Consider the following 144,179-nt stretch of genomic DNA (forward strand, 5'->3'; position numbering starts at 1 on the left):
CCTGAATTACTGTAATTATTTCAGCAACAACGGTGATTTGAAACATGTATCTTGCATTGTTTGCTGTTGAATGAACTGATTGTTAAAAGTACTAAATTAAAAGAAGATCATACTGTTGTGTTTCTGTGATTAAACCAAATGTTCTCATTACATATTACAATAACCTTGTGTTTGAAACAATGATTATGTGGACTGAAAAGTGTATAACTGTAATGAAAGCATGGGATCAGGTTTTGAAAGAATGACCAGCTGTGTTACAAGAGTGATCAGTTTGGATTTTTGTACTAAGAGTTTTGAAAATGTACACCTTACTTGTGAAAATAGTACCAAAGCGAATAAAAAAAAACCTGTAAGCTCATTCAACGAATGCTCCGCTGTCTGTCGCACAGACTTGTACACCCACCTCCAACCCCTTCACCTCCTAGCATCAGTGGATTCTGTATAAAAACACTATGTACGTAATCATTGTATCTCCTTCTGTAAACATATGCTTTTGAAGAAACTTTTGGTTATTAAAAGGCTTGGGGGATTTGTATCTCAAGCTGTCTCGTATGGCAGCTCGAGCACCTTAGAGCCTAAGCCTCTCGCCAAATCCAAAGATTGTCAATAAATTTCATTCTCAAAGTGGTCCTGACTGAAATGACAGTGAGCACTGTGAGAATGATAAATAAGTCTTATTGATATAGCATGCGATACGAAGTGAAATAGATAAATCACGCTGTTTGGCTCTATCTTTTCTTTTGTGATATCTCAGGGAGAAACAGATTGGAATCTGGGATTCATGCAAAGCTCTCTCCGCTGTCACAGCGCCTTCACTTAAAAGACACTACCAGCTTTGAAGTTAACAAGTTTACACTGAAAACAGTATGTTGCAATACAATTTCAGCGATAACAAAAGAAGGAATTTCACCCCTTTTATCTGCTTTAGAAGTGAAGAACTCTTCAGGTCAGTTTCTGTTCTTTTTTTCCCCTTCAGTGTCACAGCGGACACGATCATAGCAATCCTGGCAATTTTTATCCATTGTACTATTTAATTTGAAAATTTGAACCTTGAGGGAACTGAATCACAATTACAAATGTAGCTGTAAAGGTGAGTAATATCAGCCTGATTGCCAGTAATAGCAGGATGTGTCGGCTGGAAAAGAGTCCGACAATTAGAATTCTGATGAGTGGACTTTCAAAGCAACATGAAATAACCATGTTTCTTTGAGGTTAAATTGCTGGTGTGATTTCAGGTCCATTGGTCACTAAAACCAGAAATTATTTGAAACGTCAAGAGGAGCATATCAAATGGCAGCTCATGCTAAATGTGGATAAACTATTGGCAAAAAGCGATAACAATCGGCTGTAAAATAAATAAATAAATAAAAATAATTGAAAAATGATTGTAGAATTGAAACGGAATGATTATCCAATTTGAAGCTTTAAAAAAGCTATATCATTTTTTGCCATTTGAAAACTGTATCCAAGGCATTCAAATGAATACAGTAACTTGAAACACACTAACCACAACCTTGAGTTGGGGAATTTTTCAACTCATCTTTATAGCTTTGCATCAAGAAAAATACTTTTAGCTCAAAATTGCAAACTGTTGCTAGCACACGAGTGCCATTAGTCTGTATGCTTTGAATGCTTATATTACAACAAAGGAATATGAACCCATTTTGCAGGCTAGCAGCACCCTATTGTGAAACATATACTCCACTAACGTTCCCATTCACTGGTATTATAATGCCAATAATTCCATTATGGCAAGTTTGGGAGTACATTTTGCTACGTAGATTTTCACATTTCGAATAGAACACCCCCTGTGAGAACTTTATGGTTTTCATATACAAACACACATTATGATTTGCTTTGTCAGTGAAATATCTTTATATTTGATGTGTAATTGTTCCCAGCATTGTTTTTCATTGTTATCATTATTTACTGTTCCAGATGGACTTAATCTGGAGTCTGTTGACTAATTACTTGATTGTTTAACTATGATCACGATCACCTGAAGACCTGTTTGCTTTATAGTCATTGAGAATAAGTGAGTTTGTTATCTTTATCTCCTGTTTGCAATAACATATTTTTAGAGTGCAGATGTTTTTTGCATCTTTGTCAGTGAAACAAATTTGTATTGAGCTATAGTTAAGACCTTTCCTATGACATATCACACATGACCGATCGGTATGATGATTTAACAGATTGCCTTTATATGATTTTAATCACACTTTAGATTAGAGTCCAGTTCTTGCTATTAACTATTAACTATGACTTTTGCCTCAAACTCCTAATTACTGCTTATCAATAGTTAAACTGTATAAAAAGTTGCTTTTTTTTGAAAGTACAATTAACTTGGACATGTATATCATTTCAACTTAAATTAAGTCAAGTCAAGTCAAGTCGAGTTTATTTGTATAGCGCTTTTCACAATACAGATTGTATCAAAGCAGCTTCACAGTATTAAATTAAAATAATACAACAAAGTTTGTTTCAAGAGGAATTTATTGATTGATAAAATTAAATTAAATATCCCCAAAATATCCCCAATATTAAAATTACATTAAAGTGACTTAAAATTAGTTGAATCTATAATAAAAAAGTTGAAAATTGCGGTAAAGCAATGAAAGTTGAGGTAAAGCAATGGGAAAATCATACAGTATGTTGTCATAACTTATTGATTTTATAATTTTTTAGTGTATAGTTGTTAAGTTTAGAAATTAAGGGATGTATGCCAAACAAGACATTAATTTGTGCTTTATAAGTAATAATAAACAGCCAATATCCTATAATACAGATGATAATAAGCAATAAGCATACCACATTTTTTTGTTCATATTATTTGCATTTATTATTTTGCATTATTAATAATAACACTATACAAAATGGTGTAATTTCTTTATATATATATATAAGATTATGTCATCATTTACTCACCCTCATGTCTTTTTCACATTTTATTTATGTGGAAAACATTTTTATGAATTTCTAGTGTGGTCAATTCAATACAATGGCAATACATTTGAACTCACTTTAATGCTTAATAAATCACCTAAGAGTGTCAGAAGATAATTTCAAGAATATCTCAGTGTTTTTTGTTCATACAATGAAAGTCAATGTTGTTTGGACCCCATTGTTCTTCAAAATATCTTCTAAAATATCTCGTCAAACTGTACCAATTTGGAACAACCTTAGAGTGAGTAAATTATGTTTGTTTGTTTGTTTTTTCTTCTCTGGGGTGAACTATCCCTTTAAGAAAAACCTGTTATAGAAAAATAAGTCTTCTATATGTGAACCACGGATATTATGATTGACAAAGTGAAGTTGTTGAGAAGTGGTAGCATATTCTTAGAAGAAATTGCTCTCTCAAACTCCTCTGTTTTTCCAATAATTCACCCAAAGAAAAGAGATCTCTTCTCTCAGTGCTTGAGACTCCTCTTCAGACAGCCGACAACATCTATGACCAATGGTGCAAGGGACTGGAGCCTCCCTATGGCCGTCTGCATGCTGCTTTGGTGATTATTTTTTTTCCCTGAGTCATTAGACCCCTACCAGTGAAGTCCATGCCCTGCTGGGACCAATGTGTCTTGATAAATTTGCCCTATTATGCTGATAAATTAGTCCATCTCCAGAGCGTTCGGGGGCTTTCTGCAGCTGTGACTGGGGGCAATGCTTCTGTCATTACACTCTTTTAAATGTCATTCTATTATCTTCCCCAAGCTCAGAAAAAATAAATGAGACAAGAGGCAGAATTGAGATGAGAATATGAAAGCGGTTTCACTCTTAGTTGTGCTGCGTTCACATTAAATCTAAATAAAAGTTTGTATACAGTGGCCCCAGAAAGTCAAATTTCACATTATGTAACAAAATATCAAAGTAAATGGCACTTCCTTATATAAAAGATTTTTAAGTGAATGTTAGATGTTACATATAAAATAAATAAATAATAATTGCCAGTCACCATGGGCAAACCTGAAAAAAACTGCAAAAAAGTCATTAAATGTATGATTTAATATACTGAAAAAAATAATATTTTAATTATTTAACACTACTTTTGTCAAATTAATGTGGTTCAGATAACATAATATTTTGAGTTTTAAACCCATCTCCTTCATTGCATTAACTCAAATATTTTATTTCAATGAACTAACTTACATTTTTAAGTTAAACCAACAATATTTTTTAACAGTGTAATCCATGTCAATATATTTTTGAATATATGTTATTGTTTTTATAGTTGGAATACATTTACACAATTGTTTACGTTATTGTTTCATAATGTATATATACAATCAATCAAAATACTTTTTATCATATTTACACTGCAACGGTGGGACAGAAGCTGCATGTATCTTCAATATTCAATCAGCCAGATAAACCTCAAGATAAAACTACAAAGCAGGTGTTGATACAGCATGACTTTACACATTATCTGTGGAGAAATGGTCTTCCTTTTTAACTTGACAAAAGCCGTGAATCGTTGATATACCGATGTCCTCTTGTATATCAAAAGTGAGAATGGCTCCACCTGTATTGTTATTGCATCTGTTTGAAATCATAATCAATTATGTAGAATGTTAAGAGCTCATGCTGGTAGGAATATATAAATGCATTATTTACCACAACAAATTCTCGAGGGATACTATGAAATGCATGTTTACTTTGGGTAAACATTACTGTGCGTCACAAGGAGAGAGAGAAATAACCTCGGATAACAGCACAAAAAAAAAAAACTTTCCCAGCATGCTACTCCTCTTCACTATTAAAGTTCACAAAAAGGTCATTTTGACTTTCAAACACCCTCTTCTTCTGGTGCCCCGGGCTGTTAAATAAAGCTCCTCCGTCCTGCTTTTTACTCGCAACCATTATTAAGTTTAACAACTATGTATGTTTCTAACAGAAAATCGGTAGCGGGGCATCAGAAAATGTTGGCCTCTGGATTCCTGCTTGACAGTGTCTGTTTTCACAGTCATTCGCTATCAGATGGCCTCTATTACACAAAACCTTTAGAAGAACCTGGCAACGGTGCAGCTTTAAAGGGCACGAGTGAAAACACACACAGAATAATTATGAAGCCGCTGACCTCTTGCTCGCGCAGCATACGCCATTGGCAAACATCTGTAGCAGAGTCCAGGCGAGTGAGTTTAGTATTTCTGCAGTGTATTGGATCCTACAGCTTTACTTAAGAGGAACCTGATTTCAGGCCACATTTGTTATCGACAACTCTTTAAGGATTCGAGTTAGGTTACATTAAAATGCAAGATTTTAAAGGCTTTTTTTGGGGGGAAATCCAAACAAATGTAGCTCTTGGAAGTAGCTAACAAAAAGGAACGCTGTTTATAGGAGCACGAGAGTAGCAGCTGTTTGTAAAACTGTAGCTTTTCAAGTAAATGGCTATTTTACTTTAATGCTTTTCCGACAGGCAAAATGGAATAGTAATCAAATGTGCTCTCATAGAATAGGTCTTAGGAAAATGCCCAAATGATGCACCTGATGTGGATTTGAAGTCACACTTTCTTCACTTATGGCTCCTGGTTTTTCATCTTATGATTCAGAAAGATACCCCGTTTGATACCCCGTTCATTATGCCCATGGGCAACAGTCTATTTTCATGTGCATGTGCAAATTTATGAGAACATCCTTTGATTTAATCTGTTCATTCAGATAGGTAATTTACATGAACTGGTTAAAAAAAATTTATTTGATTATTTTAACCCTTCCATCTTCTTCTTCTTTTTTTTATAGTGATCACTATGTTTTCTACTTGGTTATTCATGTGTTTCCGTGCCCCTCTCACAGAGCTGTTCTGATTCAGTTGATTGAATCTCTTCATTCAGATGGTTCATTTAAACGAATTGGTTCAAAAGGATTAATAGATTCATCTAAATCCTTCCATCTTCTTTTTTAGTAATCACATGTTTCTACTTGTTTACATAAATTTGTTTGTGTGTCACTATCATACAATTAGGAAATCTGATTCATTTGGGTGAATCTGTTTATTTAGATGGTTTAAACCCTTTCATGTTCTTTTTTTTATATAATGAACACTGTTTTCTACTGTTTTGCATGTTTATCACTCTCATAGAACTGAGAAATCGTATTTGATTATATTTGATTTTTATCTGTTCTGTAAAATATTGTAAAAATGCTACGAAAAAAAATTGATTTTTTTTCATGTATGATTCATTTAAATTGATTGCTTCAAAAATATTTACATTTTTGTTAGTATTACAGTATGTAGTGTTGCTAAATACATGTTTTAAATCGGTAGCTCAGATCTAAAGAATCTTCCACACACTGCAGCGCAAGTCAGTCGTCTCATACCTTAACAAGAAATGATAGCATTTATTGTAGTGCTGATTGAGCTAATCGAGCGAAAGAATAAGAAATGCTCTACTACATAAGCAGCTTAAAGCTTCTCTCGGGCCCAGTTCATGTTTAAATGCCCCAGCGGGGTGCCTAACCTTTCAGCTGAAGAGGTTTTCCACTGGACTTTCTTGGCCCCACAAGATGGACTTTAAATATCTCATCCCACCATTTTCAGTACAAGACAGATGATAACATCTAGAATGACACCTTTCTTCTTTGAAGGGGACAGAATCTGAAGGAGTGATCAAGAGAACAGTGTCTTGATCTCAGATACTGGACCACTTTTGCACAGATTCAAAAAAGGATTGAAAAGAACTGGCCCACCATGTAAAATTAGAGGACATCCTGTGGTGCTGGAAATTGCAAAACTGCAGTTTCAAAATCTTAGGACCTTTATGATAAGAGATCGATTTTTTTTTTTTTTTTTTTTTAAAGGAAACGTATTTCTTTCGAGCATCAACGAGATGGGTGGCACACAGGTCTTACAATGGGGGGGGGGGGGGGGGGGGGATCAGCAGAAGAAGCAAAAACAGCTGCTGCAATGACGTTCATGTGCGTGAATAGCGGTTGGCATTCTTCCTTTATAAAGTGGCACCGGACACCAATTCCACTGAATCGTTCTCTTGTCACCATCTGACAAGCCCAACATAAAGTTCCTCACCACAGAAAAGCACCTCTTTTTAAAATAATTTTTAGTGAAATTATTTGACCAAAAAAGAACAACTGCATTAATGAGATTCAGAAACCCTTGTTATTAGCGACACCGGTGGCCGTTAAGTGAACTGCAGCCAGCAACTTACTGCTCATGCAGTGACATACAGTACAAGAGACTAACTGTGATTCAAGGCCCCAATATACTCACGGTGAAGTTCTTTTTCTTTTTTTTCGCTGAAGTTGGAGATACTTTTGTAGAGATATACAAGCATCCAGACGCCATCCACACTGCTAAGAGCAATGGTTAGATACGTGAATAATACAGTATATTCTGCACGCTTTCCTCTCAGTAGCAAGATAAACACACAACAAAAATCACAGCGGTGAGAAAGCTGTTAAGAAAGCATCTGGTCACAGCGATGTGGATATGTTTGCACAAGCTCTGCAATTCAGCTGCATCATCGACAGATGAGGTCATCAAAATTGAATATTGTATAAGCATTCATTTCATGCGTCATAAGCCCTATTCGGACGGGATTAGTTTTACATGAAGAGGTGGGGTAAAGTAATTATTACCAGAGCTTCTCAGGGATTTGTAGTCCCATCCGAATGTGCCATCTCAGTAATCATTACGGACAATATCAGTAAAGATTACGGTGACTTTTTCTGTAAAAAAATAAAAGTCAGGTTAAATGACCTAATCTCATGAAAAAAAGAAAAAAGAAAAAAGGGAGGCGCTTGAAAAAGCATTCAGTTGCGTTCTAGGCGGTGGGACAAGTCTGTGGCAAACCTCAAGTGTTTTCAGCACAGCATTCAGATCAAAAAGAAGGTCGAAAGCACTTGTTAGAGGCACACAACTTTTAAATTCAATCAGAATTTAATTCATTTAATTGATATATGATAAATATCATGACGGAAGGGAGGTGGCGGCGGTGCGTAAATCGAATTACCTCTCCCACTTCTGGTAGTTTTACTGAGATTTCTTATTTCATGCGAATTGGCCATTAATATTACAGACGCCCTGTGGTAAAGTTGCATTACTCCATCTACCCTTGTAAAACCAATCCCTTCTGAATAGGGCTATGGAAGAGAGGCTCTCAGGAACACACATAAATGTCAGATCCCTTTGATTTTCATGGCAAAAATGTCCCGAGTCCTTCATGTAAAAATCAGTCAACATGCTTTCATAGAAAACCTAGGAAGTTGGGAAAGGCTTCGTTTTTTAAGTTCCGTTACAAGTGGTTCACACATTGGCAATAAAAGAGTGAATAATACTTGAAAATTCGTACATATAGCCCCTTTAATATAATTGTATTATTTACTATTAACATTAATTATTATAAGGAAAGTGATTCATTTATATAAATGTAAAGCTTCAGTCCGTAGTTTTTCCTCTTTGTCGCCATCTCTGTTCGAAATCTGCAATTGCAGTTACGTGGGTTTTGCCTTGGCACGGCACAGCGCGGATGAGTCCAATGTTTTGAGGAGAATGTGCGTCTGTCAGTCACTACGCCGGTGTGGATACTGTCATTCGGAATCACAGATTCTAATTTTTGGAAGTATGACCAACATAAGAATTTTCACCAGAAAATGTCATCTGAACAAGTAACATCCACTTTTGTTCTGACCAACTAAGGAAAAAAAGAATTGCAGTAAATTGTGCTGATTAAATCTAACGGTCGCTTATCATATCACGTCAAACCGTGTAAATTATACTCTGATCTCAAATTGTTAATCTTAACAACATCAGCATTGCGTAACTCCATTTAATGCCCTTCCGATATTTATCCTTATTTTCGCATGGGCCGGTTGCAGTCTCTTTTTTTCTGTAGCCACTCCGAAGTCTGAAGTCTTTTGCATTTTACAACGGGGTGAATCTCCAGTTGTCACTGGTGATTGTCGTTTGAACCTTTCTGGATCCGTTTCATTTCAAGAGCTGTGAGAAAAGACTATAAATCTCCACCTCCAACATCCTCACACATATAGCCTACTAGCCGAGACTCCTTCTTTATGTGTACAGATGTGACGTAATGACGCAAAGACATGCTTGAATTTCCTGCGGAAATCCACAAGTACCACTGGAGTTAAAAACATTATTACAAGCTTACTGTTTTGAATCGAGCTAAGGCAATCAGATAGTTTTGAACACTGGCTAAATGGTACTAGCTCGATTTATTTTGGATAATTTTTAACCCAAAAAAGTTACGTACTGCAGCTTTAATATAAAGTAATTAAATATGAAACATTTTAAGTACCATAGCTCCTTTTTATATTTCACTATAATTCACTATAATCACTATAATTCAGACCAGCAATAAGCTCTAAATTTGATCAGTTTTTAGAAATCACACAGAACAAAACAAAACAGTTAATTATAAGTGAATGTGTTCATTTTGATAGTTTTTCCAGAAACAAACATGCATACAAATGACTTTCAAAATGACAAAAATTAAAACCGACAGTCCAGTACATTAGATCGTTAAATTACTTTATTTCTGATCTCATCATCAAAATTTTTACAAAACATTTTTTTCTGACAATAATATACTCAAAGAAGAGCCACATTTTTGCATTTGGAGCAGGTCTTCACAAAACTGTTTTCAATCTGTGTACAGATGAAAACAAAAGAAAACAACAGAGAAGGGTTATAACAATGCATATTTACATCCCACAGAAAAACAATAACCCATAGCCCGAGACCAGGCAAAGCCAGAGAAACATGATTTTCATGGAAGTTAATGGGCCTGCGGAGGATGAAGTGGAAGGTTAAAACACAGGGAGAGAATACAAATGAGAGACAATATTGCTTTTCATTGTGTTTTTGCCCTATGTAATCCATTAATAGATTGAGTGGGGGGAAATTAATCAGAACCAAAAAGCCAAAATTCTCTTGAATCGTTAGTTTGAGTTGTCCATAAATCATCAAGGCCCAGATCGCTGATATCTACACAATTAGCAGTGATGTCACGGCTTTTTCTACAGCACATATTTCAATTCAAAGGATGGTGTTTGAGGTCTCGGCTGAGCACCGGTTTCTTTCATATAAAGCGGCTCTGCTTTACAAATGGAACAAAACATCCGACTCAAGATGTTATGCTGAGGAACCTTGAACATGCTTGATGGGTTTGCAGACAGCCAGCTTAACAGACGTCATTTTAACAAAAGCGTTTTTTGCTGTTGATACATCAAGCACTCGGGTAACAGTGAAAACAGATACTTTGGAGCTACTGCGACAAGTAGGCCTACTCTATAGCAGCCAAAATACAAAATCAAAAGTGTGCCTGTATCAAATCCTTTTTCCTGCAGATGACACTTAAAAATGATAGACCGACAACTCAAAATCAACATGAAATACATAAAGCAATAGCTTAAGTCATTGTAGAAGAAATACTGAAACTGCCACAAACAAAAGCAAGGCTGTATGGAATGAAAGTACAGTCAACTCAAGAGTTGGAGTGAGTTTTATTCAACAGGATTGCATTATGACCAATTTTATATTAGTAATTTCAGGGGAAATTGCGACTCTGTTCCAAAACCTAGCGTGCGGCCTAAATAAGCAAGATTTTAAGGCATTATTGGCATGTTCGCGACATAAAAGCTGTTCCAAAAGGTATGATTTAAGCTGCCTTCTAAAATCCCTACTTTTAGCTAGTTCAAAGGCATCCCCATACTTTGTGGACAAGGCAATCCCATAATGCATTGTGATGAGCAGTGAGGGAAAACAATCCATTACATAAAATCCTCTAAAAGTCTACTTTGTTATAAACATTTCCATGTGTGCCCCAATCGTATAGTTGGGAACTCTGATTCATTTGAGTGAGTCACTTTAGATTAATTGAAATCTGTCTGACGGAATTGAAAAGTCAGGTTACGATTGATGGCCAGTTGATTGGTGTAGTCTTATCTAGTCAATGTTTTATAATTGGTAGCATCAAGAGAAATTTCAAGTTTTATAGACAATTTTCCCCCAACTTAGTGTGGTATGTGTTTCTATGCTTCCTAAAATATTAGCTTAGCGACATGCTAACACTCACATAAAAAGTGGATTTTTCTATGTAAAGCATTCCAAATAACTCTCTTCTGATGTTTTGTGATGGTTAGGATGCTGTCTATATACAGTAGGTGGTGAGGCACTTGCTAGATTTTGGAACAGATCTTTCTGCCCAATTTCATCCGGCCATTCTGTCCAACATTCAGTTGCTAAACTACGACACTTGATGTTTAGATAGTTTGTGGGCTGAGGCTTTGGTTGAATGTGGCAGATTTAGTAGACAGAGAATAAGTATGGTGACAGGGCCAAGTCAACAATAGCAGCAGATGTTCGCCCCATGGGCCAACCTTCGCACACTGACAACAGCGCTACCTCTCAGCCATGTGCAAGCCTGGAGATAAGCAATGGTTTTTTTCTCCTCCAATTTCTGCACATATGAGCAGATGTATGTGTTGGTGTGTGCATGTTCTATATAGCTCCTTTCACCAAGACTTTTGCCCCAATGTTTACATCTTTCTTTCTTTCTTTCTTTCTTTCTTTCTTTCTTTCTTTCTTTCTTTCTTTCTTTCTTTCTTTCTTTCTTTCTTTCTTTCTTTCTTTCTTTCTTTCTTTCTTTCTTTCTTTCTTTCTCGCAGGCCTCTTCCTGTCCTGGACATTTGCATCAGACATTCATTTGAGAGTCGATGCAGGAGTATAAAAGTCTTCTCTGTTCCTTTAAATCCTACCCTTGAGGGAAAATGTGTTCCCGGGAGACACTGGGACCCACATCACAAGGGGAAAATAAAAGAACAAGACAAAAAAAAAAAAAAAAAAACGGGAGGGGGTAACTCTGTGAAGTTGTGGTTGTATTTTGTTGGAACTCGAATTTAGCTTTTATGTGAATGAACTGTACTGGCCTATTCTTTGTCTGCAAAGTGCTCTCTGAAGTTAAGCGAATTACGCCCACATCCTCAGTGGACTGAGACAAAGTTAATGGAAAATCTGTGTTTAGTGTGTTTGTTTTCTGCAGCTTAACTGCACCTGCGTGGATATTTTCTGTAAATTTTCCAGGAAATGTTTTGCTTTGTAAACATTACTAAACATAGTTTTGATTTAACCCTTGTGTCATATGAAACTGTGCCCACCTATGATCCTTGTGGCAAATTGAAATTTGATTGCACTGAAACCCATTAATAATTCATAAATTCTTGATTAGGGATTAGTCCCATTAAGGAAAATGTGTTTTTTTCTTCTTCTGGTTCTAAAGTGATGGAAAGCATGGACCCATTCTGCATAATCACTGCATAATAAAATGTGCGAGGCACTACATTTTTGAAAGTGCAAAATATTTTGGGCTCAAATATGATTAATAAATTAAATATATACACTACCGTTCAAAAATTGGGGGCATGGAGGTATTTATTTTTTGAGGGAGGTCTCTTTTGCTCACCAAGGCTGCATTTATTTGATAATTCAGTGAAAATACAGTAATATTGTGAAATAGTATTACAATTACAAATAAATGTTTTCTATTTTAAAATGTTGTACTTATTCCTTTGATGTCAAAGCTAAATTTTCATCATTACTCCAGTCTTCACTGTCACATAATCCTTCAGAAATCATTCAAATTTTCTGATTTAATGTTTAAGAAACTTTGTTATAATTATCAATATTGAAAACAGTTGTGCTGCTTAAGATTTTTATGGAAAGCACAATACTTTTATTTATTTATTTTTTGGATTATTTGATGAATAGAAAGTTCAAAAGAACAGCATTTTTAAAAAATAGAAATCTTTTGTCTTTACTGTCAGATTTTTAAGATTGCATTTCTTTGAAAAATATGGTTGCGTATATCAGGTTCTTCACAGGGGCCAAATTTGACAACAGACAGTAGTTTTTTAAATAATTATTTAAATAATAATATTTATAGAAGCAATTTAAAAATGTCAAATTATGTTTGAATAATTGTCACAATGTCACAAAGCTTGATTACCAAAATGCTCCTATTTATAATGTATTGTTTTCACCCAAAAGACAATAGGAGGGTTAGATACTAAAAACGGAAACTACAAAATGTGAAAGACAAGCAAAGAGATGCAGGGGCTTCTTCAGCCTTACGTAAATGACCGTAAAGCAGCAAATTGTCAGAATAATGGGAAGAGACAGTTACATAAGGCTTCATGATTTGGCGACTTTGTAGAGGAGGAGAATCGTTGCTGGGAATGACAGTTTAAGAGCTTATTATCTAGTCAAGGTAACTCATCCAAATAGCTGATTGGATCGGATGCTTTCATACTCATTCCTAGTTTATTTTAAGACAAAAATGATAAAATATTGCAGTTCTGGTCTATAATACATGGAGAAAATTCCAAAACAATCTCATGGCAATTCGTAACTATTGCACATTTTGGCAAATTGGTGGCTAATTCATATGAATTACAACAAACTCATTTAAATGTTTTCATACGATCTGCTTACAGGCATGTACAGGTATGTTTATGGGTGGATTTAGGGGTGGACCTTCATTCTTACTATTTTATTATAATAATCGTACAAATTCATATGAAATCGCCACCTAGTACCATAGTTATATTTTCCTGTGAGATCAGGTTGGAAAATTATCCTTTAGCATTCTAATTCTTCACAATGGCAGTTGCTCAGCTGGTGCATTATATATGTTTTAACTCTTTCCCCGCCATTGACGGAATTTTCCGGCTTTCTGTGTTTTCACTGTTATAAGGTAGGGGGCGCTATGACACAACTTAGGAGTACTGAATCTCCTGATCAAAAGACATGTGAAAAAGAAGCAGAAACAAGTGATAGCATTATGTAATCATATACATATGTAAAATAACGTGATCATCAACATTAAACAGCATATAAATCAAAACTGCCTAATGTTACTAAATGAAATGTCGACCCAGGACTGTGCAAGCATTAGAGGTGTTGATGTACTCGATCTACTCCATCTATGTTTTGATCATCGTTCTGAATCCCATCTGGATGTAGTCTTTGACAAAACACGATTTTCTCAGCTTTTTGCTCAAAATGTAAAGTTTTTTTTACGAAACTTGCCCACATTCAAATGTTGATAAAAAAAGAATGCATGAAACTAGAATAAAACAGAGGGTCTGTTCTTTCTTTTGATATATTGCATGTTCAGATATTAATACAACAAAATATTCTAGGGGCCATGACATTTTTGTGAAAATGATCAAAAACGATGGCAGTGGCTGGTAACATAAAAAAAAAAAAAAAAAAAAAAAAAAAAAACATTAGCGGGGAAAGAGTTAATAATGATATAATAATAAATACGTATATATTTTACATTTCATATCTTCATTTTATATATAAATTAGAACAATTAGAATGACATATTCTAGTTTCCCCTAAACAATAGCCTGACATTGCCTTTTCAAATTCAGGACACAATAAGTCCTATGGATTTTCTGCATCGCTGCCACTGAGCTAATGTCTTGCTGTAAGGAGCGTTTTATGAGGTTGTAAAGTTCTTGCGACTTACTCAGAATTGAAATGCGGTGGGCAGGTAACCCTATTAGCATTTACCTAACAACATCAAGCCTTTACTTGATACATCATGCATGAAGCCTCGGAGCAAAGTACAAGCCACTCTCACTGAACAAGTAGATATTATTTTAATTTGGTCTGGGCTTCTCAAATACAAGCCGAGGAGAAAGAGAGAGGGCTGGTGGTGGATCACAACGGTTAGGGCACATAGCAGAATCAAAGTATACTGTATAAGACGTTAAAATGAGCACTGATATCAATCTTTCAATTCCCAAACTGATGTCAGCAGTGAAGTGATAATACAAATAAAATTAAAATCTATGATGCTAATGAGATGAGGAACCGAATGAGACAGCAGATAGAAAAATATCAATCTTCCAAATGAGGGATCATATTGAGTCTTTCTAGAAGCATTTTTTTTTTTTTTATCAGGATGCGCGTTTAAACAGCTGAGGCTTCTGTCCTTTTCACAAAACTTGTGTCAAAAAAAGCAAAACAATATCTTTCTTTATACTCTCTATTTACAAGATAAACATGTGAAGATAACTGGTGCCGGAGACCATCAGGACACGTTTCAAAATGTCTTTGATCGTCTTGACAGCGTCAGTTCTCTCGAAGAGATTGAGACGTTGAAGTGTGAAATCCGTTTCTTACCTCGCCAGCTCTCCACCACATTTCCTGTGACGTCTTGGTGGAGCTTTGCGTTCGTTTAATCGATCCGTGTCCGTTACAAACATGCCAAAGTAGAGTTCTGAAGGGGCCAAAGTGGTTACCGTGGCCCCTGAGAAGACGGGTGATGATGTCACCACCCGCCGTTGTTCCGGAGGCTTTGAACAGGTTGAAATTTGCAATATCCACAATAACCGTTGGTGAGGTACCATGTCCACATTCATTGTGTGAAGTCCAAACGCACAGGCACACAGGGTGAAAGAAAAAAACAAACAGTTTACAGGCAATAATTCCATATTCTCATGTTATTCAAAAGTCCTTTGAGGGTTAAAAGAAAGAAAAAGCAAACAGAACTTCTACACAATGGCTTGTAATGCCAGAGAGTTTCTTGACCAAAATGCTCTGCTGAACTACAGTGTGTGAACCTGAAAACCGAGTGATGCAGAATCAATGTAATGTTACTATTTGATGACCATAGTAGTCCATTAGACTAGTAATAGTGTAATGTTCAAAGAAAAGCCATACGGGAGCTGAACTCAAACTAAAAATGAACAGGCCCTCGATGACTATGGGAGACCGGAGGTTATTGCAACACATATTCAGCACATGTTTAGTAGAGATCACTTTCTGCCTGAGGAAAAGTGTAATCGTTTCACTTTGTGAGAAATAACATTGATTTTTTGGGGGGGATGTCCTGTATTTTTCTTCTGTTGTCTAAAATTTGATCTTGGAATAAAACAAATCTTTCCAATTGTGTGCATATTTTTCCATTTTAAATAATAAATTACACGAATAATACATTTTTGTAAAAAGCATTTTCCCGCTCTTTGTTTTAAACATAATTCCTGACATCTAAAAGATATATCATCTAAAGATGAAAATGCTTCAGTAATAGTATTACATGTTAGATCAATAATACTATTATTTTGATGTGTGCTCTTATCAGAGATACAGTGGGGTTATTAAAAAAATGTGTTATGTGTTATGATTGCCCCAAGTCACTGTCACAAACCCATAAGACTCTGACAGCTTGTATTAAATTCAATTTAATGATAATATTACTTTTGGCAGATATATACGTTTCTTGCTTCAAAACATGGCATGTAGATTTGTAGTAGAAGTTCGGGTTATAAAGGAAATTTCAGTTACAGTTGTCCGGTCTCCCATATGTCTTGCTGTTTTATCCAATTATAGTAATTTCATCCATGTAGCTGCTTTGTTGAGTGACATCTAGAGTCAGAAAAACTCTTGGTTAACACTCCATGACCTGAGGTGACTGACCACCTCTTTCTGAACTGAAACTTGGTTTATTCAGCTCTTCAATACAACTGGAGGCTCTTATTAGAGGTTCTAGCTTTGTTATTGTCAGATCATTCCCTTAGATAATTAAAAAGCCATTTGAAAATGGGTTAGAAAGATCGTTTTGGTCAGAAACATGTTTTACACAAGTATATGAATGTAAACGCTTCTAGCTAAGCTCCAATTCACACGTTGTTGTGTGCCAAAAAATAAATTCAAGTATGTGGTGGATTGCCAGCATTTCCACCATCAGCTTTTCCATTAAGGTCAATTACTGTCATAGCGTAGCAACAGTTTTGAAGACGACACTCTTCAATGACAGCTGGCTACCTCAATAGTAACACATCCAGTTTAACGCCACCCCCTGGAAGTTGGTCACAACGGCGTGTACAACAGGACAGTGCGCTTGAGATACGTCGCATACTTGTGAAGAAGGCGTTTCTGCCACTGTATGGTAACTCCAGCATGCTATCCGAGTTAGGGATGTCTGCTCCTCCCCCTTAGAATTCTACCTTCTTGAAGCTGAAGTGTGTAATTTTTCTGTTTAACTAGCTAAATGCAGAGAGTATTTAGTAAAAAGTATTTTTACTTGAACAAGCGGTTGATTTAGCAGAAACTTCAAAACATAGTTCCGACCAGCCAACATAGCAACACCAGCTCAACCAATGGTGTAAGTTTGGGGGCGTGGTTTTCTGTTTGCCTGACCAATGGCAGATAAAGAGAGTGTTTAGGAAACCTTTTGGAAAACAGTCATTATTTCTGACACTAGTGGTTGCAGAAATTACACACTTCAGCTTTTAAACTTAAAAAAAACACATACACACTCACAAGCAAACACATACACGATCTAGTTAACAGGTAGCCTTCAAACACAAAGCTTGATGTTTTTTACTCTGCATTTCAGTACTAAATTCTGCAGAATTAAAAATCAGGCAAGATGTCGTCAGCCGTGAACGCAGCCGGCCCACACATTACAGTATGCATTAGACACACTGATTCATTTGATTACATTTTAAAAGGAAACACAAGCTTTATGTACATCTAAGAAGCTTGATCTTTGGTACATGTGCACACTGAAAGACCTTGCCATGTGAGATATCATTTTGAATTTAATGAATGAGTTTTCTTATACTCAAACAGATCTTCCATCTGACATTCTCATGTCTGGACAGATCTGTCTTTTGAATCAAATAATGACAGCATTTATGAGCACTCCCTGGCAACTAAATGAAAATAACAGCGAGAGGCCTTTGAGCTCTGGTGAACATTAATTTGCTTCTTTTCATTCTCTCTTTCTCACACTCTCTCCCTCTTCAAAAAAACTAACAAAAAAAAACAACAAAAAAAAACAACAACCCTTGTTTATTGCACATTCCTATTCATTCTTCACTCAGCATGGGAGAATCACCATTATCTACTCCTCAGAGAAGGCGTCCTAGCGTCGGTGCAGAGCGAGGGCTGAATTAAACCAAAGCCACGTTTAACGTCTCATGCATGTTGCATTGGATTTCAATTTGCCATTGAGCAGAACGGAGACGACAAAACATGTACTGGCCTTTGATTCGGAACAAAGAAAAGATGGAAAGAGACAAATGGAATCCCATTTTCCAGAATACACTACACTCCACAGTAGAAGTGTACCGTATGCCAGATCCTCGTGTCCTCCAGCGACGTCGTTGGGAATGATTTTCACTTCTCTATATTCGCGAGAAACAGTTAGCGCGCAGCAGTGTGCACAGTTTTCAGACGCGCAGCTGCGTTAATGCCAGCAGAATGTGGATCACCACCCAGGCACAGCCTCTTTTGAAATTACCCATCATGCCTTGCTATTCGAGCGGGGCTGTTAGCGTCTAAAAGTGAGGGTGCTGGTGGAACGTTCTGTTGTTGGATAGTTAATGGAGCGTTCTGTGGTGGGGTAGGGGATGCTGGGCCCCTCCATGGGCGCTCTCTGGCTGGGTGGGGAGCAGGGTCCCGAGGTGCCCGTGTTGATGGTGGGCACTGCCGGAAGGGCCACAGTCTGGATGGTGCTCCTCTCGCGGGGGGGAAGCTCCTCCAGCCCCTCCAGGCTTTGGGGGGGACCATCGTAGCTCATGTTGAGCCGCAGGGGTTGATGCGCCTGGCAGTAGTCCACTATGGGCTGCTCGTACCTGTAGAAGGTCAGAGTGCTCATCTGGTGAGGGACCTGTGGGGGGTAAAGTAGAGAGAGTGCAAGAATGAGACAAGTTGAAGAATCTTAATTAGAATAATTAAACCATCAACAGTCATTAAATCGTCATTAAAGGGGTAGTCGTTCAAAAATGAACATTTTGCCATTATTCACTCAGCCTCAAGTCATTTTAGACCCGTATGACTTATTTTCCTCAGTAGGACACAAAATGGGAAATTTTGAAGATTGTACTGGTTGCTCTTTTCCATGCAAATATAATGAAAGGGGACTAGAGATTTCAAACTTTAAAAAAAATATTCAAAAGCACCATGAAATATCAAAAAGTGGTCCATTTGAATAGGCCACCAAAGTGTTTGTGACAAGAATATGTACGTTGTTATCCACTGATAACATTAACCACTACAACTGGAGTCAAAGTTGAACTCAAAAAACAGAATCAGTCTGATGTTTGAAGGAATCATTCAGACTCAAACTGAATTAATAATTCATTGAAAAGATCTGATTCAAAAAAATATATTCACATATCAGTCATTGCTTTACAATAAGGTTCCATTATTTAACATTAGTTAACCACATTAGTTAACATGAACTAATGATGAAAAATAGCATTTCTTAATCTGAATGTTAATTTCAACATTTACTAATGCATAATTAAAATCAAAAGTTTAATCTGTAAATACTATTGGCAACACTTTATTTTAGGGTCAAATTTTTATTATAAACTAGTTGCTGATTATCATGCATATTACTAGGATATTGGCTGTTTACTAGTACTTATAAAGCACATATTAATGCCTTATTCTGCATGACCATCTTCTACATCCCTTAATCCTACCCAATACTAAACTTAACAACTACTTTACAACAATTAATAACCAGTAATTAGGAGTTTATTGAGGCAAAAGTAATAATATGTAGTGAGAACTGGAGCCTTAAACTAAAGTGTGACTATGTTGTTTAATGAACCTGACTTAACATGTAATAAAAATGAACTGTTCTATTTTTTATTAACTAATATTAATAAACATGAATAAATACTGCAACAAATGTATTGCTCATTTTTATTTAATTAGCCTATTTAGCTAATGTTAACTAATAGGACCCTATTGCAAAGTGTTAACAATCATTCAAACTGGAACTGAATTAAAGTTTCATTAAGAAGATCTGAATCAAAAGAATGATTTGTTTATGATTCGAACATTGCTAGTTCTCGTGAAGAATTTGAACAAAATCAATCACTCAGACTGCAATAGCGATTCATTTAAAAGTTCCGATTTGAAAGAATGATTCATTCACGAATCTGACGCACAGTACTTCTTCCATGAAAAATTTTCAATTTTCAAACAACTTACATTTTGCTCTATTTTTATCACAAAAAGCTATTGTATGACTCTGAATATTGCACATGAGTCATACAGTACCACTTTTGACAGACCACTTTTATGGTGCTTTTTGTTGCTTGAGAGTTCCTGTCTTCATTCAATTTATTTTATGAAAAAAACAAACAAAAAACAATCAGGATATTCATCAATATCCATTGATGTCTATCTATTGAACCTACAGTATAGTGTTCCAAGGACAAATGAAAGACATACAGGTTTGGAACGACACGAAGGTAGGTAAATAATGACATTTTTCATTTTTGGGTGAACTCTCTCTTTAATTAGAGTAATTAAACCACCCCCTCACCACAAGAGTCATTAAATAGTCATAAAATATCTCGGATAATGATTCCACCACCAAGAGACATGCACACATTCCAACATCCCTCATTCCCCCATCGTTCTCAGCCCACTCGCGACTTCCTCTTTAAGCTCTGCTTCCGTCTGCATTTAGAAGCTGCCTCGTGGCGCCTCGGTTTCAAAGAGGAACCGCGCTGGTTGGGGTAATAGCTTTTTACACCGAGTGCAAACCCAGCATCTGTCTTGCTTCCCAGTGTGTGTGCTGTGCTCGCTGGTGACTCACTCTGTGTATACACAAGAGGCAGAACACACACGCACACACACACACACAAACCCCCGCATAGGCTTCTGCAGCTATTCCTATGATAAGTGACACAAGCAAATATGCCTTTCCATTTCATGCCGTGACTCTCGGAGAGGCGTTGAGGAGAAACATGCCACATGTGGCTGCCTCATGCGCACTGCAAAAAATATTTTAATTTTACTGGAAAATATGACAACAAATATTACTGATAAAACACTGACTGGTAAATGTCCTTAAAACAAAATAAATGTACATTATTTAAATAAAAATGCATAAATTATAAAAAAATATATATATATATATATTTCTCCATGAACTATGAGTTTATTTTTCCCAAACTCATCGACAAATTATTTCCTTGCATGTTTTGAACAAAACTCAGTGCAGTTTACACTTAAGGAATCAGTGAATGAATAATTATTTTGAGCTGGATCTTTTCAATGAACCAATTTATCCAGTTCATATTGAGCTCAACTCACTGACAACTTAATTTGGTTCTGTTTCTCACACACAACTATCATATAGCGAATGAGTCATGTATTCTATATTTATGGTGATTTTATCATCATTTTTGGAGCTTATAACAGCAACCGTCACTATAAAGTGTCTTCATATGGAAAATAATCTTCGAAATATCTCAAATTTAGTTCCAGATGAGGAAGAAAGTCTTTTTGGAACAGATTTGGAACAACAGCATTATACAGAATATGATTTTTTACGACGTACAGTAACTCTATGCCTCACTACCACAGTGCGATGCATCGTTGAAGAGATCAACTAGCTAGTCACGACTGTTTCCCAAAACCATATTGTCGCAAAGTGGTCGTTCAACCACGTTGGTTTATGACGTCATGCACGTGGTGGAGTAATAACTTATTTTCATGAAACTGTTTGAGATCGAATTAACGCTAGATGTTTTGATATAAATTACAGACATGACATATGAGGACTATTTCTAATTTTTCTCAGTTATTTTGCTTTATTTCCAGATTCAATCATAGGCTCGTTCTTACGTACTAGAGCACGTTCAACGCTTTAAATCTCTTGACAAACTAAAAGATGTAAATTACATTTGTATGCATTCTAAATAAAAGACACAGGTTGTACTGAATGTCTGCTTGCTTATTTCGCTCAAGATAAGGATTTATTAAGTCCACATGTCATGCAATTTAGAAACTATGCTTCTAACCACAGTCGAGAGCTGTCGTTCCAACTACACAACTGTGCGATGCTGTTTGCGAATGTTTGTTGGAACGATGGTTTCGGGAAACGCACCCCTGAGCGTTACTGACAGACTGAGAAGAGAGGTGCTGCAACAATGTAAAATATGTGGAAAATAATGAATTTTTTTAACATTCATTGAAAGCCTGTTCTAGACCCCAAAAACAAAATATAAAGACTTTGAAAAAGTGCTTCATATTTCCCCTTTAATTCAAGATATATTCTATGAAATCTTACTATCCAACACAGTTTTGCTTCTCAAGCTTCTCAAATCCTTCTTTCAGGATTTTCACACATTATTTCTGGAAAACATGACAAAAATACTGATAAAAAAAAAAAATGTTTGCAGTGTTCTCATCTGTCACACACAATGACAAATCATGCTGAACCAAGTTTCCATGTATTTCCACTGAACGACCAGAGTTCATTGCTTTTAAAGGGGCGAATTAGTGAACGCTTAGAGATAGTGAAGAGCGACCAAGCGCGATTACCGTCACCGAGCACTAAGTGAACATTAGTGACAAGAGAGCTCTGCCGGTGTGGCAGACGAAGAAATTTTACAAAGAGACTCCTGACAGGAAGCAAAATAAATAAACAACGTCAAATGCAGGCCCGACTCGCAAGTGCAAATGAGATGTGTTGTGTCAGCGGATCGGGTTTAAAGCTCTTTGTATGCCACAATTAATCCACTTCCCCATATTCCCCTGAGCAGAGCGAATGGCTTTTGCATGGGCACAAGCAGAATGCACAGCTACTTAAAAAAAACTGCTTTACTTAAAGTGTCATGGGATTTGTTAAGAAGAAATGGATAGTCATCTAGGGCCAGTACAAGGGATGTTAAAAGTAGTAAAGCCAACACTAATATACGGAAAGCGATTTTGTACGAATACATGCGTATTTGTGTTCATGTGTATGTGAAGAGCACTTGCTCGTCAAGATTCCATTTTCTGTTTTTCTTTTGTTTTTTGATTCATATTAAAAGCATATCAGTATATTACGCTGGGGGGTCCCAGGGGGTCCCAGGAATCCATTGTTCAACACAGATCATCTGACCTTTGACCTATTTAGGCCTATACTACAGTAAAGCAGTGATTGGTTAGTGATCAGTTAAGCAATAAGTGTTTGCACATGTGAGGAGTGTGTCTGTGTGACCTGGTGAATAAGTGTAGCATTTTGATTGGTTGTGTTTGGAAAAGGAAAGCAAGTCACTTCCTGATAGATTTTTGTGTTTTAGGTAGAGAATTGTGTGTAGTGTTTTGAAAAAAGTGTTTAATGCAATTGAAAACTGAGTCAAAGGCTGAGAAATAGCTTATGGTTTTGGAGATTTGGTATGTAGTTTTGCACTTTGAGTGAGAGGTTTCAAAAATCGTGTGACATGAAAAGATTTTGTGTGTAAGCAGTTGGAAAAAACTGTAAGAGCAACCAGACGTGAATGAGAACTTTAGTTTAATACTTACGGCCGAAAGTAATGAAAGTTTATTATGCGCATGCGTTTTAAAGCCATATCAGCCTATAAACTTCTGACATCCAGCTCTCTGTGCGCGTGCTTCGGGTGTGTGCGCTCGAAAAAACAGATATCAGAAGTTTAGGCTGATATGGCTTTAAAACGCATGCGCATAATAAACTTTCATTATGATGAAGAAATGCCATGTGAGTGTGACTGCGATAGAGATGATAATCAAAAGTACTAGTTGTACAGGCTCCGCCCTCTTCTGGAAAACGCAGCAGCTCATTTGCATTTAAAGATACATGCAGGAAAATACAGCATGTTTTTTCCTCCACTCAAAAATGGAAACTTCACAGACACATTCTGAGGACATCTGAGACATCTTGTAAAAAGGGGCATAATAGGTCCCCTTTAAAGAAAACAAAATAACTAATTTACTCATTTAAATTGCAGGCCTGCTTCTCCAACAGCATCTAATATTAATGCATTATGTCGTATTATCATGCAGTGAAGACTGTGCCTATAATTTGAGTAGTTTATTTTACATTTGACTACTTCAAGACATAAAACTTTAACATAAAACTTCAAGCACTTCATTTATTCTGTTGGATATAATTGATTCTATTAATAAGCAAAAAAAAATTATTATTGGTTATCAGCTGATGGTGATGGCAAATATCAATATTAATTGACCTCTCTTATACAGTATATCGGTCCTTTTGGCAACATCAATCACAAAGAAGAAGCAATCTTGCAAAAGCACAGGAAGAGACTGTGAGCTGATCTATTAAATAATGGTTATTGCATTGTATTACTCTGTGTGTTTTGGAGACAAGTGGGTTGGACCTTTAGTCTATGAGGACCCTCAGAAACATCAAACGGTACCAGGGTAAAAAGAGAGGAGCGCTTGCCAAAATCCAAACCACTGCCCCAGGTGGCTTGAAAAATAGAAAATGAATGAGAAATAGGTTGGAACATTGTTGTCGAAATGAAAGACCTTTTGCAACTAATGTTTCTTATACAATCTGACACATATTTTCTGATGGCTATTTTTCATAATATTCAATATATATATGAGATAAATATGTATTTACTGTTAAATGACTTGCCATTTTAACCAAACAGACATTGTTGCCAAAAAGATAATGTTTGATGTAAGCAATAACTAAATCAGCATACTATCATCTGAAAAATATTGCAAGAATTAGATGCTTTGTTTCCAGACAAGACTTAGAGAAACTTGTGCATGCTTTCATCACCAGCAGGGTGGATTATTGTAATGGACTCCTCACTGGCCTTCCCAAAAAGACCATAAGACAGTTGCAGCTCATACAGAACGCTGCCGCAAGGATTCTGAGCAGAACCAGAAAATATGAACATATCACACCAGTCCTCAGGTCTTTACACTGGCTCCCAGTTAAACTTAGGATTGATTTTAAAGTATTATTACTGGTATATAAATCATTCAATGGCCTAGGACCTCAATACATTGCAGATATGCTCACTGAATATAAACCCAACAGATCACTCAGATCATTAGGATCATATCAGCTAGAAATACCAAGGGTTCACTCTAAGCATGGCGAGTCTGCTTTTAGCTATTATGCCAGCCACAGCTGGAACCAGCTTCCAGAGGAGATCAGATGTGCTCCTACTGTAGTCACATTCAAATCCAGACTCAAAACACATCTGTTTAACTATGCATTTACTGAATGAGCACTGTGCCAATGTTCGTCCGACTGTTTGTACTGTATTTTATTTTTTATTTTTCTAAACTGTTTTAATTATTCTTATTTCTTTTTATTATTTTAATTTCTTCTATGTAAAGCACTTTGAATTGCCATTGTGTATGAAATGTGCTATATAAATAAACTTGCCTTGCCTTGCCTTGCCTTGATGTATAATGCAATAATACATTGATTTTTCTACATTCCTTCTCCGTTAGGTGGTTGGAGTGGAGTGGAGCAAGTTTTTCGTTTTGATTAATAAGAACTTTGGAATAAACAAATGAATTCATATTTATTAAAGAGTTAGTTCGCCCAAAAATGAAAATTGAAGACATTCGTTCATCTTCATGTCCTATGCAACTAGGTAGTTGTAGCTATGCAACTACCGCTTTGATGCTTCACAAAGTTCATGAAGATATCATAAAACTAATCCATATGAATTGAGCGGTTTAGTCCACATTTTCTGAAGAGACTTGATCGCTTTATATGATGAACAGATTTAATTTAGGCTTTTATTCAAATATAAATATTCTTCAACTCAAACATCAGTTGCGGTTAACGGAAGCTCAAGCGTGAACGCTTGACGTGCAAGAACCAATGAGGTTCATTCTCGTGTTACGCAGCACCTTTAAGCTTCAGCAAGAACCAATGAGGTTCATTCTCGTGTTACGCAGCACCTTTAAGCTTCAGCAAGAACCAATGACGTTCATTCTCGTGTTACGCAGCACCTTTAAGCTTCAGCAAGAACCAATGAGGTTCATTCTCGTGTTACGCAGCACCTTTAAGCTTCAGCAAGAACCAATGAGGTTCATTCTCGTGTTACACAGCACCTTTAAGCTTCAGCAAGAACCAATGAGGTTCATTCTCGTGTTACGCAGCACCTTTAAGCTTCAGCAAGAACCAATGAGGTTCATTCTCGTGTTACGCAGCACCTTTAAGCTTCAGCAAGAACCAATGAGGTTCATTCTCGTGTTACGCAGCACCTTTAAGCTTCAGCAAGAACCAATGAGGTTCATTCTCGTGTTACGCAGCACGTTTGAGCTTCAGCAAGAACCAATGAGGTTCATTCTCGTGTTACGCAGCACGTTTGAGCTTCAGCAAGAACCAATGAGGTTCATTCTCGTGTTACGCAGCACGTTTGAGCTTCAGCAAGAACCAATGAGGTTCATTCTCGTGTTACGCAGCACGTTTAAGCTTCAGCAAGAACCTATGAGGTTCATTCTTGTGTTCACTCTTGTGCTTTCAGATCCTCATTTGTGTTCTAAAGAGGAAAGCCTTATGGGACAGACATTTTCGTTTTCATTTCATTCATTTTTGGGTGGACTATCTCTTTAATGGTCCATTTTGATTTGCTATCGACTGAAAGTGACTTCTCTGATGAAGAGAAGTGTCACATTGTACAAGTTATAATGTGTGTCCTAGGTAAAGAGCGGTCATCTGAGAAGATAAATATTTAGTCCGGGATGTTTATGCTAGTGGAATGCAGTGGACTATCCAAATGAAAAGACATATAAATGATAAACGGGGTGAATCCTGTACAATAGGGCAGACATTTGCAGTGAGTCAAACCTCTCTCTCTCTCTCTCTCTCTCTCTCTCTCAGCTATTCCTTCCTTCGGCCACTCCCAACAGATCTGCAGTGAGGTGGCATTGATTAATTATAATATACTAACTACGAATTCTGAACAGTGCATGTACATAAATCTAGACTAATGTGTGTGTGAGGGACAGAAAGGGTGTGTGACAAGTCATAACTACACCTTTCAGCACGGCAAAGTGACAGACGTGGACCTTAGTCAGGGTAGACACTATATTTAATTTAACACAAATGAAAAATGGCCGTGAGAGACAGACAGACGTTCAATGGGCTTCACTGTCTTACAGGAACAGTTCACCCAGAGTGGATGCCATGAACTGACTTATGGGTCAATGACATCGCGCTCATTTATTAAAACATTTTTATACATTCAGACATACATTGAGTTAAATACAACCTTTATACACATCTTGATGAGCATGTTTTAATTACTTCATTAAAATTTATTAAAAAAGTTAAAAAATATCAGGGTGACACAATTGTCCTGATATTATTATGTAGAAAAGCCTCATTAAAAGATTACATTCTTGGAAACCTTATTAAGCTGGTGGACATCATATTTTATTATTGATTCTTTATAAGTGAAAACTGCAAATAAAAAAATTGAAAAGCATTTGTCCACCAAATCATGTAGTAGCCAAAATTCAGAAAGGGAATTTATTTATTTTTTTATTTATTTTTTTGCTTCAAAGCCACTTTACAGGGATAAACAGGAAAATAATGATTGATGCAAACAGAGTTCAATTCAGCTGTAAAGCAGCTCTAAAAAGAAAATAGTGTAATTTTTCAGCTGAAGTCATTCAGTATTGACTCAGTTCTGTTCAATAACTGTGTAGAGGTCATTCAAATATGAAATGAGTTCCATTCATATAAAGCAGCTCAGTAGAAAACAGTGATGTCATTGTCCAGCTCACAGAAAGGACACAGACCCTCAAGGTTAATAAGTCTCTGAAAATATCAGCTAATTTGACAAAAAAAAAAAAAAAAAAAAAAAAAAAGCCTTTTATGACAAGGCAAGGCTAGTTTAGGGTGTAACATGTCACATTGTGCGATTCACCCAAAACCTAATATAAAAAATAATAATAATAAAAAAAATTAAAAAACATCATATATGAATGGATGAATGAATGAATGAATGAATGAATGAATGAATGAATGAATGGAGTTTACCACCATTCTAAAGTTTATGGGGCGGTAGGATTTTTAAATGTTTTTTTTTTTTCCTTTTCTTTATCTTATACCAACATTTGTATTAGTCATTTATCCTCATGTTAGATTAAATTCTTTTTTGGCTTATTTATAGCACACAGCAAGTAAAACTTTTTATTGTTGGTCATGTATGCCTGAATACTATCCCATAATGCCTTTGGTCTCACCCACAGGTGAGGTTTAAATGCTTTCTATAAAGCATCTGTAACGAATCTCCTGTTTCGTTCCCGGTCCCAGGTGCCTTCATTTGGAATAGTACATATTGTGATGTTCCTTAACTCCCTGTCTCCTGCCCCATTACCCAGATGACAACACCATGGCCAACTATAGTCAAATCGCTGGGCTGTTTGTCCATTACGGGTGACTATGACAGCCGGGACTCATCAGTATGTGAGGGACATGGTGTCTCTGCCATTCCTGTTTATTCAGAGCTTAACAGGGAATTCTTGTGCCCTGGCCACTAGTTATGCAAATAAGCATGCTCACGTAGCATATTAAAGCCGTACAGTCAAGCTAACACTTTGATTTGTTGCACACTGCTGGTCTTAGAAGCGTGCCAACTAGCTGACAGCGAAGGCTAATAGATTGCCTTGCCGAGCACCGTAAGGAATCTGTAGGATTCATTCCCAACAGTCAGGCCAAAACCTTTTTATTACAAGAAACATTACTGCTGTGCATTTGCAGTGCATTCATGCAAGAGGAAATTAGGTGCAACAATGTATTTACCATGTCTAAGAGGCTAAACAAGGCGCAAGACATTCACCATCTGTATGCATGAGTCATCCTGCTATAGCTAAGCATGCAGTGTATGGAATCTGCTAGATCTTTAGTTAATAAGGTGACAAGTACGATAAGCAATATTAAATCACTCAGGTTTACCAGCACAGTCTGCATGTAATAGGGAAATGTACATGCAAGAAGATGTTTCAGCCTTAAACGGACACATTTTGCAAATGTGATTGTGTTGCAGTTAGAATACAAGGGCCGGTTTACTCCAAAGATAATATTCTTTCATTGTTCTGTATGCTGTTATTTTTTTTCTGTGGAACTCGATAAAAGAGTTAAAGATCTAACCATACAATGACAAAAGGACTAAAATCAAAGTATGAAATAAACAAATAATTGTGACTAAAACAAATAATTGTGAGGTAGTTTATAAGAAATATTGTTAAGAGAGATTGTGAGATATATGAAGTTGCAATTCTGAGAAATGAAGTTCCAATTACGAGAAAGGTGCATATTTTCGATTGTTTTATTACACATATCTCACCATACAATTTATAAAAAGACTTAAATAAATAAATAAATAAATAAACAAGTAATTTAAGTGTTATTAAGTGGTATAAAGCAGTACAATTGTGAGTATAATACGGGTTATTGTGAGGCAGTTTTTAGTAAGAGACATTGTGATATATGAAGTTGCAATTCTGAGGTATAAAGTTGTAATCATGAGAAATAAAGGTGCAGTTGTAAGATATACATTCACAGTTATGATATATAAAGCCACAATATGATATATATATATATATATATATATATATATATATATATATATATATATATATATATATATATATATATATATATATATATATATATATATATTCACACTAAAGATAACAATTCCATCAGTCAGAATTATGAAAAACAGTCACAATTATGAGAAACAATATATTGCAGTTGTGAGATGGTCACAATTGTGAGAAATAAAGTAGCAATTGTAAAAAATAGTCACAAGTTATAAGAAATAAAATACAAATGAAAAGATATGAAGTATGGCATTTGTGAGAAATCAAAGATTTTAAAAGTATGAAAAAAGATTTTTCATACTTTTATGGTGGTTTTTAAATATAATTCTTTGGAAGTTGGCAGCCCCTATTCACAATGAACTACTGTAAGGCAAGAGTTGCATAATGATTCTTTAGATATTTCTACTTTTATGTTCCATGAAAAACAATGTGGGATAGAGAATAATAACAGAATTGTCATTTTTGGCTGAACTATCCCTTTTGGTTTGTTTACAAAAGCAGCAAACTGGCACCAGGGCAGGACGCGCAGTTACAAATTATCTTCACAATGGTTTGGCAGAAGTATTTTTGTCACTGTCGAGAGAGTTTAAATCGTCCCTGATAGAGCTTAAAAGTGTTTGCATGCGTGTGCGTGTTAGTGTTGCATCAGGGTGCGTGAAAATTTAATGCAGCTGTTCTGAGTAGAGGAAGATGACACAGATGTTGCACGGGGAGCCCGTGTGACACTAAAGACACCAGACACGCTTTCAATGAAGTAAAACACATGTCTGAGGGTGAGTTCGCCTGAGTAGCATGAAATTTAAACAAGCGGGAGGGGAAGAACATGTTTAAGAGAGAAAAGACACTCTGAAATAAAACTGTTAATTGGTGGGAACAATTTTTCTTTAAAGGGGACCTATTATGCCCTTTTTTACAAGACGTGATATAAATCTCAGGTGTCTCCAGAATGTGTCTGTGAAGTGTCTGCTCAAAATACCCCACAGATAATTTATTATACCATTGTAAATGCCGATTTTTTCAATGGAAGGAAAAACATGCTGTTTTCGTGCATGTATCTTTAAATGCAAATGAGCTGCTGCTCCCCGCCCCCTTTCCAGAAGAGGGCGGAGCCTGTACAGCTCGTACCTAAGATACTCTGCCAACAACTAAAACATTATGTTTGGTTTTGATTATCATCTCTATCCCGGTCACGCTCACGTGGCATTGCAGTTCTTCATCATCATGAAAGTTTATTCTAAACTTCTGATACATGGATTTCTGAGCGCACACACCCGAAGCACGCGCACAGAGAGCTGGATGTCAGACGATGCGTCCCGTGAGCATTAAACGAAGTTCTCTTTCACGTCTTGTTGCGTTTAAGCTGTCAAATACACACAAGGTTATGTCAAACAAAGTTCACATAAACATCTATTATGCCTATGAACATAAACAGCTGGGAAAGAAATTGCATGTGTTTATTAGATCTGTGCATTAAAGTGAAAGCAGCGTAATATACAGTACCTACTGCTACTAAATATGGTGTTAATGTGAATAAAAAAACTAAAGAAAATCACGTACTGCTCTTGATTGAATAACTTTAGTAGCATTATTAAGAATACATTTCTTACTTGAATGCTGCTGTTAAATGCTCTGGCGAGGAGATAAACATTCAAAGTCCCCTTTAAGGACGTAAAAACAAGACAGAAATACAGATTTTAAGAAATGCATCTAATAAAATAATGTTTTTTTTTAGTTTTGTTTTGCAGAACAGAAAAGACTCAGTTGATTTAACAAAAACCTAATTAATCTAGTTTGTGTTGATGACCACAATGGAAATACAAGATTTGACTCATCTCTGTCCAGCGCCATCATGCATATCTCCGTTCCTCTTTGTGACAATGCGCCATCTCCCGTCATCCTTTGAAGAGGTAATCTTCGTCTGCCCGCCCAAAACTGCTGTGTCCATCCGTCCCAATCTACTTTCATTTTCACTCTGTCTAGCTGATGAACATTTCCAAAAAGTAAAAAGGGTTTTTGGCTCTGTGGCAGCCGCCCCTGTCAACTTTTAATCAGGGATATTGAAAAGGAGTGTGTGAACGGGCCTTTTTAAGCTGGGGCTAATCAGACATGCCTCCGTGAACTGGACCGAAGCCAGGCCTGTTTGAAGACCTCGCTCTGTCTCTGCCTTTGTTTCTTTCCCTACTACTTTCTCTCTCCCGTCTGATTTCATTTCAGAGAGGCAGATTATCTGAAATGAGGCATTCTATCTGGAAAAAGGCACTCAGGATAAGCCTTTAGTGAAGATGCTTCTGTTTGAAAAGGATCGATGCGGATTGTCTCTCCCTCCTGTGCATCTTAGTCCTGGCTTTCTGCTTTAAGGTGCTCTTGAGAAAGAACTAGAGATAATTTACTGTTCTTTGGTAAATGGACAAATCCCAAATTCTAATAAATGGAGCTTTAGACAACAGGTTATGTTCTGTTGGCAAATCTTCTTGTCTGTTTAGTATGCTTCTCTCAACTATAGTGTCAGCCTCAGACGGTACGCCCACAAAACGTTCACTGACTGTTTGATGCAAATTGCACACAAAAATGACATGAAACCACTAATTGGGATCTGATTGGCTGTTGCTACACACCTCTTAAAGAGATGGTGTGTAGTTTCGTGCACAAAATGGCACAAAAATAGTGTTTCCAAACAAACAGAAGCCCAATTTGGTCATGCTCAATTTCAGAACTCATTGTAGCCTCTGTGTGTTTCTATACAAGTTGGTGCCACAAGTGGTGCAAGAAATTGCACAGTTCACCGATAAAAAATGTAATTACTCATTGGAAAAACATGCCTGTGGCGAACTTTCTGCAAAAGGATATTACAATAATTTTTACTTACTGAACATTTCAGTAAGTGGTGCAAAAAAAACAACGTGTTTCTTAAATCTTGAAACCTTGAATCTGGCAAAATATTATTTCATTGGTTGTTGTACGTATTGCAGCAGTTTGGAAATGAAATGTCTAAAAGGTTAATTCTCTGTTGCATTTGAAAATAACGTACCACCTACACTAAACCCTATACAGTAAACCTAACCGATACGTTTAACAGAAGCAAACGTGAGATAAAAAAACTTTTGCTGAAGCATCCATGCCATTTTAACTTGCTTCTACAAGTCTTTGAGCTCTTTTATTGTGACTAGTGTTTCACAGGACTCGTATAGCTCTCCACATCACAAGTGCAATGCTGTACCAGATGAGTTATTGATATTTACTATGCCCAGGGCCGCATTAAGACTATAAAGGGGCCCCTGGGCTTTACCTCTTGAGGGGCCCTTCATCCACCAGAACTATTGTCTACATTCACTCAATCTTCTTAATCACAAAGCCTTTTATTTTGCAGGAAAAAATGCCATTGACAAAGAACATCCGAACTATAGGTCTGTCATATAAAATATACACAAATATTACTGCATGAACTACATATTGGCACATAGTCCGAACTAGTTGCGCAGGCTTCTTAGAACTAATTGGCTTAGAACCACTTTTGCCTGTTTAGTGATTAGATTTAACTGTTTTAGACTTCTGTCTTGAACTGAAAGTGGCGTGTCCGGTGTGCGATACCTGTGAGTTGCTAGTAGGTGTGGAACGGTTTGCAATTGATCCGTGATCCATACTGACCAGGCCCCACAAATTCGTGGATTAAGTGCTAAATTAAACCATCATCGAACACCGAATTGATTCCTCTTTCGCGTTTCCATGCCCTTGAATGGACACATAAACACAAAATTATGTCTAAATATCCGTCTCGACAAGTATTCTCTCGGTTATGAACATTTGAGAAAGAAACCAGATGTTTGTCAGTTTTTTCGGTCCATGCAGTCTTAAAGTGCACACACTTAATATTCCTACTGTTGTCTGTGTTATCAATGTTAATACAGCTTTAGCAAATATGAAACTATATTTAATTTCTACAGTGATCAAATTTAGGCTTAAATTTAGGCTTAATTATTAATTTCTGTACCTGAATACTACTGTTAGACTTTGTAACTTTGTTATTTAGTATTCATCTCTGCTTGTAATTTGTTTATTTCTTATTATTTTATTAATGACTGTTCACTTGTTTTTAATAACGCTAGGACTTTATCAGTCAGGCTATTAGTTTTTGATGTAGTATCAAAGAACTTCAAGTGAGCTTTATGTAATAAATGAAAAGCAATGTTACATTAACATTATCTTAAGCCCAGATAAGCCTGTGCATTAATGCGACCATGAATCTGCCAGAACAGCCACACATATGGTGCTGGTTATCTGAAGCAAATGTCAGAATATATCATTTATACAAATCAATATACAAATTTATAATAACACCATGCACTATGACAAAGGTGTTTTGAGGTTATCATTGTGCAAGGAACCCTGCAAAAATAAGTCTGTATTAATCGATAATCTGCTGGGTAATCATAATTTAAGTGAAAAGGAATCAAAGTTTTTAGCGTGTTAGGAACTGCAGTGAATTGTATAGGTATACCACACAAAAACATCAAAGCATAGTTTTCACAACTTAAATGTAGACCTGGACTCCAGGTCAAACTTGACAATACTTTATGCATTTTTGTACAGACGTAATGTAATTTACCATCAAGTTATATCACAACCATTAGAAAAAAAAAAAAAGACAGATACCATATAAACAATATCATCCTCACCACAGGCACACACACATACACACCTTCAATTTTCTAAATCAGCACACTTTCATTTACAGATTACAAAGCTGCAAAAGGGTTGGGGAGGTGTATAACTGATATGTAATTATATTCTGGTGTAATATCTCTCCCACTCCCCTTTCCTGGTGTGTGATTGCATTAGCAGCGAGCTGCAGTGCTGTTCTGTTCTGCTCTGCCTGCTGTGTTGTTGGGGTTGTTAACTTCAACGTGTGTGTGTGTGTGTGTGTGTGTGTGTGTGTGTGTGTTCCTCGTTCATGGTGGGTCTAGACCACTAATCTAAATTAAAACGATAACAACAACTTATTTGCCAGTAATTAAGATAGATTGTATAGCATAAAATGAATGAAGGGGCGTATGTTTTCATCTGCAGAAATAATTAACAGGAGGCAGGAATGAGGGGAAAAACACCTTACAGGGCCTGTGCATGGAGGCAGTGAAATGTCATATTGGTACACTTGGTGATGATCACGGTATGAGCATTTTATGTCATTGTTGTTTACGTGACAACAATGTACTAAAAACGGAAGAGTAAAAAAAAATATATATATTATAATTTTTTAGGACAACATTGTCAAACGATCCAGGGATCTGTGAAAACGACTAAAAAGGCTGTTATTCATGCCAGGCCAGTAGTTGGCGAAGTCACTTTGTAAAGAAACACTACAGTACGTGTCTATAGACTGAACACATGTGTAAGGGTGGATTTCCTGCAGTGGTTCAAGCTGCAAGACTGCCGAATGACTAAAGAAACGTTATTAGCAAGATGGTAGAAAATTGCACATTTCTTGTCTGTTCCACCCACTGCCACTTATACCAACGACGGAAATAAGCGCAGTTACAATAGCTTTATATGTGGGAGAGCGTTGCTATAGAGATTGACAATATTGTATTGCAATAGGTAGCACTTCAAAGTCGATACAAAATCAAAACTAGTTAGCACATTAGTTGCAATTGAAGGGTTTAATGACAAAATATGGTTATGGTTACACTTATAAAATAGATATATGAGATGATGATAACTTATATTATTAATTGTACCCAGCATATATGAAAAATGTTACGAGAGAGAGAGAGAGAGAGAGAGAGAGAGAGAGAGAGAGAGAGAGAGAGAGCCAAGAAAGGAACCCAGAGAAGAAGAGAGTCAGAGCATCTAAACTTAAGAGACAGAGCAACCGTTTCAATCTTCTTTTATCCTTTCCTGACCATGTGACTAAAACCCAGATGTGAGACATTCAAACTGACCAATCAGATAATTACACTTCCCCCACCATACTAAAGGTGTGACAATTCATCGACCCCCAAAGTACAAACATATTGACTTACAGGCCTAGATCACTATCAGAAACTTCTGTGCCTTTAGGAACTCCAAATGGTCCTTGTGGTAGAAAGAGGGGGTGGAAACAGTAAAGAAAATATCTTTGTTCATTTAAAATATCTTGGATTATTTTCAATCCTACACATGATACATTATGCGCATGATGTCACCGTTTTCACAAACTTTGTTTCTGTTTACACAGAGATGATTGCAGTATCATTTTCTAAAATGAGCATTTTAAAACCTGTGTTCAAAAGTTTGCATTTTTAATTGAAAACAATATAGTGTAAACGGCTCCTAAAATTAAAACCTTTTTTTTTTTTTTTTTACTAAAAAAAAAAAAAAAAAAAAAAAAAAACTTTTATTTCAGCAAGTTGCCAAAGGCATAACTTCTCATTTTCTTTTGGTTTAAGTTGAGGTTCAATATATATATAATATAACAATAAAATAAAATAAAATTACAATCTTTAAAATTTAAATGAATTAAACATGTACAATTTAAATAAAACTATATATCAATGATAGTAAAATACTGCTGTGCATGTGTTGGACAGCAAATATTTAGAAATACCACCAAGTCATGTGACTATCAAGAATTTGTATGCAATATCCCAAAATTTGCATAACATTTTGTAGATGGAAACCCAGCAACTGACACCATTTCAACATTTCAATTCAAGCAAAATCTTTTTTTTAGAAAACCCACATTTAATATTACAGTAAATATATCTGTGTTGTGACAGTCTTAAATTTTAATTTCAAAATGTAGATACATTTGGCAAAATTATGAAAGCCATGTCCAAAGATGACCTGTGAAAAATGTCATCCATTTGATAAGCGTTTCAAAGAAATAGGTAGTTTTCAGAAATTCTGATCGGATGAACCATTCAAAGTCATAAAATATCAATCTACACTCTTCAGATTCATGTACATGAAGAGTAAACAAGCACTGACATCTCTACCATACACCAGATAATCTCCCCTTTAAATTCTGAACTTTGACATTTGAGGTCATATTTGTGTGGATAAACCACATCACTGTATATGGATTCATATGTCTGGTGCTGGAACAGTTTGAGTTAAATGTTTGGATCAATACTGCTAATACAGACACACAAACCTACTGCCTCTCACACTGAACTTCTTATCAAAGCCCAAGCCTGTGTTGCTTTGATCTGATGTTCAGCGAGGAAGAGATAAGACCAGGCCATCCAGGCACCAGACCTTGACCTCAGGCCTATGGTGAGCATACTGCAACTGGAAACATTTCACGATTATAGTGTTTATTCACTGACAGCTAAAACAATTCAATGAAGTGAACTCTAATTTTCGTTTGCAATCTTCTAATCCTAATTTACTGATTTCTGGCTCAACACCTCTTAAAATGCTAGTGATTCTTCGAACTGTTAGGCAGTTACCAAGGAAATGTCACATCTATTTTCTCAAGATCAGGTCGAGGAAGTGGATTTTGAGTGGATTGCCTCTTGTTTCGCTTTTCGTCCTTTTTTGCTTGAGAACTGCTTCCTTTTGAGGCGTTACTGCTGATAAGCCGATATGAAGTGATGTAATTTAAAAGTGTTTACTAAGAAACCGGATAGTGAGATGGAGGGTGGTCTAGCGTAGCATCTGCATAGTAGCACATCGATGTATTTACATACTTTGTGGGCCATTAAAATAATCATATACATTTACTAATATATAGCCTACTAAATACTAATATCGTTAGCCTCATAGCATTATTGCCTAAGTCATATTTCAATGTCTTTGGAAAACAAGGAAAAACAAAAAATGACTTATGCTATGAGGCTAACGATATACTAATATTCTTACTTGAAATTGTTTTAACGAGGGAGGGACAATGAAACAAGCACCTCAACTTTATCTCACCTTCAGGCGCTGAATGAACATATTCAGCAAGTGATCTTAACTCTTTCCAAGTGATCTTAACTCTTAACTCAGAAATTTCCGGCTTTCTGTGTTTTCACTGTTATACGGTAGGGGGCGCTATGACACATCTTCTGAAAAAGTAAAGAATTTCCTGATCAAAACACAGGCGAAAAAGCAGAAACAAGCAATCTCATATGGAAGCAGATGCATATGTAAAATAACGCAAGCATTAATATTAAACGGCATATAAATCAAAGCTGCCTAATGTTACTGAATGAAATGTCGACCCAGGACGAGCTTTTGGACTGTGAAGCTTTGGGGGTGTTGATGGACTCGATCTACTGCATCTGTGTTTTGATCATCGTTCGGAATCTGATCTGGATAGTCTTTGACAAAAACATGATTTTCTCAGCTTCTTGCTCAAAATGTTTTTTTTTTTTTTTTTTAAAGAAACGTACCCATATTAAAGTGTTGATAAAAAGGAATGCATGAAGCTTATTTAAAGCAAAGGGTCTGTTCTTTCTTTTGATATAATGCATGTTCAGATATTCATACAACAAAATATTCTGGGGGCCATGACATTTTTGTGAAAATGATCAAACATGCTGTCGGGAAAAGATTTAATCGTATCCATTCTGATTAAAATAGTCTGAATTCCTTAATTACTGTCTGAAACGTTTGTGCCTTAACAACATAAAACAATACATTATGGATTAGAAGCTTTCTGAGATAAATAGCTTTGGACAGACATACAACTGCATTTTTTAAAGCTCCAGAGGGAAAGATGTGACACTTCCAGAACAGAAGCAACAAATCCAGAGAGGAGCATTAAGAATGCATGCTTGAATATTAAGTTTGTAGAAGTGTTTTAAGAATGTATTATGTATGTATACACTTCAAACCGATAACAACATCCGAGTTTCACCTGAGCAACCACGAGAGGGTGTGTTTATCTCGCTTACATCCTAATGTATTTACTCCAACAACACTCGTCCATTGCCACTTTTTTTATTAAAAAAAGGTCATGAAACAAGTGTAGTGAGATGTTCACTAAAGCAATGGCTTATGGGTGTCTATTTGCGACTGCAGTTCTGCACATGGTCAACAAAAAAATCTCTGAGTCAGCAAAGTGCTAGAAAGTAGAAAATCTTGTCAAATCTAAATGTAAAACTTGTTTCTCACCTCAGGGACCCGCAGAATGTGTTTTTCTATTTTATGACTGGTGGTTCACATCCTGCTAACAATGTCAGAGATGAAATGTTAGTTAATACATTAACTAATGTTAACTAATGAACCTTATAGTAAAGCGTTACCGCTAATGCATTAACTAATGTTAACAAATGAGACCTTATTGTAAAGTGTTACCCATAAACCATACCAATATATGATGTTATACAATGATCACAAATATGCAAGCTAAATAATTCTAAATTTTTGCACATTGCCAGACAAGGAAAGTTAATTTCAGAGTGTAGTTTCATAACACTCTCACAGTGTTAATTCTCTTTTCGCCCTCCCAAGAACAAGAGTGAAACTCTTTGTTAAGCAAGGAAAGAAATGCCTTCGACTTCGACCACATATTGGGAGAAAATGACTCTCTTTCAGCGGTTCCCGCTGCTGATCCGTCGTTCCTCCGTGGTTATCTGAAATGTGGCACGCAAGCACAGCAGGGGTGCAGCTCCGTTGGAAGATGAATGGAAGGTTGAGTAACCCCTAAAGCTGCAATTACCCCAAAACACTAAGTGGTCTTTTTTCCCTTTAACCTCATTGTGACTCTTCATAGAGAGCATGAGCAGTCTTATCCACGCCTGCAAAAACACAGAACATCAGCAGGCTCTAATCAAACTTTAAAAACCACCGTTGATAACTGCTTGTTTGACTGCTCCAAAGACATCCAGCTGGGTTGTCCTCTGGTGACTTTCTTCTAGCAAAAAACATTGACCACAAAATGAGGCTTTATCCCGGTCTGAAGAAATAATTTCCTATAGAAAAACACTTTTGTTCCAAGACAGCTCTTCATCTGGCTGCGAGAAATAGTTCCTCACTTGAAATGTTGGAGATTATGGTGCTGACTTTGATGGTGTGCTCGACTGTTCCAGAGCAGAACGCTGAATGATACTCCCACCGCTTCGTTCTCAGCCTCAGAGTTGCTCTTTGGCCCTCTGCGCTGAAAGTACGAGTCTCTACAGAGGTGTTCTGATTTCAGAACAGCGTGCCCTGGCTAGCCCTCCTGCCACGTCAAATCTCTTCCTGATCTTGGTGGATGTGCTTGGAAAGCGATGGGTAAATATTGGGCCTAGGCTCAGATTAAACCGGCCAGATGTACCATCACAATACAGATGGCAGGTTTAGGTTGTGAGATTTACCCAGAGCTAAACATCAGATTGTGTTAAGGCTAATGGCACAGTTGCAGCGAGTTGAGGAAAAGCTTCAGCCAAAACATAAAGATTATGCACTACATGATTCTCACACTTTTTGACTAATTTGACGTTTTTTTTTGCTTGTTATTTTTAGGGTCTGTAAGATTTTTTTTTTAATGATTTTGACAGATGTCTTTTATGCTCCACAAAGCAGCATTTATTTGATCAAAAAAGCGGTAAAGACTATAATATATAAATAATACAATTTAATATAACTCTGATATTTCCATTGTAATTTATATGTGATTTTTAGCATCATTACTCCAGTCTTAAGTGTGACAGAAATCATCATACTGATTATAGGGCTCAGAAACATTACTTACAATTGTCAATAGGCTATTGAAAACAGTTATGCTGCTTTTTTTTTATTTTTTTATTCTTTGATAAGTACAAAGTTCAAAAGAACAGCATCTATTTGACATTATGCTTTAACATTGTTTCTAAAAAAAATACTTACTATCCCTTTTGATCAATTTAATGCAACCTTGCTAAATAAAAGCATTAATTTATTTTACAAATTTTTTTTTTTACTGACACCCAACGGTATTGTATATAAACATACAGAAAGGCATAGCGTTAAAAGTTAGTGATCAACTCACCTTATAAAATGATTTAAAACACAAAATGCCTAGTTCTGACATGAAACTAGCAAAATCTGATTGGTTCATGTCACATCTGCAGCAAATGAGCTTGCTAATCAACATTTAAATGGCTGGTTACCATTCACTATAGCAGTTTCTAAAACCCTCCTCCTTCCCCAGCTCCGCCGGTATAGATCTGCTATGGGTAATTTATATATGCTATTTGTGCAGCAGCAGTAGGTCTAACATGCTCACAGCAGATTAATGGCGTATGTATTGGCAGTAGCAAGTTCCTGTACTTGCTCTGCACCAGCAACAGCAATAATCTACAACAACAGCAATAATCTACAACAACAGCAATAATCTACAACAACAGCAATAATCTACAACAACAGCAGAAGCGTAGCAGATCTATTCCACCAAGACCAAACACATTAACATTAGCTGCGTTTCCATTACCCTTCAAATTGCGCAAATTGAAATTGCGACTTGAAAATACGGCCAATGGAAACACATCAATTTCGCAAAAAACATTTATCGCAAAAAAAGTTGTTACGCTCGCATGAGGTGGTTTTTCAGGCAATTCGAAAAAGAAATATTTCGCAAAACTGCAATGGAAACAGTTTTTGCGCATTTACAGGTCACCTGACGTAGATGACGGGGTGTGTTTGCACAGAATACGAGACAGAGTTCTTTATTAAATTCATAAAAGACAAAAGAATTAGGAGGAATAATGGATTCTAAACCTCAAATAAATACCACAATCAAGACCTCGAAGCAGATATGAGGGAGAAACACCCAGAAACACCTCATTATGTGCCGCTCACAAGTATAATAAGGGTCGTTCCTTACCATTAATGCTTGGAAAACACACATACATCTCCTTCGATTAATAATAATGGCTAGTGCATATAGTACATAAACCTACCAACGTCCGTTGCCATGGTTTTTGGAATGATTTTACTTATCGCGCGAGAAAAAAAAATTGGTTTTAGTCGCATAACATCGGTTAATGGAAACGCCATCATTTCGCAATAGTTTTTTGTCGACATTTAGAAAAAAAATCGCAAAAGTTTTGCGCAAATCTGTAATGGAAATGCGCCTAGTGTCATATCTATTATCATGCTAAAAATCTACCTGAGAGTTGAAATAAATACATCTACTTAAACATATTTGTGAATTCGTGTTCCTCACACAGGGGATCAATTAGAGTATTTTAAAAGTACATGTGAAATGTTTAAATACCAATTTAATATTTTAGAACAGTGAGAAAAATTCCCTGATATTTTCAGGTTTTTCATGAATGTGTCAACCATATATTTATGTGCTATATCATCATTTCCCCCTTCTCCTGCATCCATTTCTCATTCTTCCTTAGTTTCCTTCCCCCCAATTTCTCTCTCCATTACGCCCACAAACAGCAGCTGAAAAGGTCTGGCACTTGTTCAGAATCCCAATGATCACCCTTCCCCAAAAATGTCAATGGATGGAAATCAGGCAACATCACCAGACTGAGGATTGAAGCGTGGTATTACGGGCGAGCGAGAAGCTCCGGCTGTGTGCAGAGAGGAGACGAGTGGTCTTTTCGCCACTCCTGCCCAGTCAGAGGCCTGGTGAAGGGTATAAATCAGCAGTTAAAAGCGAGGTGCCTCCGGCTGATTGGTGTATAATTGAGTGTCTTTTCCGGACATTTCTCAAGGCTCTGGCTCTGATCATTTTAATTTTGCAATGTAATTCAGGGTTCTTGCCTAATCAGAAGAATCTGTGCCCTGTGAGATTTGCACACCAGAGCCAGTGTGGCTGAATGGTGTTTAATATAAGAGAGTTGGTTTCTAAAGTCAAAAAGGGAAATTAAATTATGCTGCAGATTCAAATTTACATCTGGAGTACTCGCCTAATAATAGGAACCCACTTTGGGTTCTCATTGGCGACTGGAAAAGTTACAGTCTAAAAAAGAGTGTGATAGAGTTAGTATGCACTTTAAAAAGTCCAGTATAGTTTAGTTTTTGAAGTTATGCCTTACACTGTGACCAGATGCATTGGGTTGCCATGCAATTATGTGTATCTTTTCTCTTAATCAGACAGCGATATGAGGAGAGCTACAGGATATTCTATAAAAAAAAATATATATATATATACTGTATATATATATATTTCTGCGACATACAGTAGTGGCCGACATGATTATCTCAGATACTTGTGTGTTTTGTACAAAATTAAAATGATTTCATTTGAGTTTGAATATCATTAAGTTTACATTAGGGTTTCATTTGTTAACTAGTTAACATGAAATAACAATACAAGGTACTTCTACAGTATTTATTGATCTTAGTTTAGTATTTTTTACATTAAATGTGTGAATGTTTCACCAATCATTATTACATATTCGGACGGATGGATCACTACCTGTCGTGATAATAGAAAACCCTCCTAATATTAGAGTTACAATAACAGAAGAAAAAATAAATAAAGCATTAAACCTTTTGGAGCTTGGAAGGGTTCAGTTTGAGCACATGTTTCATCACGGTCCTCGTCAGAGCTCATTTCCAAGTACATTTAGCATCTAGCTCATATTCGCGATCTCAAACATTCTCAAAACTATCATTTTCAACATCATCAAAAGCAGTATTTTGATTGCTGACAGCTTCTTCACTAGATCCACCATCAAGTGACAGTGACACTAATATTTGATTGCGTTTAGTACTTGCTCTGCAGTAAATTGCTGAGCCATTTCAAGTTTTGCTGATGATGCTTCCTATTCTTTTGTTTTCTGCCTGCGGTAACTATGAGTGAAACGTCACTTCATCGTTATGTATCAGACATTGCCACCTTGTGGAATAAAAGTGAATTGCACTTATTCAGTCATCAAATATTACAATTACTGCTGTGCAGAAATAATATACTTACACTGTTACACACTTCGGGTCGTTAGCAGCCCTATACAATTGTTTAAAAACAATAATGGGAAAACAGGCATCCTTTTATAATTTTATTATTTTTTCTTGTTACATTGTTTAATGAATTAATTGAGGAATTCTAAGAAGGTTGATGTCTAACTTAAAAAAAAAATGAATGAGGAGGAGGATAGTGAATGACGTGGTATGCATTTAAGGGTTAAAGGTGCAAAAGTTCTGAAATGATTTATCTTTGTTTCATTTTTTTTTTTACATCACAAAACATAGGGAAAAATAGGGATGTGTAGACATTTTATATCCACTGATTGTAGCTAAGAAAATGCTGTAGAAATTGTTTTATTTTTAGTTCATGTTGTTAACTAGTTAACTAATGTCAACAACTGAAACCATATTGTAAAGTGTCAGCCATTTTGTACCTGCATTTCGGTAATGAGAATGTCGGGGGATTATCTGTTATTGCTCATGAAAGATATCATGAAAAAATGCATTTAAAAATGGAATTGATTAAAAATAAAATCTGAAATTTGATCAGTTAGCAAGATAAAACCACAGCACATAAAAAAAAAATATATATATATATATATATATATATATATATACTTTCCTTGCATATTATTTAATGGCCTTTGGCATTGATTGACTGTTACCCTCTGGATTTGTTTCGATAGACAATGGAAGACCAGAACTAGTGTCATTTTCGTACTCAGACAGCAGCTGCACCGCTGATGAGTGATTGCTGGGTCAGGGTAGATTCCTTTGAAATATCTCTCTGCATCTCTTTGTTTCACCATCATACCATCCATCATTCTCAGGTGCCACCTCTACTGCCCCTTTCCATCACCTCCATCCTTCCTGTTTCACTGTTTCCATAGTGATGTTTGCTTGTGCCCATAATGACTAAGTATCTTTCAAAGAGCTTGCAGGGACTGGCAGGAACCCCTCTAATTTTTCTTTGCCTTTTTCTTTTCTTTGTCACATTGATGCAAGCTCACCTTTTAAGAACAGTCTATATAGAACATGACAGCGTCAGAAAATGCAAAGTGCACATGGTGTCTGTAGAAGGGTGTATAATGTCAGCATGTCCCTTGTCTAGGATAGTCACATCAAAACAAAGTGGTAAAAACAAACCTGTTTAAAAGAAATAGATCTTGAAAAGTGAAATTTTACTCACTCTTACTTCTTTAAAAACCTGGAACATTAAAGGAGACCTTAAAGTCCAATCTGCATTTATTTTTATTTTTTCATACAATGAAAGTGAATGGTAACAACGACTTTTAAGGACACTTTTTAGTGAATAATGATTTAAATTTTAATCTGTTTCTTACAAAAATACATTGTATGATTTTAGTATGATTTTTAATAAAGCGCACAGGTCATATGGACTATATTTTATGTTGTTTTTTAGAGATTGACAGTTCCTGGTCAAAGTTTACTTTTATTCCACGGAAAAGAGCAGTAAACATTAGATGTGGGAATATTTTGGTTCCTCACGATTCGATTCAAATCGATTCCTGAGGTCACGATTCGATTAAAAATCGATTCCAGATTTTGAATCAAACTTCGATTCGATATATGCATAGATCTGATTATAGTTTACTTGTTTTGTGCTACTTATCTGACTGCGGTAGATAGTTTAATAGGATTTTAAGAAAAAATCCCACTGAATTAAATGTGAACCTTAAACCTTATTTTGTTTTTCTTCCCATTATAGTTAACCCAATAATATTATAAAGCTGACTGCAATCATTACACACATGACTGGCAGTCTTCTGTAATAAAGCAAGGCAGGCTTGCAATTTTATTACATTTTTTATATTAAAAATAGGAACAAAGAAGCAAATTACACACAAAAGGACAAATACAATAGAAAAAAAAAACATACAAATTAAATAAACTTTATTTTTTCAGGTACAGTAGCCTAGGTTTATTTAACATGTAGTAATAAATACTACAGAAATTGAATAATCAAATGTAAAAATCAAACACTGTATAGTCTACACTGCATGAATTAAATAAAAAATGTATTCATATTAAGAAGATACAAAAGTGATTCAGTCAAAAGCAGTGAGCTTTTCATTAACATTATATAAACATACGACAACAGTTTATGAGGCTGCTGTACCTTTAAGAATGAATGCATGTATCTTATATACTGTTACACATCCGATTTTCACCTAACTGTTTACGTTCGCGTAGGACCATTCACGTAGTCCGTGGTTACATGAATACTCCACACAATGTGCATTTTGACGTAATTGTGTGTGTGTGTGTGTGTGTGTGTGTGTGTGTGTGTGTATTTGACCATGCAAGCACAATAAGCTGTGAAAAAGAACTGAATTCGGGATCGCATGCATCTGAGAGGCGGCATCCGTGCTCACGCTTCGGCTGTGTGTCCATCAGCCCTTTTTCACAGCTTATTGTGTTTAATAACACTCTAACATGTATGATTGCATTTGCTATTTAAACAACGTGGTGCAACACTTTCGTTGTGCTTGACGCTGCATTGCGCCGGGTGTATGATAGGGCCCAATGACACAAATGTACATTTTTGTGTGAACTACCCCTTTAAGAGAAGTAGGGGAGATTTCTTGGAAGAAACCTGACCGAATGAGACAGAAACAGTGAGGGAGTGCACAGGGGAGAGAAAACAGGGGCTGCTACATCTGCTAAAGCAGAAGAATTTATTTTTTTTGCCCTGAAAACAGAGGGGGAGGCTTGCAGAGATGAAGAGCTAAAGCAAGACCGATCTAGAGGAAGAAGGTGGAGGGGGGGACGAATGAAGAAGAGCATTGAGCCGTGGCCTGTGTAGCAGCATGTAGGCACTCGTTACTGATGTGGCAGAAAATATGTGCCGACAGGAAACGAGGATGCCAGCTGTCCCTCGATTATGACATTACAACGCAAGAATGGGCGTCGGCAAAATAATATACGACTCACAGACGATGAATAATAGGGGCAAGAACCATGACCTTCTGGACCCGCATTAGGCACCACATACAACCTCCCAGCCTCCCTATGCAAGACCAACACTGCATATAAACAATGACACTAAACAACTATGAGAGGCTTGAGGGATTGCATCGACACTCAATAATTAATAGCAATTAAAATGAGTGTCTATGCATGCAAAATCACATCTGGAACAGCTGAAAGCAATGCCTCTAGCAAAAAGCTTGTTTTGTTTTTTTTCCTGCCAGTAACCATGCAAACATCCAAACACCAGTGTTGGTGTGTGGGCAGCAAACATTAGTATGCGGATAATTTTTTTTCACCATAAGTGACCTTGCCTTTAGAATCTACTGGCGCAGAACTGTAGGGAAGTGAGAGTAGTCTAATACCACAACACAAGCATTATACAAGCCCATGTTCACTGAATACTGCCTCAACATAAATGCATACTTTGACTCCTCGAGTACCTAACTGCAAAAGTTCTCTAGGATTCAGATGGACAACTTTTTTTAGTTAACTTGCAGCATGAGTGTTGCATTTTTAAGATGCAGTCAGGTTAAAAATAGTTCAACTTTTTAAAATGTGCTCCAATACCTCTACATTCTGTTCTTTAGCTGGGCCCTGCAACCTCATTTTAATCAAGAACACACAGTGATATGTCTGCAGTTTTGTGACAGGGGTGGCCATGTGACAATCAATCAATCAATCAATAAATCAATCAATCAGTCAATCAAACAATCAATCAACCAACCAACCAATCAATAAATCAATATGATTGAAAACAACATCGACAATAATACAATTTATTTTCATTACAATTATTTTTAACTGTTTTAACTGCTATTAAGTGGAGGGTTTTTTATAATGGCAAATATGTTTTTTTGGGTGGCCCTGCGAGTCCAGACTCTCCAGACTCCTCCAGTCGAACAGCATCACACTGTGAGAAAGAGATTGTCATACAGTATGTACATAGTTATTCTGCCACCTCCATTGAGGGATCAGACCTTGTGTTTATACAATGAGCTGTGGACTCTTTTTTTTTTTAAATGCATTGTAATCCGCTTCCTGAAGCCAACGCAGTTCTGGTAATGTAGTTACAGATGGGAATTGCCATTCGATGGAAGAGAATGGGCTATGTCCTTGGTACTTGTCAACTTGGCAGTAACACTATTTTCTGCAACTCGAGTCCAAAAGTTGCTTTGAAAACACTAGCATGGGGCAAGAACTGTGGCCCAGCAAGCAACCGCTGCGATGCAATCCGCATACCAGAATGTGCATGCTGCTAGTTCGGTCCCTTCGGGGACGTAATCTCTAGAGAATAATGTTCAGCATATGAGACAGGGGAGAGCCATCAAGACTTAGCCATGTGCCCCACGGCACTGGAGATCATGCATATTTCATGGAAATGGCAAAAACAGACAGTAAGGGCCGCTAGGTCTCTCTGTGGTCCTCTTGAATGACAGCGGTGTGCTTTGGACCGAGGATTGGTCGGTCATGTTTAGTAAGAAATATTTGAAAATAGCATAATAGACTTCTTAAATGGCTTTCTAAAGGTATTTTGGAGAAACCTATGAATATCTGAACCCTTACATGAGGGAATAAAATACAGAAAAATGAAATGCATTTCTGGTATGGCAGTTGTCCATAATGCAATTCAAGATAACACACACAATAAATAGCCAAGCAAACCTGCTTCCAATGCAGTGTTAAATAGACTACTGTAATGATCATTTCATATTATGAGTCAGTCTATCTCTTTCTCCCCCATTCAAACACACACTCACACACACACACCATGACATCAATAAATGCAAAAGACTGGAGAGGTTCAGAATCCCTCTAAGATTTTCTCTTCTGTTTTATCCATGATTGAATAATTGCCACAGCTGGTTTCAACCATCCTCTTCCATCTTTCTCAAGAGTGTTAATGACTTCATATCATATAAGTAATATAAAACATTGATGGCTCACGTGTACACTGCATCCCTTATATCTTAAATTGCATGTGCGAGGACATTCCTACAGAGACGTGCCATGAGTTATTTTCACCTGCTGAGAAACTGCTAATTGGTAGATCCCCAGTACACTGCCTCAATTGCATGTCTCTATGTGACTCTGGTGCTAGGCTGGATGTTGCTAAAAGGTTGCTAGGGTGTAAGCTTTCATGTAGCACAAACAGTAGAGCGTTGGTGCTTGCAACGCCAAGGTCATGGGTTTGATTCCCAGGGAAAGCAAGAACTGAAGTAATGTGTACCTTGAAAAGTAATGTAATGCTTTGGATAAAAGCGTCTGTCAAATGCGTAAATGTAATGTGTTATTGAATGGCTACCCGACCCTAAACTCTCTATGGCATTCTGTTCCTGAGATATGATCTTTCATTTCAACGTAAATCCATGGAATTTTTCGTTCGCCAGGCAAAAACTGTAATGTGGAGTGCCTAGAAATTGAATAGCACAACAAGCTGCATGATTTGAAGTATCATATGCCATATATATCAAATAATATGCCTTAAGTTTTAAAAAAAAAAAAAGGTTTCTCAAAAACTCTTCCATTGTTCAGCCAAACAGGTAGTCGTGCCCCAAACTCAGGACAATGTTGAGCCAATGTTATAGAGTCGGGTATAGGCCAGGGTGAAATAGCTTACTTATATTTGTCTCTGCACATTAAATTTGGATAGAAGAAATTATTTTAACATAAAAAAAAACCTAATAAAAAAAAAAACTGCTATGGCACTATAGAGTTGGTTTGGGTTAAATGGACTTTAGGCATCAACCTACTTTGATAATTTATGATTATACAAATGTGCATACCCAAAGTGTGCTCCCTTTAAACTGTAAACAAAGTCTAAGTTGAGATGCCAATGCTCTGCAGTTTGTTTAAGGCCATCTGCTGAGAGCTTTGCTTTTGCTGTGTGATGGATTTAAAGCTTTTCAAATGGGCTCAGAGATGATACTCCTGCCACAGTGGTTTTAATCTCAGTCGTGGCACTGTCTCAATGCCCTCTGCCTTGTGAGCTTGGTAAGTGTTGGCCTCTACGAGAATGTCGAATATGAGAGAGGTGTTCTGGTTGTTTACTTAGCAAGGTAAGAAATGGTGCACTTTTTATTCCCGGCATCTTCGAGAGCTTAGGCTATAGCTTCGGTAATGGGATCCTTCCGTATAGGTGAGGCAGCAATCAGAAAAAGCAAGAAACTGGGATTGAGAGGGGGGAAATAGAAGATGAGGCGGAGGCAGGAAAGAAATAAAGAGAGACAGAAATTCTCATTGACATTTGAATAGACTGCGATGGCGTTTCAGAGGCTTGTAGTGTGCACAAGATGAAAAGCCAGTGAATAAAAATATCATGTCAAGAAGCCAGAGAGATGCAGAGAGACATCGATAGATAGACTGAGAAGGGGGAGGGGGGGTAGAAAGAAAAATCTCCACTAGTGGTGATTTTCAATCCCCCCATGTCATCGCGAGTGGGTGTAAAGTTCAGCCTCCTCACAAATTGGACGGGGGAATTTGTTCTCCCTTGACATTCTCTATGGAGGTGTCACACAGAGGAGCTGGCCGCCTGCTCTTTGGAGGGAGATGACAGGGGCATTGTCAGGCCAGGAAACACAGGCCCCACTCCCCCTGCGCTATCTGTTGTACATCACAACAAGAGGGCAGCTTTTCGAATGCCGTAGCTTGCCTCAAAACAGCAGGGTGGAGAGGGAAGCAATGTAGGCACTCAAATGGACTCTCGTGAGAGGCTGTTTTGGGATCGGCAGATAAAGAGGTTGTAGATCATGACGTGTTTTGGGGAATAAGGTGAACGTTCATCTTAATTACCTCCCTGACATCTCACAGCTGTCCGTGATATTTGCAAGATACATGAAAATGTGGATGATGAATCCCTGCGAGGGTTTGGAATGTCTGAAGACAGAGGGATCCTGCCTCGTTCTGTACCAATCTCTTCATCAACCACATCATCATTTCTCACACTCAGCTTGCGATGGTGGCCACATGGGAGTTGGTAGGAATCTACCCACCCCCATCCGACACAATTTCACATGCTTCGCAAAATAAACTCTGCTCTATCTGGGGAAATAGACATAGACACCTTCCAAATTAACTGCGAAAAAAAGAGCTAGGCATGATCCCCCGACATTTCCGGCTTATCACAAAATGTCTGGTCATTAGCAGATTTGCCAGTTAACACAAATGTGCATGCTTCTCCCAAAGGGACACATCAAGGTTCGACTTTTACATACTGCTACTTTTCTGAGGCGAAACCAACTGAAATCGACTTGATTACTGCATGCTGCTGAAACTAACGAGGTCAATAGTATTTGGTAAAAACTGTTCGTTAGAATTCACATTGATCTGAATGGTAGTTGCTTAACTGGAATGCGACGACATAACTTTTTGAGCAACTCCCACAGTTCAATGCTGTGATGATGCAGTTACCATTTAGCATCTACTATTTACATGTATGCATTAGGCAAACTTTATATCCAAAGCAACCAAAGGTGTCCAATCCAACACACCTGCCTGGATATTTCTAGGGCTAGAGCTAAACTGCAGAGGAAGGTGGCCCTCCAGGAACAGGAATGTACACCCCTGAGGGGTACAATACATTTGATCAATTCATGCATTCCCTAGGAATCGAATCCATGATCGTGGCATTGCTGGCGCCATACTCTACTGTAGGGCTGTACTGTCCCAGTCGATTAGTCGATTAATTGGTCGATACGTTCTGGTTCGACCAAAATTCTGATTGGTCGATTTTTTGCCGCGTTCATTTCATCAGTTTTGCCGCGTTTATTTCATCAGTTTTGCCGCGCTGAGGCGCGCTCATTTCATCAGGTGGAAAGCACTAACTGCTAATGGGGGTGTTTTCAGAGTACCCTTGTTTTACTGTAACAGTCTGTCTTCAGAACACCCCCCTTGTTTTCACCTTTTTTGGATTAGCCCAACCCAAGAGAGAGCGATAACTAGAAGGTTTGATGCTGAATATTATTTATTTAATTGTGAGAGCATTTAATAGTCAGTCCTCTTCTAACATGTCAACAACAAAGAAATCGACAGTGTGGCAGCATTTTGTTAAAATTGATAACAGGAAAAAGGTCGAATGCAAAGTTTGCAAGCAACAGTTTTCCACAGCTCGACGACAAACATGACATATCATCTAAAAGTGGTAAGCTCACTTGTCTGCGTTAGCTTGCCCTGTCTGTTTTGAGTAGGCTATATGAACATATCAGAATTTGCATATTTCAATGTTTTAGTGTGATAACCTAACTTTTTTATTTTTTATTTGGAGCCTAATGCGCAATTGCGCTGTTCTGTTGGTTGTGTTAGTTTTGAGCCTAGGATGCTTTATTTTTCAGTTATGCACTTTATTTCGTTTCTGCTCTTGATCTGGTTTGTTTAATAAATGTTCTTTTTTTATTAAAGTGGACGTGCCTTTTGTGTTTATTAAGAGTAAAAGCTTTAAGTTAATAGTCGTGTCTCAGCTGCGAAGCTGAGCTCATGTTCAGCCTCGCTCGGTGCGAGGACATGCACGGTGAAATGATAGTGTCTGACAGTTATAACTTATTATTATAACATATGACAAAAATAATTGTCTAAATTATGTTGCATATTCCTCAACAGTTCTTGTGATGATATCCCTAGTTGACAACATAGTACTATTTTCGGAAATCATAAGCTATGATATTGCGCAGGTGCACGTGATGCAACACTGTAAGAGCCGACAGACTCGAGTGTCAGACTCATTTCAGTGCAAAATAATTAGGTCAAAAATGATTTAATATACTGCAAATAGCCTACTAGTTGTTTATGTTTATTTATGATTCATTTAGGCGGACAACAAGGCTACCAAGTACTGCGCACAGTGCGCGTCTAATTCATTTAACGTTTTTTTTTTTCTAACGTCATTTTTAGTCGAAAATTTCAGGACTTCAGTCGACCAAGATTTTCTTTGGTTGAGTACAGCCCTACTCTACTGTTTGAGTTACAGGGAGGCTAACAATAGGGGTTAACTGGGCTATACAAACCAGCCAAACTTTAACCACTTGGCAGAACCAGAGTGCAGAATATGTAGCTGCCATGGGACCTGAAACCACTGCAGTTCAATTGAGCTGTACTGAACCAAACACAAGAGGTAACTGTCCAGGGTCCTGAAAATAAGTACACTACACATCTGCCCACCATTCTAGCCAGCTGTCTGAACTCGGCCGGCTGATACGAGAATCAGTGTCAGTAGGTTGGCACAACAAAACAGAGAACAAAGAGAACACGGGCGGCAGACGCACCATGTTGAGACGTCATGCGACCGGATTATAGGCAGAGTGACACTGCAGAAGCCCTAATCCTTATCTGTGGGATTAGAAAAACATGACACTGTGATCATCAAATCCTTTTAATCATCCAAATGTTCTGGTCTCCTCCAAATTTACACAAATGTGGCCAAATGGAAGGAGAAATGGATCTGTCCTGAAGTTACTGTCTGGCATCATTGCCCCACATTGTCTCAACACCCTTACAAAATATGCCTGAAAGTTAAATAGCATAAGGGCATACAGTGCAGTTGTCTGCATTAGACTAAGAAATAATTGATAAGTTTGAGGCAATTTGCATGCAACCTGGCCTTTAAATAGTATCAAACAATATTAGTGTCTAACTATAAAGTCTGACAAAAGAAGTATGCATTGTCTTCCGTAGGTCCCAAAAGTGGTACAAATAAGAAAGAACTGTGTGTGCACTGAAAAGTCCTAAGGGGTTTGTAAAGAAGGTTTTGTATGAGCATTTAATGGAGCGATAGTAGAGGAAGTCATGTAAAATTAAGCACCAGCACAAGACGAAAGAGTCATTGTGACCCCTTAACCTAATGTTTTGACTCGGATCTCAGTTTTCTTATAAGTTCTGTCTAATTCTTTCTTTATATGATTAACATTTTCAGGAACAATAGCTGTTTACAAAACAGCAGAATACGGTTGTCAGTCATGTTTTAATCCTCTGGTACTGTTCACATGTCGGTCAAAATTGACTGATTTGGTTTCCTCAATAAAATGTATATTTTAGTTCGCTAATGTTTTTTAGTCAATATTTTGTATTTTTAAGAGATTTTATGGTAGGCCTACTACATTATATTTATGCAGTAGTTGTAATCCATTTAATCACTTTTTGAGCATAGACCTGAAAATGAAATTTCCAATAAGTTGTGTTCCAAATTTGAGGTTGGGATCTCAAAAAATGAGCTTTTAGTAAGATTTTGTTTGGGCGCAGTACCAAACGCTTCCACTAGATGAAATACATCTCTCATTCATTTCCAATGCGCCCAATTTTGACTGTGAACAATTAAAAACTATTTTAGTAAAACTATTTTTTTTCAGGACCATTTAACCTTTTTGACTCATGTCAATGATTTGTTTGTGTGCAAGTGCCACACAGCAAGTGCCAACACCTTTACCAAGTTTCGTACCATTCTGATGAAGTAAAAAAAAAAAAAAAATAATAATAAAAAAAAAATATATATATATATATATATATATATTATTTATTTATTTATTTTTATTACTTTTTCAGACAAGATTAATTGAACAGCACCAGAGGGTTAAAGTGTGAAATATGACTACATTAAAGCAATTTGGTTATAAGCAAGAGTGATGACTGCATAGACCCAGTCACCATTTTCCACATGGAACTACTATGATGTTGTGGTTTTTCTTTTCAATCTAGTCTTGTCTTATAAATTAGAAAAAGCTGCTGTCAATTAAGTAAGATTTGACAGATTATCTTGTGTCTCAATTAGAAGCTAGGGTCTGGGGGCCCCCATGGGGCTGCAAGAGGGTGCTAATGGGTCCAAGGTAAAGTGCAGAGAAAAATAAATAAATAAAATAAGACAGAATTTGACATTATAGTTATAGTATAGTTTCATTCTACTTTCTAAAAACTGCATTGACAGCCGTATTAGATTCAAATTTCTCTTCACGTTTATACATCTAAACATTCACTCAAAAATACAGTCAAATATAAATACAAAAATAATAGAAAGTAAAATTCATATTTGCTTTATAACAGCATAAATGGCAGTTTACCCACTTACCAAAATCTTTAAAAACCAAAAAAAAAAAAAAAAAAATCTTATATCATACATATGTGTTTGTCTCCACACATTTCTTGCAACAATGCCCTAAGGCAAATGACACATGCTGCACCTGTACCGCTGTCATCTGGAATTGTGTGATGGGACTCAAATTAAGTCATTACTACAGGCGTACTTCCTTCTCCCTGATGTCACGTACAGCAACCGCAGAGAATTCCGCTCTCAGCCAATTCTACGTGCATGGGCTCATTCTCATGTAAACATAAACACATGCCCACTCCAGAGTCCTCACGGGACTTTCCCAGAGTCTTAAATTCAGTTATCTTTCATTTGATCTGCTCTGAAAACCACATAAACACATTTCCCATATCTGCAGACGTTGGAATGTGCAAAACCATGTTCAAAAACTGACTAGGCTTTCCAGAATGACAAAGATAAATAACATCTGACTGTACATTAATCATTACATATCAGAAATCACTGGTCATGGATCAGGCTTTAGAATTTACACGGTTACTTACATGTTGTCGCATTACTGTTGGGTCCATATCATAAAAGTCTGTTTGCAAAGCCTGCACCAAAATTGCAACTGATTTGCCAAAGAATCCATTGTGAAATGTACCGCATAATGCTCAACCGAGACATTCACATTGTTGAAAATAAATAACCACATTCCTAGCATTAGGATGCTTTGGAAGATAATGTTATTTGTAGTTCAGTAATCCTGTATTGCTCTTCTCTCATTGTCATCTCACTAAGAATCGTGGGTGAACAGTGATCTCTATTATCTATATCTCTAAAAAAAAATAGTCATAAATTAAGCTTAAAAGAATATTTAGGCCTAATATGTCTGGCATTCAATTTTTTTATATTAACACTAATATCAAAATGTAAAATCTTACAGACTATAGTCTTCATTAAGCCTATATACATTAACAAGGATTTGGGACAATTATAATGCATTATAATGCAGGATTCTTTTGGTACATTCCGCGATTCATGACCTGTACTATAGTATTATTGAAAGTACTATGGTATTTTTCAAAGAATCACAGTCTTACCATCTGAGACCATTAATGTGTCACAGTACGCCGTTACATTACTGTTGCTAAATGTATGCAAAAAAAAAAAAAAAAATGCAACTAGATGAACTGCTCTACCTCATTAATCAATTGCTCTGTTGAACTTTGATGACTTAACCATCGTGATTTATTCCTAGATGAGCTTTTAGGTAAAACATCCACTCTACACATACCCAGCAGGCAACTAAGCTGCCTGAACTTCCTCACAGAATCAAAAAAAGCATCATTCAGTTCCGCTGACTTTGTCACCATGAAAATATTCTCACAAGAGCGCCTTTCCCCCCAAATGTATTCAGAAATCAGGGAACATGTCCATACACAAGCATGCCGCTGTGATAAAGTGCCCAATTGCACTATCAGAAAGCCGTGCCTCCAGTGTGTTGTAATTGTGATTCTTGTTTCAGAGTGTGGGCCTTCGGGCAGCTCTTTTGGTTTATTCATGAGTTGGGTTTGAGGATGGGAGTGGTGGAGAAGAATCTTTAATTTTACTATCAGCCCAGGCCTGGCAGATCTATGTGAAGAAGCCTCTAATTAAAGTCAAAAGGAACATCTAGCATTATCTAATGGAATAATTCAGATGAGCCATGTTTGTCCATGCCAGTCTCTCATCCTCCATTCTCATTCATTGGAATGCATTACACTCATGTGATTTCTGGCAGCTTGTATTTGCTTCAAGATCACAAGCCAGTGTTGCCGTCAAAGAGAATTGCACTCGCTCTCTCTCTCTCTCAAGTGTGTTTGCCAGTTGGTGCAGGAAGCGACCCGATGAGGAAAGCAAGGGATTATGTGCTCTGGTTAACCCTGTAAAGCTTGACATATTTTTGTGAAATGGAACCGTTTCTTAAACCTTTAGATTAAAACTAAAAAACAAAAGTAGCATAATTGATACATCAGGCTCATATAGTATAATAAAGAAAAGGAATGTATGGAGCTCATACACCTCAAATTTATTCAAATGCCCCAACTGAGAAAAAATATACAATTTGGTGCAATTTTTATTTACATGGCCAAAAAGTTAGATTAAATCCTGATTTGTTTTGTAATGTAAATCAATTAAATGTTTATAAAAGTATCTGTTGTCACTCAGTATCTTCCAATAATATATAAGTATCATTATATTTAAATGCTCAGTTTTTAAAACTGTAGTTTTCATTGTGTGAGGCAAACCATATAATGCAATGCAATACAAAGATGACTGAGAGATGAACGAATAAATGTTCCTCTAAAACCTGATGTATCATACTTGATACTAACATTTTAACATGATTTTTTCTTAAAAGAATTATGTACGGATAATCAAGTAGACCTAATTCGCTTTAGTGTTCTTCTTGAAATATTACGAACAATATAAAAGTTGTTCTTAAGTTTGCTTCATTCAAATCAGTAAAGATTCCACCGCACAAAACAGTATCAATCAGACGACAGAAAGCGTGTAGTAGATTGTGTAAAACAGGTTTTTCAGCAAAGGGTCATCATTTTGAGGTCTTAGAAATGTGTGTATCAAAATCAACAGAATCTCAACAGCCCAATTATGTAATTTGTGATTGTGGTGAATAAAGTCACTACTAACCATCCACAAAAAAACGCTGCAAATTAGGCTAATCTGATTAGGACCACCAGAGGGCAAATTATATTGAGATACTGTCTGTATTAAATCTCGTTTTGAACCATCTAGTTATTTGAGGGAAAACTGCTAGTTTAAATGGGGAGAAGAGTCTTTGAAATATTCAGGGGTTCATATAACCAAAGATATCACACGCTTATTCGATGTAAATTACAAGCCACTGCATTCTACGGTGAAATCAGATTTGGCTAGATGGAATCTTCTACCATATCTAGGATTATATTGTAGAATTGAATCAATTAAGATGAATATACTTCCATGATATTTAAATCTTCCGATAGAGATAAGTATACATTTTACTGAATGGGATACGATGATATCATGATTTATATGGCAAGGGAAAAAACCAAGAATACAATTCAAGACACTACAATTAAAGAAAGAAAAAGGTGGCTTTGCCTTGGCATGTTTAGAGGAGTATTATCATGCGGCCCAATTACGACCTTTATTATGTCTCCAGATTCTATAACCAGATGGAAAGAAATAGAAAAGGCTAACCTTAAAAGACCTCCAATACAAGCAATAATGACCATTTGATTAAAATATACATAAAGGATTTCAATCCATGGACAAGTAACGTATTAAAGATTTGGCAAGATATAATTAAACAAATTTTTTTGATAGAATTGGTATCTACCTGAGCAGAAGAGATATCAAAGCAAAACTGCAATCTTCTGGAGAACGTGTGGCTCGAATGAAGCCAATCATAGCCATATATTCTGGGACTTCTCTAAAGCCTAGAAATATTGGCAAGAAATCCATAAGAGTTTAGAGAGTACAGTATATTCAAGGTACCCATCCAATTTAGATTTTTAACTCTAAACTTTGGTCGTACAAATCCTAAATTAGCAGCCAAATCTGATAAATATTTGATGAGGATTCCTGCAAAAAAGCTATAACCAGAAAATGGTTACAACCTGAAATACCGGAAATTAATGATTGGCTGGGAATAGTGTACGAAATCTACACGATGGAGAGGTTAACAATGAATCTTCGTTTACAGTCTGAGAAATTTGTAGCCTGGGAAAACCCAGACAACTTCCGGCAAATTTAGATTTGCTCTGCAAGTAAGTCTGGCAAAGAGCTCATTCAAGCCCATTTCCATGCTGTGGAAATCGCGGCACCAATCAGAAACGTTGAGGCGGGCTTTACACGATGACGATCGCTCTGATTGGTTTTAGGTCTAGCCTATCCAATTGTGCCCAGAGGCATTTGAGCGACGTCCACTCCGTTGGTGAAGCGCACCAACTTTTAAATGCAGCATTATTATATTCAAATTGCAAACACATGAGGACAGTCTCCATGAAAGACCCACTGGCAGATGAACATGCTACTACATTTCAGGATTTTAACTGTGACAAGATGATTGACAGGGCAGTTTACATGACGGGATGCACGCGACAGATCCTTCCGATAAAGATGATGAAGTAGTATGTCCAAAAGTTGCCTACTTTTTTGCTACACATTCAAAAGTAAATACATTTTCTTCACAAAAAGAGTACTTTTATGGCGTAGTGTAACATAGGCGAATTGGGACGCAGCATATGGCTTTACACATGACGATCGCTCTGATTGGTTTTAGGTCTATCCAATTGTGCCCAGAGGCATTTGAGCGACGTCCGTTGGTGACGCCCCTTTGGAAATGATTTGTCTATGGAGCTTTGCCAGACCATAACTCAGTTACTACTGAGAATGGTCTGGTTTTAACCAGGCTAAGAAATTTGCCAAGTTATGGGGAAAATGGATAGTGGACTAATGGACTAAGACCAGACCCAGTATAAAAATTATGATAATTAAGAAGAGTACGGAAATCTTGAGAATTATTGAGAAATAGGGTTACGAAAGAAATAAGAAATGAAAGAACTAGTAATTTGAATAAAAATAAAAATACCCAAATTGGGAGTATATTACTTCTGGAGTCAAATATACCACCCTCAGGTTCCTTTTGAATAAGGTTGAGAAAAGAAAAAAAAGAAAAAAAAAAGTGTAAGAAGCCAAAACTGGTACACAACCTACAGTACCTGAGTAATACATACAACTATATTGTTTATTGATTTACAAAAAGGCTGTTTTACAGTAATAGCTAACATTACTCTGCAACATATTGTATTGTTACAACACTTGATGTCTTTTCTGTCTTTTTTTTTTTTTTATATAATATGTGTTATCATTATGGATGTCATTTCTGTTTCTCCTATTTTTTTCAGCCAATATTCAATTGTTAATTGTCTTTACTATGAAAGATTTCAGGTACCATCAAAATGCAAGGGAATGTTGAAATTACTGTAATAAAAACCTAAATGAAAAATAAATCTAGTTTTCAAAATAAAAAAGATACAAATAAGCATGTAGCAATTAAAATGTCAGTAACCTTTAGATAAATATTCTTTCGTATAAAATATTGAACAGATCGTCCAACAAACGTACTTTTCCTCCAATCCATTAGTGCAGATACATGACGAATGGCTTTAACTACCATTTCAAAGCTTGTGAAAAAAAACTAAATGAGAACTCAGTTGCAGTGAGACCTAAATTCGCAGCACTTTGAGGAGGATGACACGCCACGTGGTTCCTTTGCGGCTTGTGAGCGAGTTCCACTAAGCCTTGGAGACAGATGCCTCTCTAGTTCCCACTCACTTCCCTCTTCGCCAAGCATAGATGTTCATCCAGTGGTTTTTCTGAAGACGCACTGTCAACATAACGACATGACAAGGATTCATGAAGCCTGACAGAAACGTTATCAAATATGCATTAAATTTCACGACTACGACATGGAGTCGCTCACAACATTTGTCGAATTGAGTGAGTCATGCATGGTTTGTTGCCGTTACGGGACGTTGGGGAGATGTATTAAACCAAAAAAGTTTCCAAAGTTACTTTGCTCTTCTCCGTGATGTACATTTGCTCAAGCGATCAATCAAAATCTCTTGAGGTGTTTTCTGAAATGTTCAAATTTAGCATTTCTACATCCTTTTTTCCATTAACACCTAGCTAAACCCGCTAATGAGATTCTTTAACCTGTGGCTAATTAGGACAGCGGGAGCCGATGTGGGATTTAATCTCCCAGGATTTAGCTTTGATCATCCCTTAACCCCGAGCACGACCCTGGGGGTCTAGTCTAGTCTAGTCTGGGGGTCTAGCCCACACTGCAGCCGTACAGGGGTGTGAATCACAGCAGGAAGGGTCTAAAGTCAGGAGGCTTGTGGTTAGAGATGAAAGCCAGGATTGGGAATACAAAGGCGAAACGAAGGACTTTGCTACTAGGAAAGGTAAGTCTATTTACAGCAACACCGTCTAGGGAGGAGGAGGAAAGAGAACAAGGGAGTGGAAAAAAAGACTGCTTCGGGAAACATTTCCCCTGATTGAGGAAAAAAACGAGGTGAAACAAACAAACCGAGCACATGAAATTCAGAGAGAAGAGCTTCAAAGCCTGCAGGTTGATTTAGCAATTAACTTCATTAGCATATGGTTGACTTAAGTACGTAGTTTTAAAACACAAAGGCGTCTTGTCGAAAAACAACACAGGATTATGCTCAGAAAGAAATCATACATGACAGTGATACTGTTAAGTAACACTAGAGACACAATGTTCGTACTAAATACCCTCACATACTGTATCTCTCCATGCATTCCTTAGAACGTAGCACCCGAGATAGCGTTTCATACCCAAGATTGTGAATACACATAGGCTGTCTCTAATGGTTTCCTTTTGCATTTTTTTTTGGCTAAAAACTGAGGTGCTTAGTCAAATCACTGAGGCTTGAAGAGCAGAGAGGGCTAAATTATTTACACTCAAATGAGGACAACACTGACGACTTGTGCGCTGTAAACAAAAGAGCCGGGACATTTACTGGAGTTATTTACCCTGGCAAAACTTATGCCAGTTAATGAAGTTCACTCAAAAAAAGACAAGGTAAAGTAGCAGCTAGAAAAAGCGACAATAAACAAGCTCTTAATAAGGGATGTTGTCAACAAAGTGTTCTGCTGTTGTTAAAGCCAAGGTCATGAGTCCTTTACAAAAAGTACTTAGTAAATTAACTCTGACTATGACCTTCTGGTAAAAAAAAACCTAGCAGATTTATTAAAAAAATTATAATAATAAAAAAAAGCAAAATGGTGATTAAAAACCATTTTACCTCATCGGCCAATAGCACATTTTTTTACGGATACCCTACCTTTAAATCAAACTAAAAATGCATTATTTTAACCTACTGTAGAATTGTGTGTACTGTGTGTTTTTGCTTTTATTAGTGTATAATGGCATTAGCATAGTAACATGTTACCGCTAAACTCCACCAAAAACAATTGGGAACAGTATCCTGTTCACTTTTATGTTTGATGAGCGCTTTTTTCTACGTTTTCTGCCAATTTTAGGGTGCTGCAAATCTGTCACTTATGGGGTCTAATGAGAGGAAGGATGCTGCATTAGTAGTAGAAAACAAGGCAGCTCACTAGGTTTTGAAACAGAGCCATTGTTTTCAAAATTTATGCTTACTATAGTTTAATAGAAGAATATCTGATCTCCCATTGATCGATGCGATTGCACTGCGAAAACTACAGTAAATTTGCAGATATGAATGCAGGTTGTTGCCTAATGTTTTGTGTAATAAATCAATGCTAAATGGCTAGCTCCGTTTCATAATTCGAGCTCTTGGCGTGCGGTGCAGCAGGCTGTATTTGACAGCTGCGCGTTTTGACTCCAAAGTCTGTTTTCCCTGGGCTTCCTGAAAGAGATGTTACTCTCTGCGCTCAGTAGGGGGACGTTTTTTGGCACCAGACAAAGTATTATCCAAATGCACCTATCTACATCAGATAACCTAGCAGCTTCAGTCTGTCTCTGGATTTTTCCAGTTCAATTTCCGTGCAGGAAGTCCTCAGAGACGGCAAATTATACAGTCCATAGCAACACAGGTGCAAGCTGGCTGATATACTGAACAAAGCAGCAAGGCCACCCAGCATCATCTCAGGGGAGGGAGGGAGAAAGCAGATAAAAAGACATTTATCCAGACATTTATTTTGCGGATTAAAAGATTAGATGGGCAATGCAACAATGTATATGATGACAAATAGTCGCTTTTTTTTTTTACTGGAGATAGCTGCTCACCCAGATATTCAAGGGCGCAAGCGTATACGCTAGCAAAAATGACACACTGATAGATATGGTTTTCTCTCCGACATGTGTCAATTTTCAAAGCCGAGAAAGCGACTTGTGACTAAAATGAGATGCAGAGCGGATCGCTCCATCAAAACAACATAACCTTGATGTCTGCAGTTCAATAGTTTCCGTTTGAGCTACACACCATTTACTCTACCATCTCGGGCTTCCTGTAGATAAACAGGTGAATGAGAAGTATGCAGAAGAAAAATAATAGCGTGGGAGACATGGGAGGAAAACAAGCAAAGATAATTCAGGAACTGACAAAACTGACAGAGGGGGTGATAGACAGACAGAAGATCAATGGGTTTCTGACAAGACAGCTGCATTAATAAATCTAATGTGTTAATGATTGTGACATATGACACAGTTTTACATCTGTGGGCAGAAAAGAGATAGATAAAACACTATTTTGAATGTGCCTCTGTGGTGCACTGAAGGAGTTACATACTCACTAGACATTGGGTTGTCTGAACCAGGGCTTTTCGAAAGTTTTCATTTTAAAGGGCATCCAAATATAAAGATCACTTACAAGGAACTCTGGCTATATATTTTCATGTATAAACAACATACTCTACTCTTCAAAAGTTTACCATATGTTGTTAATAAAACTATATTACATTTTTGGTTTATATATATTTTTCTGTTAAAATGTTCCATATTTTTTCTCCCTATCAGTTTTTTATGCAGTTTGAAACCAGTTTGAAAACCCCTGACCTTGTTTAGATCCTAAACATCTAATTGGCTAGTCGGTCTGAAGGAAGTACTGTATGGTTTAAGATGATGTCAAACAGACATCAATTAGACACGTTTCTTAAGGGATGTTGCACGTTTTCAAATTCAGCTAGATGGAATGCAAGAGAACAACAACCAAAGACTGCCTGATTTTAATGTCAGCATTCTAAAGAACATTAAAATCTCTCTGAGACATGTCTGAATTGATCCTCGTCAAAGCACTGCTACTAATAATACTGAAACTGAAACAAAAAAAAGTTCATGGCGACAAACATTGACCATTCTGACCCTATTCTATGCTAAAAATGCCAGAAATTAATTATCCCCCTAACATTTGTGGCCTCCACTCATTGGCCACTTCATTAGATTCACCTTTCTAATACTAGGTCTGATGCGTCTAGTGCTTTGCGCTTGGTGAGTTATCCAGCTGGAAGCAGCTATGACAAGACAGACAGAATGTGGATATAAAGGGCTGCACATGGGCAGCAACAATACTCAGGTACGCTGTGACATTTAAACAATGCTCAACTGGTGTTAAGGGCCTAATGCGTGCCAAGAAAATATTTCCCACATCATTACACCAACACTAAAAGCCTGAATGCTTGACACAGGGCAGGATGGATTCATGGATTCAATGTTGTACGCCAAATTCTGACCATAAAAAAAAACTATATTTTCCTGTTTTTAACTGACAGAGCTACAACTTGGAGTGGCCGCATATTATCAGATTCAAGGTTTGATTCAAGGTACATTCAGTGATTCTCATCTGAATTGCACTGCTGTAATGCTTGGTAACTGTCGCCTTCCTGTCAGCTTGAACCAGGCTGGCCATTCTCCTCTGACCTCTCTCATTACCAAGGCATCTTCGCCCACATAACTGCCGCTCAATAGATTCTTTTTGTTGTTCGCAACATTCTCTGCAATCCCATAGAGACTCTCATGCATGAACAATCCCTGGAGGCCAGCAGTTTTCTGAGGATCTTGAACTTGAAGACCTTTATTAACCCCCGCAGATCCGTGTCGAGCACTTTAATAAATGCGCTTTAATGGACTTCCAAAGTCAAACAGCCATTCACTCTCATTATCAAGCTTGGAAGAGCCAGGACTTTTTTTAATATAAACCCGATTGTATTTGTCTAAAAGAAGAATGTCATATACACCTAGAATGGCTTCAGGGTGAGTAAATCATGGGCTAATTTCACATTTTTGGGTGAATTATCCCTTTAATTAAAATCCTCACCACTTCTAGCTCAAGCTCAAGTCTGCCTTCTTGCTGCCACATGATTGGCTGATTAGATTATCGCATGCATTTTACATGTATACCTTTTACATAATATTGATACTGTATATGAAAGCATTGCAAATTATATTTATGACATTTTAATCAATGATTACAAGATTTGTTCAAATCATGAACGACTGTCCTTTTTTTAACAAATCGTTTTGAGTCAATGATTTAATGACTGACTCATAACACAAAAATATAAAATATTACTGGTGTAACAATGTAACCCGCAGGTCACTGAATGAATCAGTAAAGGAATCAGATTTTTTTTTTTTGGTAAACTGATTCAAAAGATTAAGAAATTTCAAGAAACGGCTGAAGACGCATCTTTTTCGGCAGCACTTGATCCAGTAATACTAACACTTTCTCTTCTATTCTATTTATTAAAATAATAATAATAATAATTTTTTACATGTACTGCGTTAGATTAAACTGAGAAGGGTTATAGCACTTGCATATTGTTGTCCTACTGTTAGTTTAACTGCTTCTATTGTTCTCATTTGTAAATCGCTTTGGATAAAAGCGTCTGCTTAAATGAATAAATGTAAATGTAAAATGTAAATTAAAATTCACTTGATTAATTCACTAAATCAAAATCCTCACCAGTAATAGCTGCTGCTCAAGTCTGCATGCTTTTGAGCAATACGATTAGATTTTTGCATTAGCAAGCAGGTGTACCTCATAAAATCTCCCTGAATGTACTGTATACATCACATTCATTAGGAACTCAAAGCTAAGGCTGTAACGAGAATGATCTTACAGAGACGGCAGGAGATAGACACAGGAATATAATCTGGCGAACATCCACTTCAGCCATTTGAGGCCTTTTAAAACCCTCCATCAGCTACAACTACAGAACAGGATTAAAGGGTATTAGATATTCACAGAAACTACAGATTTAACCTTTAATTTGAGTTTAGAAATGATATTTAGCAATTATTTGTATTTGGCCTCCATTAATTAAACAAAAAAAAACTAAGGGGTGCAGTGACATTTGCACTGGCTTCCCCCAGTACCTACCCACTGATGCATTAGATACAAAGGGCCAGGCCTGTTTCTTTAAGGCTATGAGTACCATAAAATAATATATGCATATCAATTCCACTGACCTTTATTAAATTCTGTCAGGCACCTGGTGAACAAGAGATTAGCTGGAATTTATCGTTTAGATTTAAGACATCTGCACCACAGATTTTGTATGCAACAGCATCTTCAAGTAAAAAACAGTTGACAGTTGCTTCCTATACAAAAATGATGAATTGGTGAAATGGTAAATGTCTGAGAATATTTTCTAAATACGACGTCCTGACACAAACCCTGTAGCAGCAGAACTGTCAGTAAAAAATAATGCTTCTTCAGTCATAGCGCTTTGTTGTGCCTGCTCAAAACCAGAGTTGTGATTTTGACTAAGAACCACCTCAGGTGTGAGAAAAGTTTGCAATATACATCTAACCCATTTTTCAGATAAAAGGACATATGTCAGATCCGAGTACGAGATAAATTATTCTGTTTCCGACGAAACCAGACTGTCACACTTGTTAGGGGACTACATCTAGCAAACAAAATTCTAATAGTGGATTGGATATAAAGAGGGCATTTATCTTCAGATCGCACCTAGCGCTTTCCGCAGGGCGCTGCTTCGTTCAAAGAGCGAAGATAAAGCAATGGAATCTCATCTTTGTCATTTTCAGTCTCAGTTAACTGAATCTGGCGGGGGGCCACCGAATCGAAGATAGTGCGGCATTCTAGCTGCGGGTAAAAACCCCTGCAGAGCTCAGATTTATCTTCTGAATGTCTGCCAGAGCTATACAGGGAGAGGCGAAGAAAAGGCCATCAGAAGGATTTTTTCCTCAGCTTAGCCGTCTGAAACATGGGGTTGTGGGACCAGTCTCGGACAGCCTCAGAAGTGAGACGGAGTCCTGGGGAGGGAGCTCTCTGGGGAGGCTGCTCCAGGGGAGCGTGGGGAAATGTAGCCAGAGACTGAGTCAATCTGCTGTCAGCACGCCAAACACAGGACAACGAGACAGACAGGAGAAAGGAGACATTACCAGTCCTCGGGGAGACTTCTCAGAAGCTCGGCTGGTGCAGGTGGATGTGGCAGAACAAATGGCAAAGGTTGTGTTTTGAATGGTAAGTCACAACAGAGCGTTCTGCGGCTGTGAAGGACAAGGGCACGCTTCGACTGGATCCTTTCCAAATATCTGTCAGCGTGTTTTTTGCAGTGAGGGTGACATCTTTTGGACACAGTCCCTGCAGCTACAACCGTCAAATTCCCTTTTTTTATCCCAGTGCACGCTCTCTGATACACTGTCAAGTAAAACGGCACTGTCGATGTTGGGAGACCTCGTCAGATCCGTGCTCTCGCTTGAATGATCGGAACCTGTAAAAAACGATTGATTCCTCGCTGGAGGTTATGTTGAAAACGTGCTTCTGTTTTTAGAAGCCATGACAAGCCTGCATCCAAAGTGAAGCGTGTCATTTTTGTGACGCTACAGTCACCAAACAGGAGTTTGCCCAACACACCATTATAAAGGGGGACAAAAAAAGGATATTAAAAAAAGGTTTGATGACATATTAGAGCTGGGTTGAAAATATTGATTTCTCGATTTTGATTGATTCTCATTTTAATGAATATCGGTTCTTAAATTCCAAGAATATATCTTTTAGATACGGTTTTCAGTTGATGCGTGAATAAAAAAGAAGAAGTGTACACTTACATGTATTCAAGGTGTCAGAAAAAAAGGTTACTTTTTACTTGATGGTTACATCATGTGCATGTTTTGAGTCAGTGTTAACACTTTCTAATTGAAAACCTATGAAGTGTTTACTTACCGGTGTCTCTTCATATTAAGCTATAAGTAGGACATTTACATCAAAAACTGCACATTTCATGTATACACCACGAAACATTAAAGAACAAGCACAGAAGGAAGGTCAACCATGTTAATTGTAGTCAATAAAGCAAGAACCTGCTTGTTGATGTTAGGGTGAAAGTATATTGGTGTACCTTACAAAATGTTCCATTTAAAGGTGAGCTCTCGGTCTCTCTGCCCTACTTAGGGCCTGTGTTATCGGTCTTCATAACCCAAACTGAATGCCTTTGTAGCACTTTGCTAAATTCACCTTTCTCTTGAGGCTCTGTGTCTTTCTCTTTTTCCCCCACTTTAAAAGAAATCATTTCCATTTGTCTCTTCCTATGTCTATCTATTTCCCCAGTATGTAAATGACTGTCCTAGATAAAAGAGTAAAGCACCTACTGGTGCATTCACAGGGATTATATGTCTAATCTCAACACTTCATCATATCATTTTCAACGGTACAGCTCATAAAAGCCGTAACAACCCACAACGTGAGAACATGTGGAAAAAAATACACAAAACCTCTGTAAGTGTCCTCAAAATGAACAGGATCCTGAGATGTGTGGAGGAGTGAATTATTCATAAGCAGGGATGAGAATTGTAAGGAATTTAAAAAAATGTGGGTTCTGATTCAGATCGCAGTTTCTATAACGATTGTCTTAGAACTATTGAAAAAGAAATATTTGGAAATAAGAAACACAGTTCTTATTACATTTACAGCCCTCAGCAGTCTGATGACACATGATGAGATCATTTCAGACTTTTCAGAGGCAGTTCAATGCAAATGCAATCCAATAACTGGCTCTAACTGCACTCCTGCTTAAAAGTTTGAGGTTGGTAATAATATTCAATACTTTTGAAATAAGTGTCATATTCACTAAGGCTGCATATTTGATCAAACATACAGTAATATATATATATATACAGTATATATAGCTGCAAGAAGCAATTATCAGGGCCAAGCACAAAAGAGACATAATGAGGAGTTATCAGACTGCAACAATGAGAAATTAAAGACATATTTAGAGGATTTTTTTTTTTTTTAAATGCCTGAGTAATCTTATATACAATCACTAGTAATATGATTAATTGCTTTTGATCAAAAGGAGCTTAGTTACCAAACTGATGAGGTGTGTCAGTTTGAGCTGACAATAAAAAATACAAAGTTTGGTGTCAATATGGCAAGGCACGGCAGAGTTACAGCCTCAGAATCAGCCTTGCATGCCATCAAATGTTTTGATACTTTATTCGATAACGGCTTGATTAATCAAAAAGCTTTTAATAACTTTATGCCAGCATGGTCTCACGATGATCTGAGCCGGTGAAAATCGGACCAAGGGACTAGGAGGAGATTGAAAAAATAGACTTTCATTCAATTCAATTCGTAAAATATAGCATTTTAATTAAAAATTCAACATGGCCGACCCCTAAAATGGCCAACATGGAAAAATCGGAAATCATCCGACTCTTCATGCTGTACTTAATCAAAAGAGACCAGTTTATGATTTGGGGGAAAATGTTTTAGAAGTTTAAAGCAAAAATAATTGTATTTTTTTGGTATCTCCTGACCAGTAAGTGGCGCTCTGCCAAACGCTGCAAATACAGAACTACATCATGAGTATGTTATTGATTCAATAAAAATGTATAACAAGAGTCACACTGTAGCATGGGTAAGGCTTTCTGCCAGCACATTTAAGATCTGTTACCTGAACTAAGCGTTGTGAAAATCATTTAGACATTTTCTGAATAAGAAGTGGTTCTTAGATTCCAGCCTCATATATAAGTAGATTCGACCTAGTTGTGCTATGAAATTCATTATATAGGCAGTGTCTTATTAAATGTAGAGGACTATACTGCAGGGATGTGCAAAGTATGGCCCCACGGGACAAAATCTGTCCTACCACATGGTTATCAGTGGCAATTTACCACAATCCAGACACTTTTTGAAAATTCAGTTGCCATTTCCGCACTGCAAGTTATAAAGAACAAGTTGTCTACACTTCTAGAGAGTTTGATGACTGTAACATGTCTATACTACAAACGCGAGGCTCAGCATCAAAACTAGATGCATGTTCCCCTTCATTACCACTCCAAGTGCATAAAATTGAAGTAGCTATGCTGTGCCATACATTTAAATTACATTCAATTGTTAGTTATCAGTTTAATTCCCAAATGGTGCTGCAATATTATTCATGATTTTACATACTAATTACATATTATAATGACATTATTTTCTTGAATACCATGTAAAATGTTCATGTAAATCAAAACATTAGCTAACACGCTAGAAGCATATTAATTTTAAGAATGCAAATATGAAAAATTAAAAACCGACCAGCATTCGTGACCTTTTGTTAAATGAGGTCCTAAAAATAAGAGGCTGCTGTAAGAAGAGCTGATTGTTGGATATTGTGCATTTTAAAACCAAATGAAGATCAAGTATCATTACAATTACCGGGTCATTTGAATCACTGGCCCTGGGTCACCCTGAATTTTTAAAGTGGCCCCTGAGCTCATTTTAATATCCCTGCTACACTATAGAACTGCCATACTTTCAGAATCTTTTGAAATCTTTCTTTATCAGAGCAAGCGTTGTGCTATAGCATGCTTTATCTACCCTCATTATCTTTCCTCAAAGCACAAGTTTAACAGGCTAGGAAGATACCTTCAATTTATTTTCCTTTTATGACTAATTAAAGCCAGGATGAGCTATGCCGTTTGAATCTTCTCCTTGCAAACTTATTAGCCAAGATATCCATAAAACTTGTTTTCTAGAGTGACTCAGAGGAGTACAAACTTTACACAGACTTGCAAGTCCTGTTAGTGACGGGCCAGAGAGGTTAAGAGCTTACTTGTCTAAGTCCAAGAGAGTCTGCTCTTGGTCCAATAGGCTTTAGCATTGCTACTCTTTTGCTACATTCACAGAGAAGAAGAAAACTGTTTTCAATCCTGTTTAGATTGATATGGCTATGTCGCAGCACGCTTTATTGATGCTTTAAACAAGATACTTGCCTGTACATTCTGAAAAATACAACACCTATTACGGAAATAATACAATGAAAAAGAATATACTTAAAAAATAAAAACTGAGGCCCGGTTTCACAGAAAAGGCTTAGATTAAGCCAGGATTATATCTTAGTTTAATTAGGACACTTAAGTAGCTTTTATAAACGTGCCTTAAAAAACAACAAAAAAGAAAACATTACTGGTGTGCATCTTTAGACAAATGAATGCACTGATGTATTTTAAGATATGTCAGTGCAAGTTGCTTTCAGTTCAAACAGCTCAAACATGCATTTTAGTCTGGGAGTAACTTAAGACTGTGAAACCGGGCATTCATTTAATGTTTTTGGACACTTAATTGCATGTTAAGTTAACTGGATGAAAATTAATTATAGTTCAAATTTATATTTATATTCAAAGCAAAAGCAATAACTAGAGGGCTTTCTGATAATTAAGTAGGACTTAAGTACTCTACATCTTCATATGTAATTTCATAATTACTCCAATTGTCTTTGAAAGATGGTTTAAGTGTACAGCCGAATGTACTCACAAACATTTATTGACATTTATGCGTTTAGCAGATTTACAAAAGAGGAACATATACTGTATGGTATAAGCTACAGTAATATACGTTTTTGTCATTTCTATTGCAACTTGTATGTAATGTATTCACATTTATTTGTAATAACACATTTGAGGAATACACAACAAAGTCTGAATTTCACACATTTAAAATATATTGACTATTATGCGCAATATTGAACAGTTAAAATTATAATAAAGTACTTTACATGTGCTTTAGTATGTTAGTCAATACATCAAAATAAGTGTTGTTCTTTAAAGCATGACAAAATATGATTAAAACAATGATTTAAAATGTACTTCAAAGTAAAACTTTTAATTTGACATAATTAAACACTTTATTTTACAGTGTTACATATGTTACACATACTTACCATAGTAATATAATTACATCCAACTAACCCTCAACCAAACCCTAATCCTACCCTAACCCTATAGTAAGTACATGTAGTTCATTAATATTACTCAGTACTTAAATATTTAATTACACTGTAACAATGACACCTTAAAATAAAGTGTAACCAAATGCAGCTTGAAGTGTACTTAAGAGTGCTAAAAGTGAACTTAAGTTTTCTCTTTAAGTACACTTAAATCGACTTTTAATTCCTTAATTTTATTTTAACTGCAAATAGAGATTTTGTATATATATATATATACTTTTATGAAGTGCATTAGGTTGCATGAAGTCCTTGTTACAGTGTAATTATACATTTAAGTACTGAGTAATATTAACATGCACTTACTGTATGGTTAGGAATAGGGTTTGGTTTAGGATTAGTTTCATGTATGTATGCATAGTTTACTGCTATTACTACATTAAGTACATGTAACAAGGACACTGAAATAAAAGGTTTCTAATGTACTTAAGTACAGTAAAGTACACGTAAGTGCACATACTATAAAATAAAGTGCAACCAAATAAAGTGTTACAGTATATTACATTCAGTACAATTAGGCACACTTCTTTTTCACAAGGAACTGTACAACTTTTTCATTCAAACAGACAGTATGTGAGTCACACCTGTTAGCAAACACGGTTTCCCTCCCTAACAATTACTTAGTGAACATAGCCTTGCCATTCCCCACCTCTTGTATTGCTTAAGCACTAGCATTCTCCACACAAGTGTTTCTTAGCAGTCAGCAGCATTTACAGCCATTGACCGGGCCGCACCATTTGATCAGCAGTTAATGACACTTAACGCAATCGCTTCAAGACAACCCAGTGCTGTTTAGAGCAGAACAGATGTTTTGGCAAAGCGAGCTCATGGTTTAATTAGCCATTGATACTAAGTGCATTAGCAGTGAAAAACGTCACAGCTTGAGATATGGCTGTCGCACTGCACGTGCTAACGCTAATAGGTACTCGAAGGGATATTGTGATGATAGTGGAAGACAATCAATGGGTATTCGAAACAGCTGAATGGAAGGTGCCGACATTGAGGATTGTTTTTGGTGTGAGCTGCTTAAGGAGGTGTTTAATGGCTACTAACATCTGGAGCTTAGGCAGATGCGTGTGACAAACAGGAGGACGCCTTAATAGGTCTCTCTAGGTGAAAGTCATTACTGCCCATTACACAGTCGACTGAGAATGATATCCACGGTGTTCTGAAGAGCTTAATAACTTAATTAAATGCTTTGATTGATAATACAAGCATATATTGTCATCAAGCTGTGATTATGAGAGCGGAATGTAAGATTAGCTTATGTAATTTGCAGCCCCCCCACCCCATCCCCCCACCCCCCACCTCCCCTTACTCACCAGCAATTATTCAAAACCATTCATTAAGCTTGTGCATTACGCACAAGATATAAAACAAGGATTAGTGTTTGAAAGTGTTATACTTATACATGCGAAGTCATTCAAAGTCACAAGGTAAGCTTTTACTTAGCCAAACTAAAAGCCACTTTCCTTTTGTAAACAAAGCTCAGCAATATATGTAGGCCTGAATTATTTGGCTGAAAACATTTAATATATCAAATTGCTGTTGTTTGAATAAAGGCTAAATAATCAAAAAGCCATACAAGACATTGAAAGAGCAGCTCTCGTGAATGTGTGAAAACTACAAACATGCAAGCAATTTTTTCCCTCTAAATTAAAATATTGAATTTATGCTCAGCCCACGCTCTGATGCCAATTGTTACCTTTGAGGGTCTTCACACTTCTTTAAAAGACCCAAACTCAGACTTAGACCCAACCACGTTCAGGCCCCAAACCATGTGACAATCACACTGTTATTTAATAATATAATTTTTGTAAATGTACAAGTATTAGTTAAACTATTAGTAAATACTACTACCACTACTACTAATAATAATCAATTTTTTTTTTAATTACAGTAAATAATATAAATCTTTCAAATAGTAAATAATAACAATAATAATATTAATAATAATAATTTTAATATAATATAATTTAATAATAATAAACTATTAAAAACATTTTTAAATTACAGTAAATTATTATAGACTGTGATTGAAATAATGTGCTGCATGATTGAAAGTGAAGAAGCTGTACTCAGTTTTTTTTCTGTAATGTAGCCTACTTAATCATAATAGTTATTATATAGTTATAATATAGTTATTATAATTATTATTTTTATTTAAAATGCAATTACTCTTTATTTTTTATAAAAAGCTAATTAATAACAATATCATTATTATTATTGTTGTTGTTGTTATTATTATTATTATTATTATTAAGTATATTACAGAAAGAATAGAGTACCGCTTCACTTTCAAGCAATAAGTCTATAACAATTCACTATCATTTAAAAATGTTTTAGCTTATTATCATAATTATTATTACTGTTATTAATTTTCCAATTTAAAATGTTTTTATAATAGCATATTGACAACAACAATAATATGCTATTATAAAAAAATAAAAAAAAAATAAAAATTATCATTATTATTAATTTTCTTTTATTTAAAAATATATTTTAAATAATAAAAATGTATCATTATTATTATTATTGTTGTTATTATTTGTTATTATTATTATTATGTATATTACAGAAATAACAGAGTATACTGCTCTTATAAGCATGCAGCACATACATTCTATACATTTATTTATATCTCGAACAAGGTCATATAGCAATCTTGATTAATTGTGCAACTCTAACTGAGCTTATATCCAGCCGGGCCTCACACAAGGCAACAAGATTGGCTCTCATCCACCAGCGGTGGTTCAGCCACCTGGCCTACGCCAGCTTCAAAAGTACCTCATCAAGCTTGCTGTAGCCCCAGCTGAGGCAGCGTTTAACCTTAAAGACACTTGTATCTGTTCCCCTAGTGCCACCCTCTCCTCTCTCACCTCGACCCACCTGCCTCGGCTATCCGAAATGTCAGGTCATGGGCCACTGGCTGCCTGAGAGCTCCCCGGTCTCAAACGACACTCACTCCGCCCCTCCCAACCACCTACACTCAGCCACGCGATGATCCACTGACCGTTGCGCTGGTGAAAACGACCTTTCAAAGCCGGTCTGAAACTGGATTTCTTAAATAGCGCAGACGATCTGAGATTTTCGGAGACTTGCTTGATCAGTGCAGGAGGGCAATTCTCACCACAACCTCCCTAAGTGGCCTGTTTTTCGGGTTTCATCTGCCCTAAGGCTGGTAACTGTAGCTGATGTAAAGGACGACATCCTATTAAATGACACCAGAAATGAATTTCCAGTTAGAGGTTATTGTTGCGTGTAACGGGCCCCAAGCTGCCAAGCTTTAAAGGCATTTAACAGGGTTTAACGGTTCTCTGTGTTGACGAAAGAAAGCAGCACGTCGGAATTGTATTAAAGATGATACATCAGACCCTTCGTACGCTCGTAAACACCCACAGAAGATTCAGAGCTCATAAAGAAAGGACATAAAACATGGCCAGAGCTCATAATCTTAAGCTTTTTGCAGTATGGAGCATCAAACATGCAACTTTTATATTCGCACTCTGAACAGATTATGTTTTCAATTAAAAATGCACATTTCCAGCATATAATTAAAGGATGTTTGTCACATGAGGATGAATGGTGCAGTAAAAAGTTAACAACGAACCAAAGAAATGGAATTGAGAGTGGTAAATGCCTTAGGGGTACAGCTGATGCATGCTGGGAATGACAAAGGGACTTTGGGAAGCTGAAAGAAAGATGCAACAATTAAAAAAAAAACAACAACATGTATTTGCAGGCAAAAAACCTCCTGAGTAATCAGTGCAAAGATGCATAAACAGAGACAGATAAAAGAAGCACTTTCTTTGAAAAGGATGGATGTCACAAAACATATCGACGCAAAACGAATTTTTATAAGTTTATATTTTGCTTAAAGACAATGAAGCTTACTTTAGGTCCAACAAGATCCTCCCCCATTCTCAGTTTCTCATTCTCATTACCATAATGTGAAAAAAATGTGGTCCCACTTCATATTAAGTGTCTTTAACTACTATGTACTAACACTGAAATTAATAATTTGATACAATTGTATGCATGTTTTTACATATATTTATATATATATATATATATATATATATATATATATTATACACAGTTGACCGTTCCCTTACACCTTAACCAACCCTTAAACCGACCGATACCTCCTGTCCTAATCTTACCTGAATCCCACCTCAAATGGTAGCAAACGTGTTTTGCAATACAACATGAACAAAATAAGTACATTGTACCTAATGATTATATATATATATATATATATATATATATAAATTTTTTAATGTGTGTATTAAAGAGAACTAGTATAAAGTGTGACCTTATTCATATTATTTAAATAGAGAAGTTTTATATATCATGAAACCAGCTTTATTTTCTTTCAATTTCGGATTATTTTCTTTAAATTCTTAAAATGTAGGCTTCTATGATAGACAGAGAACAAGCAATATACTCTATCTATAAACCCTATTGGAAAACAATTTGTTATTATAGTGTCTGTGCACATGATTACAGTATCACTGTATTACCCAGCTAATAGACCGATTTGTGGGGCAGAACCTTGTGCAAATCACTCATGGCCGTATTTTAGAGGGAGCCACTGAAGCTCTTTTCTGTATTTCCATAATGGCTCTTGTGGGTTGTGTGAGGTGACAGATTAAAGGCAAAGAGAGGCAGGGGTATAATATCGGGTAAAAGCAAGGCTGTCGAGTGTATTTTTGATGTGGAGCCCATTGTGGCAAGTGCTATTGTGTGAGGCCATGAATGTATGAGTGTGTGTGTGCTATGGATGTGGAGCGTGTGGGCGTTAGGTTGTGTGTTTGATGTGAAGGTAAAAAGCCTGATTGTGTTTTCTCTGTCCCCGAGGAAGTGACAGGGCTTTATTGTAATTCCACTCTCATTTCCTGCACCATGGCGACCGCAGCTCTGTCACTCAAGCGCATGAGAGAATGGCTCTGCCAATCAATCAAGCCTCCATTACGCACAAACCTCCTTTTCAAACCTGCTCTTTTTCTCCTGTGCCACTTTAGCATAACTAAATTTGAGCTCTTTGTCATTGGCGACCATGGATTGTGATTGGTGTGGTAAGTGAAAAGAACGAGATGCGGAAAAGAGTGGGCATAGCACTACTCAAGACACGGCGCATACGCCGCATGCAACGTTTTGTGGTTTATGTGACGACTGCAACAGATATAATCACAAGAATGTCTTCTTACCATGTGACCATCTTACTATGAATTTATTTCTTCTGCTGAACACAAAAGAAGATATTTTGAAGAATGTCGGTAACCAAACAGTTGATGTGCCCCATTGAATTCCATAGTATTTTTTTTCCTACTATGGAAGTCAATGGGGTCCATCAACTGTCTGGTAACCGACATTCTTCAAAATATCTTCTTTTGCGTTCAGCAGATGAAATAAATTCATACAGGTTTGACACAACTTGAGGGTGAGTAAATAATGACAGAATTTTCATTTTGAAGTGAACTATTCCTTTACTGCATTGTTTTCTTCTGGAGCATCAATGAATGTTTTAACTTTTTTTAATAGTTGTGTTTAAGTCCTCAGTATGAAAAGATGGATCTCCAAATCATACAGTCACTGCTGGAGAGGGTTCAAATATGCAAAAGATGATGAAAAACTAAAGAATTTGCAGGAACCTGATGGATTTTTTTCTGAAGAACATTGGGAAGTTTACATTCTGTATGATCCTTCTTATTTTGTTAAACTCATTAACATTTATTCTGCAGATTCTGCAAGATGTATGCAAACTTTTGTGCACGACTGTATACCGCCACTGCAAATGTTTTTATCACTTTTCCGTAATCGCGATTTCATACCTCACATTTGTGTCTATTTTTTCTTAAATTGTGACTTCATTTCTTAAAATTGCGACTTTACAGAAGTGGTCACGAATGAGAGATATGAAGTTACAATTACAAGGGGAAAAGTCGCAATAACGCGTTCATATCTAACATTGGTGAATTTATTTCTGTCATTTCAAGTACAGGACTTGGTACTGCCAATAAATACACGGCACGCTGCTGTTAGACATGATGCTGCTGTACAATATAGCATAGATGAATTACCCGTAGCAGATTTATACAGGTGGAGCTGGGGAAGGTGGAGGGTTTCTGGAAGCACGCTGCAACTGCTACAGCAAATGCTGACCAAGTATTTGAAGGTTGAGCAGTGAGTTCATTGGCTACTGATACAGCAGGAACCAATCAGCTGTGCCCTATAGATAATGATGTGATTATGAGCAGGTTGAGTTAAAGAACTTCTTAGCCTGCGCCATCTAGAGTTTCATGACATAACTTTGTATATCTCACCATTGTGACTCACAAATGCAAATATATAGAATAGAATGTATACCCATGTAGATATCTCAGAATTGCGACTTCATGTCTCACATTTGTGACTGTATCTTGCAATTGCAACAATTTCTCAACGCCAGTTCTCGTATTTGCAACTTCATAGCTCATATTTGTGACTTTATTTTATCTTACGTCTTATTGTAATCAGACTTATTTTACACTGGAAACAAATTCTCACAATTGTGACTTTCTCTCAATGTGACTTTATATTTAATAATATGACTTATCTAAATATAAAATAGTTTACATTCTAATATAAATTAATATTAAAAATAAACCGTATAGCTAGCATTCAAATATATAAAACTATATAAAACAATTTTTAATAATGTCCAAATACTGAAAAAAAGAGATGTTGGTAATGCCGCATAGTACCACACAAGTCTACTCTACTCATTAGTATAAAATAATCATAATAAACAATTATAATTTCATAACTGTACTACAAAATGACAAAATGTTATGGCCCCTGAGCTTTCAGCAGCACTGGACTAGAGTAGGGGAATATAGAAAATCATTAGCTTGCATAACCTTATCATCCATCTGCCCGACAGAAAGTGAAAAAATAAATAAAAATTATGCCTCATCTATGTATTCACATCTTGAGATGTTGACAGGACATTTTGGTATGAAAGTGTCTACTGGGGAAATAAACGTATACGAAAGTGTGACAGCCCTATAAATTGAGCCTCCAACTCTTCAGTCATACAAATCTGACTGTTATGTACAACTTACTCTCTTTAATCGGCAACTCACAGCTCACCTTTCCCTCTAAAGACATGTGCATGTGAAAAGACAGAATTGAGTTTTCCAGAAAGAAAATAGATGGGCATATGACACTAAAAGGGGTAAACGCAAGACAGACCACAATGGGATGAAACCCTGATGCAAAAAGAAACGATGACGGGGTTAGGCAGTCAAGATCTGCTGTGTGACGTTCAAACGGAGCAGAACATTATTTTTTTATTCCCAACAAAGACAACACAGCCATGTTGAGTGGGAGCAGGAGAGAAGCAAGGAAAATTAGAAGCAATAGTCTATCTTGAAACTGTCAGTTGGTCTAATTTTGTACACTGCACCTTGTCAAAGACTTCTACATTACACAAAATTAATTTTGTGACACTTTAAGACAAAATTAAATTGTTCCAAGCTGTGACATTTAATACTCCCTCTGTCTTCAAGACGTATTCTTTTTCAAAGTAAATATCCTCCTTAAACCCCTGCGTTCAACATAACAATAAAGTGTGCTGAAAGGCACAAACTTTAATGACTTTCAAAACACTTCATCATATATTCTCTATTTAAACCAAGGTTCAATCATGGCTTTGTACCTACATAGACACCATGTCCAATAACTATAAACATAAATATTTGTAAAAAAGTACACAAACACACACACTGAGAGGATATAAATAAACCAAGTAGTTGTCATAAACAGTAAATGAGGTTTCTGTGTCTTTCATAAGTCTTCAGGGCATTTAAAAAAAATAAAATAAAAATAAATCAAATGTAATGAATGTCCTTAAAAAAAATTAATGAATTTCTTCTATCCCACACTAAGTAGGCTTTAGGCTAGTCATACAAACTGAGGGTGACATTTGCAGAGGTAGGATATATATGCTAATAAAATGTCAGCCCTCTCTGACAGTGTTTTAAGTAGTTCCTGACACATTTCAATGCCCCTCTACGATCTGCACTGTAGTGGGTCACAGAGGCTATTTTCACAATAGATGTAGTCTATTTAGCCTTTAGTTATTCACTGCGGATCTACAAAATGGCTTCTGCACTTTTGTATAGGAGCTATACTGAGGTCAGGGGCAGACATGCTGTAGAAGCCCAGAATCAACTCTAAGGTTAAGTGCCTTGCTTAAGGGTCCTGGACTGTTGGACAGGGAACGGACATCAGAACTTATGACCTTCAGCAAGTCAGATAACATTCCCCACTCCATGGGGAGGTTCAATGACCTCTGGTTTACTGATGTGAAGTCTACCTGGCACTTTCAACAAATAGCGCCTTGAAGTTTTTTTTGTTTTGTTTTTTTAAACAAAAATTATCAATGAAAGGAGGTGCTTAACCTTCGAAATAAATGAATAAACAACAATTTATGCCGTTTTAGATATTTTCCTTTGTGTAATAATATAAATTTTTTAAATAATTATTTAAACTAATAATAATAATGATAATTAATAAAAAAAAATATAAAAAAAATATATATATATGTGTGTGTGTGTGTGTGTGTGTGTGTGTGTGTGTGTGTGTGTGTGTGTGTGTGTGTGTGTGTGTATATATATATATATAGCATTGTATGTTGCTTTTCTTTTAAACTGAGGTTTACAATTTTAGCAACCCTAAACCCATAATATTCAACTTTTCTATAAATTAAATAAATTATTTAAAAAATTAATAATACAAATAAAAAAATTAATTAAAAAAATGCTTATAATAAGTTTGGTATAGCAGGGTTGAATGGCTGAGCTTGAAAAACTGCAGTCAACACTACAATTTGTATAAAATTTAGGAAAATAGAATGACATTATTATTTGACCCTACAGCACGTTTTTAAACACATTTCAAGTGAACTAAAGGTTTTGGAAAACATGTTTGGAGTTTTCATACTGGAAGTTAGATATTTTGAAAAATATTGGTAACCAAACCATTTTGGTGCCTATTGGCTTCCATTTGTATTGGCAAAAAAAAAAAAAATCTCTCAATATTTTATGATATATTAATATTCATTCTTTTATGTTCCACAGTTTTGACACTGTCTTCAGTAGAGCTGATTTATAGCTGACTTTGTTTTCATAATTGATGTATTTTCATCCTGTTATTGAACTTTACTGAATCAACATATAGGCTATGTCAATAATGACAGCTGCTCACAGCTGAATTGGACTCTTTTCATAATTGATGTTATTGTTATTGAACTTACCAGAATAATTCTCTACCGTAGAGCTGCTTTACAGCAGAATTTAAATTTGCCTCATATTTGATGATATTTGCATCATTGATTCTGTTATTTTCCAGTATATTATATAAAGCTGCTTTTGAAAACAGTCTATATTGTATAAAGGGCGATAGAAATAAAGGCAATTTTAATGACGGAAAAAATCATTCAGTTTTGGGATGAGTAAATGACTTAATTCTCACTTTTAGGTGAACTATCCCTTTAAGACCTTGTATAACCCTCATAGCCTCATTATTTTTAGTAGTAGATAGTATCCACTCTGAACAGTGACTCCTGACTGCTGAGAACTGCGTTGGTTGTCAGTAATAGATCATGTGAAAATGTGTTGAGAACCATTGTCATAGATGGAAACATGCAGACGTACAATATCATAAAGTATCTGTCCCTGTGAGTCCTAGAGATATGTTTTTCCTTCTGTTAACATCCTACCAATGGAGACCCTCATTAATCAAAAATGATTGGCCAGTTAAAAACACTTTGTGCCTTCCCCTCCCTGCAGAGCACTACATCCAAACCCGCCTCTCTTTCAGTTGCTCTCTGTGCCAGAATGAAACTGCTGGCACTAAACACACACAGGTCCATAAGGGACAAGCAATCGATCGCTCTGAGTCAGCTCTGTCCACTTTAATTCATTAAAACCCCCCTGTCAATGCCCTTTGGGTAATTCCAGTAATGTGAAAGAACCTGGGAGTGCCTGTGTATGCACACGCATAGGGTATACATGTCTTACTATATACAGCTTTCCATGAAGGCACAGGATTCGTCAATCGATTAAACATTTTAAATGGAATTATTAACATTATATGGCAAATACTTAAATCACAATCAATTGCATGTATCAATATAATTAAAGAAAATAAATGAAAATAATTAGGGTGGTGGTGGCGCAATGGATAAGACACATGCCTTTGGTGTGAGAGACCCGGGTTCGAATCCACTGTGAGACACCAATGTGTCCCTGAGCAAGACACTTAACCCTTAGTTGCTCCAGAGGCGTGCGACCTCTGACATAGCAATTGTAAGTCGCTTTGGATAAAAAGCGTCAGCTAAATGAATAAATGTAAATGTAAATTAGACAGTAGACAGCCTCAAACTGTTGTGCTGGTCATGTCAAAAATGCGCCTGCAGATGTGTTGAATGGGTTTATTATAAGTGAAAGAGTGTTATTGCTTACTCGCAACACATAGCAACTAGGGATGTCCCGATCCGATCCACGTCATCGGTATCGTGCCGATACTGGCCCAGAACGCTAGATCGGAGATCGGAGGGGATAAAAAAATACGATCCGATACCTATTAGGGGTGGAACGGTACATGTATTCGTATTGAACCGAAACGTTACGTGCGTCACGGTTCGGTGCATGGATTTACACGGAGAATCTACGGTATAAAAATAAATAAAACTCACGTGCACATTAATTAATGTAATGCGGAACTACTGTTAGATACACGCATAGACATATGCGGGTTCTTTAGGGACACCTAATCTGTAGCCCCGCCTTAGCTCTGAATGCACGTCTATTTCGCTTCAAACTTGTTCAAGCGTCGAACTAGACGCGAATTTGACGCTCTATTCGCGTTTGGTGTGAACGCAGCATAATGAACAGGCTTCGATGTCAAGATTGCAATGCTGGAATGACTATATACTTGTTCTCCATTTGAGTGAGATGTTTTTATGTGGCTAATTGAGCAAATTGCTTCCATATATTTGATCATTATTAGCATTAGTTCAAGAATAAAATAAAAATATCAGATTGATATCGGTATCGGCAAATAGCCAAAGCTGCGGCATCTGTATCGGTATCGGAAGTGAAAAAGTGGTATTGGGACATCCCTAATAGTAACACAGCTAAAAGTAGTCCTAATAACCTTTTATTGGAAGTAGCCTACTTTTACCTGTTGAGACATGCCTTCAAAAGCACCCGTAAGAGCTGTATTCGTGATGTTTGAGTTGGCGAGGAGCGACGCGCGGAATGTGTGTTTTTACAGGGGTGTAATTCCGCTAGCTGCCACTAGTGTCGCAGAAACTACATACTTCACCTTTAAATGTCCACATTAGGCCGTCATACAGTTCCGATAATGCTGTCTTTATCGGATGTTGAATGTTTAGTTAGGCATCAGACACAGTGAGGCATGAGCCCCACTCTCAAGCTATTACAAGCCCGTGTTAAGAGTGGAGGACAGAGCATTCTGCGACAACAACGCACTTGCGAAACGCACACAATCACATTCCACACTTGTCAACTAAAAAGGTCACTGTATTTGTGTGGGCCCTGCATTCATGCTGTTCATTTTCAATGCTCTGTTCGTTCCAAGGTACTTGATGGGGAGACGTAGCATGGAAAATAATTGGATGCGTATTTTGATGAATTCATGAGCCGAAAATAATCTCCATCTTTAGTTTGACATTAAAAACTGCTGTTTCACACAACGGCTGAAGTGGAACCAAGTCTGAAATGAGAATTACAGGCTAGTAGGAACAGCACAATCTGACAAGGCTCAGAACGTCTACTTGTTGAAGTCTACGTCTACTTTAACATAAATCTGTAGTACACTGCACAAAATATTAGTGGATATGAACATATATTGTAGGTCTTTTTCATAGCAAATTAATAATACCAACTTCTCTAAGCTTTACCCGCATACATACAGTACACTCAGATAAAGCGATATATAAGCAGCTTGATTTGTTTATATCATCACCAAAACTATCCTATTACTCATCTCTAAATTAAATGTGGATAATTAGGCATTAAGGTATAAACTTTTAACGTCACAAATTTCTGTAAAGCTACTTTTAAACAATGTGAATCATAAAAAGTGCGGTACAAATAAAATGTACATAATTTTTAGCTCACCCAAGGGTTCATGCCAAGTTCATATCAGTAACTTTGAGTATAGTAACTTAGAGGTTGCATTGGATTTGTAAATAATGGAAAAAATTATTTTAATACGGTTCATTTTGAGCATATGCTCTCACACTTCATCTTCAAGTCAGAGGTTAGTGAGCTGTTGCTGTGAAATTTTGAGTTTGGTTTGGGATCGGACTTAAAATTTGAGCTGATCATCTCGGGTCAAAAGGTTTTGTTTACAGTGCAGATTTGAGATTCAACTTAATGCCTTTTGCAGACCTCTATCAGTTCTGTCCATAATTTTACATACTCCCGGCAGAATCTGTAAGATGGTTATAATTTTTAAGAAAAATACATTGTTTATGTAGGACAGCCTTGTAGCTATTTGACAACGGATATTTACATATTCCACAAAACTAAATAATAACACAAATGATTCTGGTATTCTTTTCTTTTTTTTTTTTCTTTTTTTTTTACATACCCTTAGTACTTAATACAAAAAAATCCCAAACATCTTACAGATTCTGCAAGGGGCAAGTAAACTTATGAGGGCAAAACAGCCATGTATACTTGAGCAGTGCAGCCATACTTTTGCTCTTATCAGGATTATGAATCATGGGAATGAAAAAAAGTAATAATCTGACTCCCATTGAGTCATAACACCCCCTGCTATCCCAATTACTACCAACACAAAAATCACACACCAACTTCCCTGAAACAGAAAAGAGTGAAGGTTTTATCCCTTGAAGGCTTTATCCCCATCTTTTTGCTCTTTTTTTGGACAAAAAAAGCATTAGGATTCAGGCAATGGATGTTCCTTATAGCAGCCTTTGCCAGCCACTTAATTTGCCGTTTATAGTTTCACCATGGCAGTAATTTAATCTGTAGCCCGCATAATATTTCTGCCAACGCCGATGTGTGTGTGTCGATGTGAGAGGATGTGTCGTGCAGATCCTTAAAGGGATAGTTCAGGCGAAAATGGAAATTGTGTCATTGTTTACTTACTCAAATGCTATTTCAAACCTGTATGACTATTCTCCTGTGGAACGCAAAAGTAGAATGTAGAATTTAAGTTCAATCCAAGTCATGTGATAGATTTGTGTGAGAAACACACCCAAAATTGATGTCGTTATCCACAGATAATCTTAACACTTGACTTGCTCTCCTTAGCATTTATTAGAGAGAAGTAGTGATGTATGATGTATGACGTATGTTTAAATAATTATTTTAAGTTTAATTTTATTCAATCAGTCCACACAACCAGTCTAAAAGTTCACAAATCACACTGACTCACTGACTGGTTGCAGCTCACTCAGATAATCAATAAATAATCTTTACACAAAGCTAATTAGGTTTACAACTCATATTGACCTCTTTTAGGATGCTTTTGCATTCTTAATGAAATATGAAATCGTCCGTCCTCGTTCATTGTAATTGCATGTGGGGGAGAAAGTATGGAAAACGGTCTTCAAATTGTCTCCTTTTGTGTTCAACAGAAGAAAGTATGCAATTAAAAGATGAGAAAACAATGACAGAATTTGTGGGTGAACTGTCTCTTTAAGAAATGTTTAAGAAGCATTTATGCAAGGGAGTTTATGGGTGTGTGTGGACATCCTAAACGGTGTGTGATCGTGCGCATTAATATTACTGATAAACATATTTTGTGGGAGAGAATGTGTCTTTTCGTGTGTCGGTGTGTGTTTGTAGTTGTTTTACCAGTTAGCCTCGTGGGATGAAGCAGCAGTATTCAGATCCTCTTATTTAGATGCAAGTCCTAGCATGGTTGAACAGTGCTGGGAGATAGAGCGAGGTGGGTGGGAAATGGGGGGATTGGCTGTCCTTGTCTCCAGTCTCCTGCCCTCTGGGCTTTCCGAGACCTATCTAACCCTCTCTAAAGGCATAAACAGTAATAACAAAAAACCCTTTACAGCATTATCACAAAGTAATCACCCCTACGGTCCCTTTTTTAAAGAAACTATACTTTGAAACCAGGCCCGAAATGGCATCAGGCCACTTAATATTACTCACATCAGTGCAGTTTAATGAATCAAGGGCATGGCATTAAAACATTTCTTCATCAACATATACTGAGTTGCCCAGAGAGCTTTATCTTTATCTTTACAAATAGTCCCAATGACCTTCAATGGTGTATTATTCTTTCCCAAGCAATAATTATTCACTCACAGGTCAACGAGTCAATTATGGACAGTAGATGTCATACTTACATGCTCATTTAATTTAATCGGACATGTTGCTGCATGATCTCATTCATAAAAAAATAAAAAAAAGACAGTTATTCAACAATCGTTTTGAGCTGCAACCCAACTGATTGAAGCCTGTGAGAGCAAAGAGCCCCATTTTCCCACTTAGATATCCCGAAGTGCCGTGAGGTTCGCCCCTTCAATTGCCTGTTCCCAGAGGTCTCTTCAATTGTATACGCCTTCACTAAACCTCTTCCCTTGGTGCTAATGTCTGGATTTAAAAAAAAAGAAAAAAACACAACCTTTGAGGATTTCACTCTGCCTCCTGCCTCAATCTTGCAGACAAAAGCCCCCGAATTTCAACTCCTGCTAAACAGACAACAGACGGAAATGTTTGCCGCCAGAAAGCGAAGGTGAAACCACATAGCTGTCACAAAATGTATAAAACAAAATCCATTGGAAGAGCACGAAAGTGTCCTGTCCTAACCTATCAGTCACAACAAAATGGCTGCTTTTCAAGAGCTTCATGACAAATTTACAAGTCGGGTGGCTTAAGCCTGAAAGACCAAAGATCTCCAGCAGATCTAAGACTACATCTGAATAAGTGATTTAAGTAGTGCTCTCGCGCTTTCAATCCCTTTGTCGATGTGCAGTGAGATCAGAGCCTCACTGTCTCCCCTCATCTCATCCGCCGACTTCATCTGTCCGCGCCACTCGAAGAAAAGCGTGCCTGAACTTCAGAGCTTAATGAACATGTCGGAATTCAATGAATTCTAATTTGCCTGTACTTTCGAAAGAGCTCGGGGAAAAAAAAAAGGGGAGGAAATTTATTAGAGAGAAAATTGAAAAGGGGGCCCTCTCTTGCTGCTTGATTTCCTGCACACGTTCCAAGAGGGGCTGAAAAGCAATTAGCTCCCCGGCTATGATAGTAAATGAGAGGTATGAATGCCCAGGATGGATAGCTTTCCAGGGATGAAAATTCTGCAGTGGGAAGTATTATGTTAAACAGTCCATACCAAAAATCAAGGCGCTTGAGCAAACACTCTGTCAGACGTAATTCTCCCCGGAGCCCAATTTTCTATCCATGTGTATTGATTATTTGAAAAGGATGAAATGAAACAAGATTTACAGAGAGCATGCTTTATAGAGAAATGATAAATACATCAGTGGCGAGTAACCCGTTGAACTTAGAAAAGAAATCCCTTCAATATCCCTGCGAGTGAAGGTGGTAAACGAGAGGTGTTTGCTGTCGCAACCTTTGCGAACCAATTTGTTTTAGACAGTCCTTAGTGAAGTAGGTAAATTGCAGCGCTCTGACTGCTTTGCATTGTTGTGTCGGAAGGCACGCTCGCAAAGAGATGCTCTCTCTGCTAAACACTTAATTAGAAGCCGGGCTGCCGTGCGCTGCCCTGAGTCTGTCCAGCCTCTGGCTCTTCCCTGCCAATCAACAGGAAATGGACTGCACCTATATGTCAATCTTCGGGAAAGTCTCTTTGGTTGCGCAGCAAGAGCTCAGCTTGAGATCTGTCAGGTTCACAGTTTTAGAGACTGATGCTAACTCAACATGCTAACCCAGCTCAGCTGCATAAGTGAGAATGGGGAGTGTTGTAACATGGGGTGAGTTGTAACACTGTCAGTTTAACCAACTAGAGCTAAGGTGGAGTAAAATCATCATATATGACCACCAGCCTCTCGGGATGATGGTAGTAGTGTACAAATGTAAAATGTTAAAACACTTGGGGCCAGATTTACTAACAGCTTGCGCCAGCACAAACCCTCTTTTGGCGTTAAAAAAATACTGTCGGTATTTACTAAAGACACGCGGTGAAAAATTACCGCTGAGAAGGCGTGGAAGGTGTGGCTGACCTTATTGCATATGCATGTATAGGAGTTTCCCTTTCAGAGGCTAAATTTATGGGAGGAGAGTATTTAAATGAATCATACAAGGTGATTTACTAAGGTTTGCGCTAGTCAATTTACTGGTATTATATATATACAGTGAGGAAAATAAGTATTTGAACACCCTGCTTTTGCAAGTTCTCCCACTTAGAAATCATGGAGGGGTCTGAAATTGTCATCGTAGGTGCATGTCCACTGTGAGAGACATAATCTAAAAAAAAAAAAATCCAGAAATCACAATGTATGATTTTTTAACTATTTATTTGTATGATACAGCTGCAAATAAGTATTTGAACACCTGAGAAAATCAATGTTAATATTTGGTACAGTAGCTTTTGTTTGCAATTACAGAGGTCAAATGTTTCCTGTAGTTTTTCACCAGGTTTGCACACACAGGAGGGATTTTGGCCCACTCCTCCACACAGATAGATCAGTCAGGTTTCTGGGCTGTCGCTGAGAAACACGGAGTTTGAGCTCCCTCCAAAGATTCTCTATTGGGTTTAGGTCTGGAGACTGGCTAGGCCACGTCAGAACCTTGATATGCTTCTTACAGAGCCACTCCTTGGTTATCCTGGCTGTGTGCTTCGGGTCATTGTCATGTTGGAAGACCCAGCCTCGACCCATCTTCAATGCTCTAACTGCGGGAAGGAGGTTGTTCCCCAAAATCTCGCAATACATGGCCCCGGTCATCCTCTCCTTAATACAGTGCAGTCGCCCTGTCCCATGTGCAGAAAAACACCCCCAAAGCATGATGCTACCACCCCCATGCTTCACAGTATGGATGGTGTTCTTGGGATGGTACTCATCATCATTCTTCTTCCTCCAAACACGGTTAGTGGAATTATGACCAAAAAGTTCTATTTTGGTCTCATCTGACCACATGACTTTCTCCCATGACTCCTCTGGATCATCCAAATGGTCATTGGCAAACTTAAGACGGGCCTTGACATGTGCTGGTTTAAGCAGGGGAACCTTCCGTGCCATGCATGATTTCAAACCATGACGTCTTAGTGTATTACCAACAGTAACCTTGGAAACGGTGGTCCCAGCTCTTTTCAGGTCATTGACCAGCTCCTCCCGTGTAGTTCTGGGCTGATTTCTCACCTTTCTTAGGATCATTGAGACCCCACGAGGTGAGATCTTGCATGGAGCCCCAGTCCGAGGGAGATTGACAGTCATGTTTAGCTTCTTCCATTTTCTAATGATTGCTCCAACAGTGGACCTTTTTTCACCAAGCTGCTTGGCAATTTCCCCGTAGCCCTTTCCAGCCTTGTGGAGGTGTACAATTTTGTCTCTAGTGTCTTTGGACAGCTCTTTGGTCTTGGCCATGTTAGTAGTTGGATTCTTACTGATTGTATGGGGACAGGTGTCTTTATGCAGCTAACGACGCATCTAATTTAGGATAATAAATGGAGTGGAGGTGGACATTTTAAAGGCAGGCTAACAGGTCTTTGAGGGTCAGAATTCTAGCTGATAGACAGGTGTTCAAATACTTATTTGCTGCTGTATCATACAAATAAATAGTTAAAAAATCATACATTGTGATTTCTGGATTTTTTTTTTTAGATTATGTCTCTCACAGTGGACATGCACCTACGATGACAATTTCAGACCCCTCCATGATTTCCAAGTGGGAGAACTTGCAAAATAGCAGGGTGTTCAAATACTTATTTTCCTCACTGTATATATATAACCATGTGGTGACTCTTTTTGTTTTGTTTGCATTTGTCAACAATTGCAAAAGATATTGCAATATCAATATTGAATTACAAAAGATATTGAAAAGTTTTACGTTGGATCATCAAAAAAGGTATCATGATTTATGAACTGACCTCGATGAATGTAAACCATAATATGTGCTCCATTAAAATTTAATAAAACAAATTGCATCTTTAATTAGGCAAACTCAGATCATATACAGTACATATAACCACAGAAAATATTTTGCAATTTCCCTGCAGCTTTAAAGAGACCCTCAGATGTTTTCTAGTCATTAATTACTACCAGGCACATGTAAATTATTTATGAGTGCTCTATTGCATATGCAAATTAACTAAAGCTATACTCTCCAAAGCTTATATAATGCCCTGGGCATTATGTCATAAGAACACGTATACCTGCACTTGCACAGGCTCACTGCCAACCCTTCTCCTTCTGGTGATTTATAGCACTTAAAGGAGGTGACAAGATGATGCTGAACTCTGCCATCATATATCTCCCCATCATACATGTTGGTCACATGAGAGGCCCAGCGCAGACGCCCCTGTCATTACCTGAAGCCACTCACCTCACTGACAGACAACTGACAACTCTTCAAGGAGAAGCACAAAGAGGGGAATTCAACAAAAAAAAAATATTTCAGTCACTAATAGCATTATTTACTGGCACACACTGCCCGCATTCACTAAAGTGGCACATCTTTTTAGTAAATTTTCACCAAGCATCACCTAACCAAACAAACATCGGGTAATTTTACTTTGCAGAACTTTATGGAGATCTGAACTTTTTTCAATAAAAGGGAGAGAGAGAGAGAGAGAGAGAGAGAGAGAGAGAGAGAGAGAGAGAGAGAGAGAGAGAGAGAGAGAGAGGGAGGGAAACAATAGAGAGAGAGCTGTGTGGTTATGCTGTTGCCTGGTGACTGACTCCATCCAGCTCTCATGGCTCATTGGCCATGTACAAGTATGGCTAAATTTTCCTGCAAAGAGAGAGGTGTCACGCTATTTGCATGAAGAGTGTGGCAGAAAAGCTCTTGCTCGGTCCCGCACACCCCCGTCCATCACAGTATGTGAGCACTGTGGAAAGGAAGGAGAGTGGGTAGTGATGGAAAGTAATTTCTCTGAATCAGTTCTTTCATACAGTTTCCAGTTACCGGTTCAGAGGTTCATGATTTGGTCCCTTACATCCCAGTTTGACATATTACCTGTTTTAAATCATTCCACTAAAACCACATGTAGGTATACTGCTGTTTGTTATAGGCTTTTTTTTTAATTATTATTAATTAGGGTGTTTAGTCTAATTTCATGTTCCCGAGTTCAGCTATGATTCAGGTTGTACGTAATCATACCTGAATAACAAGTAAAGTTATTCAGAACCTAAACATACAGTAATGCTGGGAAGTATGGGCTACAGTACCTTTACATAAGCCCCTTTCACACAGCACTTTGAACCCGGGAAATTGCCGGCAAATTGCTAGAGCGCCTTCTGTGTGAACGCAAACTCGACCCGGGATTTATGCCGGGATCGATGCCGGGTCGGGACCTAGTAACATTGCCGTGTTCAGTTCCGGAACGCGCGCTGTGTGAACAAAAGCCATAATAATGCCGTGTCGTAGTGATGACGCTGAAGCGCGGGATCGTTCGCCAGCTGTGAAACGGTACGTAATGCGCAATTTTATGATCTAATCATAAGCAAACTTAAGACGCTGCTGAGATTACAAGTCACATCGATGTCACGTGTCTTTACGGCATTTTTACGGGTTGTGTGTGAACGCACTCTCTGATTCCGGAAAATCACTGGCAGTGTGAATGAACCAAAATCAAACGAACCCGGGTCAAATCCCGGGTCACTTTATCCGTGTATTTTCCGGAATCTCTGTGTGAAAGGGGCTCTACAGTAAAGGCTCCAGCATCCCCGCGACCTTAGGAATTGGATGGATACATGGTGAAAATAAACATAATTTTCTTTTGAAATCAGCAATACTCCAAATACTAATACCATTTACTCATCTCTTGGATGAAAAAGTAATTGGATGTTTGAAATAAAATTATATTAATTTAAAATTAAATATGTTTTGCATATTTGTTATACAATCAAGACATTGACATATTTCCAGTATGCTGATTTAGTTTACATTATATTATTAAACATATTTTCCACCCCATAACCGATTCACACCAACTCAAGAACTACTTGAACTGATTCAGACTACAAAAAGAAAATGGCTTTGACTTAAGATTTAGGACCAGCATTGTGAATCCGTCATTGAAAATATCAGACTCTACAATATGTTGAAAGAATATGTTGAATAACTATTATATATACTAGTTAATATATATTGTCAAGAAAACCATGAAGATTTCCTGTCAATAAAATCTAAAGGTGTCATCTTCCTCTTACACAAACTGTGTAGTCTATTCAAAATTCCATCATCCCCACAACTGTATTAGAAATTGAGCAAACATGATTTCACTCAATACGTTTCATGCACAGACATACAGTACATCTTAAATTTATAGTGGAACAGTGGCGTGTGAATTCTGAACACGGAGTGGTAGAAATCCAGAGTGAAATTGGAGCAGAGTAATTACAGAATGTTTTTTACAACAAATGCTACCCTCACACACTACAATCCTTTAAAATACCGTGTTTATCTTAAGCTAATTTCTGAACCGTCCACAGCATTGAGGTTATTTGTATTCATGCAAGCTGTGGCGGTTTAAAAGTAAACTCTATTAACCCAGCTTAAAGACCATTCAGTAGAGCTCAGATGTACAGAGGGGACTCTTAGGCAAACTCAGTGTGGCAAATTAACAGCAACACACACACACACACACAAATGTTTGTAGTTGGCATTATATTTAGAGGTAACACTCAACACTTCAGTCTTATTACAATTCCCCATGCATTGGGAAAATAGGCTCCACTACAAAATGCAGAGCTCGATAATGAACTTCAGACAAAATGAGTGAATCATTTATGAGAGGTAAGGAAAACATAATGGGTAAATAGATTAACTCAACTCTCCTACGCAAACAAATAAACAAATGAACCCCCACCAACAACAACAAAGCTCTTTAAATGGCGGCTTATTTGAGTAGAAGTGAAGGGAATGTTTGCCGTGTTTGTGTACAAGTGGAGCCAAGCCTGGTAAGAGACAGTAAAGTAGCTAATTACCAGTTTTGAAAGATTTACGAGCCATTACAGAGCAGGCTCACCGTTTGTGCATTTGTAGATTTCTTTATTTATTAAAAGGGGGAAATTAAGTGATTAAAAACAAAGGTAATGAAGGCTTTTGTGGCTCTCAGCATGAGCCAAACAGGGTGGTTAAACTCAGTGGATAAATGGTGCCGTTGGAAGAGAGCTCAAACATCTCTCTCGATCTCTCATGTGTGTGTGTGTGTGTGTGTGTGGTGAGGGTGCTTAACGTTGGCCCGAACTTTGGACTCTACAGGGCCATTTATTTCCTTTGGCGTTCAACAAATCACCACTTTAAATCTCAACTGTCATAATGCCATTTACTCAAAATGGGACCGCAACAACACGTAATTCAATCTGTCCCCCCCCATGTTCAATTCAATAAAGAACAAGTGTTTAGATGCACAGCTGCTCTTTACTATTACTGTAGGGAACCGTGGTGGTGAGAACAGAAAGTTCTCTTTTCTCATTGGATGGGCTGGAATCCTCTTGCATGGCTGCCATCATGCACCAGTATCATGCACCTGTTTTGTTTGAGGGGGTACCAGGTGCAGTACTAGCTGACTTGCGATGCTAGGAAACATAAGACATACATTTTTTTTTAAAAAATGCAGAAATAAAGTTAGCAAAATAGTGTTTGGTTGGTTGCCTAGAAGACTAGTCAGCAAAAAGTAAGTCTTAAGGAAGCCCTGTATAGTGTGACTGATTTTGAGTTCACCTGACCCAGATTGGACGTATTTCTTAGGCACAATTTACACAAGATTCATTCTTGCAAAAACAGCAATATGGACTGAAATGGAATCAAACAGAATGCAGGGGTCTTACGAAATATTTTAAAAAGTTGTTACATCTGATGTGCTTAACTTAAAGATGCAAAAATCTGTTAAAATACCTCAGTTTGAATGGGCGTAATGCTTCTGTTGCTTGAGCTGTACCGCAGATGGGTTGGCCCCCATCACAATGATCCAGAGGGAGGGTGCCAAGAAGTGAGCAGTGACAAAAGACTATGTAAGGATGAAAACGAGATGGATAGAGGACTGCAGTAATGGGGAACTACAGGGGTTGGCAGAGACAGGTAGAGGAGACTAAAAGTAAATAGGAAGGAGAGCAAGGGATAGGGAGAAAGATAGAGGAGTAGGAGGATAAATGGATGGCAAGCAGAAGAGAATGAAAAGACGTCAGTTCAGGGAAAATAAATGGCTGGCGGAATGCTTACAGGTGAATTTAAAGAGGGATTAGTTGGTGTGTACACATAGGAGAGAGATGTACTCTGTTCCAAAACCTAGTGAGCTGCCTCCGCAGGCTGCATATTAAGGCATCATAAGCATACTCAAGTTGTGAAGAGTGTTGCAAACTGATTATAAATGTAACTAATACAATACTGAAATCTACAGAAAGTTGAACCCCTGGCATACTTCTCATGTGGAATACTATTTATTTGTATGATGTGTTGACTTGCAGAGCATCCCAAACCAGTAACTTCTGAGGTTCTGTTTTAGTTATGATGCTGCCCTTGAAGGAAACTGTCTATGCTGGCAGTAAGACTCTCTAAGAAAGAAGTTGAAAGAAGTTGGTCAAGGTCTGGCATGAAGAAATGGGGAATGAGGAAGAACGAAAGGGAGAGGCATGTCCTAACTCAGTCTGGCTCTCCTGGGGAAGGTCTTAAATTACACTCGGATGTGGACAGCTTGTCAATTGCGAGGCCAGGGCCCTGGCTCCAGAGAAACGCTGCATACCCTTCATTAGGTTGCAATATCAGTGGCCGTCTCTAAATCTCAAGACCCTTTATTTATTTATTTATATACACACTTATTTATGTATTAACCTTTCACCTCTTCTTCTTGACTTGCGATGTGGGCTAGATCCCCCAGGCTTCCTCTTGAATAAGAGATAGCAACAAACCTTGCACTATACTGACCAATAGGGTGTAAGAGTATAGCAGTCACTATGGTTGCAGCTTATCAGACTCGTAATTGCTCATGTGTGTCAACATATTGAGCAGAATACATTAAATGTTTACCAGTGCTTTGTGTTCAGTACATTCACTATGGCTCTGTTCCAAAACCTAGTGTGCTTATCCTTCCTTGACAACTTTGTTGTTGTGCTTAAACTTGAACTTGAGAAAAGAGTGTCCAAATTTTGACATTCAATGATGCTGATGAGAGGAAATAAGTTTCAATGGGGCAAACAAAAGAAGATCATTTTAGTGCATTGCTAGCCCTTCTTCAAAAGAGATCACTCAAAGTAGCAGTCTCCCTGCAGGTACACATCTCTAGTTGTTCAATAATTTAGCCACAAAAAAAAAAAAGTCTCATTTCACAGACCACTGTAGCTTAGCCCAATTTGAGTGCTAGTGTTTTTGAAGGCAAACAAAAGTCTTGGAAGCCCAAGGTTGTGATGAATCATAGCTGATGATGCAGCTATATATTCAGACACATTAGCAACAGTGACAACCAAGCAAAAACAAGTATGAACTGTTAATCCCTGAGTGTTAGAGCAGGAATAACCCATGTGTGATGTCAATTTTAGGCTTTGGAGGCGTTTCTGCTTGATCTAGCCCCTAACAGCAATAATTGTCATTTACATTTGATTTCACAAGGCAAGATATATGCTTAGTGCTAACACAAACCAATGGCAAGAAACTCTCCTCCTAACCTCAGGCTAGACTCTGCATTCAATGATTTATTGAAGGACAGTTAATTAGCCTCCTGCACTGAGATGTCTGCAGGCGCTGTCGAGTGGCTGCCCGTCACATACATCAGTACTGATGCCTGTCAATCACAGAGCTGGCGGCTGAGTCCCTAAAGCCCGTAAAGCTCCTGCTGGGCCCACGCCAGCATGACCAGTTTTAAATGAGAGGAGAAGCTGCATTAGACTGGACTGAGCTGTTCCACAACTCTGTGATATGAAATCATGAAATAAGTCAGAGTCACACTCAGTTCTCCTTCGTTTCACTTATTTTCTGGGCTCCCACTCCTGATGTTACCACCCAACTGTACCGAATGTCCATCTCCCACTGAGATGAGTTATGTGAAATTCCCTGCTGGCATGAGCCAAGCCGCCCCATCACACATTCGATGCACCGTAAAGGACACCAAAAGTCCATTCCCACGTAGTGAGTTGAAGTTGAAGTTGAAGACTGCAAAAGTACATCAATGAATTAAGTCCTTAAGAGGTTCATTTAGAAGGGTTCAACTGTGCAAGGGGCAATCATTCTTAAATTATTAGTTGACCCTCCAAAAAAAGACAACAAAAAACTTATAATTTAGTAATTTACTGACCAGCATAACCTGTGCAATTAACTGTAATACAGAAAGATACATTTGGAATTATGTACTGGTCACTCTTTTCACAATAAATTGGCACAATAGTTTTCAAGCTTCAAAATGGATGCAAAAGATTTACAAATTAATAAAAGACAACCTTTCTTAGATCAAAACATGCAAACATAGGGCAATTTTCAATAATAGGGTAAGTAAAACTTAGCAGAAGGAATATGTTGCTCTGAATCTCAACAGGCTTGGTGAGAGGAGCTGAAAGGTAAAGTACCAGGAGAGTCAATACCCCAAGCCTCATATCTGTTCTCCATATTTCTGAGCACCCTTACCTCAACAAGAGAGGATTTGAGCCTTTTCCCCCTCCAGTCAAACCGAATGAGCTGAGGAAAAATCGCTCAGCTTGAGTGGTGGTGTTGGGGCTAACCCCTCCAGGCACTGCAGCAGGTGATGGGATGAAGAAGGGAGGAAAGGAAATAGAAAAACAAATAGTGAAAAAGAAAGACAAGAAAAGAAAATGTGTGTTGAGGTAAATTGATCCCCCCCCCCCAAAAAAAGAGTAAAATAAATGTGATCATTAATAATTAAAATAAATCAACTTTAATAAATAAATAAACTATTAAAATAAATAAACGAAATAAACTCTGATCATGTGAAAAAAAAAAAATCTGTATGGTTGTATTAGCAGGCGATACATTGCAAAATCATATTCGGATTGTTAGGCACTAAAACGCCTAGCCTCTTAACATCTCAGTTGGATTTTCAATTTAAAACCTTTTCATTTGACTCATCTTAACTTACATGGACTCCTTAGGTAAAGACTGCCACATGTCATTTGTCTCATTGAAACTTTAATATATTCCTTAGGTAAAGACTGCCATATGAAATTACTGAGGTTGCTCCATCAATGAAGTCATTTCCACAGTGATTTGGTTATCTGCAGTGCATTTGTTGAAGACTGCTTTATTTTGACAAGGATGTTAATGCAGCAGAAATGTATTTATAACTCAGAGAAGGCGTGAGGATGAAGAGTGTGTGTGTGTGTGAGGGAATACAGGAAAGGAGATTTATCGGGAGGCTCGTTAGACAAGCATCAGATTTCAGCCCTGTCAAAAGAGGTTACAGTACACCTCCACAGAACTTTGTGCCCTGGGTCTTCAACTCGACTCACATCTTTGTAATGGGATTCAGCGGTCATTACGTCTGCTCGATGAGTCATTCTGCTTGACTTTATGATTCCTGGTTGGTTCTATTTTCCAGTGTGCTGCTGTTGTTATTATTGCAAGCACTGCTGCTAATATTGACATTTCCTTTCATACTTACAATTTGAAAATAGAAATGAAGTAGAACCCCTCCCCCTGTAGATCGATACCAAAATGAAGCTATGAAACACTGGAGAATATCCCAAAACTCTTAACCTCTCCAAAGGGTTCCTCTTGTCAGATTTGACCTTGCTGCATGCTAGATGGTGGGGCTTTATTTCTTTGCCTTCCCACTATTCAGGCGGCTCATTATTTATCATCCCCATTGTGAATTAGCTTCCTACGACTAGCCCTGAACGTCTGGACCATCATAAATGAGACTGCTGTGCCATTTCAGGACTCTTCCGAATCGCCTACAGTGCATTAGCAAACCCACAAGGGAAGCACCTGCTGGTCCCACAACTCCATATGTGTCTAGACACTGCAGCCCGTCGATCAAATGAGTCTGTGGATATAAAATAAAACTACAGAAGATTCCACTTTCACTTTTACCGCATTTGTAGATTTACACAGTTGTGCAATCAGTATGTGGCAACTACAGGAAGTAGTGTGCACACAAGGATAAGGCTATGGGAGTAAAGTTATCTGTGACATAAAGTACTTATTTGCCTTCTTCGGCACATCTCAGCATGTCATCTCAATGTCGCCAATTTCGCTGCCCACCCACTGCTTGGTAATTACACCACCCATCAAGACTAAGCCAAACTCTGGAATACAAATGCACAGTGCTGCAAAAACAGCTAAACAGGGCAACATAGTCAAGATCATCTGCTGTTCAAGACTTATTGTGTATCTCATAAGTGTCTCCATGTTCTCTTCAGGGGAAAGTATAAGCTTTCTCAAACTATCCGGCCAGCAGTGGAATTGGAACCACAGACTATTCAAAAGCCGGACACTGCTACAAAGCCCCTTCTAAACCTAAATGGAAATGGAAATTGGAGCCATCATCTCTCCTCTGACTGCCCATATGGTCCTGCCTGCTGGAGATGCCAAGCCCTCATGGGACTTAACAGCTAGAAAAAAAAAAGAAAAGAAAAAAAATCTCCGCTTTCAGAATTCAGAACCATTTTTTGAAGTGGGCTGTATTATATTCAGGGTCCAACGACCAAGCTGTATACCAATTGTCTCAAAATGTCTTGTGTTTCCGCTTATGGACACTCGCGTATATGAGACAGAGAGATTGGGCTTCCACTGTCTCAGTCTTATTTGTTCTCCAGCAAATAGGCTCCAAATAAAGGGCTTGTCTCGATCTCTCTTGCTCAGTGGAGGGGAGCCATTGATAGGCGCAGGAGCAGATGGGGATTGACAGAACTCCTAGGCAGAGAGCTAATTGAAGGAGACTGGGGAGGACTTTGACGGCAGTCAAATGCCAGCAATGATGGAGAAATCAATGAAAGCTTCAAATGTACCACTTACAACAGAATTCAAGGAACTCTTTGCTAATTTTCATGTAAGTGCAAATGATTTCGTTTTTCTAGTTATGGCCCCAGAGAAAAAAAAATAAATCCAGACAGCTTCTCTGACCGTTTCCTAATAGTTTCTTATATTTAGAAATACGTAGCAGCAGACTATGTGAGGGGGATTGGACCAAAAGCAATTTCCCCCTTAACACTTAAAGCATTCTGTAATCACTCCACTCCACTCCACTTCACTCCAGGTTTTTCATTTCCCACTTTTCACTCTCTTTCCATTCACTGGTGAGAGAAAGCCTTCTCCAAATTCACTCAATAGTGAAACGTTATTTCAGTGTGTTTTTATTTTTAACACTTTACAGTAAAGTTTAATGTTAAGCATCATGAACTAACAATGAAGAACATTTGTTATAGTTAATAATAAATACAGGGATTAAAGTTCACCATCGCTAATATGAAAAAATAATAATAATTAACTGGATGAGCAAGTGTGACAGTGCCACTATGACCTTGAGCCACAACGATATCCACCTATATATAATCCCAGATATCAGTACACCACATAATTTGCAATATGTAAGTGAGTCAGTCTCAATAAGAGTTATAGGGCAAACAAGTGGCTATCGTCACAGGCGATTTATGTGTTGCATGACTCACCAGCATAGCCAGCCATTTCATTTTACAGATGGCATGAGACAGACGACAAAGTGGAGCACCTTCAGATCTAAAGTGGGAGAGGATGGCGCAGGCTGAAATGCCCAGCAAACAGATTCTTCAGGTTGAGTGACAGAGTCGAGCAAACTCAATCTGTGATTCATATTTCCTTCTGCTTAATACCATGGACCCACCATGTGAAAACCCTCTTGCAAAGGACCCCCCTTAAAAATAAATAAACAGATAGACATCTTTAACTTGTGTCGTGTCTTTCACTGCACAACAGAGACTCTTAAAGGCAGACACATTTAAAATAAGGCTCATTAAAGACAGATGCTCAAGGGACTGTGATGAGAAATTATTTATATTCTTGTGAAATAAAAAAATAATAAAACATTTGCCAATGAAACTCTTGGGGGCATCTGCAACTTTGATTGTTGGGAGATTGTGACTTTGGTTGTAAATGAACAAATTCAGCATTCATGGGGAGGTGAAGTGCTGATTATGACTTGATTATCCCTCAGGCCTTTTGATGTCAGATAAGTTGCTAAGCCATTTATAGCCGCCACTTGATTTCAGGCAGATATAAGGCATCTAAATTGTAAATGAAATAAATAAAATTACAAAGATGCACAAGAGTCACATAGGACACAAAACAAAAAAAAAAATGGAAAATTCATAGGCTTGTAGAAATAAAGTTGCCTGGACAAAATTGGCCATGGTTGTGTGTTTGTGTTGCCACAGCTAGCAGAACCAACACTACTGTTTTGAAAACATTCAGCCTACATAGTGATGCGTTTAGTTTTTTCAGCGTTCGCGTCTATTTATATTGCTCTAATTAATCTCTACTATCTTTAGTACAACTTGATCACACACACCTAGAGTTAAAGCTCCTAGCTTTTAATGCTTTATTAACTGGCATTAAATACTCTCTAAATCATTTTTTTCTAACATTTTGAAGATATTTGGCTTTTCTATTGTACCAAAGATAGTAAAGTGTCCATCCTATGCACGCTTCAGAATCTAGCCAGAAGTAGTACGTCATCAGGGTACTTTTTGCCAACTCTTTTATGAGTACTGTGAATTCAGACATACTTATTTTGTTACATACTGTAGGGAAGTATGCGATTTCGGACGCATCCGTGGTCTTGCTGTCCAAGGCCACTCCCACTAGTCTGCTAAGAATACGCTTACCTTGTCAAAAACAGTCAAGTACCACCTTGCTTGAGTGGGAAATACTTCTTAGCCAACTTTTAGTCATAATGGTGTCAACTTGAATTGTCCCCGGGTGCAAGAACATAAAGAGTAAATGTAACTTTTGGGTGTCCAGTGAAGGATCCAGCGCATTGTAGGCAGTGGCTAAAGGCTGCAAAGAATCGTAAATACAGAGAGAACGGCACAACCGAAAATATGAAAAACCTCTGTGTTTGTAGTCAACTTTTCAAATTAGATGACCACGAACATGTTTCATGAAATCCCAAAAGTACAAGATCAAAGCTGTCAAAAGTCTGCAGCATTTTTTGTCATCTGGAGGACTTAAGCTGACAAATAAATGTGAATTTCTCGGCCCAGGACACTCAGAAAATGAGTAAACATTTTTAATTTACATATACTATGGACATTGTAACAATACAAAGCGGGCTGAAAACCGGCAGTTACTCTTTGACCTACACATCCCTCTTGATGCTGAAATGCTTTTTCAGACACCAAAAGTGAGCATACACAAGACATAAACCTCACAAAATACGACTCCTTCACAAAAACAACTGCATCACGAATTTTACATAAGCACAAGCTTGTGTTGCCTCTTTTTTCCTCTTCTCAAAAAACTCCTCACTCGGAGAGTAAGGCAGATTAGTGGGTGGTTTGGGTAGCATCTGACTTATCTGACACAGCCAGAGATAGCCTGGAGGGTGCCATGCTAAAGAGGCATATCCAAAAATTTGGAGCTTGAATCAAGCAATACAGTAGGAGTTGATAGTACCTTCCCTTCAAACTAAAACAAAGCTTTCCTACTCAAGAAGAAAACACCCCAGCATAGGTCTTGTTTGAAAACACAGTACTGAGCGTAAACAACGATGATTATGTACAAAGAAGTGCAATATGAAAATCAAACAGAGAGCATCTTGCATGTGTAATCCCCATGAGGAAACATAGAGATCTTGGGAGCTAGCATACAAGGGAACTGTACCTCTATGAAAGAGGATAGGTATGTTAGAATTACAGATGGAAAGTAGGGGGCTCTTGAGGATGTGAGGGGCATAGGCAAAGTAAATCATAAGTGGATCATTCCATTTGGGACAGTCGCAAGGCGCCAGTGTTGAAAGGAGTGTTTTCCACTGCAGCCCCTCAATGGAGGTATTAAGGAGCCCCACTTTAAAAAATAGGCCATCTGTAAAGCGCCAACCAGTACACTAGAAAAAGAGCCAGAGCAGATCGCCAGATTCGGCAAAAATTACAGCAAGAGATACAGCAAAAATAATTGCACCCTGCACGAAAACCCTAAAGGGTGTTACAGAAAGGCTCAATTATTAGTGCATCGTTCCTCAGTCCATGACTGCTGTGGTACCCTTGAGCAAGGCACTTAACCACTTTAAGCTCCAGGTGTGCTGCAATATAGATTCATGTACGTTGTGACGCACTGGTTATGTCCGAAAGCAAAGGTAGATCAATCAAAGTGTTAACATTTTATAAGAAGGTTACTAGTTTTAGACAGGGTCAGGACTAATCAAAACTGACCAGATTAAGGTATATTAGAAGACAGGTTGTAAGGTGAAATATTGAATCTGGACACGCCTTGCCTTTCTCAAGTTATTGGGCACAGCCATTATCCAACGGAATATGAGAAGAATTCAGGAAAAAAGTGCAATGTTTTGGATGAATTGCACCTGAAATAACCTCAGTTAAATTAACCTAATTTTATGTAGCAATACACTGACTGAAGCTCAATATTTATAGACATCCTCCTAAATATAATATAGATGTTAAAAGCTAAACCTGCTGAAGATAATAATGGCTTAGAGAACTGTAGCTAATGAAAATCTGGGGCCAAAGAATTACAGGTGCCAGCAAAATTGCATATCAGCTTGGCACTATACTTCGAATAGTTCACAATGAGACCCATGAGACCTTCAAGACACTGAGCCCCAGTCACAGGGAATAGTCATTACCTGCAAAACCACACTTGGTTATCTCACCATTCTGACAGGAGGCAGGCTGTAGTCCCAGGGCTCAGTTAAGTGCATGCTCCCAACAGGCCTTGGCGGCAGACAAGACATTGCAGACATTGAAATGATGCATGAAGGATTATATGGCCGCCAAACAACACTTCCAGTGATGGGTTAGACATGTCATCCTCCCACTCTGTCCAGGGACAATGTTTTTCGACCTCATTGCCATTGAGATTGCTCTCTGAGCACTTCTCTTGACACAGAGCCGCCCTAGTTTTGCTCAGAATAAGCGTTCCACATGAGCTTGCTCTCTTGTGAGTATCTTTCCTAAGATAAGTAAAACATACATGATGAACCCCAAACACCAATAAAATTAAGATTGTCAAGAGTGCCTGGTAAAATCTATAGTTGAACGTGTTATCGTTTTTGCTGATTAATTAGTGTTGATAGCAGCTTATGTATTAATCAAATATTGGTAAAAAAAAAAATGCTGTTAGGATTTTTCTCTGACAGCATACATTGCATATACTTGCAATGTATCTATATTAGTGTAAAAATATAGGCAAAATGTGTAAATATTTTTTTTTAAACTACATCAAATATAGACATGAACATTGATGACCATGGAGTTCATTTTAACCATGAGTTTGATGGTGTCCCTAGAAAATAAAAATAAACTAAATTTAATACCATATTACCAGGGATTTATTATGGGCACTACTATTCTGAATCTACTGTTAATGTATTGTTTTTCATATTTGCTATATGAAAATATTTACTTAGTGTTAATATCGTAATGTGTTATAGAAGACTGAATGTGTGTATATTTTGTTTTGCTTATCTGTTAACCACCGGGGACCAATTTCAAAACATTCTCTGGTGTATTTTGTATGTATATTTTTTGTTTGAAGTTAAAAGCCCATATTAAGCGCATAAAGCTTTTTTTCTCCAACTTAGTTATCAGTATTGGCAACATCCAATATACTCTAGGATGAAAAAACTGAATTCTGGCAATTATACCCACTTGACAAGCCGTCTGTCAAAAAAATTTCTAACCATTGGGGAATAAATTTCTGAGACACAACTTAAAAGGTCATTTCCCACATCACCTCTCCTTCCACAATGAAGGCTCTATCGTACTCGTTTCATTTCCTCAACCTTCCTTAATCTGCCCTATCCAAAGATGAAAAAGAAGTCATGACAAAAGAGCCAAAGAGAAATGTGGCGACTGGCATGGTCGTGAGGAAGGAGAGATGACCTTGATACGCAAATAGACCATCTTTAAAAGAGAGAGAAAAAAAAAATATATATATATATATATATATATATATATATACATATATCATGCAGTGGGCCATTGGCAGGAATGTAGATGGGTTCTGCTTCATCTATTAGAAAGTATTTTTCAAATTTCCCATTGATTGTAGACTAAGGCCTTGTCCACACTAATATGTTTCCGTTGTAGTGTGGACTGTCAAAACGGAGGTATTTAAAAAACGATGACACAAGTTTAGTCATGTGACGCATTTTGTGAGGTTTTACGCATGCGCAGTAAGGTGAATTTAGTGTTTTCTGCCAGAAAAAAGGCATTTTCTGTCTTCTGCCTGAAAATGCTAGTGTGGACGGAGAGTGTTTTAAAACGAAAACGCCGTTTACAAATGTATCCGGATTAAGACGTACCCTAAACGTTTTAAAGGAGGTTCTAACTTTGTTCATCAGAAGAAGTCATGCAGGTTTGGAATGACATGAAAGTGACTAGAAGATGACAAGATTTAAATTTGTGTGTGTTCTATCCATTCAAGCACAATGAACCTCTGCCTGAAAAAGGAATAAACAGCCGTTGAAGCTGACGACACCCTTTCTTTACAAACGTATGTGCTGTGTGGAGTCCTGACATTTGAGGTTCTGCTAATTCTACCCTTGCGTCGCTGCACTATAATCATAATCAGCGGTATTCTTCTGCTCAAAACTGAGCCTCTGAACGAGAAACATGCTCTAGCCCACCATGCGCCGTGTACTTGAGAGGTAAGAGCTTCATGTGTGCCCACTGGGCCAAATGCCTGCTCAAGCCATGACATGATCCTAATCGACATGAGCACACGGGAGGGCTCAAGCCCAGGGCCGTGGGCCAGACACTGAACACAATGACCAGATCTCCCATTCCGGCGTCTCAGAGCGCTTTACAAACAATGCCCGGTCAGGAAAACAAGCCCTCGATATCAGTCCACAGCTGTGCTTTTGTCTCTCTCTCCATCCGTCAGAGACGCACCACGCAGGCTTAGACACCTACGCCGTTGCCTCTGCTGCCCTCTGTGACGGAGAGAGCTTGTTTATCACACCGAAGCATATTGCCGATGTCCTCGCAAGGCGAAGAGAAAGAGAGAGACGGGAAGATAGAGAGACGGACACAAGAAAAGGGAACGAAAGAGAAACAGAACAAATAGTGTCTGTGAAAAAGATGAATAGAGAAAGAGCAGCAAATAAAGCGAGAGACAAAGGACACAGTAAAAACTGCTGAGATAGAGAGGGAGAGAGAGAGAGAGAAATGGAGTGAACACATTGGAAAGCACATAATGGAGGGGACAGAGGCTAATTAAAGAAGGCCGGATTAATTAGGCTTTCAGTCTGCCTGCCTCTCATTCTCCCACTGTGTTTCCTGCCAGCACCACCCTCCATCCCCTCATAAAACACGCCACATTGTTGTTGGACGGACTTTAGGGCTCTGGTCTTTGGAATGTACATAAGTCTGTAATGTACAGTGGGAGAGTAACTTGGTTACCTTTGTGGGCAAATACAAGGTAACGCTGGGCGGTATGATGATATATATAATGTGTGATGGAAGAAATGTGTAAAACATGCTATACCACTTATACCACAAATTTATCCAACAACGTAATTAAAAAAATCTGACATCAAGCGTAAAATTATAGCCTGAGGCAGCAAGTTGTATCGCTCCGTGAGGTAGTAAGTGATTCCAGTCCAAGCATCCAACAATTTCCCCCCTAAAAATAAAAAATAGAAATGCATATTAAAGTTCTTTCTGGTACTGACAGGCTGAAGCTGATCATTGTTTTAACTGATAAATTACCAATTTGGAAAATGTTGCATTATTTTGTAAAAAAATAAGACACTAACAATGAAAATCAGTCATTTACAGTTCAGAACAGAATGAAAATGGATATTAATTTTGAGATTTGCTCAAAATTACATTTTAACAGTGTTATTAACTTAAAGTACTCTATATGTAAAAATAATGAGCAAATACAATTAAAATATCCAATTTCAGTTGATACATACATAAACACACACACACACACAAAACCTCTACTCCAATATAAAATGAATCAAACCATGATAGAAGATTTTAGATATACAGTAATTAATTATTTACTTCCTTTTTTTTGCATTTTTTATATTTAGATTTAACTTTATTGTCAGTGTGTCCTCTTGGACATTTAGCATGAACTGCTGACATTATGTATCAGTGCAATACGTGGTATTTGCTCATGTCACCAATCTAGCAAAAGAGTACTAAAGATTTATGGGAGTTCAGATGTGAATAAACCATTGAATTACCGCCACTTTGCAGCCAAGGGCGCCTGCACTCCAGAAGACTGTCATTTACAAAAGCCTCAAAACAACATCTATTCTTTAAATAGACGACTTGGACCAGCCCCCGTACAATCCAATTAGGCATCAAATCACTTCAACTATGTTTTTCATAACACTGAGTTACAAGAGGCCATCTGGGACACAAAACAACCCTCTTTCACAATTCGACCCCCCCCCCCCCCCCCCTAAAAAAAAGCACTCTCTCTTCTCAATGGCACTGATTTCATGAGCAGACATGAGGGGCCACTTTTGCAGCGAGAGCCCTCATTGGTTCTGTTCCTCCTCCCTGCTCGCTGGAGCAAACGATGAGGACCCTTCAGTCCTGTTCTCTATGTAGAATCCTTGGCCAAAAATGACAGGCATGATGGGCATAAATATTTATCAGGTGCCAAAGCTTTGCCAACCTGAAGACACTGGGACAAAAATCAGAAAGCGCGGCTAGCCGTTTCATGATGATTGACGTCCAGGCTCACTATCAGAAAGTCATCCCGGAGGGGGAGGCTGGAATGCCCTTGTGCCAGGCTGCAAGCTCAAGTTTATGATAATCCCAATAAATTATAATGTACTCCGCAGACATTAAAAAACATGATTTGTACTAAATTAAATGGGCTGTGACTCACAGAATCTAGAACAGATTCCTCTCACTCTCATCCCTTCTCACTTCTTTTACTATCAGATAATATTCTTTTCTGCTGGACTCATTCAGTAATATTCATTTGCAGTAGGAGAAAGTGGGGTAAGCTGTGCAACTTTATAGTTAAAGCCCCCATGAAATCCAAATTGAAGTTTTTTGGCTTTTAGTATGAATATGTTAGCCTCAAGTTTATCAGCTAGTGTGCTCCACAACTAAATTTGCATTTGGAAGATATAAGCGTTGAAAACTTTCAGTCTCTATAACTTCCATCAATATGGATCAACAATTTTGATGACATCACTCTGCACTTCAGCTTCATATCAGATTTTCTGTCCAATCAAAGGTAACATTTTATTTTAAGGTGACGTAGTTACACGTAGCTACTTACTATAGTAATAGCAGTAAACTATGCATAATTACAAGTAACTAACCCTAAACCAAACCCTAACTCTAATCGTAACTCTATAGTAGGTACATGTTGTACTTATTTAAGTAAGTACAATGTAACTACGTCACCCTAAAATGAAGTGTAACCCAATCAAATGGCTCTCTAAAATCTGAAGCGTCCCACCCCCTACACTAAACAGACGCTGAAGCTGTGGCTGAAATCGGTCATTTGTTCACACATTTACTATTTTCTATAAGGTTAATGGCACATAGTGCACTATATAGGGGATAGGTAAGGATTCAGACAGTAAATATGCTTTATATTGGGGTGTATGAAGTCTGGATATGTATTAGTGTCACGCGAACCACTGCTGCGCGCACACAGGCTCAGGTTCAGAGACACGACAGCACAGAGCGGATCATTTGCGCGAGTCGGCCACAAAACGTATCGGACCCATTTGAATTCTGCACAGAATGAAGGAGATTAGGAGGAGAAACGGTTAGACAGACTCAGCATTAGAAACAGCACTGGCGAGTAGAAGAGATAACAACGGTGCCATGCCCCAACATAACACTTTTCAAACTACACATCCTCAGCATGATTTTGTTCATTGTTTTGCTTTAGTAACAGTTTCATCTATCGGGAATCTATTAGACTGTGGCTGTCATAAGCAGTCAAATGTGGCTTTGCCAAACTCAACGGCTCCGGCAGAGCTCTGATTTAAATAAAATCCTATTGACTATTTGAAAAAAGAAGAGGATCTGCTCAATATGTTCCGCCCTGTCTACCGTTTTCAGTGGAAATTACGTCAACACACTGAATAACGCGGCCTTTAAACCGTTCTCTTCTCAAAGAGAAATGTGCTAAAGGTGCAATTAATATATTTCAGGATGTGTGGTATCAACTGAAATTAGAAGAACGCATCTATAATAGAAACAGACAGAGAAATTTTACTTTAAAAGAGAGAGAGAGAGAGAGAGAGAGAGAGAGAGAGAGAGAGAGAGAGAGAGAGAGAGAGAGAGAGTGTGTGGTCCAAACTTATCCCATGTTAGCAACAAAAAAAAAAGCATCATGTCAAGGGGTACAAGTCGAATTTCCATTTCAAATAAAAACATGGAGATTAAGAGAAAAAAAATAGATAAGAAAATGTTTTTAAGAAAATAATGAATTTTAAACATATGCTTTGATTTACATGAGATTAATTTAGAAAATGTGTAGGCAGTTTACTTTAACAAGCAAGAAATTAGTCAATTTTCTTATTAACACAGAGAGATGCATGCATTATACCATTTTTAAATACTAGATCACATGCCAAAAACATGCATAATTTGCTTGATTAAGGGAGTCACACACCTACCACTCTTTCACTCATTTGACTTATAAAAATATAAATATTTTGCCTTTTTTGATCAGTGAGCACAATTGACTTAATAGTGTGTGCATTTTTTCTACTTCACCTTTCTCTCCCTAGTTTAGTATAGTTCCTAGTTTTTAATTCATGAGCCCATTCTGAACTTCTAACCAGATTTGTGGTCTGAACGTTAATCTCCAGCAGGCACTTTTGTCTGTTTGGTGGAGGGGGGGAAATGGGGGATTAGTCCATTTTCATTATTTGCAGGGGTCAAAGGTACTGTTCAACACCAATTTGTTAACTAAAATTTGTTGAGTCTAATGATGATTAATGCCCTTGTTGTAGGCCTTCCACTGTTACACTGAAGCAAAATTCTTGTTTTTTTTGTCTTGTTTTTTTTTTTTCTACAAAAGCAATTAGAGCACTTTTAAAACCACGAAACGCATCACGGCCTGACAGGTTAAGCTTTTAATACAAATGCGACAGCAACATAATGTACAATACGACAAAATGTGATGGTACTGGCCTAATTGCTCACAACTAAAAATAATTAATATTAAATGAGGTGCCTTCAAAAACACGCTGGACGATTTCAGCGCCTAAGGATATACGTACTTACACGATAGCACCAATGGGCCTGGCAGTGTGAAGCCCTTATTCCTGCACTCATGTGAAGTATTTCATGTTTTATGGGAACATGTGATGAGGTAAAAGCTGCAATGTAAGGATAACTGATCGGTTTGGTGACATCTCCCAACAACTACAATAATAAATATTGGAAATGGAAGAACATGTTACAATGTCAAGTAGGGATTTTTTTTTTTTTTTTTTTTTACGAGTATTTTAATGGTAATTGTATTAACCAAAAAGAATAAATCACAACTACAATATCAAGAAAAATAATAGTGCAGTTCTAGTCTGCTATAGCATGATGACTGTTCAGTAAAACAAAGTTCATCACCTAAATAAATGGATAGAATGGGTACTTCATCCACAGTTGAGCCTTTATGAGTTCTGACGATAAAGACCTTCGGTTGATCTAAATCGATCAAAGAAGACATTAGATCTTGGCTTTATATTTTACGATGAAAGGTGTCCAAATTGCATGACAGTTTAACGGAGAACCTTTCTCAAAGTGAGGTCAGAGGACAATCCCTCTTAGCAGTCTCTTCCACACCTTTATGCCATTTGTGATTCGCAACAGAAGTGATGTAAAGCATGAGAAGAACACTGGTTTTCAAGACAGGAGCAATCTGAACTGTGTGTTTGAATCTAGTCTTTTGGCTTGATGTGAAAAGCCCGTAAATCAGGTGTGCGTGTGGAATACCAAATCGCAGGAGAGAGAATAGAACTCATCAATCATGGGTGACGTGCGCTTTGCTGCACGGGAGGGAAGCCAAACCACATTAGTGTTGATGTAGCAATGCTGTGGTATGGAGGACGGCAGAAGGAAAAAAGGAGGCAAACAATTCAGAATTATAGACTATTAATGGAAAACATTATGGAAACAGGTCAACTAAGTGACCTCAACATGAAGCCCTTCGATGATTATGGACGGGTCACACTAAATTTAGGCAATAGTTAGCAAGGTCTAAGCAAGGAGGTCTTTAGTACCTGTAGGAAGCACCATTACCAGTTCCATTCATCTAAAAAGTGAGTAGAGTTCGACCGATAGTGGATTTTACCGATAACGATAATGTTGGATATCGATATTTTACCGATAACGATAAGGTAGGTTGGACCACACTGACCGATAACCGGTTTATCAACCGATAGTTTTTCAAATTGATACTTAATAAAAACAAACATAACATTACAAGTAAATAGGGCTGGACTTTATTACAAAAAAAGAAAGAAAAACTGTACTGAACCATGAAAATGTACTGTACTTGAAATATTTTAAAATTTAAATATATAAAATATATAAATATTAATTATAAATATATGAATTATACCTTTATCTTTCATGTTAGTTCATAGAACATAAACTAAAATTAATAGAACTTAAACATTTTTTAAATGTATTAGTAAATGTTAAAATTAACAATCTAACAAGGAACTTCTAGATAATTTATTAACCTTAGTTAATGTTAGAAATGGAATTTTATTGTAAAAAGCATTTCATATAAAACAGTCATGCTTAAAGATGGTCATCTTTAAATATGTACACAAAGGCCATAGCATTTAAATTAGACTCTCACACATTATTTGCTTTTATTTTATAACAAATGTATAATAATATATAACAAAATATGTATTACAGTGATGATAAAAAAAAGAACTGAAATCAAATGCAATTCTGATTTGTTTATTGTTTCTGTCAGCTGCATGATCATATCAATTTGCTATATCATGTCACTAGCTTTAAATGTGCAACTTCGCTGGCTAACGAATGCATAAAAGTGACCAAATGGATATAATTACTTTATAATAAAAAACATGATCGAAAGTGTTCTACAGACAAACTGTTTTCTTCTTTCAGTTGTTCTTTCTTGTGTTACCAAGATATATCATCATAAGGGCAACAATGCTATAAGAGACTTGGGATTTGCACGTAATAAAGAAAACAAAGTTTGTTCCTTGACTTGGGGAAATCACAGGAGAAAAATATGCCAATCTGCTGGACTCTAAAGTGCACCTCTGATCTCTTCAAAAACGCTTTGAGGCGACAGATCAGAGAACGGACACGGGCCCATGTGGAGAGGTCAACGTCACTGTCAGGATGCCATTCTGTGTGCCTTTATGCTCTCACCCACCTTTAAAGTCTTCTCTTCCTGCGACTTGATTTGGCATCACCTGTTTACCATCATGCCAATCGGCCTGCTAGCATGTCTACCTGCCTTTCTTGTTTCACTCAGGCCTGTCTTGCTTGCCATAAAGCAAAGGCAGGTCTGCCTTTAATGACACCATACTGCACTACTGGCAGGTTTCTTAGCCCGAAGGAGTAACGGTAATAGTTGCCTTGGGAAAAGCATGAACATATGTAAATATTTTGAAGCATACAAACAACATACAAAACCAGCTCCTTAAAATGCATCAATTGACCCCAGATGCCAACACCAGGGTTTCTGCAGGGTTTGGTCAGTCAAATTTAAGACTTTTTAAGACCTTTTTATGACCATTATGATTGAAATTTATGACCTACACGAATTACGAAAAATCATTAAAATTCCTTTCAAAAGTTTTTTTTTTTTAATTGACTTTCATTGAAAGTAACAAGATGTATTATTTAAATGCCTAAAGACAGCTCCAACGCCTTCTTACCCAGTGTGCAATATGCTTGATACTGATTATTTGCAACAGGCTTGAGCCAACTACTAAACACACCAAATGTACACTTTCCCATTGTGATAGACCGGGAGATTTCAGTTAGGGCTGGGCAATATGGCCAAAAACAATTATCACGATAATTGTTTTATATTAGTCAATATCGATAATTATCACGATAAATGTCAAATCTTTATTTCTTTCAAGTTTAAAGGCAGACTGTTACTTCTAAGTGAAAGTTGTAGAAACCAGAGCTTTAATTGTGGTTTTAAACTAACTTTACTCTTTATTGTCAGAAAATATAATGACAAACACTTGCTAAAACAGGTGAACATTTCACAAATCTGAGGTAGGACATTCAAACATTTGTCATTTGTCCTTAACAAAATAAATATATTTATTGGGAAAATAATTACTTAGTTTCTGCATGTGCTAATAGGGGCCAAGTCTTGAAACAGGTTTGTGTTGCCTAACTTTGATGGCACATATCTTCAGGAAATGTATGAAAAACAGTAGCCTAAATACATTATTAAATACTGTAAATATTCCATTAGTCCTTTAATACATTATCAGCACTAATTAATATAATAAAATTCAATATGTATATCCCACATGGTGCAGTTAATATTACTAGGCTAACGTTACAGTAAATCCATGATAAATGATGGGAGATTGTAGACGGAAAAGCCTTCAGACTGTATCGTTGTGCAGAGTTTCTCCTGTTGGTCAGCGCTGTTTAATCTGCCTTTAAACTGGTTTAAATCACTGAGACAGTGTGTTCTTCGCTGAATTCAAGCACTTCTCACTGGATCTTGTGACCGAGACCGATCAGAGTAAACGCATCAGTTCTATTGAGCTCGCGCTGCGCTGCCGTTTGGACTTGGAGCCGAGCGGGTAAATGGTTCGTGTGGCGCGCGTTTCAAATGAGCGTTCCGCTTTTGCCGCATTTAACCTGTGCATTTAACATTATGCCGCCAGCGCATTTTCAGGGGGAAAAAGCAATGGTAGAACCAACGAATGAACGAGCATATCAATTTAAGACGTGGCTAAATGAAATTTATGACCTTGTATGGAAAATCCGGACGTTTTTATGACTTTTTATGGCCTAAAATTCTGATTATTAAATTTAAGACGTTTTATGACTTTTTATGACTCCGCGGAAACCCTGCAACACACATGTCTGCGAAGTCCTGAGTGACACACTGAGAAAAAAATTATTTTGTAAATTGGAACTGCAGGTTGTGCTGAAGTATAAAAGGGGGTGATCTAAAATGAGGGAGAGATGATTCAAGAGAGAAAGACGGGTGTGAAGCAAAGATAAGAGGCTAAAAAATAGGTATGAAGTGATACACATGGAAGAAGTCAAAAAGAGCCCTTGGAAGACAAAGTGGGGGTGTCATTAAAGACATTCTCATAGCCCCGGGAAGATCATGAAAAAAAAAAAGAAGAGAGAACATATAGAAATAGAGCCGTTTCATTGAGCATGGATCAAACAGTGTTGAAAGAACCAATGAGTGTATAGGAGTCAGGATTAGAAGGATGGTTAGGAGGTGTTTCACTAACAGGATGTGTTTGAAGTTCCCCATAGACAAATCCATTCCATTTTGGTCTTGGGAGCAGTTAAGCACACACACATATTTTAATGAGGACAAATAAATAATTGCGAAACAGCAGTTTTTTGAGGGAGTTTGTTATCCTGTGATTACTATAGCTGAATTTTTCAAAGAATCACAAATCTTTATGGGATAAAAGAACAAGCAAGTGCCTGCCTGAGAGAGCATAATTAAAACCACCCTATCATCTTCAAGTAGATGCCTACCAAGTAGAAGAAGGTATTTCAGGTACACTTGTATAAATGCATTATGTTACAGCCCAGAACAAAACTGCTCCTAAAAGAAAAAATCTAATGAATTTACAGGACTCCTCAAATATGCACTAACAAATCAATATGTAATTGTAAATTAACACCTCGCACAAATCGCATACTGTGCCAAAAACATTTAAAAAATGTGTCCCTCCTAAAATATATCCCTGCCAAAAACATATCCCTCCCGCGCAACAATCTTCTAAAAATGGCATCAAACACAGCACAAGAACAGAAATACTTTTTTTTAAGCAGCTAAAGAATTGACCTCTTTTCTCACCAAACCCAATGGATTGTAAGTCGAGGTATGGAGTCTTACCTCACATTCTCTGGAGCCAGAGATGGTGTAGGTGCATGGTCCTGTACCATTGACTAGCACATCTGTGCCCTCTGTGTTATTAGGCTTGTAGTCCACATAGTACTCCTGCAATGGTGTGCTGAGTGTGCGCTCTGTCTCCCGTGACTTTTTCCGACGTTTGCGAGCTGCAGCCGAGTTTTCCTGCAGCTGCTTTACACTGCTTGGATAGCGCTTCCACGAGACATAAATTACAAGGAGGATCATAGCAACTGACAGGAAAAGGGCAACACTTCCTGCCACTATCTTGTGGAATGATACTGGTTCGAAGTCTTGCTCAGGTGGTGGGACAGCCGGCTGAGAAGGCGCTGAAGAGGTGGTACCTTCCAAGGATGTCCCCAGGCCCCCTCTGCTGTCTCCAGATCTAAGAGTCGGGACAAAAGAGCTGGCTGGGGTCTGTGCAAAGGCGACAAAAGGGGTAGAAGGAGCAATTACGGTTGATGGCATGGCAGGAGCAATCATGCAAACTCTATTGGCGTCAACTGCATCCATAACCTTCTCCCCTTGAACTTCTTTGGGTGATGCACAAATCATATTAATTTCTTTGTTTCCACGGAAGGTTCTCAGCCAGGCCACTAGCGGACACACAACTGGTCCACAGTCCCACATATTTCCTGCCAGACTAATTGCAGTCAGAGAGATCCAGGCATCCACAGCTTCTTGAGACACATTGACAAGCTTGTTTGAATCCAGGTTAAGTGTCTGCAGATTTGGCATGGCCCGGTACACTTCTGCATCTATCTCCTGCAGGTCATTTCCTGAAAGGTCCAGCTTCTGCAATGATGTCCAGGTCCATGTAAGGCCTTCACTCATGGTCCTAATGCGGTTCCACTGTAGGTAAAGAGCACGCAGGTTATAGAAGCGTGGGAAATTGAAAAAGTTGATTTTGGAGAACTGGTTATGCTCAATATGCAGCTCAGTTAGCTTCAGCAGGCCAGACATTGAATTGCGAGTAATGCTGCGCAGACGGTTGTAGCCAAGGTCAAGGAACTCAAGATTACGACAGTCCTGAAAAAGGCGAGAGGGAAGATTCTTAAGGGAATTGGAGCGCATGTGCAAACTAAGTAGCTTGCGTAGACCCTGGAACTGCCCTGGCTGCAGAGCTTGTAGCTTGTTGTAAGAAAGGTCAAGGTTTCTCAAGTTTGGTACCAGGTGAAATGTGGTGTTATGCAGAATTGTGATCTTGTTGGAGCTCAATATTAGCTCTTTGAGCCTCCGTATCCCTTGAAAAGAACGTGCATCCACATTGGCAATGTAGTTGTGGTCCAGGTACAGCCAAATGAGCTGGTTGAGGCCAACAAATTGTCCAGCCTTTAGGCTTGCCAAGCTGTTATACCGCAGGGACAGGCCTTGACAGCCACCAGAGAGGTTCTTGGGAACATCACGGAATGCACTAGACTCACAGTATACAATCTTGCCATCACATCGGCAGCTCCGAGGGCAAGGACGCTCACCAAAGCAAGGAGTGGCAGAGAGCCATGCCTGCATTAGCAGTGGCACCATGAACCAGCGGTGCCTCATGGCAAAGCCTGAAATGCAAAAAGAAAAGAAAAAAACAGTCAAAAAACTACAAAATTTGATAACACATAAATCATGCCATTACAAACAGGATTATTCAGTTCAACTTATATTTAATGTGTACATACAATACTAGACACAATACTGGGCAAAAGTGAAGCAACAGTGCAAAAGAGTTTAAAACATATACAGCAGATTCACTTTCCCTGACAAAGTATCTCTCTCACTTGTTTGGCGCAGTTTCAATCGTGATCCTATTAGGACACTGTGATATATTGCGACATGCTGAATCGTGAAATGTGCATTGTGGTGTGCATCATATTATGAGGTAATTGACAATACCCAGCCCTAATTGTTCAGCAGTTTCAAAGCAGAGATTAATACGATTAATGAGAGAAGAAATATTGTAATTGTTCTGTGGTTATAAACCCTTGAAATATTACATTTATACAGCAATATGATACCACACAGGACCCAATTAACAGTGGTGATTGTGTAAATCAATCCAGTCATGCTATGTTGTTTAATTCTTCTCTCTGGCAATGGCAAACATGCCTGTCTTCCAATAAGCTTGGACATGAGCCCACTACAGTATGAAAGGAAATGTCCTGAGAGATATGCCTCGGCCATCATATCAGTCGCTAATTATAATCTAAATGATTGTCAGTCAACCAAATCATTTATATTTGCCTGGATGTTCAGTGACTCTGCTAGCAGCCTTTGTCCATCTTTCCTTATTACACAAAGGAAAGCCTAGGTGTTGTACCTCACTTCAACCTACGCGAGGTTGAAGTGAGGCATTATATCAGCAGTGAATTCACAACTAAACATTGGATCAAGAGGTTAGAGGTCTGGGTAAAATACGCATGTTCTTTATGTGAAGGTCTTGGCTAAAGTCTGGAAATTTTCCAGTAATGGGATTTTATCATTTGTGCTGTGTCTTTCCGGCCTTCATACCCACACTGTGTTGCTGTAAAAGGGTTTCAATTCCATTCCTGATGCAACTTTTACAAAGCTGGCTAGAAATAGCATTCTGAAATGAAGTTCCTGAGGCATAATCTGTCTGTCTGAGAAAAATAATGTGGTGATAATACATTAATATTGTCATAACAACAAATCATGAAAGTGGTTATATGAAATATCAAAATATACATTTAGCTTAAAGGCAAATTTATTGCAAAACCATCCAAATAACACCTTTAGAAACGTGCATGGAACCAAATGGTTTATCTGAATCTATACAATGTTAAAGTAATTCTACCAGATGTTCTCTAAGGTTGAAAAGGAGAAAATATTCATAAGGTACTTCACTGCATTTAACGGCTTATCAGGACCAAACATTTAAATGGTCAAGAACATTATTAATGCACCTTCTGTTCCTGATTATAATATACCATGGTCTCAAAAATCTTGCTGATCTTGATGTGATTATTAGTGGATGTATTAAGTCAGTTAAACCTAGCTAACAACCAGAAAATGTCTTAATTTTGATAACTATTGTTATCATGTAGAACCTAAAAATGTCACTTGGTTTGATATCTTCTTATTTAACGCAATGACATTCATACATTTCTATGTGTGGCTTCAGAGTCCAAACAATTTTTGGGATCCACTGATTGTGATTAATAACAATCCCAAAAACAAAGCACAGATGTGCTGATGGCCATGAGCGTACACTTGGCAACAACTGATGCACAAGCAGGCTGCAGTACAATAAAGTAATTACGTCACTGGCTTCCATTCACACTAACCAGACAATCAGACTGTATCCGCTTAATGACATTTGCTAATGAAATGATGCTGATAAAGTTAATGATCCAAGTGAAGTCTAATGAAAATTAATTTGTAACAAACTTGCTCTGCCACATTTCTTATTTTTGATGCATCTACACTTTTTCTTCTCTTGGTAAAACTGATTTTGTCTCTGTATAGGCCTACATACCCTTCACAGTGATGCTCCAAAATTTTACCAGGTTGGTTATTTTATGTTTGCTGTCAAGATCTCCCACTACAGTGCCGCAAAGCAGCAAGCATAGCTCATCATTTTACGAGCTGTGGAAGGCCATCTCGCCGCATGCCGCTAACGAATAACAATCAGAGCAGGTCACATATCTGTCAAATAGCCCCTGTAAAATGATTGAAAGCACATCCATAATCAAGTACTCTAATGTGGCCATGAGAAGGTCTGTGACTTACAGTTAATTGCAGTGCTTAGTTAAATATTGATGAGTTTAGTTTCAATAATCATGAAAAACATGTAAGAAATATAACTCTGGTAAATACTTATACATGTTGTAAGCATGCGAAATGCATCCGTTAATAAATGCACAATTAAATGCAAATTAACATCGAAAATCACACTGTTAACACTGATGCAATGCATACTGTCAATTTGCTTTTCTGTCAATAAATAAAATCTATGTGGCTTCACCTTTCTTTGATGAAGAAATAACTCCAGCTGCTCAAACAAGTAATTCATGCAAAAGTATAAGCCTTCCAAGCATTGTATGCACACTTGCATTGAAAAACAAGTGTACAGATGACAATGCCTGCACATAATGTGCACCTTTTCCAATATAAATCTAAGAAAGAATATTATATCGCTGTACGATCTCCACACTATCAATAATGTACGGGCACACTGTGAGAAATTGCCTTTTGCCAAAAATGAGGTTCAATTAGCATTCCAGTGTTAAAAAATGACTTGGCATCAGTCTGCTATATAAATCAGTGAGAGATAAAAAAAAAAAAATAGTGATAGGCTGATAATCAGTTGACCAATTTATTTATTTTTACAGATATTCACACTTTCCAACTTAATTGGTTGTCTGGTCTATGGTTGGATGGCACAGTTTGGATCCCAACTGAAAAGCACAACATAATTTAGAGGTACAATTAGTTATTCAATTTAATGTTTAGACACTCAAACTTTGCATAATTATAACCATTGATTCTCTAGTGAAAAATATCTAGCTTAACATTTAGACCTTATCACTAAAGTCCACACCAAAGATTGAAATCAATTTGCTACCAGATCACCAAACAGCTTTGCAGAAATATAATGGCATAAATAACAGCAATACATACATTTTCTAAAAATATTAAAAATTGTGACGATATATTACAAGTAGCAGCATAACTAAATAAAATATTCATCATAATACATAATGTGTTTTTGTTGTAGGATATAGCCTAAATGATCATTTATATTATTGTGACAAAACAAAGTCAAAGATCAGTTCTGGTTTTCAGACACTTAAACATATTATATAAACGAAAAATCGGAATAAACTTAATGAACATCGAGTAACATCGAATAAATGAATGGACGGATACACTCGACTGTACCTCACCAGAATCATACCACTGTGAACTGAAGTGAATGCAGGGTCAGATTTGATCAAGAAATATGTATGCTTATCATATGCAAAATAAATAGCCTATGCATACACATTTTCTTAAAGACAACACCACATGAATGCATGCATGCATGATAAACATTTTATGCTTATCAGAGTACATGCGGTCTCTTTTGTTTTAATGCATAGACGCCGTTTGAAGACAATTCACATCTCAATGAAAAAATTATTCAACTGCAGGAAATGTCCCCCTAATTTATCACCATAAACATCTACCGTGGTTTCCATGTTCACTTATGTCCGAGTGATAGTCAAACTTACCCATCACCGCGTCTCAGTCAACTCCTCGCCACAGGTTTTACAGCTTTCTACCGCTCGAGACCCGAAACGGCATGGCACGCGCTCTCTTCAGATGGTTCGGTTCTTCCACACGCGCACGTTCCCGCCTGTAGTCCTCCACCGCAGAGCAGACGCGGGAAATCTTCAGTCTCTCCTGACTGACCACTGACCATATCTTTTAATTCCCCTCAAAACAAAATGTTCATAATAAACATCCACTCGAACAGAAAGAATCCATTTTAAATCCTAACATTTTTACATCAAGTCACAAACAGAACCGGAGACGCGCGATTCCAAATCCAAGTTATCTACAAGTCAAACTTATGGAAATCCCAGCAATCCCCTTCCACCTCAGTGTATTCCATCGCAGCATAATGCGCAAACACTGTCTTTCCCGAGATGATGATGCGTACCGTAGATTAATCCGTGGATATTTTGTTATAAATACGAATTATGATGTTTAAGAGATTTCAATCCAGTCCAAAAATTACTGCACTCAGAGAATATTGTTTAGAAGTGTACTCCACTCCATCGGGAATGTTTCTCCTCTCCTGTACAGTTCCCGACAGTACAGAGATGCAGCAGGATTGTGAGTGGTTAACCACAACCGCCTGTCGCACCATAACTTTGTCAGACAGAATCCGAATGCCCTCTTCTGGCGAACTGTCATCTCCAGCAGCAATCTCTTCTCCTCTCATTTCACTCTCACTCGATATTTCCAGAGGAAAACGAGTGGGTGACACTCCAAGTCTATTAAATCGACAACCATAAAATAAGAACACACGATTCAGCTGAAGAGGGACGTCTATTTCTTGAGCCAACAAGAAATCATCACAAATATCAAAATATTTTTTTTATGCAGGCCTACTGGTTCTATGTTCCTTTTGAAGTTTTAGATTCTTTATCCGAAAATAAATGAAAACTGAATTTTGACTTTGTGTGGATTGCTGCGTTTTAGTGCTTGTGAAAATAACTGTCTCTACGATTTTATTTGAAATTGACTCGATATACAGTTTATGTTTCTTTCTTTCAGCTTCAGACTTTTAAAAGGAAATTATTCATATAGGTGAGTACTTAATTATGTGTCATGCAATTTATTTTAGCATTCTCCTGCAGCCATAGATGATGGTGTGAAATGTTTTTTTTTTTATGTTTTTTTTTAAACGTTTATTTATTTAAACATATATATTTGCACATACTTAAAGGGATATTCACTCAAAACTGAAAATTCTGTCATCATTTACTCACCGTCATGTCATTCCAAACCCAGACTTCCGTTCATTTTCGGAGCACAAATTAATATTTTAATAAAATATGAGGAGACAGGATCGCTTTATACACTGAACAGATTTAAATGAGGCTTTTATTCACATATAAACATTCCTCAACACACACACATCACTTGTGGTAAACGGAAGCTCAAGCGTGTTCCCTATGCGAGAACCAATGAGGTTTATTCTCCTGTTACGAAGTACAGCATCTGCAAGAACCAATGAGATTCATTCTCGTGTGTTACACAGCACGTTTGAGCTTCTGCAAGAACCAATGAGCTTCTGTTTATGTTCCCTGATCAATGTTTATGTGAATAAAAGCCTAAATTAAATCTGTTCATCATATAAAGTAATCTTTTCAGAAAATTAGGACTAAACCACTCAATTCATATGGATTTTATGATCGCTTTATCATAAACATTTTGAAACGTGAAAGGGGTGGTTGCGTAGCTGTTAATGGAGGGCCAGAAATCTCTCAGATTTTATTAAAAAAGAAGACGAACGAAAGTTGTACGGGTTTGGAACAACATGAAGGGAAGTCAATGATGACAGAATTTTCGTTTTTGGGTGAACTTACTATTTAAATTCGACAATTGACATACTTAAAGTTGACATGAAATGGATGTTGTGATAGTCTTTTCTTCTCTAAGTGAAACGGCTTGAGAATTTTCTTTTTGAAAAAAATTTAGGACAGGACTTCCTATTTAGATTTTGTCCTTCAGGAATTGATTGGATCATCTCATGTGAGTTTTAGGTTGCCCCGCCCTCGTGCCGGTAAACACGTCATTGGAGAAGAGAAGAGATGTCATTGCAAGTGGAAGGAGACGTTTTTTTGATTGAAAATTAGACGGGCTCATGAATTAAATGTGCACAAATAAATAATTTATAATAAACACTGCTATATTCAATAAATATACATTAATGCATATACCATAAATATTCAATATTTGAAAATATACATTTATATGTGTTTATAAATTGTTAAAGTAAATCTTTTTTTTTTTATATAAAACCAAATTTATATAATGAGCGAGTACATCATGAATCAATCTTCCAAACCGTGTTTTTGTCCTATCCTGAATCACTACAGTGCAGCTATTCTGACTATTTTAGACAGAGCGGGATGCCAACTGCTGCATAGTAGCTCACCTGTGTGACTCGTCATTTACTGTACATAAACAGAGAGAAGTAGCTCTGGCTACAATGTTCTTCCACAGGAGTCAGGACACATGCAGTTTTGTATATTAACCTACAGTATAGAGTGCCAAGTTATTTAAGTAACTAAATAAGGACTACAAACACCACAATGATTTAGTCCTGCTTATAAGTTATCCCTTGTTTTCCTTATGTTTTATCTAAATAAATATGTCAATAATTATTTCAGATAGGTTTCAATTTGACATAGACTGACCTCAACCCTGGGTTTGATTGACATTGCTGTCATGAATTCCACAATGACAGTCTAATCAATTATTATGGGTTTTCACATGGACTTGAATCTGATTGTCTGTGATTGTCCTCATTACAAAGGAAACGTTTGAGTGGCACTGCTATTTCCTGCTTCATCATTAACAAAACCCTGCAATTTCTGTCCATCAAGTGTCCCCTTCAAACTAACAAGCCAGTTAACAGAAGCATTTAACCTCTCGAGGCTAAGTGAACTGATTGAGCAAAGACAATTACTGAGAAGCTGACCATATATGTATTTTACAGAATATACATTACATAATATGTGAATGCCTGAATGAGATAAAGGTATAGTGTATAGAGGCTTGTGTTTCCAACATTTCCTCCCTGTCTTTAAAGAGAACAGCTTATCCCTTTTTGAGTCTCAGCAATTGTACAACTGCCTAGAAATCGAGGCCAGACAGCAGGAGTCTTTAACAACAGTTCAGAAAGAGGTCATGGCTGGAGAAAAGTCTGTGTTCCTGACTACGTTGGTTTATCCACCTCAGGACCACAAATATTTTTTTGTGGGTTTTGGTGGTTCGCATCACTGATAGGGTGCTATTCTGTTGCTTAAATATTCTGCGGTTAGGGCATTCTGGGGTATGTTTCCCAAAAGCATCGTTGGCCAACTATATGATTGCAATTTCCATTGAACTCTATTGGTAAAGACAGAACTTGCGACCAGTTGGCTTTGGGAAGCGCACCCCTGGATGGTTGCTTACAGGCCCAAGTTAAAAGAGCCCATCTGCAAGTCTATTTACATTATGGCTCCCTCAATGTAAATCAATGGAAGTATTTTTGCCAGTGTTTTTTTTTTTTTTTTTTTTGCACAGCAAGCAAAAACTAAATCTTTATTCATTTGCATACTTTTTTTTTATGAACACTAAAAACTTTCTTTGATCATTTGTTGAGCAAGCTGTCATTCTGTAAGTAAGTATAATTGTCAGATGCACATTTCGAGAGTTCAACCTGGCCTCAGCACTTTTTCATGAAATTGAGCTTGACACCTCGGTCTGTAATGCGAAAACATCATTCCCTGGAACTCTTACTTATATACCTACTGGACCTCAATTTGGCTGATGGGCCGCTCCTTGGCCAGGGTTCAACGAGCAGAGACAGTCCTGCTGACAGCAGTGAAACAATTAATGCCCTGTGAAGTTATGATGCTGGCAGCTGCCCTTGTCCCATGTAGTGCTTCCACTCTGGTGACAGTGCTATCCTTCTTTTTGCTGCTTCACATGCTGATGTTATTTAGATATCTGTCCGGGTTTACATCACAGGGATGAGTGGAAACATCAAGCTAAATCCAGGGCTTTTACGATAATCGAGTGCGTTACCGTTTCAAAATATAGCCAAGAAAACCATTATACAATAACAAGTACACTGTTAACCCGGATAAGTTGGCAAAACTCAAAAAAATTAATAAATTAGGCAATCAGTTCCATCAATTCTTTTAAGTTAAGAAATTCACAGTTTAAGTAAGCAGAACATTATATAACATTTAATTTTAGCATTTACTCTCCCTTTGAGTGTCGTGGCAAATCATTCTTGGAAATAGAAATCCCAGCCCAGTTTCAGTTAAATTAAAGTTAGTCTAAATGAAAAGAGTCAAGTTCATAGAACTCAAAACAATGAAACAATTCAGATTACTTAAAATGTGTCAGTTTTGTGAACTCAAAAATAAAGAAGGTTCTAAATACTCATAAAAGTTGATTTGTTTGAACTAATTTGTTTTATTTACAGTTTTTTTCGATTGCTAAACGACAGTGGGCACAACTGGAGTCACATGTGCAAAACTCTAACTACAGTCTGCACAGCAGCAGTTCATGTGGACCAAACTCTAGTTCGTTTTTCATTGCTTGAACACAGTTTTCAAAACTCTACACACTTATACCATGACTTTAACCACAACCTGCACAACACTGTGGATTTACAGCACTTTGTTCAAATGCTAACACACTGCTGTCAAAACTGTGAACCACACATTCAAAACAGAATAGATTTCAGCCTTGTGCCTTTCAAACACTGCTGACTGCAATTTCAGCTGAAAGGCTAAGCAGGTGTCTTGTTTTAGACTTGTTAGTGAACACACACACACACACACACACACACACACACACACACACATACACACACACACACACACATATATATATATATATATATATATATATATATATATATATATATATATATATAGTTAGAGCTCAGAAAGACTAACTTTGGTAATGGAACAAGGAAGACGGGTTCGTGGAGGGAGAAGGGTGGCAGGGAGATGGCGGATGCGTGCCGGATGTGAGGACATGAGTCCAGAGGACTGCCAGGAATGGATAAGGCACTCCAGAAGGTTCTTCCCCAGGTGCATGGCAAGAGAGAACATTAGATGTGATGTTGATGAAAACCTGTGGCCTGATGCTAGAGAGAGGCAGGATTAGCCCCTCAATTATTTGTTTGAATTACAGTATGTACTTTTAGTTTCTACCTTTTTTTTCTCATTACTGTAATTCCGTAAATTACTACAGACTATTGAAGCAAACTGCTAATTTTCATTTAAATTAAAGAATTGTTATGTTCTAAAAAAAATGTATAAATCATGTGAAAGAATGTCATTCTTTTCTTTGAAGAAAATATTACTTTGTAATGAAGTCACTGAAATTGTTCAAACTGTAAAGATGAAAAGTTTGTATTTTCTGTATTGGTGTTTGATGCTAGTGTTTTTCCTCTCAGTGTGTTCTGAGTGACAGTGTGTGTTATCTCAGTGAGGGTTGTGTGTAGTGTTTGGCTGCACTGAGCCTGTTTTGAGCCATGTGTTAAGAGTTGTGTTGCTTGGAGTGAGTTTTGCAGGTGATGTGAACTGTTTAGCTCAGGTGACTGTTGGTAGAGCAGACTGTAGTTAGAGTTTTGCACATGTAGCTCCAGTTGTGCTCACTGTCGTTTAGCAATCGAAAAAAACTGTAAGTTGGCTCTACTCAAACCAGTTAATTATTTTGAGTGTTAGTGTTTACATAAATAGCGCAAATGTACAAATTGCAATAAACCACGGAAAAGAACTCAGACAGCGAGTGATCCCGAATGCTTTCTTCTTTGAAATTCATACAGGTTTGGAACAACTAGAGGGTGAGTAAATGACATAATTAAAATTTTTGGGTGAACTATCCCTTTAAATAAATAATACAATTTAAATATTTAATATTTAAAAATTTAAAAAAGAAGAACAACTCTTGGCCAATTCTTCTCTGCAGAAATTCGTTTGATAGACTGGTAGATCTTATGAGCTGCTCTTTTTAGTCCCTGCCACATCATCTCAAAGGATTCAGATCAGAACATTGACTAGGCCACTCCAAAACTTGCATGTTTGTTTCCTTTCAGATGTGCAATAGCTTCTGGATTCTGGTTTGTTGTCTGGCTGCATCACCCAGTTACACTTAAGCTTCAGCTTACACACAGATGGATGGATATTCTCCTTAAGAATTGCCTGGTATATAGAAAAACGTATGCTTCCTGCAGTGATAACAGCAAAACATCCATATAGAACCAAACTGTCACTATTATGTTTTACTGGATACTGTATGAAGTTCTTGCAGTAAAATGATGTGCTCACTGTACATGTGCTCCATTATATTTTCCCAGAATTCATCCAGGGATCATTCAGGTACAAACATGAGATGAGCTCTGATGTTCTTCTTGGCAAGCACTGGTTTTCACCTTGTTACTCTTCTTATTGTTCTCTTTCTTCAAGTCATGAACACTGACCTTATAGCTGATGCAGAGATATCTGTAGTTATTTTTTATTTTTTTTAAACTTCCCAGAGGAGGTGCTGCTATGACCTTGGAGAAACTTTGGCAGGTTGGCGACTTTTCTGTGCATGTTCTATTTGCAGTTAATGACTCACACTGTGGTTCAATTGAGTCCATGAACCTTTGAAATAGTTTTCGAACCCTTTCCAAACTGATATATTTCAACAACATTATTTTCTCAGCTGTTTTGGAGGAATTGAATGCAACTTTGTGTACCTTTGAGGTGACCACATCTCTGAGTGAATGTTTCAATATATATGCAATTTAAACTCAACAGGACTGGTTGCTCTAAAGCCTACAACTCTGCATACGGAACGCGCTGATGACGTGTGACATCGGCGCAGAGGTGTGAAAATACAGATGTTGACAGGCATGTAGGAAATTGTGAAAATGTTTTGGTCCTGAGACTTCCACTGATGATATATGTACATGTTTTAATATTTAGACCACTTCTATTATTGATTGCTATGAGGATGTGAAGAGAGTTTCAAAAGTGTTTATAAAACAAATTTGCCTACCCTACCTCTAAATATGCTGCAAGTAGAAAGCTCTCACAGAAGCTCTCAAGAAAATATAAAAATGTTGCTCTCAAAGGTAACCAAACTGCTTTGGTGCAGTTTTTTCTCACCGGGGTCCAGGACCCCCGGACCCCCCTAGAAAATAAGGGTCCTTTTGTGCTTGCCTCAGTAGTGATGAAAGGCTATAGAGACATGCAGCGCTGGTTTTCTTATATTTGTCTTCTTAACAAATCCCTGTTCCAAATTTAAAAGGTTGAGTAATCACCAGGTGGTGATTGTTACACTTTCACTAAACTGTGAAATAAAGTTAAAGTCGAAACATTAAACTCGCCAAACTGAGGCAAATAAAATGACAGATGTTTTGCTGGTTTGTTGGCAAGACTTGTGAAGTGTGGCGGCAGTTCAGTTCTGGAGCGTTTGCATCATTTTGTATGTGTGTGTGTGTGTGTGTGTGTGTGTGTGTGTGTGTGTGTGTGTGTGTGTGTGTGTGTGTGTGTGTACAACTATCTTTGTGAGGACCGGTTTGAGTTTTAGACCATCGGAGTAAGGACAAAGAGAGAAGACATTTTGGCCTGTCCTCACTTTCTGGGACCCCTTTAAAGGCCTGTAAAAGGGTCAAGACTTGGTTTTATGAATAAGGTTATAATTAGGTTAAGGGTATGTTTAGGGTAGGGGTTCAGATTACGCACTTAGTTGTGATGGGTAAGGAGCAAGAGATTGCATTTTATCAATAAATGTAAAAAAAAGAAATAGATGTACAAGAATGTGTGTGTGGTTGTTTAGATGATTTATAATGACACAAATTTGCATAATGACATGGGTATTACACTGGGATTACAATTTAAACGTGGTTTATGAGGACATTTCCTGAGTCCTCGTAATTAATAATGTTTAAAAAACATTATAAACAATAATTTATCAAAAATATAAAAATGCAGAAAGTGTTCTATGATGGGTAGGTTTAGGGGTAGGGTTAGTGGGGGAGAGAATATACAGTTTGTGCAGTATAAAAACCATTATGCCTATGGAATGTCCTCATAATAATATAGGTGCACCAACGTGTGTGTGTGTGTGTGTGTGTGTGTGTGTGTGTGTGTGTGTGTGTGTGTGTGTGTGTGTGTGTGTGTGTGTGTGTGTGTGTGTGTGTGTGTGTGTGTGTGTGTGTATGGGGGGACCTTACCAACCTTTGCCACATGCTGTGTACCAATCTGGAGAGCTGTTATCTAAACAGAGAATCATAGGATGCTGGGATTGGATTTACAGGAACAGGACATATGGATCTTTTTGTAAATTACTGCAGAACAAAAAGCATGGATCAGAGTCACACATTAACTACCATAGTCTTAGAGACAAAAGAAAACTGCAACCCATCTTTAGAAAACATTCAAAGTAGATAAACCTTTTGGAATGAGAAATAATATATATATATATATATATATATATATATATATATATATATATATATATATATATATATATATATATATATATATATAAAATGCCACAGAAAATGATAAGATATATATTTTTTAAAGAACAATTCTGTTATTTAATGCATATTAGCAGAGTGTTTATTGTGCTATCTTGAGTCTTATTTACAGCTGTGTTTTAATTATGTTCATTTGATTTTATACAGCAGTTGTTCAAACTAAGAATTGAACTAAGAAGAATAATGTTTTGAAACACTGATGTACTGTATACATATTCTTTGATTTTCTTAATGCTTCATAGCAATGTGTGCAGTGTTTTAATCTTGGCTGAGCAGATTCATTTATAGCCCCATAGAACCTGGGGCGGAATCTGAAACCAGGGCGATTTATGGCCTGTGTTTCTGCTGATACAGTCCTGCCTGTCAAAGCCATCAGTGTTAAACAAGCGCCACTCATCGTAATGCCTAGATATGCAAACAAAACATGAAGAGACCATCAGAGGGAACAGCTTAAGTAAAAGAGGCCTTCAAATCAATACCCTGTCCCATCAGTGTCATCGCAATTATGAAAGGTCATTAAATAATACTGTTTCATATTCCATTCAGACAAAATGGGAATTCAAGCCCAACATTATCTGTGCTTTGTAAAGGAGGCGATTTGTGTTTCCACTTTCATTTATGTCATTGTGTGTGGTTGGCTTGTAAACACTGATCTAGAGCTGAGTCATTTCATTTTGGTCTTTTATATACCGATGAATTGTTACTAGATAGGGGAATGTTCGGTTTAAGAGCCAAACAAACATTTTGGCAGTTTCTTTAAGCTCTTTTCACACTCATTGAGTTTGCTTATCACTCCCTTGCTCTGTTATGAAACCTAGTGAGCTGCCAACATTATTATGCCAACACAGCATTATAAGACATGCTCCAGATGACAAGGCTGTTCCAAAAAAGGGGCAGTCTTGCTAAATTCTTGTTGACCAACTTATTGAAAAACACACTAGAAAGCCCATTGCAGATTGCCCTAATTATCATAATAAGCACGTTCAAGAAGGGTGTACTCACACTAGACACGGTTGCCTTGTACCGTGCCCTGGCACGATTGTAGCCCTCCCCACTCCCCCGCTGACCTGCACTCACATTGCACTTAAAGGCCCACTGAATTGCCTTGGAAAGCGCAGTTTTGTATGATGCATTGGAGGTGTGAATAAATTCTAGTCATTAGTTCTTAACCAACATAAAGTTGGAAAACGGTATAGTTGGAAAACGGAATAAAATTTGAGCATTTGAAGCAAACGAATACACATCTCCAACCCATATTGCTCCGTGACGTGTCAACGGTTGCTTTGGCCAGGTGGTATTTATAGCATGGGAGCGGGACGCTTTCGATTTTTGAGAGCATTTTATTGGATAGAAGATGTGATGAGAAGCTGAAGTCCACGGTGATGTCATAAAAATATGTGATCCATTTTAGCGGAAGTGAGAGACTACATTTTGAATGCTTATATATCCTAAATGCAAATTTTGTCATTGTTTTGGAACACACCAGCTTATTCACGACCTTAAGGCTAACAGATTCATACTAGAAGCTAAAAAATTATAATTTTGAATTCACGGGGCCTTTAACGTTCCGGACCAGAGCTTGTCATTCATGATGCATCTGTTTGTTTTGAAGAAAACAGGAAGAAAAGCGTTAGATTGTGCTGCACGTATCAGAAGATTACTACAGAGGTAGCTGACTGATGGAGGAATTTGCAGCTTTACTTTACACTTTACAATTCCTGTTCGTCAATAATCTGAGAATAAGACCGTTATGCACCTTTGAGGGTCAAACGTGTTCAGGCATGGTTCAGATCGCCTAGTGTGAGTACACCTTAATTTCAATGCTTGACTGGACTAGATCTCGGCTTTGTAAGATGAAGAGTACGGCAGTCTTTAATAAATCCACAGAGAGAGAGAGAGTGACGTAACACACATCCAAACAGCAACATTACCCGACAGCAATGAACAGAAACAAGGGAGCTTAAATACACGTGCAAAAAAGGATAATTAGAAACACACATCTGAACTGAATGACGAAATCAAATATGTGACCATGACAACAAACAAGACAAGGAGAAATGGTGCGAATGAAAACAAAGTCCAAACTGAGGTGACTGACACACACAACAGGACCAAACAATACTGATCTTTTTTCACGCTAAAGGTAACTCATTGCTAAAACATAATGTTTTATGAAAAATGACAGAAAGAAGTTTGTTATGGGAGAATACAATTATCGCATAGTACGTAGGCAGTCGGCTTTCATACAATCCATTCTTTGGTACCACTGACATAAGTAAGACCATGCTGGTCAACTTAAGTTGTACTCTATAGCATATCAAATACAGGTCCACCAGCATTAACCAGCTGGGACCTGCATTGAAATTCATGCTGGTGTCTTTTAGCAGGGATCAAATCAGAGGTAAAGCTCTCAAATTCATTAAAAACAGTAAACCATGGTAGGGGACATCAATGCATCTCCTAAACCCAACTTTACTTTCATATATTAATGGTAAACCAAAGCTGCCATTATCAAAAATCATTGCAGTGTGGATGTAGTTAAGAAGAAATATTGCCTGATAGGGTTGTTTTGCCCGTACGTGAGCCTGGTGAGGAGGAGGTCTATGGAAGGTCACTCCTGCAGTGCATAATTAGGCAGCAAACTGCCTCACTAAACATGGCGGCTGCCCTGCAGAGCACAATCCCACACACACATACACACACCACGGAAAAAACAAAACACATGCACGTCTATGAGTTTAATACCAGCTGGACAAACAAGCGAGCAACACTCTCTCTCTCTCTCTCTCTCTCTTTGGCTCAATTATTATTCTGTCCGATTTGGAGTTCTGTCAGGATCGGTAAAACTGCCAGTGTAGTATGCTCTAGCACACATGTTCACAGTCTATATTTTATGTTCAATAATATATGCTAAGAACTTGGAGGTACGTGGTACTTTGCGTAAGTGAATTATTTATAATCTTCAAAGGGTTTGATAGGGGCAAATGTAATGTTTAATATAAAAATTGTATGGAAATAATTACATACTGACCACACAGAGACTGCCGCCCAGAATACTAATGCCACTTAGGCTTTTATTTGGTTGTTAAATAATAAAATATCTCGAAAAATCTTCTATTCTGTAGCACACTGGATCAAAAATTCATTAATAGATTCCTGCTCTGTGACTTAAAAAAGGATGATTTTCAGTCTGTCATCACAAAAATGCATTTTATGTATAATTTATGTCCGAAATATGACCCGTGGTTTCTGTTTATATTAATAAAATTGTCATAATCCTCTAGCACCTTTGGCAACTTGGTGTCGAGCAACCATCTCTTTGAGGCATTTATTTCCTCATTCCTAATTCATTTTACACAGTGCAAGAAGAGCTTTACTGGAATTTTTCTTCAAAACATTGAACAATGAGGTACTGCTCTAGGTAGACTGTGGGCACCTCTGGCCCAGTAGCCATACATAATTTAAGTAATTTAGCCAGGCTTGGGGTTGGTTTGCATCCATAAAATGTTGGTTAACCTTTGAAGCCCTGCCAAGACCTGCAAAAGATAGGTGCACCGCTTGTCCAAATGAACTGATGGCCAAAACATTTTTGTGAGATTTGAGCTGGTGTGAATGGCTTGATTTGATCCTTTTTAATAGCATTAGGGTTGTGAGGGTTTTCTGTATTGATGTTTAGCTTCGTTTAACCATAGTCACCCCTCGAAATGGCCCCAGATTGTCTCGATTTATGATTCGCTTGCAGCCTCCAGCAAGCCCAGCTGAATAATTTACATTGTGCTGAGGCCTGCGTGCCTGGAATGGCTGATAGCATTGTTGCATGCGTGGATGTATGTGTGTGTCTGTGTGCATGTCGGGCAGAAAGGAATAAGGCCAGCAACAGAGTTTCTTACAGTACCTTTCAACAAAGAGGTTGAAAGGTAAGAAACCTGGGAAGGCAAAGGTTTGGTGACATATGCAAGAAGGAGATCCCAGCGAAGCTAATTTCCCCCCTCAATCTATCATTGCAGTTGTCTAAATTTCAACTGCAAAACCCGAAAATTGTATCACTTTCGGTTTCAGTGTCCTGAAGTCAATGTTTTTTTTTTGGAATGTTTTTTTGGTCGAATGCTTGAAATAAGGTCTGTGGTGAACACAAGCTCAAGATATTTTCACATTTTATTCTACAATATAAAATACATTAGTAATGCCTCATGATTGTTTTAAAAAAAAGCTTTTACTTGTCTTGTAAGTCTTGTTTACTTGTCGGTGCAGAACCTGATTTCACCAAGTGCAAAATGTTCCTGGATCAACATCTTTGTTGATCCTGGAACAACATTTCAATCAATCAGGTTTGAGGGACAAGTTTAAAAATGTATGTCAAGTTTAGGCTTAAAACCAGGGTTAGGTGCGTCTACATCACGTGTTATTCACCTATCATTTCCCTCTGATTTTAGGGATGACATATGGGTAGGGTTAGGTTTAAGGGTAGGGATATGGTTAGCATTCAATTTTCAGACAGGAATGTGTTTCCATGCTCAACAAAATATGTTAAATATAAGAATCTTAAGCTTTTGTTAGCCATAGACTTAACTTTCTGCAATAATCCAAAAGCGAAAAAAATAAAATAAATCCCAGTGGGTTTTTGTTGAGGGAACCAGGGTGATGTGAACTTCCGAACTGGCCTACACAAATATGTCATCCCTGCACCACTCTGTTGAATGCCTTCAGAAGACTTGACCACTTTTATTACCCCTTTCTGGTGTTTTTTGGAGACTTTTTTTTTTTTTTTTGACCTATTTGAAAAACAGCTGCTTAAATATTCATGGGCCAAAAAAGCAAGTACATAATGACAGGATTTTAATTTGAGAAAACAATCCCTTAAGAAAACTGCAATTTACCGATCAAAGAAATCTATACTTTTAATCTCCAAGTTATTGAATTGTTAAAGCATAACCTTAAAATATATCAAACATAATGTATTATTCATTAAGCAGTCGAGACATTGGGATATAAGCCAACAAATCAGAACTAAGACAACTGAAAGCACTAAAAAGGGATGAATTCTTTATAAGAGCACTTGATTTGTCTATTCACATTCACATGTATTTGATACAGTGAGTATTTCAACACAAGATCCTTGTTTAGGTCTAATCTAGATGAACAGTAGCAGCTCACTGCCAGTATTTTGGGAGATATAATATCTCGTGTCTAGGGCTCAACACATAGAGTGTGAGATTATCCCATGTGTAGATGAAGTCGCTCAGCCTTTATCCTTCTGCCCATCAGACCGCCCTGCTTCCCACTCACCCTCGCTCTTCATGACACGTTCTCAGTGAGGGTACAGCCTCAGGGAAGATGCTGTGGAGACCTTGATCCCTTTTCCGCCTGGATATTCTTTTACTTGCCTTGTATTTGCCTCGTTCTCATTCTCTCTTTAGAACTTGAGAGCAGTTCCTCTGAGGCTCATTACATGCTTTTTCAAATTTAAACCCTGGCTTTTTGCCAAGTTTAATGTTCTTCTTCTTGGAGATCGACATCACTTCTTGCCAAGTTTGATGTGCTTCATCTTGGAGATCGACATCACTCATGCCCGACCCTCTCAGCTCGGTGTCTTTCAATCATGAGATCTGAACATCATCGGTGCTTCGCTCTCATGTGTCATGTTGATGATTGATCTTGAGAAGCTGCTTGCCTGGCCTACCAAGAAGTCATTTTTGCCAAATCCAACTCTTATTAACTGAGGTACAAAATGCATGCATGACATTTCAGGTCTGATCAAAAGGGACAAGCGAGACTTGGAGGAAACACTCTCAATTTAGTCATTGCATTCAGCGAAGTGCATTTCGAGTAATTTCGTAACACACAAACAAGTTTCTCGCAGTATCTACACATTTCTCAGCTATAAAAATGGATCATCATCTAATCCTTTGCATGACTCTAATAAGATCTAAATATTCCAATAGGAATCAAAATATTGTTACACTTGGATGCGCCTGAAACGGCATCATCTCTCATCACCTCAAAATCACATATCCACTGTGCCACTCTATGCATTCAACTGGAGAGAATTAGGTGAAGGATTTAGTGAGAAAGTGCATTGTTGTACTCAACAATTCAATAACCAACACTAATCTGATCTAAATTAGGTTGAGCCCATGCACACAAAGACAAGGCACGTCTCAAGAGAAGTTATGGATGGTTAATGATACAGGTAAAAGTAAATATGAAATATGAAATAATAATAAAACCCATAAGAAAAACATTAAGCTTTCTTTTCTAGGAAAATGGACCAAAAAAATGTATGAATCATCCTGCACCAAAGATTTCTGACCAATCAAATGCTCTCTAAAATGTGAATGTCAATCCCTCTAATATCACCTGCTTCAACCAACTAGAAAATATATCCTTAAGTCATGTTTTCATAACAGCAAATTGTAATATACAGCAAGAAATCCAATATCAAACCTGCTGTGAAATATACTGTGCAATTTGAATTTGTCTTATAATGTAGATATAATGTAGAATATATAATAATTCTGAAATACTATGTGCACACATGTCTTTCCATATTTCTCCATCAGGGTAAATATGTGTATACTTAAGTGTCCTGCAAGCTTGGGCAATCTCATTATGCTTATAAGATTGAATGCAGTGAGCCGTGAGGTTACCTAAATATTAAAACCTACCAGACTCATCCATTTCATGAGTGCTACTAAAAGGGTTCGGAGCAGGAGTTCGGCTCCAGGGATGGGTCATTAATTCAATTGGGAAACCACATTTTTGGGCTCAGGTGATCCTTGCAGAAATCTCACTGCTTTTAACACAGACTATTTGTTTCACGATATTACTATTGTTTATATGCCGCATATCCCTCCAGCAAAAAACCCCACATCTGTTCAGCTTTTTTTTATTGTTGTTGTTTTGCGCACAACGCTGATCTCTTGGAGTGTGTAGTCAAGTGCTAGATTACAGACAGACAGATGATGCCAGGATTAAAAAAAGGTATTTTTGAACCAAATGTTAGGGGGGAAATGTGAGATTGCAAGACAAAAGTTGGTTGAAGTGTGATTGAGGGCAATATGATTATAAAACCATGCTGTTGTATTTTAAGTATTTATTTTGTTGCTTGTGATGATGCATATGTATCATGCATTTTTGCATTAAAGATCAGTGAATGCAATTTCATTATTCATGGGGAATTAGGCAAATGTCTAGTGTCTGTGTAAAATGCATCCCTAGAGATGCACAAAAACAAAAGCAGAGGTATGACACACATGCGCACGCACACACATAGACCGGATGGCCGTTTTTTAAATCGCAGCAGGAGCGCACTTCTCTAGCGTAGCACTAATAAAATATGGTGCTGCTCTGGACAGGATTTATGAGCTCAATCAATTTCCTTCAGCCCGATCTTCATCTTGTCCCTCGGTTTCTTTCTCAAGAGCCTTATCAATTATATGTAGCCAAGGGAGGCTGTATTGCTTATGTAGGTGTAGTCAGATTTGTAAAGGAGCTTGGATAATGGATCCACACCTTTGGCGATAGTGGATGCCATCTTGGGGTGGGCACTGGGATATGTGAGGTGGGCAACTAATGTCATGAGAAGAATGAAAACCATTTTACCATTGAAAATACAAAACACTGTACTTATTGCAATGCAAAAATCCGACCATATAAATATGTTATACCAAAGTCACACCCTCATGTTTATGGTTTCAGAAACCCCAAGGCCAATTTAATAGTTTGGCCAACTTAAAGGCACAGGTCACTCAATAAATACATAAGAATAATGATAGCAAGTTCTGTCATCTTCTATCCGCCCTTACATAGATATATTTTTTATTTTATTTTATAAATAGGCCTACAAGTCACTGGGGTTTAGTGTTGTTTTGGACCCCATTCACTTTCATTGTAAGGATTAAGAACATGAAGGTGAGCAAATTATAAAATTTTGTGGTGAGCCATTGATTTAAATTTTCCTTTTGTCTCTTTAGGTTTTATCTTGATATAAAAATGTTGCCCTCTCTTACACTAACCAAAAATCAAACTGGGTTTTGTTGTTGTATGAGAAGATTTTAAGCTATTTGAATTCTCAGCCTTCCAGAAAAACAACAACATCTTACTATGCAGATTTATATTCAGTTTGTAGCGTATCCGTTTCGCTCTATTGTTTATGATAACCCAACACAGATTATTAGTTATAGCCGTATGCATGAGCAAAGTCTGTTGCAAGTAAGAAATGGAAACATGAAACAAACATTTCCTTTGATATCAATATCCCACCCAAAAGCTTTACCTGATGTGTACAGTGTTTGCTCATTCATTAAAAGTAATCAATCTGGGTTCACTCTAATGAATACAGCTGTGGCCAAGACATTTAGGAACCCAAAAGTTATTACTCACGTTAAATGCTCTGCGTCCTTAAATCATGCGGACAACATTAATAAACATTTCCCGCTGCTTGCTGAGGCAGTAGATGCAAAGACTGTGATTTCCCTAAAGTGTAAACACTCTGAGCAATGTTCTTACAGCAAGACACATTCTAGTGTCTTTTCTCGTTGGAATTCATTGGAAATGTGCTGTGATTGGCAAAATGCTAAACAAACAATAGGGGGAATGGGGTAAGCTGTGCCACTTTCTAATTAAACTGTCTAGTCAAGGAGAAATTAGATAAATGAGATATAAAAACTGCACACTTATTTAGGATGTCTGCTATTATCAGAAATCATAAGAATGTGTCTATAGCACAGGCCCATAGAAATATGGCCTCTCAAATATGACCTAGACACATTTGAATGCAAACCTCAATATCACTATTATGAGAGTTCACTAGCTGGATCCCAGTTACTATATTATGAAGTTCATTATATATCTGATTCTGAATTCCTTGAATCTGACTGCTAGAGCAGTTTTCCAATGGATATCCATCAGCACTGGATCTTTTCACTGTTTGCATCTATCTACTTGTCTTTCTGCACCATTAGGTGGCGACAAGTGATAGTTTTAATGAGTGAATCATTCATTCAACCGATTCGTAATGATGATTCATTCAGGAACGAAACAAGTCACTGGCTTTATGAGCTACTCATTAAACCATTCTTTCAACAGAATCGTTAAAAACACAAACTCATCCGGGAATGAAACAATTGACTGCCTTTGGTGACTCATTGAATCGTTCATTTAACCGATTAGTTGAAAAATGTGAATTAATTCAGGGAACTAAATAAGTGAATAAGTGTGTTAGACTTGAAGCGACACTGCGCAGAACGATTGGTGTATGACATCAAAGTACCACAAGAGCGATTAGAGAGCAAACGGTTCTATATGCTTTCGAATTGCTCTCGCAGTACTGTGATGTCATATACCGATCAGTGCCGCTTCAAGTCAAACACACCTAATGGCTTTATGAGTGATTGAATCATTATTCAACCGATTCATTCGACAAAGTCGAGTCATTCGAACGAAACAAGTGACGGTGAATTCATTATAACGTCCCACTTACAATTTATTCAATTGAAATAAATATACAACATGACAGAAGATAAGATAGTAGCTATTCGGAATTTAAACACTGTCTTTATGAGTGAGTTATTGTTTTGAAACACACTGATTCCATCAGTAATGAGTGGCAGTAATTGAGTAATTGAATCATCGTTCTTTACCGATTTGTTCAAAAAGGCTGAATCATTCAAGAACAAAACTCCACTACTATGAGTTGCAACGATTTGGCTGTGGCTTTGTTTGGAACTATTACGAAGGAACTGACATTGTATTTAAAATGTAAGTTATTCGATACTAAATTCCTGTTTATTTAACTGTTTTATAAAAGCAATATCACAACTTGCTGACTGCTAACAAACGGACCAAGTCGTTGTTAGTTCTAAGGTTAAAGGTGACGTCTTGTAATTAGTAACGGAGGCTCGTCTTTTCGTCTTCTATATGACATAGTTGAAAATCTCTGGTGTAAGAAAGGATTTCCCCACACAAGAGAATCTGTGTGTCTTATTTACATAATTGAGTGTTTTATTGCCATATTTGAACTCGTTCCCAGCCATTGACAGAATATTCCGTCAGTTATGAAAAAACACTTCTTCGCCTTTCCGTGTTTTCACTGTCATACGGTAGGAGGCGCTATTAGGCATCTTCTGAAAGAGTACAGAATCTCCAGATCAAAAGACGTGAAGAAGAAGCTGAAAAAAAGCAATAGCATTTGTAAGCAGATGCATGTCAAATAACACAAACATCAACATTATACAGCATATATATATAAAAATGTCTAATGTTACTGAATGAAATGTCATCCCAGGACGAGCTACAGGACTGTGAAAGCTTTGGGGGTGTTGATGGACTCGTTCTACTCCATCACTCCATTTTTCTCAACTTTTTTCTCAAAATGTTTGGTTTTTTTTAATGAAATTTACCCCCATTGAAGTGTTGATAAAAAAAGAATGCGTGAAGCTAGAATTTTTATTTTATTTTATTTTTTTAAAGCAGAGGGTCTGTTCTTTCTTTTGATATATTGCATGTTCAGATATTCATACAAAAAAAATATTCTGGGGGCCACGAATTTTGTGAAAATTATTAAAAATCCTGGCGCTGGCTGGCAACTTTAAAAAAAAAAGCTGGCGGGGAACGAGTAAACAGGTTTTGGCAGATGTTTACAGTTTATATAGAGCTCTAAATGTTGATAAAGTTTATTACTTTTGCCTAACTTCATATTCTGAGCATTTCTCTCTCCTTCGTCATAGAAATAGTTGAGAATGAGACAGAATGGATGTGAAGTGTGGGTCCTGGCTTTGAGCCAAATCTGTGCCCACTGTCTCATCCGAGATGACAAGAGGACATGAGGCTTTCGTCATGTGAGCTAATGTAAAAAGGCATCAGTAGTAGAAGTTCATACCGCTTTATGACAACATGAGAGGGGATTTTAGGTAACTGCTTACTGAAGACATTTATATATATATATATATATATATATATATATATATATATATATATAAATATATATATATATATATATATATATATATATATATATATATATATATATATAAATGTTTTATCTTAGTTCTGTCATTTACCCATATCGTTCCAAACCTATATGACTTTCTTTGTCTATGGAACACTAAAAAATATATTTTGAAGATTGTTCTAACTTTTTTTTTTTTTCTTCATTAAGTGAAAGTCAGTGAGGACCAAAACAACAGTGGACCCCAAAGACTTTCATGATATTATGGACATAAAAACAGGCTTTTAAAAATGTCATCTTTTGTGTTCCACAGTAGAAAAAAAGAATGCAGGTTTACACCGACATAAGGAAGATTAAATAATGAAACAATTTTCACTTTTGGGTGAACAATATCTTTTATACAAAGAGCATGTAGAACTTTTGAGGGAGAAATAATAACTGGATTTACCAAAAATGTCCCTGGTTGGTGACATCAGACCTTTGAAAGATATTTATGTCATGACAACTCTCTGAGAGTTTGGCATGTTGATGAGGATGACAAAGTTAATGTGTTTGGTCTTGGCGGAATAGATCTGCTACGCTGCTTTTATTGCTGCTGAATCACCCTAGTAGCAGATCTATAAAGGTGGAGCTGGGGAAGTTGGAGGGTTTCTGAAACGTAAAGTAAATAATAGACAAGATTTTGAATGATGAGAAGCAAGCTCATTGGCTACCAATACAGTGGGAACCAATCAGCTGTGCCCTATAGAGAATTATGCAATTGCCAGCAGATTGGATTAAGGACTTATGAGCCTGTGCCATCTAGAGTTTCATGGCAGAACTTTGTTATTTTATTAGCCAACATTAAATGAACACTCATCCTATTATGTAAATGCACGTTATTATGTATGTATGTTTCATTTTCTTTTGACCCTGTAATTTTTGATAAAAAAAACTTTCTGTGATGTAGTGACATTATGCTGGATTTCTCCATTGATTTTGTCAGCATATACCTTGCTCCACCACAATTGACTGCAAGCTTGCTTTCATTTTTGAGCGCAACATTCACATCTCAAAATCCAGTCAACAACCAAGTCCCTGCCTTCCACTTTTTTTTTTCTTTTTTTTATAATCCGTTACACTTGGATGTATGTCACAATCAAGCGGCAACCTTCCGGTCTCTCTGTTGAATCCAACACCGAAATGACTAACTGTAAACTGCAATTCATCGACTGGCCGCTAGAGACAGGCTCCAAAATTGAGTCAATCACATTTAGCAGCAAGTATACTATATTTACAGAGTAAAAACAGTTTATTCGTTTTTTTTTTCCTTTTGATGTATGTCTGTGAAATCATTTGAATTTTCTTCAGTGTTTTCGGTATAGCTGGTCACAGACTGACACTGCTGTGTAATTGTGCTTGGACGCTTTCCATGTTGGTCAGACACCTTTCCTTCTAAGTGGGCGATTCTTGGCTAGATAAAGCGGAAAACTGGACCAGACTTGATGGTAATGGACAAAAGTTAGTGTTTTTTAAAGGGACTTTGTTGGCTAGGTTATTTTGGAGTGTACAAATGAAACCAATACTGATGCAAGAATTCAGTTGGTCAGGCGAACTCTACTGTCTCCTAACACAGACAGGAATAGTATATACAAAATGAATAATGGAAGTGCAAATAGGAGGCCCCACATGGAGGGTGTGATGCTGAGCGTGGCGCTGACTCAACAAAACCTTCTGAGAAGCAGATGAGCAACAGCAGCAGAGACTGGCGTTAGCATCCATATCTGCCCGGGGACAGAAGACTTACTGTGCACAGGGGGCCTCCCGCATGGGTGGGAAACGACCTGTCTGCACCGAGCTGACACTCATTCCATCTTCAAGCCCAACACAGGTTTGTTTTCTCAATAATGTGCTTTTGCAATTGAGCACTTGGAGTCCAAAAAAGGGTGGAGTCCTTAACAAAAGTAGTGAACTTTTCACAGCGGGCAAGATACACAATTTATCATGTGAAAAATTGCTGCATTTAGGTCTGATTTTCTTTCTGATTTATGATATTTTTTGTTGCATTCATGATAGCTTAAACAGCAAGAGGCCATCTGATTGACATGTAAGTAAACAAGCCCAGTTAATTGTATTTGTTGTTTAGGAAGGTAAATATATGATACCACAATAATAGCTTAGAAAATACCCCATTAGATCACTGCTGCAGTCTCTACAAACAATTATACGGATAAGAAAGTAAATGTTTCACATGTTTCACATCACATCCCATAATGTGCCCATAATGCCCCCCCCACACACACATTGACTGATGAAATTAATCTATTTCAACTAAACTGCCAGTAAATTAAACAATGCAATGTCAATGATTTGCAGTTTATTTTATAAGTGTGTTTAGTTCATTTTTGAGCAGGTAAAAATATAATAATATGTAAGTGCTGTGGATACAATCATATACGTGTATGTAAAATCCAGAATGGATAGAATGTGAGTCATCATTTTCATGGAGTTCCTACTGGGAATTCAAAAGGGAATTATCTGAAGCTTTTCTGAATGAGTCGAGGAAACAACCTTGGCTTTTTCGTTTTGTCTGAACAGGTTAGAGGTCTGTGCACTGGGGAATGGTTTTCCTGTGCTCATGTTTGCACCCAGCATCCACTTTCCTCTTGACCAGGTGTTATTTTATTTATCACACCGACATAAATAACATTTACATCTGGGGTGTTTGCATCTGTTGGGTGGGGGGAATGATTCGGTCAGTGCTTGAAGTGGAGAAAAAAAGTGCCTATACTCTCTTTGTGCACAGGCTGGCATATGCAAATTAGCATAAAAATAGAACTTTCACTAGGGTAGACTGATTCTGCTTGCATTTACGTGATTTTTCGAGATGTAATTACACAGAGGTAATTCACATAGTGCCCCCTGGGTAGTGTGATGTCATTAGGTGTGTTCGACTTGAAGCGGCACTGTGCAGACCGACATCAAAGTACCGTGAGAGCGATTAGAGAGCAGACGGCTTCGTATGCTTTCGAAACGCTCTCGCGGTACTTTGATGTCATACACCGATTGGTCTGCACAGTACCGCTTCAAGTCGAACACACCTAGAGATTGGAGAAACAAAGCCTTTTGAAACTCCGAATTAATTGAACCACTTGCTTTGCAAAACGATTCACTGTTTCGAAAGCGCTTGAAATGCAACACGCTGGTGAAACTTTCTGGTCAAAACTGTGTAAATGCAATTAACACTCAGCTGAAACATGTGCAAAAACGTACTCGGTTACTAATGTAACCTCGGTTCTCTCTAGAAGAGGGAACGAGTACTGCGTAAGATATCTTACGCTAGGGGAAAATCCTTTTTCCGCGAGATATTGAAGCCAAAAATTATCCTTAATTTTGTAAGAATGCAAAACGCGTTGCGGCAGCATGCAGACATAGGCGAGGCAGCTCGCGCGCCTATTGGCTGCTCTGCGGCAACTGCAGCAGCCTATCGAGCGAGGCCTGGCGTGACGCCAGACCCAATCAGGGCACTTCGCGCCTGCTGCGTCACGTCCCGCCGAAATGGGCGTGGTCTAGGCCTATAAATACCGCTCGCAGGCAGCTATTATCTGGTTTTTCATCATCGAAGCAACCAGAGCGTGTGCATGCACGGCAAGATACGCAGTACTCGTTCCCTCTTCTAGAGAGAACCGAGGTTACGTTAGTAACCGAGTACGTTCTCTTACGAGAGGTCTCTCGTACTGCGTAAGATATCTTACGCTAGGGGACCCAATGCAAAACGCCGTGCATGCTGAGATCTGACACCAAAGACCCAAGGGCGAAAGCCCGGGGTACATATAGTGCACAATCACTCAGGGAACTCACAGGGAGTCCGGGAAGAGGGAGGGGCGAAGCCGCACTCTTCCACATATGGCAGCGTCGCTGAGACGCGAATTTCATCATACAGACAGGGTGGGGTACGGCCTGAACTGATGGGGGAATGTGGGTCTTACACAGTTTGCCCAGGCACATCTCGTGCTGCTACTTTTCAGTGTCGAACATTGAGCTGTGCTCAGTAGACGCAGCATTCTGAGCTGATAGCATCAGGTCAGATAATACCGGTAAACTTAGACCGACAGCAGCCTGGCCTGCAGGGCGGGAACCTCTAGGTTATAAAACCTTATAAATGTAGACGGGGAGGCCCAGCCTGCCGCCACACAAATATCTTGCAAGGCAATCCCACTTGGCCAGGCCCACGAAGAGGCCATGCCTCTCGTGGAGTGCGCTCTGACACCCAACGGGCACTGCATGCCCTTGGAGGCGTATGCCAGCGCTATAGCATCAACTATCCATCTGGATAGGCTCTGTTTCGACGCGGCTAGTCCCTTAGAACGTCCGCTAAATGAAACAAAGAGCTGCTCCGTCTGTCTGAAAACAGACGAGCGAGACACATAAGCTCGTAATGCCCTGACTGGGCAAAGGAGGCTCGCGTCTCTTTCCTCATCAGGGACCGGTAGGGCTGACAGGGAGATAACCTGCGCCCTAAACGGTGTGTTGAGGGATTTTGGAACATAACCGTGCTTAGGTTTGAGTATAACTTTTGAGTCATTAGGCCCAAACTCCATGCACGCCGCGCTCACAGAGAGCGCGTGTAGATCACCTATGCGCTTCACTGAAGCGAGAGCCAGCAGAAACACCGTCTTGAAAGACAGGTGTTTCAAATCAATTGACTGTAAAGGCTCAAATGACGCACCTTTCATAGCTTCCAGAACCGTAGAAAGGTCCCATACGGGGACTGAGGGAGGTCTGGGAGGATTCAGTCTCTTAGCCCCTCTAAGGAAGCGGATGACTAAATCGTTCCTTCCTATTGACTGACCAAGCGTTGTTCCTGAGAACGCTGCTATAGCCACCACATAAACTTTGAGCGTGGAGGGGGCCCTGCCCTCATCCAACAGCTCTTGTAGGAAGGAAAGCACCTCCGTCACACCACAGTCTGTGGGTGACACACCACGGGCTGTGCACCAGCCCGAAAACACTGACCATTTCGAGGAGTAGAGCCGTCTCGTAGACGGAGCTCTAGCCTGCGTGATCGTGTTTAATACTCCTTTAGGGAGTCCAACATGTACCCGTTGATGGCCCAGACATGAAGGGACCATAGTTCCGGGTGAGGATGCCAGATCGAGCCGTGGGCCTGTGAGAGGAGGTCTCTCCTCACTGGTACTGGCCACGGGGCAGTACTTGCTAACTGCATCACGACTGGGAACCAAGGTTGGTTTTCCCAGAACGGTGCCACCAGCAATACTGAGCATCCTTCTTCCCTGATCCGTTCTATCACCTGAGGCAGGAGAGAGACGGGGGGAAAAGCATAGAGCGGGCGGCGGGGCCACACATGGGCCCTGCTCTTGGAGAAAAATTCCGGACAGTGAGCGTTTTCTTGAGACGCGAACAGGTCTACTTCCGCTCTGCCGAATTTCTTCCACAGCAGTTGGACTGTCTGTGGGTGTAGAGACCACTCGCCTGCCGGAACATTGTTCCTGGACAGTCTGTCTGGTCCTATATTCAGGAGCCCTGGCACGTGCGCTGCTCTGAGCGAGCGCAGGTTGCACTGAGCCCATACCAGGAGGCGTTCTGCCAGCCTGTACAGGTTCTTGGACCTGAGGCCGCCCTGGCGATTTATGTAGGACACCACAGACATGTTGTCCGAACGGACCAAGACGTGGCGTCCTTTTATTTGGGGACAAAAACGCGTCAGCGCGTTGTCTACTGCCAGCATTTCGAGGCAGTTTATGTGCAGGAGCTTTTCCCGTTCCGACCACTGTCCGAAGAACGGTCTGCCCTCGAGCAGCGCTCCCCATCCCGAGGTGGACGCGTCCGTGGACACCACTTTCACCCTCGAGGAAGTCCCCAGGCTTACACCTGATTGGTACCAGTCGTTCGCTCTCCAAGGTTTCAGAGCTGTGACGCACTTCTGATTGACCCTGAGGCGAAGCGAACCGGATGCCCACGCTCTGCGTGGGACTCGCGCTTTCAGCCAAAACTGCAGCGGGCGCATGCGGAGCAGGCCCAGCTGGAGCACTGATGATGCTGAGGCCATGAGACCTAGCATCTTCTGAAACTTCTTGAGTGGGACAGAC

At 37.8% G+C, this 144,179-nt stretch overlaps 2 protein-coding genes across 3 annotated transcripts in view; both read right to left on the reverse strand.

Moving 5' to 3' along the window:
• Positions 1 to 9,479: 9,479 nt before the first annotated feature.
• Positions 9,480 to 119,193, reverse strand: LOC309489572 (leucine-rich repeat transmembrane neuronal protein 4). Of its 2 annotated transcripts, none has more exons than XM_082158401.1 (3): positions 118,600 to 119,193; positions 113,366 to 114,930; positions 9,480 to 18,659 (listed from the first exon to the last, which is right to left on the reverse strand). In XM_082158401.1, exons 1-3 carry the CDS (start codon positions 118,601 to 118,603, stop codon positions 18,321 to 18,323), a joined length of 1,908 nt encoding a protein of 635 aa, XP_082014527.1. In that variant the 5' UTR covers positions 118,604 to 119,193; the 3' UTR covers positions 9,480 to 18,320. The 2 variants fall into 2 exon arrangements, with proteins under 2 accessions (XP_082014527.1, XP_082014528.1); XM_082158402.1 differs by lacking the exon at positions 9,480 to 18,659 and adding an exon at positions 59,548 to 59,589 and having other exon boundaries at positions 118,600 to 119,181.
• Positions 119,194 to 142,070: 22,877 nt separating this feature from the next.
• Positions 142,071 to 144,179, reverse strand: part of LOC309489575 (uncharacterized protein) — a 2,405-nt gene continuing 296 nt past the window's right edge. The window contains exon 2 of the mRNA XM_082158407.1: positions 142,071 to 144,051. Coding sequence (XP_082014533.1) covers positions 142,173 to 143,900 — 1,728 coding nt within the window. The 5' untranslated portion in view covers positions 143,901 to 144,051 and the 3' untranslated portion in view covers positions 142,071 to 142,172. The remainder of the gene's footprint in view (positions 144,052 to 144,179) is intronic.

Source organism: Leuciscus leuciscus (assembly GCF_965113295.1).
Source record: "Leuciscus leuciscus genome assembly, chromosome: 24".
Taxonomy (NCBI): domain Eukaryota; kingdom Metazoa; phylum Chordata; class Actinopteri; order Cypriniformes; family Leuciscidae; genus Leuciscus; species Leuciscus leuciscus.

What these genes read in the sequence shown, in the direction of transcription:
- LOC309489572 (XM_082158401.1), bottom strand. An exon ending in CTGGCTCCAGAGAATGTGAG is followed by an intron (nt 18,660 to 113,365) that starts GTAAGACTCCAT and finishes TACCCCCCACAG; the next exon opens with GTCCCTCACCAGATGAGCAC.